Source organism: Conger conger, chromosome 13, assembly GCF_963514075.1.
Source record: "Conger conger chromosome 13, fConCon1.1, whole genome shotgun sequence".
Taxonomy (NCBI): domain Eukaryota; kingdom Metazoa; phylum Chordata; class Actinopteri; order Anguilliformes; family Congridae; genus Conger; species Conger conger.
The window spans coordinates 32,483,514-32,627,692 of record NC_083772.1 but is presented as its reverse complement, the minus strand read 5'-3'; the positions used below and the strand labels follow the sequence as shown (position 1 = coordinate 32,627,692).

Below are 144,179 nucleotides of genomic sequence, written 5' to 3'. Positions count from 1 at the left end.
CTTCTCTTTCAGCCTTCACCTCTATAGTCCCTCTGCTGTCCTGTTTGCACAGTGCATTAGTGAGTGCCAGGTACCACACAGAGGGCCAGATTTACTCAAGGATTGTCACATCTTTTGTGACACATTAGCAGTTGCTACGTGGAATTTACTACTAATAATAATTTGAGCCTATAGCTCAAAACAGTATGGCTGAGAAGGGTCTGGTGCTGTACACACATTTGGAGTTTAATCAGTCAATGCATGGGGTGTAGATGAACGAATACACCATATATACATACACCACTCTGGAAAAGAGACAGGCTTTTGATACGATAGTGTTTGATACGTTTCTACTCAGCACTTTTAATTCATTTTCAGATATAATATGAAAATATCTTTGTAAAGATGCAAGATTTCTATTGCTGTTTAGCAGTCCGTAGAAAAATGCAGTTCTGAGGCTATATAATGAATTGTGTAAATTACATTTCTATTTTTCTTGTGACTCTCTCACTACTTGTTAGTAGTACATCCCATACCCATGACATTCCTTGTAATCTGAAAGTGTACCTACATGCCTTACTATTCTGACTCATTATATGGGTAAAATGTTGAAAGATAAACAGTCTTCAGTATCTGCAACGGAAACAGCCGTGATTTTGCAGTGCAATTGTTTCTTTAGTAAATTTGGCCCAGAGTACCATGTTAGTAGAGTAGATATCAGTCTTATCAATATTACTCTTTTAATTTCAATCAGCTCAGGCTCTCTTACCCTTTATACCCATTTTGCTCCTTTCTTCAAATCTCAAGCACTCTCCGTCTACCACAAGGATCTTCTCGTCATTCATGATAATTTTATGATGAATTGTTTCTGTGCCAAAAATTCAGAGGAAATAAGACATGAGACAGCAAAAATTTGTTTAGTCCAGGACTAAACTTAATCTGTGTCTGTGAAACTGGCCCATAATCTGTCCAGGAGGTTCATGAGCTTGGTTGGCTACCATGCCTGGAATAGGATTCCAAGGATAACTGGTCAGCATGTGAAAAAATAGTAAACTAAACATACTTGATATAAACAGCATAGCCTACTATTTTCCCATGGGTATGGATATACAGTATTTTGGTAAATAGGATTATCTGTTGTCTTGATAATTGATTATTCTTGTGATTCTCTGACAAGCCCTTCAATCCCTTCACTTTCTGTTCTTCCATCTCCTCCCTCCATAGTTGCTCCTACCAGTCAAAATGCGTGTCTGTACTGACAAAATGTACAGAATTATGCAGGTTACTCCAGTAGGTATGACACTTACTTTGAATGCTTTCCTCCAGTCTGTTCATAACACTGTCAATATCTTCTCAGGCAACCCACAGTAATATGACAAACACAACAGAGACAGAAGAAACAATAAGTTCAGTAAGTGCACTGTCACATGAAACAGCAGTAAGATATGCAGTAAAGATGACATTCAAGTAATGACTGTCTTTTTGGACACAGCTGCCTTGTCACCCTGTATCCTGGATACCCTTTAGTCGTGTCAAGTGACAAGCAAACCAATGATGTAATGCAATCACGTGACACATTTTGTGTAAGTTTACCTTCAAAAAAGGTAGCCTAGCCACATGGTTAAAGTATATACTGGGGCCCATCGGGACCATAGCATCAAGGTGTGCATATATCTCTGCATTGTTGTATTTTTCTTTTGTGTATTTATTAATTAATTAACTATTTGGTGGGAAGACTACCTGTAACACCAAGGGCCAGTAGCTTGGTCGATGTGCTGGAGTATGATGTCAAACCAACTACTTTTTAAGGATAAATAAAAATAAAAGCTTTATTTTTATATTAAGTGTTGCTTCTTATGCGGTACCTAGCTGGGCACCTCTACCCATTATAATCAGTGGTGGCATAGTCGCTGACGTTTTATTTCCTTACCATACGGACACACATAGAATAAGCACATACAATGGCTTCAGAAAGTATTCAGACCCCTTTACTTTTTGCACACTATTAGATTAAAAAAATGTTCCCCATTAATCTACACTCTATAACCCACAATGACAAACTAATGAAAACATCTTTCAACATTTTTGCAAATGTATTAAATAGAAAACTGAAATCGCTCATTTATATAGGTATTCAGACCCTTTGCTATGTCACTATAAATTGTGGTCAGGTGCATCCTGTTTGCTTTAACTATCCTTGATGTCTCTAGAACTTGATTGGAGTCCACCTGTGGTAAATAACATTGATTGGACGTAGCTTAGAAAGGCATACACCTGTGTATATAAGGTCTCACAATTTACACAGGACAAAAACCAAGCCATTAAGTCCAAGGGACTCTCTTTAGACCTCTGCGATAAAAGTGACAAGGTATAAATTAGAGCTAAAACAATTTCTAAAGCTTTGAGTGTTCCCAGGAGCACATTGGCCTCAGTAATTGTGATATGGAAGAAGTTTGGAACCACCAGGACTCTTCCTAGAGAGGCTGTCTTGCCAAACTGCAGAGTAACCGGGCAAGAAGGGCCTTGGTCAGGAAGGTGACCAAGAACCCAATGGTCACTTCGGAAGAACTCTGCAGAGATGGGAGAACCTGCCGGAAGGACGACCATCTCAGCAGCACCCTGGTCCCGGAGAGCCGCAGGGTGTGCTGGCTTTCGTCTCCACCTTAAAATAAGCAACCGATTCAGACCCAAGAAACCAGGTGAGGCGAGTTAACTGTGTAATCAACAGCTTTCATTGATCAATTAATGCCAAGTAACAACGAAAGCCAGCACAACCTGCGGCTCTCCAGGACCAGGGTTGCCGACCCCTGGGCTAGACAGAAGCCACTCTTTAGTAAAAGGCATATGACAGCCCGCTTGTCAAATGGCATTTAAAGGAGAGCATGAGGAAATTATAAATTTTGGGGCAGAACTCCAAGCACTATTTCTGGTGAACAACTGGCACTGCTTGTCACCTGGCAAATACCATCCCTATGGTGAAGCATGGTGGTGGCAGCATCATGCTATGGGGGTGCTTCTCAGCGGCAGGGACAGGGAGACTGGTCAGAATTGAGGAAAGGATGACTGCAACCAAATACACAGAGGTCCTTGAAGAAAACTTGCTCCAGAGTGCATGCGACCTCAGACTGGGGTGACGGTTCACCTTTCAGCACAACAATAACCCAAAGCATACAGCCAAGACGACGCTGGAGTGGCTTCAGGACAAGTCTTTCACTGTCCTTGAGTGACCCAGCCAAAGCCCAGACTTGAACCCCATTGAACATCTGTGGAGAGACCTGAAGACGGCGGCTCACAGACACTTCCCATCCAATCTGATGGAGCATGAGAGGATCTGCCAGGAAGCCTGGGATAAACTGCCCAAATCCAGGTGTCTAAATTTATAGAGACTTACCCAAGAAGACTCAAAGCTGTAATTGCTGCAAAAAGGGCTTCTACAAAGTACTGCAGTAAGTGTCTGAATACTTGTACTGTATAAATGAGATGGCAGTATTTGATTTTTAATGCATTCGCTAAACATTTCTAGAAACATGTTTTCACTTTGTCATGATGGGCTATTGATTGTAGATTGATGGCCAAAAATAGAATTTTATCCATTTAAAATTCAATCTACAACACAATAAGGTGTGCAAAAACTGAAGGGGTCTGAATTGTTTTTGAAACCAGTGTATATACTGTACATTAAAGATAAAAAAATATATATGCATTAAAATACATTTTCAAAATGTAGTACTTACATGTAGTACTTTAACATGTATATATGTATATTCCTTAATCAAATTTATAATTTACATTTACATACAGTAGTGTGCAGTGATGATTATATACTTAACACAATGAAGATAAATCAGATACCAAGCACTATTCAAGTATTTATTTCATGTAATATTGGTTCATGTAGATGAAAATAAGTAAACGGATAACAATATATTGTGAAAACAAAAATAGTCTCTTTTGGAGAAAAAAAGTCTATCTAGTGTGGCCAGCCTTTGCTTTGATTACAATTATTTGTTTACATATTTTTTTATTTCTTCACTCGTTAAACCATTCCATATGGTTTGAAGTCCATCCCAAAGAGATTCTTTTGATGTTACAACAGATTTTTTTTATTTTTTATCCAGCAAATCCGAGATTTGTTCAACTGGATTAAGGTCTTGAGCCCGCTAAATCATAACTTTTATGTCACCAGATGATTCTTCTCAAGTGACCAACCGGCATCATGTAAGGCTACAATGCGGCTATGAACAATCTTCTGTCGTGCCATCGTGTTTAACACTGTGACACTGCTCAAAGTTTGTGTTACCTTAAATACTGGAACAACTGACGATGAGAAGTAATTTTGCAGAATAATGAGATATTATATATTCATCCTATATATATATATATATATATCTACATGCTTTCCAAATATACTCACCAAGCACTTTATTAGGAACATTTTTACTTTATAATCATGTAGATACGGGTCAGGAGCTTCAGTTAATGTTCACATCAACCATCAGAATGGGGAAAATGTGATCTAAGTGACTTTGACTGTGGAATGATTGTTGGTGGCAAACAGGGTGGTTTGAGTATCTCAGAAACTGCTGATGCACACTAGTCTCTAGAATTTGCAAAGAATGGTGCAAAAAACAAAACAAAATAAAAATCCAGTGAGCAGCAGTTCTGCAGACAGAAATGCCCTGTTAATGAGAGACGTCAGAGGAGAATGGCCAGACTGGTCAAAGCTGACAGGAAGGTGACTAACACAAATAACCACACATTACAACAATGGTATGCAGAAGAGCATCTCTGAACACACAACACATCATAACTCTAAGTGGATAGGCTACAGCAGCAGAAGTCTAATAAATGCCTAATATAGTGCTCAGTGAGTGTATATTTCTAAATGCATTTCCTTTTCTTGTGGCATAAATATAAAGTCAACATTATGTTGAATGTTGAACTAAGTTTGCAAGCTCACAAGAATTAGAATATTAAATATTAGTCTGTAACTTGTAATGATGTTACTAACATTACTCACCCTGCCTGAGATTTGTCCCTTTGCTTTGCAAGAGAGATGGTCTGTATCTGCAGCAGCAGCCAATAGTGACATCTACTTTTTTTTTTCCCCCCAAAGCACAAATTATGACACGATCCACACTAAAATAGAATTCTGAAGAGAAGAGAAATCTGTCATCTACTTGCTGGTCTTTAAATTCGGCTGGAAAAGGAACTGAAAACAAACACGAGACGAGGATGGACACAGTGCCATGGGGAAGTGAAAGCAAAGCTTTTGCATTTTTGTAATTATAGACACCATGGGTTTCTGATATTCTGAATGCCGCTCCCCTGACTCCTGATTTACCAGCCCAAAAAGCCTGCATGTATCATGGGGTGACAAGTATAAGCAAAAAAAAAAAGGGGGGGGGGGGTTATTATCAGCTTGTGCAAAATAATTGTATGTACCCAAATTTTGAACTACAGCTCAGCAGACGTGTTCTGCCTGGTTGACCTGCATGAAATTTCATCCTGCAAAAGTGTACCCTCACTTCCTCCACCCATTGGCCCCATGGTAAATATTCAATTCCACTTTTTATGCACAAAATGCTTAGTGTGCATAAAGGTTTTGTTTTTCCAAATAAATGACAGACATTACATCAGCGCTTCCGTCGACTCGTGATTCAAGTGGATAAAAGCTTTTCACACCAACTGTGCTGATGAAACCTACCGCGGCTAAAATATTATCGGTTTGCCGATAACTGGACAATGACACGGATCCTCATTTTACTGGAAAGGGGATGTAGGAACTGTGCAATACTTTGTTGGTTTCAATGAAACGTTCAATTTTGGTCTTATTTGGTCATTTCAATAATGATTTAACAAAGCTATTATGTATACAATACACTTAAGAATTTTTGTGCGTTGTGTATTCACATATGTGCTTCTGCATTCCACTCCGTGGTTATTTGTGACACCAACAATAATGCCATGGTCAAAGTCACTTGGATTACTTTGTCTCCATTCCGACATTTGGTCTGAACAACAGCTGAACCTCTTGACCACATCTGCATGCTTTTATGTATTTAGTTGCTGCCACATGTTTGGCTGATTAAATATTTGCATTAACTGGTGTTGGTTTACCTAATACATTTCTCACTGGGTGTAAAATGAAGATACTTTTTTTTTTTCCCACAAAAGTATTTTTATTGGGATTTTTGACATGAATATTAGCATACTTATTTTGAGCCATTTTCCCCATATAATACACAACAACAAAAAATATTCATTTTTCATTTCCATTCATTCCTTCGCCTTTACTGTAAGAACAGTGCTTGCACATCAGTTGCCAAAACCCCATAATCAAACACGCAAGCCTCTGTGAGCTGGCTTTATGCACTAATGAGCAGCTCACAGAGGAATCAATGGAATCACTGTAACAGCCCTTTGACAGCAAGGCTCTTGGCAAGAACACTTCTTTAGGCTCTCTGATCAGGATTGCTCCCTGTATCAGCCATGTAACATGAAGCTACTGTATATAACTGATATGCTTGAAAAGCAATAATAACATAATAGGTTAAGCTGATTTTAGGATAAGAGGATTTCCACAACATGAGGTCCGTATTTGGTTCCAAATGTTCCAAAAGAACAGAGAATTATAAGGTTCTAACTGACACTTTGGACAAATATTGAAAAGGTCATATCAGCTTGGAGCTCATTCACGTTGGAATATTTGAAGATTAGAATGCAGATATAACCTAATTCTCAGCTCACGAATTGTACCACTGTCCAAATATTTACAGACCTCACTGTAGAGACACGCCTAAATCCCCTTGAAGTCTACAGCCCTTTCCTCACGGCTCCAGCAGCTGGAACCCCTCCACCTCGTCGTCCCCAACCTCTCTCAGCACCAGCTTCACAACACCCTCCCTTTCTGCTTGAAAAGACAGGAACCATTTCGGCCACAGGGAGGACTCCACTCTGTAGCAGTGGCTCCGTCCTTTCACAATCTGCAGGAAGAACACAGCCTCGTGGCTGGAGTCCTTTATGTATGTGGGAAGAGGCAGGTCCTGAGGGAAATAAAAAAGGGAAACTAAAAACACTCATTTTGACATTTCGTTTTAAACATTGGGTAGGAAATCTATTCCTCTGATAAGATTCATTTACCAGCCACTCTCCACACATCCCCCCATCTCTAAAATAACTGTTTTACAGTAATAGCTCTTACACAGTGGCCACCAGAATTATTGGCACCATTAATAAAAAATTATGAAAAAAGGCTGCATATAATAAACGACTTGGATTATGATCTACAGGCCCATCCAAAAGTATTGGAACAGCAAGGTCAATTCCTTTGTTTTTGCTATACACTGAAGACTGTGAAGAAAAAGGCAGAAAGATCTGTCAGGGACATCGCAAACAATCTCCACAGGGCAGATGTGAAGGTATCTCACTGTTAACTGTTTGAAGAAGACTTAAGAGAGAAAGAAGCGATAAAAGTGGAAGGTTATAAACTGGCCAAGTCTTAACCCAATTAAACATGCATTTCACCTCCTGAAGGGTTGAAAGGTTGAAGGGAACCCCCCCCCCCCCTTTAAATGCTTAAATACCCTCTGTTCCAATACTGTTGCTCACCTAAAAATTGGGTGGTCTGATACCAGAGGTGCTATGTTCAAAGTAGTTTAACGAAGTGTAAATACCAGGAAATAAAAGCTAAAATTCTCTTGTCTCATGTTAATCTTTTTATCTCAACCCCAAATGTATTCAGTGTATTGTAAAAAGAAAGGAATTGTTCCAATACTTTTGGAGGGGACTGTGTATTTTATGTTCAAACATATGGCAAAAACTATATATTTTCAGTTTTAAATTTATTTACTAATCTCATTTTTTCTGTAAGTCACAGGTGCCAAAATTATTGGCACCCCTAACAATTATTGTAAATAAAATCAATCATGGTGGCACAAAGGCAGTCCTGAGTGAGCACAATAAACAAAACCAAGCACCTTGAGTCAAACCTCATTGGAATTATGACTGGAAGAGACTCATATGGTCAGATGAGACCAAAATTAAATGTTTTAGCCATACACACCATCGACATGTTTGGCCGCAAAATGGAATGCATACATTCCATGTCATATGTCAATAACTGTATTATAGTTGACCTTTCTGTGCATATTTATCAAGGTTGCTCATCAGCTCACCAGTACCCCCATCCTACATGCAGAACCGCTTACCTGCTGTTTTGCATAAACACCCTTTCCATTTGCGTTGACACGGCTGCAGATGATCCTGTTTGCTCCATTGTAAGACACTGTTAGTATAACAGGAAATCCACTCGATATGCCAGTGTCAGAGTTTGAATAACAACAGAGGTTGAACAGGCAATCTTCTGAAAAACAAAAAAGCAATGCAAGTTTTTTTTTTTTTTTTACATTAAAAATCGAGGCTAATGCATAAAAGTATTTGTAAAAGGAACAGCACACACCTCTCTTTCAGCCTTCACCTCTATAGTCCCTTTGATGTCCAGTTTGCATAGTGCATTAGTGAGTGCCAGACCAATAGATACCAGACACAGAGTATCATTACATAACAGTAGCTGACTTTTATCAAAAGCGACTTGAAGTTGATCAGACTAAGTAGGGGCCAATCCCCTCTGGAGCAATGTGGGGTTGAAGGCCTTGCTCAAGGGCCCAACAGCTGCACTGAGCTTATTGTAGCTACACTGGGGTTTGAATCACCAACCTTCCAGCTCCCAGCCAAGCACCTTAGCTATTATGGTAGATGTCAGTCATACAATATCACACTTAAAATTTCAGTCATCTGAGGGGTCCTTACCCTTTCTGCACTGCTTCGAGGTCCTTTCTTCAAATTTTAAGCACTCAGCATCTACTACAAGGACCTTGCTATCATTGTTCAGGATCACTTTAGTGAGACATTTATTGTTCTTCAAAAAACCGTCTTCCTCATAGTCTACAGACAGACAAAAAATAAAAAGTTATATGAAATTAATGGCCACGATATTCTCAATGAATAAAAAATACAATCTCATCTGTCAAGCAGGTTCATGAGCTTTGTTGATGACCAAGCCTAAGATAATATCAAGGGATAACTGTTCTGCATGTGAAGTATAGAATAGTATACTTAATTTACTGTCTATTTCAGCATACTATTTTTTCACATAGGTAATGTTATAGTTTTGTAAATAGGATTATTTGTTGTCTTGATCATTATTTTGGTTCCCTAATAAGGCAAACCACTGACCCGGCCAGATCTCTTTGCTCTGCAACTTTGGGGTGCCTATCCCCTCCCTCCTTAGTATCTCCTTCCAGTAAAAATGCCTGTCTGTACTGGCAAAACGTTGTAACAGGCTAGATTAATATCCTAAGAAGTTGAAAAATTTTCCATTACATGATTGGCATTGGGCAGACGCTCTTATCCAGAGCGACGTACAGTCGGAGACAGGAGACAATCCTCCCCTGGAGCAATGCAGGGTTAAGGGCCTTGCTCAAGGGCCCACCGGCTGTGCTGATCTTATTGTGGCTACACCGGGATTAGAACCACCGACCTTGCGTGCCCCAGTCATGTACCTTAACCACTAAGCTACAGGCCGCCCTCCCTTTATGCAGGTTATTCTAGCAGGAATGACACTAGCATTATACATTACCTCTGCTCACAACTTCCCAGGTCACCCACAGCAATGAAGACAACATAAACAGAAGAAACAATAAGTTCAGTAAGTGCACTGTCAAATCTGACATGAAACAGCAGTAAGATATACAGTAAAGATGACATTAAAGTGATGTAATGACTGTCTTTTTGGACACAGCTGCTTTGTCACCCTAGATCCCAGATACCCTTTAGTCGTGTCAAGTGACAAACAAACCAATGATGTAATACAATCACATGACAGATTTTGCATTGGTTTACCAGCAAAAAAGATTTCATCTTCATTTATGGTGCCAAACTTGACACACTGCCCATCAACAGCCATCTTGTCAGTTGTCAGGTCCTAGTGTATCCTCGTCAAGAAAGATGTATCAGCAAGTTGTTCAACCTTCAGATGTCTTCCTCCTGAAGTCATGGTATAAATACATTTCCATTTTGATACACTTTTAGGCCATAACAAATAACTGTATAGCTACCTTTAAAATACATAGTTTTCAGCTACATACGTTTTCAGCTTCTGAACTAGTCTGGTGTCAGGCAGCTATTAGTAGCTACATAGCCCCTAATAGATTACATATGAGGCTATTGTGGGAAACATTTGTTTCAAATATCATCACAAGCTTGCAGAAAAACAGGAGCCCACCTAACCACGAAGGAGGGGGCCACACTGGATTAACCCCAGAGTTTAGAATTGCCCCACTCTCCCCAGCAACAGAATGTGTATATACCGTAAATCCTCAAATTGTGTCCGGGGTCTTTTATTTACTTAGGCTGCACAAAGCACAGGCCTTTATTTGGGGCAGGCTTGTATTCGAGGCAGGCCTTTATTTCTTATTAGGCTTCTGGTGTAGAATTTTATTCTTAGAAATAAAGTAAAAGGCTACACTTAAAGTGGGCCAACACTGTTCAACACTTCCTGTAACCGTTCAGAAATCAATTAGTGTAGGCTAATCAGGAAACACCGTTTGGTAAGTCATAGTGCCAGCCTTAACAGACTTAGTTCATTGCAAATATTCTCAAACACAATAAATCACATGCAAGTCCAGAATCCATAAAATAACAACTTGCCAGACACGCCTTCATGAACAATAACAAATTAGAGTAGATAACAGTTGATAAAAGTTAACTTAATCTTTTTTTCCTAAAGTGCGTTTTATTGTGAGACATGCGTTTCATTTGGAGCAGCATACCGGTAGGCTATCAAAAGATTTTCGCTTTGGTTTGGGATTTAATTTACTTTTGGACTGTTTGATTCTATTGCTAAATGTTGGGCACTGAAATCTGGGGGGTATTTGATGGTTCACTGTTAAGTTTTATGTAGTTGAAAGAGTGTCGGGATTTCCACCCGTCTGTTTATTGCGAGCCAAGGCAGCAGCTTTCATTCATTCATTGAACGTGCGCTGTGCTGTAAATACATGGAAACCTTATTGCGTAGCCAAGTAACCTAAATTGAATTAATTTTGAATTTTGCCTGATTTACTTTTTATTAAATTCGTAGGCTGGAATGCCTCGTGGCAACAATTGTGTTTAAATGTATACTGCTTCAGCCTTTGGCAAGCTACTTAGAAGGGGGTGGCAAGCGACTGGTAGCTTGAGAGCAACGTGTTGGAGACCCATGGTGTAGGACAACGACTTTTCATTGGCAACAGTATTAAACCAACCAACAATATAAAATATTAAGAAGAGCTTTTATTTCATTGAGTTAAATCGAAACAATGTCTTCTAGTGCTCATGGACTGATAGCCCTACTGGTAGGCAATATTACCCCGGCTTGTATTTTGGGGCCGGCCTTTATTTGTCCGAATCGGCCACGCCCCCGGCTATTATCCGAGACCCGGCTTTAAATAGAATCCCGGACACAATTTGAGAATTTACTGTAAGCTGTAACAAAGTATAAGGCATTGTTCTCCGCTTTGGAAGCGCTGGACCCGATATGCATATTGTATATAGCTGTTAAACTCTCACTTGTGCAGAGCTGTTATTGTGTTGCAGATTTGTATCCAACTTTTATGGGCTAATGAGACCAAAATTAACCTCTACCAATGTGATGTAAAAGACAAAGTATGGAGAAAGAAGGGATCTGCTCATGATTCAAAACATAGGAGCTCATCTGTGAAGCACGGTGGAGGAAGTGTCATGGCTTGGGCTTGCATGGCTGCTTCTGGAGTGGGCTAACTAATCTTTATTGATGATGTGACTCATGATGGAAGCGGCAGGATGAATTCAGAAGTCCACAAAAACATTGTCTGTCAACTTATGGAGAAATGTGTCCAAACTAATTGGGAGTCATGCAGCAAGACAATGACCCAAAACACACTGCAGACACAGTACACAACTTTGCCACTGATAGAGCCCGAAACATTTGGCTCATATTAAGGCAGGCATGCAAACAAACTAATTCTTTTTTGGAAGGAGGCAAACACATTTTTACTTGCAGAAGTTATTTATTTGTATACTGTGTTGTACTATGTGCAATACAACACAAAATAATTTTTTTTACTTGACTGCTGTACATGCATAACTGTTTTTAGACCGAACAACTACATGATTTATTGAACTCATGTGCGAGTCCAATGCATCATGCCTGTAGTTTGTACAGGGGATCTTTGCGATGGGCCACGTTTAACCCTCTGCTCCTGTATGTTCTGCAAATATCCCAAGGAATAACACAATGACTTAACATTTAAAATAGCCTATACGGTATATTACAAAAATTACATATAAAATAGCAGCAATTCACGTTGTAATAGTTGTTGTGTTTGGATTTTGTATAAAATATATATAAATACACGTGTACAGTATACATACAGGTGTGGTTATTTGAATGGATCTTTGTGGATGATTTATAATGTAGCCTATTCATTGTCATTAACGATCATATTATGTGAAAATAAATAACGTTCTACTCATCATGTTCCGCTTTGTAAAGCCAGCCACATTATTTGTCCCAATACCACTCCGCTTTCTACCCAGTCACTCGGTGTTTAGTGGTTTGCGCAATATCAAGCGGGGGTGGAGGAAGCGGTGGAAGGAATGAGAAAGATGGGCAAGCTGTCCGGCTTGTTCGTGGCCAGAAGAAGCCTGATATTTTGAGCTGATTTTTTTTATCGAGAGAAATTTACGCATTTACGCACGTTGAATTTGCTTAAGTTACTCTGACTAGCTGCTAGTTTACTGATAAATGTCAAGAAACATTAATTCATTCATTATCCTAACCCACTTATTCTGTACAGGGTCGCAGGGGGGCTGGAGCCTATCCCAGCATACATTGGGCGAAAGGCAGGAATACACCCTGGACAGGTTGCCAGTCCATCGTAGGGCACACACACCATTCACTCACACACTCATACCGACAGGCAATTTAGACTCTCCAATCAGCCTAACCTGCATGTCTTTGGACTGTGGGAGGAAACCGGAGTACCCAGAGGAAACCCACGCAAACATGGGGAGAACATGCAAACTCCACACAGAGAGGCCCTGGCCGACCGGGATTCGAACCCAGGACCTCCTTGCTGTGAGGCGGCAGTGCTACCCACTATGCCTATGTCAAGAAGCAGATGTGCAAAATTCATGGTTTCGCAGTAGCATGAGGAAACAATTATCTTACTAACTAGCAAAATATCAGACATTTTATGCTGGTATTTTATGGAGATTATGCTAGCTAGCTGGGTCATTCTACGAAAACATGCCATTTTACATTCTGAAAATCAGATTTTGTTTTTGTTGTGTTTAAGGACTTATTTGGATTAAGTAGACCCTTACCTGTCAGAAAAATATGTGGTGCCATCTCAGGCTCTTACTTATTTTCTTAAAATAATCAACATGCACGAGTGTGTTTTGTCAATCCTGTTACACACAAATTGTATTTAAAATAATTTGAAGTCATAATAAATCTGGTATATTTTTTTACATGGATGAATACACTCATGTGCAATCTGCCCAGTCACTGTATCTTAGTTTTTAGGAACAAATCATGAAAACAAACTAATGTGCTTATTTATATATATATTTGACTTTTATTTCTATTCATTATATAAGAGTATTATAAGAGTAACAGGATTGACGGTAGCATACCTGTTCAGGAGACAAGTTTGTTTTTAGACAGTAGTAAGTGGATTTGGCATAGAACATTATGGAAATGAATGAGGACACTGAAGACATGTACACTACCGGTCAAAAGTTTTAGAACACCCTAATTTTTCCAGTTTTTTTTATTGAACATTATGCAGTTTAATGTCTCATTGTACTCTGAAATGAAAGCATAGAACAAATAAACAATTGAGGTTAAAAAATAAATCATAGAATCAATTTATAAACCAAAATGTATTCTAAACTTTTGACTCATCAAAGTAGCCACCTTTGGCAGATATAACAGCTGAACACACTTGTGGCATTCTTTCTACAATGGAAATCAAATATTCTGCAGAAAGTTCTTCCCAACTCTGTTGCAGAAGTTCCCATAAATGTGTGGCACTTGTAGGTTGCTTTGCTTTCACTCTTCTGTCCAGTTCATCCCAAACCAGCTCGATGGGGTTTAAGTCTGGAGACTGTGCTGGCCACTCCATGTTTTCAAGCTTACCATCTTGTTCTTTTTTCCTGAGGTAGTTCTGGCATAGCTTGGGCGTATGTTTTGGGTCATTATCTTGCTGTAGGATGAACCCCTGACCAACTAGGCGCATACCAGAGGGTACTGCATGGCGCTGCAGAATGCTACGGTAGCCATTTTGGTTCACGGTGCCTCTCACTCTGTACACCGTCACCGACCCTGGATCCAGAAAAACAGCCCCAGACCATCACGCTTCCTCCTCCATGTTTGACAGTTGATGTCACACACTGAGGAACCATCCTTTCGCCTACTCGACGGCGTACAAAAATCCTGCGTGATGAACCGAAGATTTCAAACTTTGATTCATCAGTCCATAACACCTTCTTCCAGTCTTCAGTAGTCCATTGGCGGTGTTTCATGGCCCAGGCAAGCCTCTTCTTCTTATTCTGACGTCTTAGCAATGGCTTTCTTCCTGCAACTCGACCGTTCAAACCTGCAAGTCGAAGTCTTCTCTTCACAGTTGAAACTGAGACTTGCTTACTATGACCACTATTAAGCTGTGCTTGAAGCTGTTGTCCTGTGAGCCGCCTATCACGCAAGCTGTTGACTCTCAGAAACTTGTCTTCCGATTCTGTTGTGGCTTTGGGTCTGCCAGACCTCTTCCTGTCAGAGTGTCTCACAGTTTCTGAGTGCCTTTTGATGGTGAAGGAAACTGTACTCACTGACACCTTGACTTTCTTCGCAATTTCTCTGTAGGAAAGCCCTACATTTTTAAGTGTCATGATGGTCTGTCTCTCTTCCATTGTTAATTGCCTTTTTCTTGCCATTTTTATAGTAACACACTACTTTCTGCAGTACAATACTGTTCAAATGATGCTCACAAGGGTATGGTACCATAGTGTGTTCCAACACTACTTTTATGCAGACAGAGGGGGTTGTAAGTAATCAAGAAAAGTTGGAACACCTGTAGGAATTGGTAGCACCAACTTTCAAGGCATGATCAACCTCCATTGCTGCAGAACAGCTTTAAGTTGTTAACCCATTTCTTGTTCCCTGAAAAAGGCCTTTTTGGTATAATTCTGAAATGTATATTATTTTTCAGTTTTGGGTAACCTTACCTTTTTTTTTACCTCTAGCAGTTCACTACTTACCTTTGTACCATTTCAAGCTATTCATTGGACTTGAACAGCTTGAATTTAAATAAAAAACTGGAAAAATTGGGGTGCTCTAAAACTTTTGACCGGTAGTGTATACAAAACAGTTATTTTATTAAAATTATGAAAGAATTAAAACGAAACTAATTTGCATCAAAATGAAATGATGCCATCTGATGCATCATCTCAAATACAATCAGTGTCAATTCAAATCATCTCCCAGGAATTTCTGATGAAAAACAGCAGAGCAGCCTCCCCATTAACAAACTGAGCTGCAAGTTCAACAATCTGGCCAAGCCTTTGCTTCAATTCCTCAAGTTCAAGTCGGAGCCTTTTTCTCTCCTTCTTTGATCTTAAACGCCCCTCATGATGTTGCCTGCAACAATGAAATACTGATTAAATAATCTACTGATGTGGGGTAAAGCGTAACAAAAGCATGTAAAATACAAATGCATATTAAATCACCTTTCTTGTTCACAATAGGTTATTTCATATTGTTACTTATATTATATTATAATTTGAAGCAGTTTCAAAACCTAATGAGATGATGGGGTCAATACACATCAGCGGTCAATAACCTATATGAATTTATATATATATATATCTTTCAGTTTAATAGGCTAACAAACACATTTAGGGACATGTGCTACATGCTATTTGTAGTATAAATATTATTAAAAATTATGTATTGTATAAATAATTCTGGTTTTGAACACACAGTAAACATTGGGACATGGCAGGGAAAGGGTTAATAGTAACAGGGTTGACGAAATATGTTTTTGGCAGCCATTACTAGCCATGTGGTTAACACAATGACACCACATGGTGTGCATTCTAGAGAGGCTAATATGCTTGTTTATATGTACATACATGATATCATGGTAACAAGATTGACACACTATGACTGTCCCCTTCTGTCAGACTGAACATAACTTAATGAAAATCCATCAAAAGAGAGGAGCACTTACTTGTCTGCTTGGCATTATCTTCATAAAAGGCAGAGGATATGGCTTCCTGAAAATGATGTCACTTTTGGGATAGTCCATTGTCCCTGAGTGGGGTGTTTATCCAAAGTAACAGGATTGACGCAAAACGCAGGGACAGCACTAAAATGTTATTTTTTTCAATATTCCAAAAAGGTGAAGAATGAAATACATGTATTATAGGTTAACTGACAATTGAAGCTTTTCATAAGTATAATTTTCAGATAATTTGATTTCATCCTCCTCCATCCGCCTGTTGTAATAGAAATATTTTACCCAGGGACAAGCCATTTTTAGCTATTTTTACAATGTTTACAAGATATACAATACAAAAAGTCTTTAAAATTCCTGAAATAAATCAATGTATACATTTTTTAAATGAAGACTGTTTATTTACCAAATGATACCAACTAAATTTTTTAATTTTTTGTTGTTAATATAGCTTTATGAGGTAGTTTTTGTGTCAGGGACATAAAATGGCACGTTTTCGTAGAATGACCCAGCTACATCATACTAAACCAATATGGGGATCAACAAAAGGCTGACAACACACCAGCACTTAGTTATAAGTTTATCACCACTGCTGTGAAGTAAAAAATGTCTGTGAGAAATGTATTTTCGCGTCCACGTGTACACACTGCGCTTAACATTCTAAAATTCTAAAGTTCCAATTTGCCCTCCTTACACAACCTCGGAATTAGAAGCAACGCCACAACTATTCATGCTTCACCTCGAGATTACGGTCACATTGATACATGATCTCCTGCTATGCACTGTGAATCACTCTCGAGGGTGCGTGAGCCTGAAAGAAGGTGGTGCGTGAGCCTGAAAGAAGGTGGTGCGCAACTATTACACAAATAAAGAGTGTAATTCGTCAAGGTTAATAACGTCTCTGCACCATTTGTTACATTACATTTAGGAACGAACACTGGATACGCTGTCTACATTTCATTAAACAAAATTAATGTACGCAACACTCGAAAAAACTAGCCAGTTGGTAATGATGATATTGTAGCACTCAGCTTTCAGCGAACACGTTGTCATAAAATGTCTTCTTACCGTGAATAATCTTGACTTGTTCTTTACATTCTTTACATGTGCCTCCAAACACTTTTAGTCGCAACACAAACAATGTTAGAAGAGCGCTGTCCTAAAATGTAACGTTATACGGCTAGCAAGCAGTATTGCTTGTGTAGAGCACCGTGATTCTACTATGATTCACTATGATTCAAAACTCTATGGTATAGAGGTACTGTGCCGGAAAGTGATTCGTTTTCGCGGTAAAAAATAAACTTTACTGAACATAACTCGCAATTTTTCAGTGATTCTTGTCAGTCAACATCTGTAGCTTGTTATAATCCATCTTAAATCTAACAATGGCCCAGTTTCACGGACACAGATGAAGATGCTGCGTTCCATTCGCTGAGGGAGAATTGCTACCCCTAGACTACGGCCACTGAGTCTAACTATTTAAGAATTATCTTGCAAACTCCGACTAGCCGCATACAATTGCGGGGTCGCCGCATTGAACTGTAATATTCAATGGCTCGTCGGGACTTTGCTAACTCGGCGCTTGCTTGTTTGGTAGTGTTAGCAAAGCTCCGTGAAGCTGGTCATTGTTGCTGGCTACAATCGGTGACTTCTGATTTTAATTTTTCAAAATAAAAGTTCGGTAAATACAATTATTTATGAACTGTAATTTTGTCGTTTTAATTTTGTAATTTTTTTAATTAATACAGTTGGATATAATTGTGATGTAATTTCAGAGAATTCATTGCCAGTACTTGTTGCCGGACAAAGCATACATTGTTATACACTGTCAGTTCACGAGCAGCTCATTATCATACATGATTACTGCAATAATGAAAAATAGTTGCCCAATGAAAGGGGTATACATTTAAACTATAGGCCCATATCTTTAACACAATACAGTCTTTACTGTGAAATCATGTGGGCTACAATGTATTGTCTTTAGTCTGTGATATCTTGTCCTATTGTACAGTTGGCTGTGCTTAGACTGTAGGGGAAAATTCACAGAACAAAAGATCTCCCTCCTAAAAGCATGATAAACAATCACAAATCAAAATCAGACTCCACCTTAGTGAGCAGGCTGGTTCCTCCAAAACTCTCGACGATGTGTGCTAAAAGTTTATCAATATATCTGTATTAAAGTATGATATGTACCCTGTATAGTTTCAAACTGATTAACTGCTAGATTGTTCTAGAATTACACAGCAGCCAGCTGGCAGGGGGGGAGCCCGTCTTGAACTGTGTAGACCAAACTCTCAAGGACACGCGCAGAGCAAGATATGACTGTACAGCTGCTTTCTCCGGGACTCTCGATGTTTTATGCCAGAAGTGTATCTATTTGACCTAGAACATTAATTATAGCTGAGCTTATGAAAATGCAGGAAACCACAGTGAAAACGAGAGAGCAAAGAATGCTACGTACATTTACTCCCTTAGAAGAGAATAATTAATCAAATGTTTAGTATGTCTGTATATTAGAAAAGTATATTAGAAGTGAATATTAATGAAATGTTTAGTTTTTCTGTATATTTTCAATGATTACTGCTGCTTAGTTCGTCTTATAAAAGTGAAAGATACAGAGTGACGTGTATGGATGAAGTGTCAGAGGGAGGGCATCCAGAACTTTGGTAGTTTGCCAAGAGCAGGTACGGGGTGAAGTGAGGACAGGGGGAGTCCTGAACTTTGTTCGTAGTTGGCAGAACGCCCTGAACTTTGTACAGAGTTGGCAGAGCATAAGGACCGTTGCCAATTTGCCACAATGACATTGTGGGAGGAGTGTTGGGAGGAGTTACGATAAGAGCAGTGTGGGTGATTTGCCAGAATGAGGTTTGAGGAGGAGTTGTAGGTGGAGTAACTGTGTATAAAATGGGTGTAAAAATGACAGTCGGGGTCCATGTTTTCTGCTGAACTGGTCCGGCTTTATGCACTTGTGCTAAATAAAGTCTGATTTTCCTGAATAGCTTACTGCCGTGGTGTGTTTTCCCTCGTGAAGATGTTTTTTGACAAATTGGAGATTTGGGCTCTGTCGTTTCCTAGACACGACAAGACTATAAGAAGTAGCTCCCTAGTCTTTCTGAATGGTGTGTCATTTTGGTGCTTTTGGTGTTCAGTATTTGTGGCCTTAGCTAAGTTGCTATTATTGTGTGTTCTCACTTTAAGCACTTCCGGCTAAGAGATGTCTGGCCAGGATGAGGTAGAGTAGGTGAGTATATTTTCTTCATGCTGTCAGTTCTGGCAGCTCAGTCAGGAGCAGCTGGAATTGTTAGCTGAGGAGCAGGTGGAGACTGTACCAGAGAATATTATAAACAGCCAGCTAATAAATACTGTTAGGGTGCACCGAGGGTGGAGGACACGAAGGACGAGGGACTGCGGTGATGAGGTGCTGAAGGTGTATTTTATTTACAGGTGCGATGGTGGTGGTGCACAAATATTTACAGTGACAATGACAAAATAATAATAATAATAATAATAATAATAATAAAATTAAGAAGAAAACTGAACAACACAAACAAAAAGAAATGCAATTGAAAATGGTGTGTACTTCGGCTATGCCTGAAAAGTAGGCCCATTACACAGCACACCAACTCCAAGTCTCAAACAAAAGAAAAACTCCCCTCAGCTCTCTCCTGGAGCTATAAATGGGTATAGCCCCTCCCACCTGGCACCTTCCATGCACAAAAAATAAATACAATCAATTAACAAAACAGAAAATGATCAAACAGAACATAACACACATGGCCATAACAATAATCATAATAATCAAATTGTAAGGCGGAAATGATTAACATCTGGCATTGTCACTCAGGGTGCTGGTCAGCTTGCTGGCTTCCTCTGGTATTGTGGCAATATGTGGCTGTAAAGTAATTTAACCCCAGGAGCATGCACCATTAACTCCCTCTATCTCCGCACCCATACGGGCAGGAGCCTGTGGGGGAAGACTCAGGCCTCCAGTGTCGAGGACCTGGCCCTAGGCCCCCCTGATGAGAGATTGACGGGGAATGGGTTAGGAAGGAATGCACACGCCTCGCACACGCCATTGAGGTGGTAGCAAGAACGCCCGTAAGAGGAAAAATATGTGGTTCAGAGATAGTGAGCAGCCATACTTGTCAGTAGAGGAGTCTGAAGTCGGGGGACTTAGATTTAGGATTTAAGGAGCAAGGTTAAAGTTCTGACTGAGAATACCCCAACCCTATAGGGGAGGGGCACAATGCCTGGCTAAAGCAAAAAAAAATAAGGAAAACGGAAGGGATGTCAATACCGAAAGAAGATTAAGAGGCTTCAAGGGCCTTCCTGATTATAGCACAAATAATTTATCGGATAGATTCAAAGGACTAACAGTGGAGGAGTTAAATGATGAATTACACTCAGCTATTGGCTGGATGTCCTTTGTAGATCCCTTAAGCCGCCGCGGAGAGGGGCACCTGAAGAGTGTGTTGAGATGGTGGAGGGCACTAACTTCTGGCTTGTATGAAGTCAAAGTTTGGAGAGAGTCCAAGGAGAGATTATGACAGGGAGACAGACACCAGTGATGAATAGATTCCTTAAAAAAATACAAAAAAGCTAGTGTTTTTCCACTCGTATATTGAGATGGTGGAAACTCCCAACCGGAGGGGCACATGAGATAAAGTATTGGGGAAATTTCTTTTGAGGTATGAGTAAATGACAGTGGGACAAACAGAAGTGATGAATATGGTCATTAAAAAGTTGCATAAGAGATAAATGTCTTCCCGCTTGATATATTGGGGACATTGCTTATCAAAAAGGTACACTCTTGTCCGCAAAAAGGATATATAAGGAATAAGCTTTTAGACCTTAGGATGGCATCTTAGAATTTTGCTTCAGAAGATATCTATGGGCTGTTGAAGAGAGAGCAACGCAAGACAGCTGTAGTCAAGCTGGAGTGGCGCGCTCCCTTTGCGCGCCATTCCAGGATATGGATATGGAGAGAGGAGTGACGTACGCGGTGCGGACTCAGCCCAAGAGTTGTGGCAGCGGGACTGATGTCGAAGAGGTGTTCATGCGCATCCCTCATCATACAGAAAAGCTGGTGAAAGAGTTAAAGGGCTTTTACGACATGCTTGGAGCCGTGAACTACACCTGGAGGCCAACAGACGGGACGCGGGGTTCCTCCACGCTACAGAACACCTTCCTGCTGGACCCACGCAAGAACCTGAAGCCTCCCCCCCTAACCTCAGTGTCAGTGAGGAGAGGTATATGCTGCGGCTGCACTGCAAAACCCCCGACGTGTTCGAAGACATACCAGTGCACATCCCATACAACAGGCAGGAGAAGTACGAAGTGCAAAGTCACGTCTTTCGCAAGTCTGGGTCCTGATCCTGCCCCAGATTCCCAAACCAATGCAGCTGTTCAAAGAGCTCATCAACAGTAAGGAGGAGGGATCAAATCCTGTGGAAAACAAGATGACTATATTTAGGGCATGGGTGGTAATTATAATCTATATTACTTGTAAAAGTAGGAAAAGTAGTACATAGAAGTAATACATTTTAAGTTTCCTTTAATTTTTATGTCTTTTATTTTTTAGAAAGATACTATATACGATATAAATAAGTAGTAGACTTTAGGGGTGTTCGTACCCATTGTAGGGGTCCTCGCACGGGACTCCAAATTATGTAGGGTCCTTGCACGGGCCGCCAAATAACGCAGGGATTTTACTCTCTACGAAACCGGGGCGCCAGTTAAACGTTGTGTTGCAGTATAACTGCGAAAAGTAATCAGTCTCATAAAATTACTGTTATCAGAAATATCCAACCACAAATATAGTATTTCAATTAATTAAAATAACCAATATTAATGATTGAACATACCGATAACCTGAAGGTTGGAAGTTCTTCGAAAGACTGCTTTAACTCGGCTCTCATGTCTATGCGATTCCAAAACGGACACCGGGGTTTAATAAAATATATTTATTAAACAAACATACAAACACATAACAGATAAACTAACGGGAAGTTAGTAAGGAAATTTAGTTTGGTATGTGTGTGTGCGTGTGTGTGCCGCGCGCAAGCACGCGTGTCGCTAGAGTTCTGGGTGTGGTAATGAGTTAGAGTTAGCTGTGAGAAGGGACTACTTGCGTAGTTTTACTCTATATATGCGCAAAAGACGGCGAATCAATTCACGTACATATATATGTAGCTAACCAAACACATTACAATGGTTGGATGGTAAATATTGAAACACAGATTCACAAAAACAGTTAAGACTAAACTAAACACTGGCTATGCCTGAATGTTTGTTTTCTTACTGAGTCCATACGCATTGCTGGATCCAAAAGACATGCTGTCCTTGTAGAAGCGGCGATGGTGCTGTGAATGGTGTCCGAGCGCGTTGTCGTCTGATCCGCTGGTCCTTTTCCAGGTGTAAAAGTTCGTTGCTGTTTCGTTGTTGGGCTTTATTGGGGTAAACTGATGTAGCGTTCCGCGTACAACAATTTCCACTCACTATAGGCCACGTAGTTACCGCGAGGTAACTGGGTGTGTCCGTAGGCCTGGTAGTGCGCTGTGCAGCATTCAGCCTCTGTCCGAGTCTCGGAGCAGATGAGCTGAAGCGACTGGCCAAAAGGGGTGCGTCGAAGAGAAGAAGCAGAAGAACAGAAGAAGCAGAAGAACAGAAGAAGCAGAAGAGAGATCCCAAGAACGTGTCTTGCTCTTATACGGGACCGTTTATTGCTCCCGCCATTACGGGATTGGCTGAACCAAGTTAGACGTCATTCGTGGTGGACGTCGCAGAATTCTCCTGTGGGAATGTGGAAGTTGTAGTCCCTACACCATTGTATTAATGGAAGTTCAGTAGCTTTTATCTCCATGAAGGGGGAGCCATAAGATAAGGTAAAGGCCAAAGAGGAGGATGGGTATTTGAGGGGTGTACCTTGACTTTTAAACATCATGGTGGAAAGGTAAATTAGAAAGAGCTAAAGGGGTATATGTAACTTGCATGTGATCAGCAAACTGAAAGATGATATTTACACTGTAATCTGTATAACTCTATTCTTTTGATTGATTATAATAAAGTATATCTTACTATAATCATATGTGATAAAGATTCTTTAGAGGAATACATTGAATACAGGACATCGAATACCAGATTTGCATCACACCCTTCACTTCGAGACTGGGCTGGAAGTTCAGTAGAACTTACCAGGGCTCCAGAACGTTCGGAGTACTTGAGTTTGTCCCCGAGACACCTCATGGTGAGGTACTGCTCGTGGGAACGTGAGGTCTGAGCTCGGCAAGGGGTCCGTGGCTCACGACACCAGCTGTAAAACTCGTTACGACGGGGCAACATCCTTTACGGCACGGGAAGGTTTCAGAGAGCACGGCCTGTTGGGCCCATTATTCCCTTTGACCCCCCTTTCTTACTCCCTCCCTCTCAGATCTCCCTCTTCCTCAGTCACTAAATGATGTGTACAGCATTGGATGTTTCATGACAAAGTAAGTTTAGATAATATTTATGTTTGGTATTATTCTGATTGTTTCAGTGCAACTGGTGCAATGGTTTCATTTCTGCAACAGCAAACCCTGGACATCATAACCAACCAGGAACCAGGGAGAAACTGTGTGGAGCTCTGCCCCAGTGAAAGCCATGTGCCTCAACCACCCTGCATTTTCTGGGGAGGCGTGGTTCCAAATTCCAGATGGGTGACCCATTTTTATGATCTAGACTCTCCGCATAGGGGCCACTAATTTTTAACCCTATTAGTATTATTTCAGCAACACCAGAAGGACAAGCACGCTGATACCTTCAGTCCTCACTAAATTCCGTCGTTGGGTTAGCGTGGGGTTTTACAAAATAATCAAACAGCTAAACACACAAGAACAACAAGGGGGTACTAAACAGAAATGAAAACAATCATCCGTGTACCATTCAAATTCCCCCCTTACCTAAATCAAACAGGTGGTAGTTTTAGTGTCACCTGAGGTGGTAAAAGTGCCAGTGACCATTTTTGAGGGATACGGGGGCTGCCCAGTCTCTACTGTTGCAGGAGGTGTTGGACCTGTCTGAGTCCACGTCTCATGATGCGTCAGCGCTGCTTGAGGGCCTATGGTGTATGGTATGGTGTGGTTCCTTTACATATAGTGCATTTAAAATTCAATGTAGTCTGTGGCCCAGTGATGGTTGGGATTGTCCCATCCCTGCCCGTAAAAGGAATTGGTTTACTGTAATGACCTGGCTGGAGCCCAAGTCTGTGTGACTGTGTGAATGTGGTTTTGGTGGTGCCTCACAAGATCCTGTCGGGTTTCGAGAGAGGAACACAGACTCTAGGATAACGCAATAAGGCTGGCTTTAATCGCAAGGGGCATAAGTCAGTTCAAAGACCATGAAGACTAAACAATCAAAAGTACCAAAAGAAGAACAGGATGGAGCAGAACATAACATATACAAGGCATATGTATGTAATGTAATATGTAATATGTTAGTTACATGATTAAACCATAAATACCCAAAACTAGTGAATGTTAGTTTGTTAGTTGGACCAAAATATTAGTGTGTTAATATGGTTAGTACTGTACAAATTCTATGTTAGTCAGGATTAGTACATTAGTGCTATCTGACGACGACGACGACGGCGGCGGCGGCGACGGCGACGACGACGACGACGACGACGACGGCGGCGGCCTAGGCATTGGTTCCTTCCCCATAGAGATCCCCAAACAAATGAAATGCCTTCCTTTTTAACAGGTAGACATGACCACCCCAAATTGGCGCACACCATGACACAGGGGTGTTTACATATCACAACACAAATATGTATTAAACAGAATTTAAAAGGGTACCTATTACACAAACACTACACCAGGCCTTTAAGTTAACAACAGTACATGGACACGTACCATTAAACTCACAGTTACACAACACATAATTGATTTTACGAAGACGCAAATGCGCCGATCGCGAACGTACCCAACCATATAGCTGTCCCAGGACGGGAGCGCGCTTCCCTAGAAGCACCAGGAAGAGAGCCAGCCGATATGACGGTACGAAGTTATGTCTCTAAATCAAAGCACTGTACATTAAATTAATGTTTTATGCTCACTGACATTGTCCAAAGGCCCATACCTTTTGGTTAACATGTATATTTTATTTTTATTTTACATGTAGAGCACACCTAGTTACCTAGTTTTTGCATAAACGAGTGAATGACTTAATGAACGAATGTGCGTGAAATGTTTGGCGAGGTCTAACCGCATGTGTGCACCCATCCGTTTATACTCACACAAACTCAACACGTAACACATATCACAGTATTAGTGAATACTAGTGGAGGGAACATATGCACTTTATGAACGTCATTTATGAAAAACGCATATTACAGTTCAGTGCGGCCACAATAAGGACGCGTGAGGACGCGCCAATGAGCCGCCGCATCACAGTTGGTATTTAGATTTTATCTGAATAATGACCTTTTGTGTATTGTCAGTCAGGGGTGCCCACTGTGCTGTATTGCAAATAGTTGCATAAAAAGAGTTAGTACATTTATGATCAAATTAAAGACTGCGGTGATTTGACTCAAAGCCAAAGCAAATGATATTGAGCCAAACCTGCATATTTTAAGTAAGAAATATTCAACAACCTCATTCATATCAAAATGTATAAAAATACCCTGACCCAAGAATACCCAAGAATTATTTGATTACAAATTTGAAATTGTGTAGTACAGAACCAAATAGAGTATTGATCAGCTGATTGATGTTAAATTGTGAAATATTTTGAGCCATCAATGTATTCTATAAATGTTCTCTTTCTGGTGTTCTGTTTTCTATAGATTTGGTTTGGTAATGTAATATAATGGTTGACCACAAAGAGGCCATGTAACACTGCTCACACACCCCTCCTCTGCCACATTTTAGTTGAATTTGACTGATTAGACTAAATGATACTTATTGTACAGTAGTAGGACATAATGCTCTCTGGGGCAAACAAAAGTTGGATTTGAATTATATTTTATTCAGCTTCCCCTGGGCAGAGCCTGGTGCTTCCCAGGCAGCCAATCGATTTTACTTTGGTATTCAACACTGTACTATAATGCAAATATTTTAAAAGGCAAGACTAATAATACATCTATTATGTTCATATTTGTAATAACATTAATTGCTTTGAAATGCATTGTTTTTTTCCTTAATATTCTAACTCCAGCAAGTGAGTGAGAACATTTGTAGATTGCTAGACTGGTACAGGTAGGGAAAGGCTGTGCACGGACTGCCTTTCTACGTGATGCTCTGTCCGCGCACATAGAAATGGTCTGCACTTGTTCTTTATAGTTACGGTGTGCAAAAGACTGGTGGCTGTGAGCAAATTGGAGTGGGCTGGTGGGTGTCTGAGTGGGGGCAGCACTTGTAGTCAACAAGATGAATTTGATGTCTAATGTTTGCTCTTTATGCATGACCGTTACATTGTGTGTACAAGTGTTTTGCTCACATTGAAAATGCAAGTGTAAAATATTATATTTTTCATAAATTGTTAATGTTATTTCTATAACAGAGTCTGTTCTGTAAAATGTGACATGACTGCAGGGTATAATCAATGGTGATCAGTCTACCTTAAAAAAAAAAAAAGGCTGGGGTGGGGTTTGGTTTAAGGTAATTAAATGACAACTGCCTAATCCAATCTCTAGCCACTGATCTCCATATACTATGATATGATCTAGGTTTTCCTCCAAGGTCCATGCATCGTTCAACAGGGTCACACATGCCACCTGCAGCTAAAGGTGGAGCAACTGACTGACTACTATTGTACAGTCTTTTGTGGCAATATAGGGGAGGGACATACAATAATACTACCGGAACTCAACCTGTAAAGCCACATACCAGTGCACACCAGGGAGGTGTTCAATGCTTTGAATGAGAAGATAACAGATCCAAACTTCAAAAGACAGATGGTAGGTTTCACCTAATAGACATGCTGTCTATTTCTATGATATGAAATGGATAATGAATGAGTGTCTGGGCATTGTAAAAATGAAGATATGGAGGTTGTGAATTGCCGGGAGCACTAGTGATTTAAACTGCGTAATGCCTGGACCAAAGTTCATTATCTTGCTTCTACAAGGGCTTTCCAACAAAAAAGATCATTATGAAAACGAAATTTCTCAACTGCACATATTTGGTTTGAAAAGTTTAGGCTACAATTTATTGCAATAATTCTTATTAACATTACATTATTGGCATTTGGCAGACGCTCTTATCCAGAGCAACGTACAGTTCATTAAACTAAGCAGGAGACAATCCTCCCCTGGAGCAATGCAGGGTTAAGGGCCATGCTCAAGGGCCCAACGGCTGTGCTGATCTTATTGTCGCTACACCGGGATTAGAACCACCGACCTTGCAGGTCCCTGTCATTTACCTTAACCACTACACTACAGGCCACCCCTACATTTCCCAGAAAAACAATCACTCCTACAAATTGGATGCAATGGAACTTGCACTTATTCTCCAGCAGTTAGTACTGGACCTACTGCAGCAACAGGTAACATTTATAGTCCTTTCAGGAAAAAAAAAAAAAAAGACTTTCAGAATTACATAAGCTCATAGCTACTGTATTTAAATATTGAAATGTTTTAAGCTTTTAAGCATTCACTTCAGGACATTATATATAGGTTGGCCCTTTATCATTCAGTATTTCATTACATTACAGTTATTCAGCAGACACTCTTATCCAGACCAATTTACAATGAAGTGCAAATCAAACCCAGGGACAAGTACATTAAGGACACTAGAGGAAAGTACAGTTCCAAGTCCTAGCATGATCACTTAGATACAATTTGAACCCTTGAAGAGTACATCAACTTACCAACTAGCATACCACGGTTGGAAGCGAGAATAACTCGAGTACAACAATAACTATATATAAGTGCCATTATAATCTATGGCATACCCAAGGCTAATCATGGTGGTGAAGTAGGGAGGGAAAGGAGCCGCCTGAGGAGATGAGTCTTCAGTCTCCACTAGAAAGTGGTGAAAGACTGCTGACATCCACAGGAAGGTCATTCCAGCACCGTGGGGCCAGAACAGACAGCAGTCGTGACCGAGAAGTGCAAGTGCAGCGAGGGGGAGGCGCCAGGTGTCCTGAAGTAGCGGAATGGAGGAGTCTGGCTGGTGTATAGGTTCTGATAAGTGATTGAATATATGCAGGTGCTGATCCCTTAACTGGCTGGTATGCGAGCCTCAAAGTTTTAAATTTGATTTGAGACATAACAGGCAGCCAGTGAAGGTCGCTGAGCAGGGGGGGGGGATGTGAGAAGACACCATTACTTGAACGAGGAGCGGAGTGGAGTAGGTGGTGAGGAAGGAACGGATTCTCTGGATTTTCTACAAGAAGAACCTACATGCCCAGGTCGCCGCTGTGATGTTCTTGGAGAAGAACAGCCTGTTGTCCATCACCTCCCCCAAGGTTTCTTGTGCTGGGGGATGAGGTCACTGTGGCATCCCCTCGTGAAATGGAAAAATCAGAAAAGGGAGAGGTTAGAGCAGGGATGAAGATTAGCTCCGTCTTACCTGGGTTGAGCTTCAGCTGGTGGTTGTCCATCCAGCTCTGCATGTCTCTCAGATAGAGACCTGTGCGTCAGATGGGGGGAAGGAGAGAAAAAGTTGGTGTCATTGGCATAACAGTGGTATGACATGCCATGTGCAAAGATACAAGGCAAAGGGATCTGGTGTAGATGGAGAAGAGGAGGGGGCCGAGGACTGAGCCCTGGGGAACTCCTGTAACGAGGGGAGAAGAGGTTGATACTTTACCAGAAGGATCAGGACAGAGGAGAAGGAGGCTGCTTGTGCAGTCTGAAAGGATTCATTGATAAGGAAGAGTGCAGTCGAGTGGCCAGAGCTGAAGCCGGACTGGTCGGGGTCCAGCAGGTTATTCTATGAGAAGAAGGAAGTGAGTTGGTTAGAGGCAGCTTGTTCAATTGATTTGGATGGAAAAAGAGGGAGAGATACGGGACGGTAATTCTGTATGCAGAAGGGGTCCAGAGTGAGCTTCTTCAGGAGTGGGGTGACGTAGGCCCTCTAGAAGGATGAAGGGAAGCATCCAGAAGACAGGGAGGAGTTCACAAGGGAGGTGACCATTGGGAGGATGTCAGGTGTGATTGTCTGAAGGAGGGTTGAGAGGAGAGGGTTGAGGGCACAAGTGGTAGGGTGGTGGGAGAGCAGGAGTTCAGACACATCAGCATCTGTGAGGGGAGAGAAAGAGGAGAAACGGGGCAGGCACAGAAAGGGGGGCAGGCACAGAGGTGGTGGTGGTCGTGATAGTACGGTGAATGTTTGCAATCTTGTCATTGAAGAACCCTGCTGAAGTCATAAGCAGCGAGGGAGGACTGAGGTGGTGGGGGAGATATGCTGAGAAGAGAGGAAAAAAATGGAGAACAGTTGATAAGGGTTAGAAATGGACTCATTGTTTGATAGTTTTTTGGCAGTGGTGATAGCAGAAGAGAATGCTGCCAGGAGAGACTGGTAGGAACAAAAGTCCAATGGGTCCTTGGATTTGTCCCACTTCCCCTCAGCTGTACATAGGTTGGCCCTGGAAGAACATAGAACGTTGGAAATCCATGGGTTGATGATAAACAACAATAGAGTTTAACAGGGTAGGCAGTTGAGACAGAGTAGTATTCAAAGGTGGATAGTGTTAGGGAAAAACACCCTTTTTAACATTTCACAGGTGAGCATCGTCTGATGAAATTCGTCCCAGTAAAACAACGATAACTATGCTTGAGTTTAACTTCAGTATTTATTTGCAAGGAAATAACAGAAAGTGACAGAGCTTACCGGATCTCTGATTTGAATCAGACTTAGTAAGACTTATATACAGTTTTCAGTACTCTGACCCAGAAGGGGGGGCTTTACCAAAACAAAAAGACATGAAGCTGGCCACTAGGATTCATCAGTATATTAGTATCAGTTTATCAACTAATGACACTGGAGACCGCTGGGTGAAACTACATGAGTCCATAGCTAATAAGAAACAGTGAACAGCTGGTCTAACTAACAAAGTGGAAAATGCACTTTCTTTGTTTCAGATTTCACAGCTCGGCTTGACAGGTGGATTCAGAATGAAAAGAAGAGTTTTCCAATTTTGTGGACCTGTTTTTACACAAGGCTTGGCATCTCGCCTTAACTGGTGGGGCAGAAGTGGCTTAATCAAGACTGTTGGTAAGTTCAAGAGTAGCATCCACACCCAAAAGTGGGTAATGATATTTACTGATTTACTTTGAGGTCGGTGAATATCAGTAAAGTAGGAAAAACCCAACAAGCCTACTGCTCCCCATGTAATTCTTCTCAAATCTTGGGGAATCAGCAGGGTGTCATGCTTGAGAGCTTTCTCTATGTTGACAGAACTACTTACAATCCCTAACTATCACTGTATCACTTATAAACTTTGCCCTCCCGCTCCTTATCAATGTTAAGTCAACGCCAGATTTGGTCTGCTGCTTGCTGGATCAGAGTACACATGCATTGTCATTATACTATGAAATCAAACAAAATTTACATCTTAAATTAACATCTTAAACTTGAGTGTCTCTGATTATTCAATCATTGTTAAATTACAATTTTAAGTGTGTGTATGTGTGTCAGAGAGAGAGAGAGAGAGAGAGAGCGAGATCGATCTAGAGATAGATGACAAATACATCCATTTTATTTTACCTTTCTCCTTTTTTTCCCTTTGTGTCTTACAACTGGCATTGTTTGCACACTATCTCTTTGAAAGTTTTCATTGTACATTGGCCTTACATGTATTCGATGTGTCAGGTCGCTCTGAACAGCTTGAAATTCCTGAAATGTGTAGCCTAAATAAATGAATTAAAAATGTAATCAAGGAATAAATACATTGCTTATCCTAAATAGCACCCCACTCTTACCATACAAATACAATATCAGGTAAAAGCAGATCAGAATAAGTGTGATTTCAAAGAAGGGGCTGAATTTGCTAGCCTGATCTCGGGAGGGTCATTCCACAATCCAGAAACAGCCTAGTCTGTGGAACAACCAAGAGAGCTTTAGTTCGTAAGGAATTAAAAGCCAGCCCTAATCACACTTTAAAAGTAATTAATACAATTTTAAGATCAATCATGAATTTTAATGGCATGCAATGAAGTGAGGCTAAAATGGGTGTAATGTGCTGCCTTTTCAGGAGTCTGGCTGCAGCGTAGTCTTGAAGTTCTGGTTACTCAGATGGGTCTATAATGTATTACAGTAGTACACAAGGCAATAGCAAGCGTGACTATTTTTACGTATTTAAAATATTTAATGGAATTAATTTTTGGAATGTCGCCTGAGTTGCAGGAAAAGAGTGCACCATTAACTTCACATGCTTATCAAGGCTAAGACTGGAGTCAGATATAACAGCCACATTACTGCAGCTTGTGGGTATGTTGGATGAAAGGAGATCCAATAATGAGAAATTGAGAAAAATATATTTTTTAATTGTAGAGACGACAGCTCTTTCATATCACTAGGTGGAGGTTTTTGCTATACACTGAAGGCAATTGAGTTTGAGGCCAATATATGTAAATAAGACAGATCCAAATTTTTATTTTCTGGTATTTTTTATCTAGATTTGTTAAATAACTTAGAACATATCACCTTCTGTAGCAGACCACCCAATCAGAGCAAAAGGTGTTTCATGTTGTGTCCTGTTAGATTGATTGGTTAAGCAATAAATAGTTCTGAATGCCTGCTCTTGATTTAGCCTTGGGTTTCGTCTGTGAAGACTGTATTTGCGTTAGAAATGATAAACCAACATGAAGACCAGAGAGAAAAACAAACCATTTTGAAGCTTAGAAAACAGGGGAAATCAGAGCCATTGCAGGAACATTGGTTAAACTTGGAATGTCCTGAAACATAAAGAAACGACTGCTGCACTGAGAAACAGACATCAAACAGGTCGACCAAGGGAAACAACAGCAGAAGCTGTGAAGAAAAACCTCAAAACATCAGTCAATGACATCAAACTACAGGGCAGGCGTGCTAAGATACCAAAAGTGCTAAGTTCTAAGTAGTTAACACATCTAGGTGTAAATACCAGGAAATAAAAGCTGAAATTCTGAAGTCTTGTCTTGTGTTCATAGTGTTTTGCAAAAACAAAGGAATTGGCCTTGCTGTTCCAGTACTTTTGGAGGGGACTGTGAAAGTGGAAGTTGGTATGTTTTCTAATTGCGTGCCCCAGTAATCATATAAGCTAATGTTTTGAACAAAAACATATTTTATATATCATATATAATTGAGATTTATAATCAAACATTTCACATTTGGTTGAAGTGCAGATTCTCTGCTTTTATTTGAGGGTATTTTTTAAATTGAATTGAATTGAATGTAGATATTGCAGCACCAATGATGCTAGCCTTTTGATTGCCTTTGCAGGCTCTTCTTGGTCAACCTGAGAACCAGAGTTCTGCCATTGAGGGTCAATGCAGCCATTATGAGGCTGAGCAATTAGGAGAAAGTCTGAGACATAGGCTGAGCCATAGGCTTACCAAAATACAGAAAAAACAGTTGTCATTAAGAAGGGCTCATATCTCATACCCAGGTAGGCTATGACATTTAACCTGGTGTACCCAATAAAGTGATCTGAATGTATATATGCACAGTAAACTGCTGGAGGCTAACAACCAGGTAGTCTTTCAGTTCTACAATAAATTGTGCTTATGATGTAAAATGATAAAATAAATGTTTAACATATTTTTCAAATCTGTAGGTTGGGCTCAGCCTAACCTTCTCGAATGTTCCAATGACACAGTGTTTTTACCATACAGCACAGTGGGGAACATTGTGCTAGTACAGTATGGATACTTATCTCTGAAGATATGAGACCTGTATAGATATTTGCCACTTCAGATTCTGAATACCCTCTGTATGACCTAAGTGATCAAACAAATGCCTAATCAGCACATCAGTATACAGACACCAGTATCAACTTCAATGTTCTTTTTTCAGAATTCCATTATTGCACCATTAAGCTGCACTCTTTGCACTGTACACACATTTTCCCCATAATTAAAAGCATGTTAACTACGTATGTATTTGACATTCTGTAGGATATGTTACAAAGGACTTGTCACAGAAAATATGTTCATTGGGTCGTGGGCTCTATAAGTTTGGGAAAAAACTAAGTGCAGTTCCAAAGCAACTTCGATTCAACCTTTATCTCATTTTTTTTTTGTTTTGTTATATTGTCACCATATTTCCCTAAACTGTTTTTAGCTTACTTTTTAAAGTACGATCAAACTCAGACCACATAAAGAAAGAATATAATGCCGTTTTATTTGAATTATTCAGTAACATTATTTTGTTTATGGTGGTAAAAAAAATCACCAAATGGGTCTCATCAAACTGGGATCAAAATCACCATTGAAACAGTAGGCAGTGATTTGCAAGCATCCAATCGTCTCGGCTCACAGATATTAGGACGCATGTCTCCTTTTTCGTGAAACCGGCCCCCTGAATCATCACCATTTTATAAATAAGTGTCAGTTCTCTGGGCTGAAATACATGTAGGCCTATGCTGCATTTTAACACGCATGTTTTTTTATTTTTTATTTGAAACTTCAGGCATCTCAGAATGTACTTTCTTTATTTAGTAAGTGCAGTCTTTAAATTTTTTTTTTTTTTCACTGAAATTAATCTAAGGTGATATACCTACCTATGCCTTTGCGTAATTCAAAATACATAACTTTAGTTGTTGATACCAGCAGGGTTGGTTTCAGTTCAGAATTGTGGAATTTGTTGCAATTAATTCATAGGACTTTGAAAGAATATGCCATTCATTACTTCAAATAATGCTAATACCATTATAAGTACATAAGTACTTGTTGTCAGAGAGCAAATAATGTTTTGAAAGCAAACTCCAATATAAATAGTTTGTCTTTATTAATCTTTAAATTAAATATTTCACAAATGGGAAATAGATTTCACTTCATTGTCCAATATTTTAGGGAGACATACATCAAGACATAAATGACAATACTCTGTAAAATACACAACAATTTTTATACTTACAAGTATTATACTGTATATGGTATGTGGAATATATCTAAAACAATTGAAACATTCAATTTTGGTATTTAATTGAATTGCCCTACATTGCCTGTAATTCAATGTTAAATTCAATCTCCTGAGCAATAAGGAAAAAACACACATAGGCCAAACAATAGGCTTACCTTAAACTGTTTCGAACATCATTAAAGGGGAAGTTCACCCACAAATGAATTTAAAGTATGTTTCCACTTACCCAGAGTACTATCTACACATCCAGATAATTTTCCACATCTTAGTGAACCTTTCTAGATTTCATGACTATTTTAAATGCAGTTCACCGTGATATAATGGAACTCGATGGACCACTCGTTTTCTGGTAATCAATGCGCCAAACATTTTGCAAAGTCTCTTTGCAAATATAATGCCAGTTAAACTGTATCTAAAAAAAGTCCAAATCTAGTCTAGTCAAGTCTAGAAAATGTGCCATTTCAGCAAATCTGGATGGATAGATGGATAGTACTGTGGGTAAGTGGAAACATACTTTAATTTAATTATTGGGTGAGCTGCCCCTTTAAGAAGAAAAGAAATGAAAACATATTTCACTGTAGCCTACCGTTTCCTGGATCTGCATTGGACTACACAAACAAAATTAATTATTTTAGCTGAAAGTGTGTGAATAAACAATTTCCTTCTCTAATCTTCAGAAGATGGAAGATATGTAATTCATTAGTATTTAGAAATGATCATATTACCTATTTCAGCTATTTGTCTGTCTTTAATGAATTAGCAAGCAATGCAAAATACCTTTCTGTTATCCATTAACAGTCTTTTTCTTTTTCAAAAAACAAAGTTTTATTGAACCCTGAGGAGACAATGCTGACTGATGACAGAAGACTGAGAACCTATCCTGTGAGGTGTGGTTCACCATAGAAACTGTTCTATAAAACAGGTGGTCACAACAGGGCCTGCCCAAGTTTTTTTTAATTCTTTAACAAATGCAACATTCAACAATAATTTTACAGGGCTGTTTATAAATGTAAGCGGTATCAGGACATTTGCTACACTCTCAGGGAAACCAGAAATCTGTCTAAATATATATGTATATACCATGGTTGAGCAAATCTTCATAGACAAAAACACTGTACTATAAAACCAGTGGAACATTGATAGCTTAACAGATTCCGATAGTGTTACAGACACATAGGATTTTATGCTACCCTTTTATGGCTGTTTCAAGATAGTTTTGTGTTTATATTTATGTAGACTTCATACTACGGAATAAAAATTGTATACAGTGGGCTCCCCAAAAAACAAGTTCCACAGTTATTGCCACCCCTGGTTTAATACTTTGTGCTTAACACCCCTGGTTTAACAGCCCTGGCAAATATGACTCCTTTCCTATGTGATGAGGTGAGAGAACACATTTGGAGGGATTTTCTTTTCTTTTTTACCATCCCTCCATGCAAAACCTTTCAGTATCATTGATATCCTTGGGATACCCTCCTCTTCAGTTCAGACCACAGGTTTTTCATGGGATTTAAGTCTGGAGATTGAGATGGCCATTGCATAACATGGTTGTTGTTTTTATTTAACCATTTCTGTGTGGATTTGATGTAAGTTTGGAGTCAATGTCCTGCTGGGAGCTGGCAGAGGCAACCAGATTTTCTGCCAATATTTCCTGGTACTTTGTTGAATGTATTGTGCCATTTAATTTAAATACTGCCCCTGAACCAGTTGAAGAAACCCATCTCCTAAACATCAATGACCAACCCAGTAGGTATCAGGTGCTTGTCCTTGGATGCATTCCATTTTACTGCCAAACATGTCAAAACATTACATTTTGGTCTCATCTGACCAAGTAATTCTCTTCCAGTTATAATTCCAGTGAGGATTGGCAGACTCAAGATGCTGTCTTCATGCCACCCTTCCAAAGAGTTGCTATGGAGGTGCCCTTTAATGTTTTATTTATTTATTTTTATATATAGACTTGGTGACCCCAAGACACAACCAATCTCTGCAATTCTTAAACTGCAATCCTGTCCGTGGGGATAATATGCACAATATGTCCTCTTCCGGGAAAGTTTGCAACTATTCCATGTTTGACACTTTTTTGTTGTTGCCCTTACAGTGCTAAGTGGTATGTTTAACCGTTTATGTAATTTTTTGTACCCCCTACCCGACTTGTGATTGTCAATTACCATCTGTTTGACAGTTATTTGGCTTTTCCCAAGCTGATGGTTGACAAATTGATTTTGCATGCTTGTTACCTCATTTTTATACTGGACATGATGGGATGACACAATATAGTTCCTATAGTATATAATATAATACAATATTGCCAATTTCACTTTGTTTGATTTTATTTACAAAAATTGTTCGGGGTACCAATAATTACTAAATAAAGAAATAAAAGGCATGGGTCAGGATGACACATAAAGTGCAGCTTTAGTAAGCAGACCACAGGCACCTGATAGTGATGAGATGTAGATCTTGGCCAACTGAACGCTTGGCAACGCTGCTGTCAGTTATGCATTGCTCCTATGTATTTTACAGAAAATAGTTTTTAGAAGCTGGGAATTCTCTCTAATTGAGCAAGCAGATCATAGAAAATAGTCCATTGTCTCTTCTAAAATGTGTAGATTGAAGTTGCAAAAATGTGGCTACGTTCTAAATAGGCCTCCATTCAAACTTCATCTATAAAGGAGGAGAAAGCATAAAAATACCATAACCTGAATTTACACGAAAGAAGTGCTATTAGAGCTGGGTCTTCCATCTGCATTGGAGAATGGTCAATGATTCTGTTATCTTGACCATTTTGGGAAGTTTGTTTCACCACTGTAGGGCCAGTACAGACAGATGTAGTGGCTGGGAGAAGTGACTAAGCAGAGAGGGGGGAGCCATTTGCCCCAAGGTTATGGAACAGAAAGGTCCTGGCTGAGGTGTAGGGTTTCAAGGTTTATATGGTGGCATTCAGTGACTTCTATGCTAGTACCAAGGTTTTAAAGTTGATACATGCTGTAACAGGTCCCCAGTCAAGTTGTGATGACAAGTGTTAGATATACTAAAGGATATATGTGAAATTCAAGTTTGAATCCTAGCCAATAGCAGAAAGAAAATGTGAGAAAGACAACATAATCTGCTCTTTCCTTCCTGTTATTTCACCTTGCCTTCATCACTGGCCACGTTTATGGCCTGCTTTATGGCCTGTGATTGCCTTCATTCACTCGGTCACCAAGAGTTTACTTGAAAGGCTCCTCCTTCAGACCTTTATGATTGCTGCTTGATGTTAAGACCGTGTTTCTAAATGACAGAGTGGAGAAGACAAACTCAGCATTGAAACCTCTGCATTCTCTTGCCCCAAAAGTCTAACATGAGCTATGAATCCTTACATTAGAGATTGCTAGGCTGTCCTGCTCCCACAGACTATGCTATCTTCTGTAGGCTTAGATGCATGCTGCAATCTGTGTGCAATACAGTACAGTACTGCAGTAAAGTAACTCACTATATCCCATACCAAGGAGTGTTCCATGCTGATGAAGTGGTCAGTATCAATCTTGTATTTAAATACAGGCCTATGGATTCTTCAGTTCCCTCATCTAAGCTTATAGTCAGCCTATGCATGAAGCATTTTGTCTTTTTTTATTCAAGACAAAATGTATGTCTTTATGATGAGTATCTTTATGATTAAATCAAAGTATCAGATAAACAACTGTTTAACAAATCATAGTGTAATGTAATGTCATTATTTTAATATTCATTGTTGGCCAGGTCACCCTTGTAAAAGAGACTTTTATCTCAATGGGTTTCTACTGGTTGAATAAATAAATAAATGTGGCCTTTTGGGAAAAGCCACTGGAGTAGAGCAAGCAAGGCTAAGCAAACAGAGCCAGTGTAGACACCACAGGCCTGCTGCCTTCTGTGCACTGTGGCTACTAGACGTGCAGGGTAGGTGAGCCCTAATCTGTGAAGATACAAAATACAATGTGGATGCTAGTTATACAGCAGCATACAGATAACAAAGAAACTATGTGTGTTTGAGAATCACAAGAGTCATAAAACGGGTCACAGGTAGGTGAAACATAAAAACACCTGTTATGTGAGCAGAAACAAGTTCAATGTCAGAAGCTGCGTAGCCTACTGTAGACTATAAGTAGCCATTGTTAAGAGCATTAATATATATAACACTCAGAACTAACTTCACTGGGTGCCAAGAGAAACATCATACATCAACATCAAAAAAAAGCACCTGGCTGATCCCCAATACTTTCTGGATAACAAAGGTTATTTAATTTATCCATGATATTAAAACAGCAGGGAAACTTGTGTTTTTAAGTTAGGCAAGCTTGACATTTTTTTTTTACAGTATATGAACATCATACCCATGATTGCCATGCTTGCTATGATTGAACGAACCATGAATTCAATGATCCAAAACACACAGGCAAGTCCACATCTGAATGGCTGAAAATAAACAAAATGAAAGTTTAAGAGTGGTCTCGTCAAAGTCCTGACCTGAACCCAATAAAGATGCTGTGGCAGGATCTGAAATGAGCAGTTAGTGCGCAAAAACCATTCTGTCTGAATTAAAGCAGTTCTGCAAAGAAGAGTGGACTAAAATTCCTCCACAGTGATATGAAAGCATAACCCTAACCCTAAAAAACCCTAACCCTAACCCTAACGCTTGGTTGCAGCATGCAACTAGTTAAGTTTAAGCGGGCAATTACTTTTTCACATGAGTTATATGGATGTTTGACCATTTTACATCGTAAAATTTTTTTTTTAAATTGAATTAAATAATTAAATAATAATACATTTTAATATAATGTATTCAGATTCCCTTTGTCTAATATTACACTTTGTCCAAAGACCTTAGACCATTCAGTGTGACAAATATGCAATAATTACTTTTTCTCAGCACTGTATATACTGTATGTATTTATAATGCATATACTTATGTATAACCTACACGTATATGATATATAGTGTTAGGAAAAAAGCACAATTCTGATCTTTGTTCATTTACTATAACAGCGGTTGTCAGAAATATATGAAACAGATTCAGCAATTCAATCTGAACTCCTTTTCAGTGACCATATTTCTAAGCCTTGATCTGAAAGGATACTTTACACAAGAATAGAAAAGATGTGATGAATCTGTGGAACCTATTAATTAGGCTAAAGGGTATTGACCATTGCTTAGTGATTGAATTGTTGGCATGAGTAGTTCCTCGTCTTTCACTCCCAGCTGCTATTCTACAGCACCATTACCGTGTACCAACTGTATTGCAATTGTGATAAGAAATGTGTGGCCAGCAAACATAATGGCATCAGAGACAGATAGTTCAAACAACAGATAGTTTTCCTGGTTTCCCCCTGAGACCCTTCTAAGAGATCTAGGTTAACTGCGTGTCAGTACTGATTGTCTGTAATCATATAATCATCAGTTCAAGGGCGGGTGAGGGGTTAGCAAAAGGGTAGCAGGAGTTTAAATGTACGCACTGCACAGACACACAAACGCACTGGCAAGAGATACGACCACACACACACACACACACACACACACACACACACACAGGACGCTCTTCTTTATGGGTTATACGCTTCACACTGTCCAGTAGGTTAGAAGAAAGAATACATTCATGCATTTATAAATAAATACATACATAGACCTATTCATTAAGTGAGTTATCAGCCTGGAGCAGTTATTACATGCTTTAATGTAAAAAAGAAAATGCATATCAATTATACGGTTCAGTTAAATGGAGGTTTTGTGATGTGAATGTTTTGCCTTTTTTTAGGAATTTCCAACTTTTTAAAATAGGAACTTGTTATTGATTAGTGCTAGACATGGACCAGATTTTCCATACACCCATGACATGATGACCACTCAAAAAAGTCCTCAAAAAATATATTTTGGACGATAAAATATTTTATGGTTTGCTCCCCCAAACTGTCCCAGATTCATGTTGAATGAAACAAGACTTTTCTTGTTTTGGAAAAACATTCTAACATTATAAATATTTGTACTAAACAACAGGACAAGGAGCTTGTGTGGAAAGATGTGTGTAATTCAGTAGCCATTGCCATACCATATGGACCAGAGTATTGCTTTGACTGCATATGTAAAAGTTTCACTTCCTTATAATGACAATGAAAATTCCTCCTGTCAATTTGATAATCCGTAGCCATTCATGGTGATTATAGCAATATAAAAAATCCAGCTTGGGGGCTGCTGCCTGTGACAGGCGTGCATGAAGCCTACCCCTCCAGTCCAATGACTCTGCAGCTCAGCTAATGTGGCTGGCAGCGCTTGCCTTGGAAGACAGTATCTGTGTGTCTGTGCTCTTCTGAATTGAGAGAGGGCACTGTGGTAATGAGACAGACCTGTGTAATATAATAGAGTGTTAGGCCATATCAAATAGCACTGTGATTGTGAAACATTGCTGTTTAAATTGGGTTACAAACCGGAGGAGCTGAAAGGAGCATCTTATTCTAAGGAGGATTGATTGCATAAGAGCAGCATATGACCCCGATGGGAAAGGGGGCGGAGGGGGACTCAATATAAACTCTGCTTCCAGCTCACAGCTTCACAACCCTGTAAACTTGTTATTATCCACCTCTCCGGTGTCAGCTATGTCCTCTGTCAAAGACAAAGGTAAGACTTGATTTCCAAGATTATAATTGGGTTCTGCTTTATTACATGCTTCTGGTTTCAGTCCTGTCTTATATTCATAACGCTGTTCATGTGTGTAATTTGAATCGTTTTTATACATAAAATATCAACAAAAAAAAAATTAGCTGACACTTTATTTTACAGCCTGTTATACCTAGTATTTACTGGGTAAATACCAGGTACTTATTGGGTAACTATTTTGATTTCAGATGTAAGTACTATTAAACGGGCAATAAAACATATATACATATGGTATTTACTGACTTTGTTTCACTGAAATGAACGATGTTACCAAATAATTACACAAGTAGCTGTGCATTTACCCACTGAGTATTAGGTAATTAAAATAAAACGTTGCCATTCTTTTAACAACAACATAACTAGCCATGCGGCACTTATTTGTGTTAGGGCTACATACACTGGATTGATGAGGTGTGTTGAATAATATTGGAGTGCCTTCTTTACTCCGACTGCACCCGCTGAAGCTTATACAACACATATTAATGTTTAAATTGCAATATAATGCGGCTGAGGTGCTGGGTAGTTTATTACATTTCTAACCTAAAGTCATGGTCACAGATGAAAGGTCTCCCTGTCTTTACCGCCCTCCACTCTATGCAAGCTCTAGCTCTAGTCTGTGGTGTAAGCCTGCAGCGGGGTCACGCAATTTACACGGCTGCGGTCACAGACATTTTACCATTCCACACGGGGGTTTTTAGATTTTGAAATTATTTTTAAAAAGCAATTCTGTTTCTGTTTTTAGATATAGCTGTAGAGTAATAGGCTCTTTATTCCAAATGTACAGGAAACTGCGTACATTTCAGAACTTACATGTATGCTTGCTATCCTTTTATATTGGTACTGCTGCTCTCATAAAACTATCACTATTGTGGAACTTGCAGAGGGAGCTCTCTCCCTGTGTACCTAGCGACGCAGACTAGAGTCTTCCTCTGACATGGAATTTGCAGAGGGAATTCTCTCCCTGTGTACCTAGCGTGTTTATGATTTTGTTTATAGAACTTGCAGAGGGAATTATCTCCCTGTGTACCTAGCGTGTTTATGATTTTGTTTATAGAACTTGCAGAGGGAGCTCTCTCCCTATGTATCTAGCATCTCTGACTAGATTGTCCTACTAGAATTTCTCACCCTATCTCACCTAGCGTGTCTGACTAGTGTCCTACTAGAATTTCTCACCCTATCTCACCTAGCGTGTCTGACTAGAGTGCTCCACTAGCATGGAACTTGCAAAGGGAGTTCTTGACCTTTATTTACTCTTTTTTTACTTTTCAATGTATTCTATGTCATTTTTGTGTATTCTCTCTTTCATGTGCAATCTTTTATTAACAGTTTTATTTTATTTTCACGTACCTTAAAGGCCCTTTTTAATGCATTTATTACCACTTATTACTTAATCTATCTCTGCTTTTTAATTCAATCTGCTACAATGTGAAGAACTTTAAGCTGCATTCCATGTATGAAAGGTGCTATACAAATAAAGTTTATTATTATTATTATTATTATTATTATTATTATTATTATTATCAAAGGCATTACGTATTATTTTTGCATGTTGCCTTTTAAATTAATGTGTAATGTTCCTATATGAGGTATTAGGTTAAGAGGTGTGTGCACAAAGTTATAGGGAAACAGTGTTCTTGTGTGGGGTCCAGAGACATTGGGTAACAGTGGTCCTAAATGAGGTGCTGACTGTGTCCTTCTCACAGATGCGAAACTGAAGAAGGACCATCACTTCACAGATGACCATGGCCTGCCCTGCATAGAGAAGCTGGTGCGCTCAACGGATGAAGTGCCTGAGCCCATAGGCACCACTGTCCGTGGTCACATCCCATCCTGGGTCAGTGGTTGCTTCCTGCGCAATGGACCCGGCAAGTTTGAGTTTGGCAACAAGAGGTGAGCATAAGAATAAACCTAAAAGAGAACGGAAGACCCAAAAGGTTATCAGTGGGTTAACATGGGTAACACCAGGCTGCTTGTGTAGATGTCAAATGCAAAAGTAAGAAAGTTGTTGATAAGATCAGTCTAGTCAGCCCATATGTGGTAGGCCCAGCACTTTCCATTTCATATATTCTTTCTATTTGGTTAAGTTGAGCATGGAATATGAGCATTGCTATGTGCCACTGTGATATCTAGTACCCCCCATGAATATGGCATATAATACATATGGCTGCAGCAAGTCTAAGCAGCTTTCTTTCCACAGCTTTAACCACTGGTTCGATGGGATGGCACTCATGCACCAGTTCAAGATTGAGGGTGGTCAGGTGACCTACAGGAGTCGCTTCCTACGTAGCCGCTCGTATCAGTCCAACAGCGAGAATGACCGCATCGTGGTGTCCGAGTTTGGGACCATGTCTGTGCCAGACCCTTGCAAGAACTTCTTCCAGCGCTTTCTGTCTCGTTTTGAAAGCCTGCGTGAGTCATTAACCGTCCTTAAAAACTTAAAAAGCTTGGATCTTATGAATCCATGGCTCTTTCATTTCAGTGAGGAGGTTCTGAGGTTTGGTGATGTTCCAGCAATAAAGATGACTATGCCAATAATATGCAATCAGTCCTTACAGAGCATATAGGGAATCAAAATTCCAATACAGGCAGAACTGTTATTCACATGAATCCAGGATAGCATTTTGCTGAACATTGTCTTTGGAAATACTTAACTTAACGATACTTTGTCTTAACCAAAGACTAAAGTGCAAAAGTGTCATAACATAATATAAGCAATGCGAAGTGGGCCATTTATTTCACCAGTGGCATGGCATTTTATAGGAACACATGCATAAGCAATGCTGTCGAAAACAACCCTTTTGGTTTAATTTCAGGTCTTGTTCATTCCATTTTGCACTGACAGATGAATAGTAGAGACTATGGGGAGGTAAAGCAGATGTCTCGCTGAATAGCATTTCCGGTATACAGCTAAATACAGCTAGCGCTTTTCATCATAGACGGCAGGAGCAACAACTTCATATGAGCACATGAAGCATTAAATCGTTCTGCAACCACAAAATTACAAGGCTCTGTATCATCAGCAAATGATCGACATTTTAAATATTGTAGTTACGAGAGCACGATCAGATTTGTGTACCAAATCCAACAACAAAGATGACATGAATGGCATGACTTGGCTTTTTTCCCCCCAATTGCGCTTGACATTGGTTGCAGGTGTGAGAATCATGCCAGTTGGTAAGAAAAAAACTAATAATAAAATAAAGTTGTTTTTTTTAACTCTGAGTAGGGACGATAAATTCATAGACACACTGTTGGTTGCATTAGAATGGTCCAATTGTGGAAATGTCGTCACTTTGAAAGGGAAAACATTATAGGAGACTGAGGTTTAGATCTCAGCAATCTAAAAATGCAAAACTTTTTACGAACTGAAATCCCATCGCATTCAGTATATAGCTATGCCTCGTATTTATTTTTATTTTCTTACTTTGTTTATTGGGTTTTGCATAGACATACAATTTGTCATCAGAGCATTAATAAAAAGTAAAAAGGTATATTCACTCTATTATAGCTATACATTTAATCCATTAAACACTTTGAACCCAGACTTCAACACTACGTAGTTTGCTTATATTTAGCTTTAGCTGCTCTTTTTAATAGGGAGCAGTATAGTTCCTGAAACATCTGCTTTACCTATTGATGTGTTCAGTGTAAAGGTTAATTGTAATTGAATAGTACCCGTCTGTGAACTCCTTCGAACTCCCCCTGCAGAAGCATCAGATAATGCCAATGTCAGCTTCACCAAATACAAGGGAGACTTCTATGTCAGCACAGAGACCAACTTCATGCACAGGGTAAACCCTGAGACCCTGGAGACACAGGAGAAGGTATGTTTGTCATTTTTATTTGTTCTCCTGCTGTAGTTCATTAGACTCTTTTTCTGAGCTTTCAACTTAACACTGATCTTGGACAGCTTTATATGTCATTCTACTAGAACTAAATAATAAATAATAAATAATAATAATAATTAATAATAAAACTAACTAATTAGGCTTTTGGCTAATGTGTCTATTTTGTATATATTACTTTTTTCACCCTTTAAAAGAAATTCCGTCTGTTTTAAATTCAACTGTAATTTGGAGATTAAGTGAATGTGGAAATGTTAGAGCCACATGCATTTCGTAAGGTTTGCTCCTTTAAAATGGTAGATCTTGGTATTGAGAGATGTCTGTGCTCAACAGGTGGACTGGAGCAAGTTCATTGCGGTCAATGGGGCAACAGCCCACCCACACAATGACCCTGATGGCACCACGTACAACATGGGCAACTCCTACACCAAAAAAGGTGTGTAGCGCCCTGCGCTTACACCGGCCACTGACCACACAACTCCAGGGACTACTGTTCTGTGGGAATTAGACAAAAACTGGTTACGTTATCTGTCGTACTGTGTGGATTACAATGAAACGGGTTATGAATGTGTCTGATGTGCTGTGTGCTTTACCATGAAACAGCTGAAATGAATAGGGTGCTACATGCATTATACTGAAACTGGTTGTACAGTACAAGCAGTCCTGTGTGCATTCCACTGAGATGAGTCACTGTAAAAATATTGCATGTCTAAAAACAACCCTCGATGTCCAAAGTTCACGCCCACCTCTATCTTTGAATTATAAGATATTCAAAGAAACTCAAACCCATTGTGTACCTCTGCTCACACGCCAAACCAGAGGGAACCACACTAAATCATGTTTCCACTCAGGAGCGACTTACAACATCATCTGCGTACCCCCGGAGAAGACCAGTCCAGAGGAGACCCTAGAGGGAGCCAAAGTGATCTGTACCATCCCAGCGTTGGACAAGGCAAAACCCTCCTACTACCACAGTTTTGGTGAGCCCCAGAGTCTTTCATAAGCACATCACATTATATAAACAAATACTAATAATATGAATATAGAGCTCAGTGGCAAATTCTCGTATTGTGCACATCATATTTAATGTGTTACTTTTCCATATAAAATCTCATTGCACAAATCCTGCCCATTACATCACATCACATTATTGGCGTTTGGCAGACGCTCATATCCAGAGCGACGTACAACAAAATGCAAAGTGCATGCCCATAAGTGCGCAGAAAGACCCTAGATGGAAGTACAATTTCAAGTGCTAAAGCTACAACAAAGAGAAAGACTTGGGCCTATTTTATTAATCTGACAATGGATTATATATTAAAGCATTTTTATAAAGCACAAAGCAAGAGAATGATTTGCGCATTGACATAATTGAAGAGCGTAACTGCTTACCTCCTGGTTGTTCCATTTCAGCAATGTCAGAGAATTACGTGGTGTTCATCGAACAGCCAATCAAAATGGACCTGAAGAAAATCATACTGGGCAGACTGACCGGAAAGGATATCAGTAAAGCAGTGTTCTGGGACCCCAAGCAGGACACCATGTTCCATGTGATCAACAAGCAAACGGGCAAGGTGTGACCTGCTATTACAGTCACTGTGCACCAAGGCCATGTCTTCACTGTCCCGCATCTCTCACTGTATTTGTATGGCTACAACGCAAATGTGTGTACTTAATGCATGGACAAGTCATCAGTATGCACATTTAGAAGAGGTTGCATTTACAGTTTGAGAGCTGGAATAAATGACAGAGCTTAGCTCCAAGACTTCACTTTCAAGTCCAGAATAATGAAGCTACGGCACTGCTAGAGAACTGTGCACCCACTGGCTGCAGAATGCTGGTAAACCAAGATTAGGGATGGTGGAGGATATCTCCCTCACATGATACCTCCATCGCTGGAATTAACCCTCATCATCAGTTCTGGCCACAGTGCTTGTCCTGTGTATTGTTAGATGAGGCTGGGTTGACAGATCTGTAAAAGTGTGGTGAATGACAGTTTGATCCTGTTGTGTTGCAGCTGAGCGAAGTTACGTACTACACTGAACCGCTGTCCACCTTCCACCAAATCAATGCGTTTGAGGAGGACGGCTTCCTGGTGATGGACATGTGTGTCGCTGACGATGGCAAAGCCATCAACAACTACAATATCCAGAACCTGCGCCAGTCAGGGGAGGCTCTGGACGAGGTGTGTAAACACACACATGCACTCACTGAGCACTTTTTAGGTACACCTGTATACCAGCTTGTGAATGCACATATTTAATCAGCCAATCATGTGGCAGCAACTACATGCATACAAGCATGCAGACATGGTCAAGAGGTTCAGCTATTTTTCAGACCAACTGTCAGAATAGGGAAGAAATGTGATCTAAGTGACTTTGACTGTGGAATGATCATTGGTGCCAGACAGGGTGGTTTGAGTATCTCACACTGCTCATGTCCTGGGATTGTCACACACAACAGTCCCTAGATTTTGCAGAGAATGGTGTGAAAAACAAAAAACATCTAGCAGTTCTGCAAGAAAAAATGCCTTGTTAATGAGAGAGGTGAGAGGAGAAGGGCCAGACTGGTCGAAGCTGACAGGAAGGTTACAGTAACACAAATACCCATGCATTACAACAGTGGTATGCAGAAGAGCATTTCAGAACACACAACGTGTCAAACCTCTAATTGGATAGGCTACAACAGCAGAAGAAATATAAGACTAATAAATACCTAAAAAAGTGCTCACTGAGTGTATATGCCAGTGTACTCTCACATAAACTCACACTAAATACTCCACACATACCTATCATACATATACCCATACTGTACAAGCTTTTTCACGCTCACACTATACTGTACACACAGACACGTGTTGTGTATAATGTTCTCGGCTGTACAACTGATTATTTGTGAATTGTATCTTATCCAACCTGTTCTGTACAGTAGCTTGTTCTCATGACCTTGATATGCACTTTATTGTACATCGTTTTGAATCAAGTTTGTGTTTCGATAGAACCGCCCGCTAAATAAAATGTCATGATTGTGATAAAGCTTGTGGTATATGCCTGTGTGACTGGCTGATTGAGGTTGATGTTTGGCGTTTCTGTTTAAGGTGTACAACACCCTATGCCCAGTCTTCCCTCGTCGATTCGTCCTGCCTCTCAACATAGACGCTGACACGCCACTGGACCAAAATCTCAACACCCGCAGCAACAGCACCGCAACCGCCATCCGCACAGCCAAGAAGAAGGTACGTTGGGATCGAGCGCGCGTTTGCGTCGGGACGGCGTAGCAGTACTGTGCAGCAGGGTAACGAGTATTTCTACAGGTGATCTGTGTCCATGAAGATCTCCATGGCGATGACCTGAAAGACTACGGTGGGCTGGAGTTTCCGCAGATCTATTACTCCAAGTACAACACCCGCCAATACCGCTACTTTTACGGCTGTGGCTTCAACCACCTGGTGGGAGACTCCCTGATCAAGATGGACCTGAAGGACAAAACCATGAAGGTCCAATTTCCCCTCTAACAGCCCTCAATGTCCTTCCACTCCGGCAAATACACAACCCGTCACACCTCATGCCATCCTTCCGCTCTCACAAATGTGCCATTTTTCATAATGGGTGGGGGTTTGATGATGAGATATATGGTATAAGAGCATAAATGCAATGCTGCCTGCTCATACTCATTTCTCTCTCCCTCTCTCTCTCTCTCTCTCTCTCTCTATCTCTATCTCTCTCTCTATCTCTGTGGTGCCAGGTGTGGAAGCATCCAGGGCTCTACCCATCAGAGCCAGTCTTTGTCCCATCACCTGATGGTGAAGAGGAAGATGATGGTGTCATTATGTCTGTAGTTATCACTCCCACAGCGGTAAGAGAAACACCGAACCGCAAACCCCCAAATCACAGACATGTCTACACCACTGAAGTACAGACAGGCCTGTCTAACACACATACATATGCCTGTGCACTGCTGAACAGCATAAGGGCCACTTCAATATGACATGGCCAGAATGTCTCAGTGAAAGCCACACCTCAGTGTAAAGTCTGGTTATTATGACACACTACTGCATTTTTTACATTTGTCGAAACCCATAACTGTGAAGTTTTATTCCCCTCACTCTTTTTATCTGGTTTGACTCACTCAATGTATTTATTTTACCCATTGTTTGAGTGCTTTTGGATGAGTAGCTTACAATAATAAGTGTCATATTCCGGTCAGAAATTAAGTATTCTAGAAGGGAGTCTGATTGTGACCCAGGCTGATTAAATGTATTATGTTTTTTTTAGATAAAAGGCACCTTCCTTCTAGTTCTGGATGCCAGAACATTTGAGGAGTTGGCCCGAGCTGAGGTGCCAATCGACATCCCGTATGGCTTCCACGGCATGTTCAACGCCACGGCGTAGGCCTCCCTCCAACCCAGGGCTGAAGAGGCTTCATCACCGGCAGCGATGTGCGGAGAGCAGCAGGGCACACAGCACTGCCAGAACTCTCACAAAGCCACGGCAGTACTCTGTAGCACTGCTGCCTAGCCATACGAACATCAGAGTCACTCCGTCACACTGCCCTGTAAAAACCAAAACATATTTTGAGACGTATTTGAAAATCTCATTTCTTTTACTTTTCCGCAAAATAAGATTAAAATCTTGTCAATGAGGTAAGACAATTTGACAAGATTTGCCAATGGAATAAGAACATTTCACTTGTCAAGCAAATCACACCTCGATATTTGCCAATGGAATTAAAAGAAATGTACTCAAGCAAACATTATCTGAAAACAAATATTTTCTACTTGAGAGAAATCTTATTATAAATCCTAAATGCCTTAAATACTTCTTCAGACGGTCACTTTTTGCACTGTCTTCCCTTTTTTTTCTATTCAATAATTTATATTCAACATTCATGGGGTGGCACTATATCAATATAAATCCATCTTGTGCCTTTCAACAACAAGCAAATTGTGAGTAAATGTTGGTTTGGATATAATAATAATGAAGCATTTGGCCAAGAATTTGCACGACTTTACGGCCTGCTCTTTTTCTGTCCAATCATGGCAAATGGTACTTGTACAGAATCAACATTTCTACTGATCGTCGTAATTTGGAACAAGCTGTTCAATTTGTTGATCAATTGTTTTGATTATTATTGTCTTATATACTTTTATATTTATTTTATCCACAAGATCAAGTAACTATGATTTTTGAGAAAATAAATTGAATTGTTCATATTGCTCATTCATCTATCATCTTCGAGGCTTCAGTCCTTCAGATCTCAATATACAGCCATGAAATATCTGTGATATTAAAAATAAAAATGGTAAGATATGCTCATTTGTTTTTGTGAGTTGGTCATATTTAAACAGTTCATACAACTTGATAAATGACAACTGGTCACTTTAACAAAATGGGAAAATTAAAAGAGTTTTGTTAGCTAGGACGCCATAAAATTAAAACATTTTCCAACTTTTTTAGACAAAAAGCCAACCTTACAGTCCACTGTGGATTTTCTACAACTCCTCTAAGGAACACTGTTTGTTTCTTAACTCTGTTTTAAAGAATGGTAAAGTATACTATAATCAATCCTTGCTGGATGAAAAAAGACGCACTATTCAAATTCATGTGAAAGTGCAATTTACTTCAGAATAATTATACCACACTTCAGTCACAGAATGGAATTAATACATTCAAAATCAAAGTTCAACAATAAGCAAAAACATTCTGTCTACAAAACACATATATAAATATATATATTTGGAATGTCACTGAGACTGGGCAGACAGAAAATAAGTTTAGAAGTTCTTAGCCATTTCAAAGAACTGCCCTCTAAACTTCTTCAGAACAGCAGAAACCAACATGTTAACATTTAAAGTTTAAAAGGTGCCTTTAAGATCTTATATGCTGATTTCTCATTTGCATGGATTAGTGGTGTCTATCCCTGACTGTGTGTGTGGCAGTGTGAGGATTGGGGGATCTATCCCTGGCTGTGCGTGTGTGTATGGCAGTGTGAGGATTGGAGCATCCATCCCTGGTTGTGCGTGTGTGTGTGTGTGTGGCAGTGCGAGGATTGGAGGATCTATCCCTGGCTGTGTGTGTGTGTGTGTGTGTGTGCGTGAGGATTAGAGGATCTATCCCTGGCTGTGTGTGTGTGTGTGTGTGTGTGTGGCAGTGTGAGGAATGGAGGATCTATCCCTGACTGTGTGTGTGTGTGTGTGTGTGTGTGTTGCAGTGTGAGGATTTGAGGATCTATCCCTGGCTGTGTGTGTGTGTGTGTGTGGCAGTGTGAGGATTGGAGGATCTATCCCTGGCTGTGTGTGTGTGTGTGTGTGTGTGTGTGGCAGTGTGAGGATTGGAGGATCTATCCCTGGCTGTGTGTGTGTGTGTGTGTGTGTGTGTGTGGCAGTGTGAGGATTGGAGGATCGATCCCTGGCTGTGTGTGTGTGTGTGTGTGTGTGTGTGGCAGTGTGAGGATTGGAGGATCTATCCCTGCAGTTTGTTGGAAACGATGGCCAGTGAATGCTTCAGCAGCTCCTTCCTCTCCATAAGATGGGACTCCAGTCCCTTCACCTCTGTCATGATGTCCTCCAGTTCTCTGACCTGTGAACCATCTACCGCTGCCCTCTCACTGCAACAAGGATAATGCTGTGCTCCAGTACGAGTAATACTGGACTGAATTGACCGTATACACTGTCTTCCATCGATTTCAAAATGCATTGCAGATATTGGGGAATGGATGGTATACCCACACCTCCATCACCTCAAAATGCGGTTCCCACATTAGTTATGCATGGCAGCCATTTTGTGCCAGAATGCTCCATCAGCTGAGGAAGAGAGAAAGTGCTCGGTAGCTAATAATAATGAGGGATAATTAGGGAGCCACGGAGATTAGGACGATGGACATGACACTGGGGAAACCACTTCTGTATGCCGCTGGTATCATTAATGACCACACTATGTCATTGGTGTCACCTTATAATATCAGAATGAGTACTAAATGGAGCATATTCTGGGAACGCTGGTGATATTGATGCCACTTCTCATGCCGTCCTATTTTATTTTATTCAATATATTCAGATATTTATTGTCTGCTATTTTAATTTTAATTGCAGGTCATCAGCTTACGGTGATCCTTACCTCAGTGATAAGGCAATATATGCAGATTCTGCAGCATTCACCTACTAACCTTATTTAGCCTTATTATAGCCTATTGACTGCTTTCCGGGACCTGCTCCTCTGGCCGGCCTCTAAACTGCCTTCTTGCACCGAAGCCGACCCTATACCAACACTTTCTTCCGTCCCGAAGTGGCAAGCATTCGTGCTGGGACTGCATCCTACTGGCACCAGGAGCGGACTACACAACTACATTCTTATTCTCTTCTTCTTAGCTCTGCTTGTAATATGGTTGCTCACAAAACTCTCCACCTTGATTTAAGCTGTGATGGAACGGGGGGGCGGGAAACAAAGAGCGACCAGGTCGGGATCACTATGTTACCCATGATAACCCCTGGCGAAATGCCAATTGAAACAAAGCTGCAAAAATCGGTCGAGCCGGGTATCTGCAGACTAGCCCGGAGTTCCCGAAGAAACGGGCGAGTCCCGTATCAAAATAAATAACCAAAAAAGGGAACCAAACTCCCAGGCGTTTCGCCAATAGAAAATCAACGTGAGAAATAATCAGGTCAGGGAAAAACATGATTGCTCAGTGGAAGAGTCTCTACAAGGTTATCCCAGGGTTCTTCCGGAGACAAGAAAGAAGGAAGAAAACGCCAGAAGCGAACTCCACCTCTCGCTCCTCTAATGTGAATAGGGCCAAATAACCTAAAAATGAGGAAGGTCCCGGGGAACCACCCAACCAAAGAAAAGCAGAACTACCAGTCCTTATGCTTCAATTAATTCTAAAGAGGTTCCTGAATGTCTTTCAAGACTAAAAGCAATTCAGTCCTCAAACTACCTCTTTATCGGCTCAGTGTACGTCAGAATGAAACACCAAAGCCCACAGCAGTGCCAGGAAGAGACTTAAATAGCTCTCCACGCAGCTGGCTGTGATCGGCAATGATGAATGATACACCCACATTCCGCATGCGGAAGGTAATGCATCATGATGAACGTGGCCGGCACGCCCTCTTGTGGTCTAGAGAGGTCAAACCCGGAATTTCCATCTGTAGGCTGGGGAAACCATGACAGAACTGTCCTTAGATGGTTTAAGTCCTACCTTAAAAACACAATGTTTCCATCATTGATGCAAAATCTGACCCCACCCCTGTCACATGTGCTGTCCCACAAGGCTCGGTGCTGGGCCCAATCCTTTTTCTAATATATATGCATATATATGCTCCCCCTCGGTCACTTGATCAATTGTCATACAATTAACTTCCATTTTTATGCTGATGATACCCAGGTTTATATCAAACAATGTGTGTGCTACGCCACATCAACTAAAACACCATCCCATAATCACCCTCACCGTTGATGGCCATGTCATCTCTCCTCTTGTCCTTCTTTCATCTCAAGAACATAGCTTGCTAGCGATCGATTCTTCCCCACCTCGAAGTTGAGAAAATTGTTCATGCTCTTATTTCCTCCAGAATTGACTACTGTAATGCAATACTCGGTGGGCTTCCTGCAAAGTCAGTCCAGAGGCTGCAGGGTTGTCCAAAACAGAGTTATCACCAGAACGAGGAAGTTTGAGGATATCACTCCTGTCCTGGCTGCACTCCACTGGCTTCCAGTCCACTTCAGAATTCACTTCAAAATACTGTTGCTGGTTTTTAAATCACTGCATGGTGATAGCCCCTCCTACCTCTTTGAATGTCTACCTCCCTTATAATCCCCCTGCTCACTGAGCTCCAGCAGCCTCTTGGCTGTGCCCAGGACTTTCTGCTCCATTGCACCATGCTTGTGGACCAGCCTGCCCGATCACCTACATATGGCTCAATCACTTGCAGGCCGGGCTAAAACCCATTTTTATCAGTGTGCCTATTCAGGTTCATTGACTGCATGACAGCTTATTGTATTTTAACTGTGATTTTATATTACTGCACTGTTTTGTACTTTTGCTTGTTTTATTGTTGCCTTTGTAAAGCACTTTGAGATAATCACTGTATAATGAAAAGTGCAATATAAATTAAATGTATTATTATTATTATTATTATTATTATTATTATTATGATTGTGCCATAATGCTAGATAACGGCTTTTAAGGATGGTTTCATGGCGATTTCAGACACTAGTTGGCTCCAATTCATTTTTGGGTCATTTTCATACACATATACACATATAATTTAACTTAAAGCATGGCCCTCTACCCTCTAGTGAAAAATACCAAAAAATATATTTTAAAATATGGTACACCTACCTCATAACTTCTGCAAACTTTGAAAATAAGACATTGACCTCTCTATTAGAATCTGTAAAAAGGAGAGGGACATTTTGAATGTTTTTTTTTATTTTTTTAAATACATTCAATTAAACATGCAGTCTTGAGCATACAATTATCATATGGATGATTTGGTTGTTTGATAAATTTTTAAAAATTGTTTACACTGGTTCATTACATTTATATTTCATCTAAAGATCTGAAACAATTCAGTGTGACAAATATGCAATAATAGGGGAAATCAGGAAGGGAGCATATACTTTTTAATGGCACTGTAAGTTTTAGGATGTATAATGTTCTGAGATTATAAATCAGTATTGGAACTCACCTGTCACTGCAGCCTGAAAAACATCCAAGCTGTTTAAAGATGGAGATTTATCACACAGAGGGCGTTTCTTTTTCATGGGAGAACTTTCACAGTACATGGGATCTTCCTCAACCTGTCAAACATATGCCACTAAATGTATGTACTTGTTTATTCATTAACTTATTTCATACTGTGCAAAACAAATACAACTTGTGTTGAATGTTACAGCTTCACCTCGATAGTTCATTAAGTAAATTAGTTACTTCTTTATCCCACTCGTCTATTGTGATACAAACAAAAAACAAAACCAGGGGTTTTAGCTTTCTTCCAAATTGTTGGAATATTGTTATATTTTTAATGCACTAAAATAACATGACCCAAACCTGTTTCGTGACCTCTTTTGTCATTATCTTTGGTCCCTTACTGTCCACTCCCCTTCCTGTCAGCGTCTTGCCTCTTCCTGTCATTTCAGCCAGTTAACCTGTGGGTTTTGGAAATGGAAATATCAGCTACCTTTGAAATGTTATTTTGGACGTAGCCAGTTGTTACAAATTGTAATAGATAACTAGGTAGACTTGCATTGTCTTGTAACTTGAGTTGCTAGCTAGCTAGCTATATCAAACTCGCTATACTGTCTACTTTGACATAGAACGTTAACGTTACTCACGGCTTAGTTATTGTTACCTAGCTAGCCTGAATTGTCGAACTATCTAACAAATTATCCCCACAAGATGGTGACTGATGGGTTCGCTGCAACAGTAATTCCACTTTAAATTAGTATATGTAAACATAGAACATAAACACTGTGTTGTGTTAAAATTTATAATCCGCTAGCTGTATACAAAAATTAAAAAAAGGCTAGTTAGCATGTACTAGCAAAGTAACATGACGTCGCGACGCTGTAGCTAGTTTGCTTACACTCCATCGTTGGCTTGCTAGCAAACGTTACCTAAGGAACAAAAATTACAATCCGAAAAACTATTGTACGTAATTATTTGATGTAAGCTTTTGTCAAATTAAATTGACATAAGGCATCACTTGCTTAAATTAGATATATTAGTATATTTTATAAGATGTATCATTTCAGACGAGCGTTGAGAAGGCTAGCTACCTAGCAAGAAGTAAGGTGAGCTCGTGCCTCATGATCCTGGAGCTCGAGGATCTATAGCTAATTTACAGTGAAAATAGGATACGTCCTAGCTAACAGGGAACGTTCGGAGAACATTCAGTAACATTATCTATAGGTTCTAGGAGAAGCTTCCACAGTAACATTCCAGGAACATTCTAGAAACGTGATGTAAGAATCTTCACGGCATGGTTTTAGAACGTAACTCACATAACCTTCCCAATATGATGTTCCTGCAATGTTCTCGAAACATACCTCCTGAGACCCTGCTTCGTCAAACGAGGACATTACATTTTGGATTCCCAAAGCTCTATACACTGTCCTTCTCTTAACCTAAGGGACATTCAATCAAAATTAAATAAAATATTGTTTTGAAAATATTGTTTTCATCCACTAAGTTATTATAATTGGGAATGTATGACTGACCAAAGCTTGTTCATGGGTTGGTCTAACACCTCAAAACTTGGCCTTTTATTACCATTTGATTAGCATATTAGCAGACATCTCTGATATTAGGATATGTCATTACGAATGATGATATACTGTAAGTAGCCGCCTACTTGCTTCCTTTAGGCTACTTTGTACTAGAACAAGAATACATAAATATGAGTCTCTTCTTGAGCCATAGGCTCCTATTTACCTTTCAGATTAGGACAGAGCTGTATGAAAAGGCATTTAGCAGGAGGCTGAGATCATAAAACTAGGAGTAGCATCAAGATTTGAGATTAGCATGATCTGGAATTATTTCTTGAAGAATCATGATTCTTTAGGACGTGCTTTAACATTCTGAGCTGAATGGCCGTTTCAGAAGAAGCAATCATTAAAAATGCATCTCCTCAGATCATTTCAGTTAGCTCAACATTCCTATCCCTGATTAGTAGCTAGGAGTGGAGTGTAAACAGAGTGCTCCCTTGCTGTGGTGTAGGTGACATATTCAAAAATAGGCAACATGAAGGCTATAATACTTGAAGGTTTCTTTGGGAGAAAAAAATAGATTTTAATCCATACAGAAATACACTGATATGATGTTTGTTTTAATGTTCATTAATAAAGAAAATTAGAGAAAACAACCACTGTAATTTAACAATGAAGACTCTGAGACTTTAGCCACACTAATTCAAAAGAAAAGATTTAACATGTGTACTTAAATTACCATGTGAAATGCACTTTTGTAAATTGCTTTGTCTAAATCCATCTGCTTAACAACTAAATTGTACTTGTTATTAACTTAACCTACATAACATTTCAAGAAAAAATGCTTGTTATTAGCAGTACTGTACTAAAGAGAAAATTAGACTTTTTTCACAAAAAGCCACATAATTTGAATGACTAAATAAATAAATAAATAAATAAATAAGTGAATTTCAGGCAATATAGATAGAAAAAAATGAGATTATTACTCCCGTACATGGGTGTGTAGTTCTCTCTAGTCTACCGGAATATTCTGGCATGCCACAATACCCTCATCTGCCCCTGGTCCCCAGACTCTTGGGCTCAATGAGTAGTATAGCAGGTCTAGTACAGTCACAAACCGCACCGATTTGTGCCAAAGACTGGCACACCAAAACCTTTGTTGGTTGGAGTAGGGGTAATGAGAAGGAAATGAAAAGGAAAGAAAACTATTCCTATGCCTTATATACAGTTGCAATATATACCCTCAATCTGGATATAGGGTTTTTTAAAATACTACATTAAACATAATACAGTATAAATAAAGGATCCTGCAAAGAACATTAAAACATTTGCTGTTCTTTTTGTGCTTTTTTTCGTGCTGCCCTCTCCATGTTCCCTTATTGACATATGTAACTGCATGTCATTCCCGTGAATCGGAGTGCCTTGTTTGTTGGTTGCTGTGAATGTTTTTTGCTGTTTCAATGTAACAGTCACTCTTTGGAAACCTGCTCCAGAAAAGTTATCTTCACATCTGACTTTGAATTTTATCCCTCAGTTCACACAATTACACGCTTGAGGTTCAGGGTCATGGCATTTGAGGATGCAGAGGGACACCCCTCCCTCTCCCCCCACCCAGTTCTTAGTCATCAGTGGTGGCTGGTGCTCCATTAGTGTTAGCACTGGCCTTGTTCTTAGATCTGGAGTGAAAGGAAAAGCGCTTGATTAGGCGTTGGGAGAAGCTGCCAGACTTCTTGCGGGTGACAGAGCTGTGGCCCAGGTTGGAGACGTCCTCGTGGGACCGGCTGAGGCATGGGTCCTTCTGCTGTGCTCTTCTACGGAACAGGAGCTTGGTGCCACTGTGCAGGAAACCAACTGCAACACCACAGGAAGTTGAGGGTCACAATACAGGAAGTAGGTATCACAACCGAGAAAGTCATAGGCCACTTCAAATGATAATAATATCAATTAAAGACCTGTTCACCAGCTTGTTAATGAAAATATCTAATCAGCCAATCGTGTGCCGGCAACTGAATAAAAGCATGCAGTCAAGAGCCTCAGTTCAACATGTTCGGGCCAAACATCAGAATGGGGAAGAAATGTGATCTAATTGACTTTGACCATGGAATGATTGTTGGTGCCAGACAGGATGGTCTCAGAAACTGCCGATCTTGAGGGATTTTCACAACAGTCTCTAGTTTACAGAGAACCATCCAGAGTGCTGCTGTTCTCTGGTGAAAAAGACTTGTTAACGAGAGAGGTCAGAGGGTAATTGCCAGACTAGTCCATCCTGACATGAAGATGACAGTTATTTGAGTGGTATGCAGAAGAACATCTCTGAACCTTGAAGTAGTGAGCTACAGCAGCAGAAGAAAAAAAAGAAGGTGTGCCCACCAATAAGTCCAAAAAATAACAAATACCTAATAAAGTGGTCAGAGTGTATATTAAGGTGTGTCACCTTTGTGGTCCTTGAGACTGCGTGTCTCCAAAGCCCCGGTGGAGCCGCTCTCAGACTCCAGGTCATCAGTGGAAGGACGCTCAGAATTACTGGAGCGAGCTGCCTCATCACAGTCCTGCCAAATGACCCTCTGGGAGCTGGACCCATCACTGTTATTTCCCTGCAGGGAGTGCTCCCCCTGCAGGCCAGTGTCTGCACCCCTTTTTGAGGACATCTGCTTCATAATTAGGTGTCTAATCGCGGTGTCATCCATAGGGTCCAGGCCATTTGAGAGGAGGACCTTCACTGTGGATAAACATGGGAAAAACACAGTCATCACACCAAGTGCAAGCAAAATATTGGCTACACGTATACATTTTTACTCTGTGAACAGGCTTTCAATACCCCTGCCCTAGAAAATGTAAGCTGAGTCAAATCTCATGAGGTCTGTCCCTAATTGGACCAATCACCACGCATCTGAACTAACAGCCAAACCAATCAGAGGGTACATCTGAACTCACAGCTGCTGGTGGGACTGGAGTTTGCACAGGGCTCCCTGAGCCCTGCTATTTCTGCTTGCCTCACTTTGTGAGGAGAACAGGAGGCAGAATCCGTACCTGCAGAGAGAGGAAGGGAGAGAGTCCCTCTGGGGATCTACCCAACACCACAATACAAATACTGTCAGAAAACTACTACTCATTTCGAGCATGTCAAATAAATTGTAGTTCTGGACAGATTCATAATCATTGTGTACATTATGAGCAACATTCTGGCAGATCTTTCTCCCGCCAGCAATAACAGGTATACAAATGATTCTGACTTGGTTTGCAGTCAGGAAAAGGTTGCGTCTGTGCAGTGGGAGCCATGAAGACCATCTTGCTGTTGGTCATTGGGTTGTTTTCTGTCTCAGCCTCCTGCGTAGGGTTGGGCGAAGCACAGGGCTGAGTGTGACAGTGACTGCTGTGCGCATTGCCCGGCTCCAGGAACACCAGCTGCAGGGGGAAGTGGACTATTAACACAGTTGGAGCAGTTTTAGACTGTTAGCACACCACAAGGCACCCACGTGAGGAAATGTACTTAGGCAACTGTACTATACTACCCTATGCCAGCAGTCATAATTGATTGGAAATGATGGATTCCTGATTAACAGTACATTTCACTGGTTGAGCAGACATGAGACATTTGAAAGTGAAGCACTTGCCTCCAGGATGACAGTGGCAGTGGGCCCTGAACCTGTGCTGACTGACAGGACCTGTTGTCCAGCGGGAGTTCTCCGTGATAAATCTAGTGGTATGGAGGCGTGGCCTGGCAAGAACTCTGCCAAAAACAAGACAAAAAAATTTATAAAAAGTACCAAGTACCAAAGGCTTCAGCAAAGTTTATAACAGCATCCATACAAGACATGTGATGCATGTGTGTGAAGCCTCATAATTATGTGGGCAGATTCCAAGCACTGTCATCATGAAAATGTTTTCTTTCACCACCTACATAAACATCCTGCAGTGTGCACCTGTACAATAATATGCTCTCATTTACCTTTTCTCGTCAGGGACTATTTTCTACTGAAAGGAATCTTACTTTCCCCCATGCTGTTTCTCTCCACCAGCCGAACCTCCAGCCCCTTGGTGTCTGCATCCAGATCCCTGCAACACCATTGGGAATTCAGAGCCGAGCCCACAGACGACTTTACAAAGTACTGTTTTACCTTTGAATCCAGAATCGCTAAAGAAGTGTTTTACAGAGATTCTAGCACTTTCTAGCATTGCTAAATCACCATAAGCCAGGTTCTTACAAAGCCAAATCCTCGTTCCACTCCAGCTCCGCCCCTGGTCTGGCAGGGACAGGCAGGAAGGCACTCCTTGCCTTCTGGGTTGGTGGGTCCAAATCAAGGGCACAGCAGAGCTCTCGAAGCTGAAGCAACTGGGCCCCTGGGAACATAAAATATCATTGGCACTGGTGTTGCCCTTTGTGAACTAAAGTCTTACCCACTTCCCCTGCTAAAGCCTTACCCCTTCCCCTTTGTTAAAGCCTTGGCTCCATCTACCATGGCCTTTCCTCCTCACCTCCCTCCCCTCCAAAAGCCTTACCCCCTCCTCTGAGTCCTGTCACTCTGAGTTGACAGACTATAATCCGTTGCAGAGGGGTGTCCGGTGAAGGAGAGCTCCGCCCCTGATTTTGCCCCTTTGCTGGAGACTGACGAAAGAAACATACAGGTAAGGTCACCTGCCAGTGCTCAAATCACAGTCAAAACTGGCAGAGGGCAGGACCGTGAGGTGTTGATGTGGGTAAAGGGGTAGGCGACTCACTGCAGAGCTTTCACAGGCTTTCAGGTGAACCATCATGGCAGGGTGAGTGCTGACAATGGCATTCTCCACCAGGTCCCTGATCATGTTGACATCCACCTTTTCCTCACATCCCTGAATAAAACACCACCCAGATGTAGCTCAGACAACACATCACATCCCCCGTTAATCCAGTCACATTCCCCCTCACCCACGCCAGTGTATGTGAGGATGGGGTGGACTGGACCCTGATCAGTTTATCAGACCTCTCACTGAGTTTTACACTATGTGTGAATGGAGTGGACTGGCCTCAGATCAGTCTATCACCTCTTGCTGTGCTCTGCAGGGAGACACGGCCAGAGAGAGCAGTGGCTGCTGGGAAAAAGACCAGGACACCAGAAGACCCTCTTCCTCCACTTCCTCCAGAGACACCATCAGCTGGCGAGGGGAAAGAGGGTAACTAGCGGAAACATTTTTGTGTTTTGATAACTAAAAAGTATTGTGATATGTCAGGCAGAATGCTTCAATACTAAATAAGATAATAATAAGATAATGAACAGATGAAGGTGCAGAAAGGGACATCAGGAAAAAAAGGTACATCAGACAGTTAAATATGTTTCTATCTATTTGTCTTTATTTTTAGAGTTGGTAATGCATGCAATGTCACCATTGACCAATATAAACCAGTATTACCTGAACCTGTGCTGGTGCTATAGTGACTTGGTATGCATCCACGGATACCGCTGCTGGTGATTGCTCAGTGACAGTCACTGGGAATGTTACTGTGTCAACTTCACAATTGCACTGCAACACCTGGAGCAGACAGACAGAGAGAAGAGGAAGTATGGTATGGATAATACCAACATACCATAAAATAATGCAAATTCAATGACTGCGTTATCTACAGTATATGAATATATCTACAGTAAATGTCCAAACTCACCATAGTGCATGCTGATTGGTCCATGCAGGTCACCTGATCGATGGAGGCGGATGAGGAGAGTTGCAGATTGTCCTCAAACGTGATCTGTATTGAGCACTGCAGAGGAAGCAGAGAATCAGGGCATAGTTAGACTATTTAAATCCCTTTCAGCATATGATAAACGACACATGACCACATGAATGCTCCTGTTTACAACATGTTGGACAGTAAACTCTTAGACTTCATCAATGAATATTCTGAAATAATTTTAAAATCCAGTAGTATCAACTCCAACAGGCCAGAAATATATTCTCTGCTGTAGGGTATTCCTGATACACATAACACAAGGCTCTATTTTCCAGCCAGTGCATGGCATGTTATGAGCTGTCACACTGGTGAAGTGGAATTTTCCTCATGGATTAGATAGATAGATAGATAGATAGATACTTTATTCATCCCGAGGGAAATTTTAGAAATTTTTAAATTTTAGAAATTTTCAGGCACATAATCAGGATTATAGGCCTGATTATGTGCCTGATCCCTTGGATAATTTCACAACTCCCAGAAAAGTGGCTCTCCAGCACAAAAGTGGGACAGGGTGTGTCAGAACCAGCAGTGCATTGCAATTTTGGTATGGCTCGTAGCAAATTTCCGGTCAGACTAGTCTGCCATTTGCACCCTTCACCTGTTGAAAATTGTAGAATCAGCCTGAACATGTATTTCTTACAGAGCCCCCCTGGTCACCCTAGCTTGAAAATAATTTAAACACGGAAATCCATACTCTTGGTTTTGCAATCCAAGGCCCACATTTTTGTAAACTGTGCACTCGGTTTGCCAATCCCTACCCTCAGTTTTGCAAAGGCAAATCAAACACACGGATCAGTTTACAAAACTGGGAGTACAGATTGGCAACTCTGCACCTTGCGCAAAATAAGATTTTGCGAGATTTATCTGATTAGTATATCCATGTCCTCATCTTCCATTGCAGTCGTAGACTATGGAAATTTGCAATACACCCTGCTCAATGCGCACTGCTCTTAAATGGAATAAAAAGAGGTCATTTGATTGGCTGTGAATGAATTCAGCTTCAACACACCCATTGATAATATTTTCAGCATAATTAATTTGCCACCCGCACCGCATGCTTTGAGCTTTGTGCTTCACGCCACTAACACCCAGTGCCCCACGCCCTAACGCCATTGACCGCGCCCATGCGCCATGTGACTCTGGAAAACAGAGCCCGCAGTCTCCGTCTCTTCTCCCCACAACCTCTCCCCCGCTCCACCCAGCCTCCCCTTCTGCTCCCAACAACCCCCATATGCCAGTGTTTACAAGCTGCTGCCTTGTAGAAATGGAAAACACACAAACAAAACCTTGTGAAAACAGGCGTTAATAAGGACTACAGACAGGTAGCGGGGTTGAGAGCGGTTCTGGCCCTACAGTGTGCTTGTGCAGCAGGGCGTGACAGCAGAGCTACATGATCTCTCACACTCTCCTGATCTGGGTGACCACACCGTCTTGCCATCTGGACCCATACAGCATGGGACCGAAGAGGCCCCCCTTTCATTTCAACCCTGCAGAACAAACAACCTTTAAAAGGCTCTCACAGAAAGGGTGCTTCTTTTTGGAGGCGGGTGCGGGTGGGGGGCAATAATATATAATATTATATATTTTATTCTTTGAGTAATAGATATCATAAAAATATAATATCTATTACTCAGACAGACTGCAGTGTGGGAACGTGTCTGTGCGATACCAGCACCATAATCGAAATGGTCTCAGCAGACCAAAGCTGTGTAATGCTATACTATACACTTTAATATGACATTATTTAACACCATACAGTATATCGGTGCACTTCACTAGAAATGATGTTCTAGAGTGTGAATCCAAAAAATAGTGTAGTTATTTAAAAAGACCAATCATGTAAATGATTACATAATCATTCGAGTATGGAGTATACAAAAATATTTCTCTGTGTGGTTTAGAACATAGTCATTTGCACTCAAACACACATTTACTTAGCTGGTTGTACCATCAATGACATGTCTGCAATTATTACGAACAAGCCTTGCCTTTTTTCTCTGTATCCCCAGTAAATTACTAAGGCATACAACAGTTAATCACTCCATTCCATGCCAAAATCTATTTAAAAAAACCAATAAACCAGCTGGAGACAGTCCCATCTCTGACAAGCTTCAAGCAAGAATTTAGCCAGCACACTAGTCTCACAATGTGAAAGCACCTTAAAAGCAAGCAGTTACATAAGGACCTGGTCCATCTCTGATCATCATGCACTTCAACTCCCACACCTCCTCTTTACAGGGCCTCAGTCCAGATGCCTCAATCCTCTAGCACTGTGCCCTAGCACTCCCTCTCACATAACGTTTTCTCTCTCTTTCTTCTCCCTCAATCTCTCTCAATTTAATTTCTGATTCAGTCTACTTTACTGCCATGACCATAACCATAATTTCACAAGAGAATCACAAAAATGTACACTGCACCGTACAGATGATAATTCTCCTAATTAGGCGAGTATACACACACCGGTTGGACACCTGATGTACGGGATGTAATGTGAATGTGCTTACTGGTACTCCCTGTAAACCAGGATGCAAGAATGCAATTAGGGTTGGAACTGTAAGAAACCACATCTCTCTGGATAATGTGAAATCCAGTGGGACTTAATCAGGACACTGCTGGAGGAGTTACCCTTTCAGTTATGTATATTTAGCCTACATCCTGACTCAACTTAACACACTCATTAAAAGTCCCACTGTCCTTTTGACACAGAAGGACAATGTGCCCACATTTCCAATCCGTGTTTTTAGACTGAGTGAAACATTCAAAGACTGTCTTTAATGGCTTGTTTAATACTTTCTTGTGGCACTGTATTAAATAAACCCTATCTCCCAATAGCTCTGGGAATGCAGGTGGCAAAATGTACTAACATGGTGAAATATTCAGTAGTTGCTTTAGAAAAGGGCACCATGGCTAATTTACAAAAACATGTTGACAAAATTTGAATTTCAATCCATCTGTTCAACCAGCTGACCAAGACTCTGCTTTATTTTGGCAGAGCATCTGTTATATACAGCGTGCCTTCTGGTATTCAATGACAAGCATATTGCTTGGGTGCATGTAAAACTGAATGCAAGTGACTGAGAACGGATCAAGTGGCGGTTCCTTGGAAGGCTACACAAGGACCATTGTTAAAAAATAATTTAAGAAATTTGCCATCAGTGTCCATCAGATCAGGATATCAGACATACATCGTGCATTCTTTTGCACTGCATGTATTTAGTAGGGCATAGCCTCTCTGCATGACGCAAGTGCAAGTTTGTACATTGGACTAAGCTAAATGACAAGACTCGATACCACGATGCCCACTCCGACTCACCCCGTGACGACACGCTTGGTCGTTGAGAGCTCTGATCCAGGCTTGCTGACAGTTTTCTCTGAAAGACCGGAAGGAGAAAAGGGAGGACAGCAAGCTCTTGGCTCCGGCTGCGCTCATCCCGGGGTCCCCAACTCCCGCATTCCTTCCGAGTCGCAGCTTCTGTAAGGAGCCCCACACGCCACGCGCCAGGTTATGGGGTTTCAGACTCCCTGGCAGCGCCCACGAGGCAGCACTCCGCCCCCCAACACTGTTTTGTACCAGCCACAAGAGCACCGTCAGCACGGACACAAGGAAAACAGCGACCAGCAGTATCCAACCGATGTCCTCAAACATCATCACTGCCGTGTGCATTAGGCGGTATCACAACGTCCTATAACTCTCTGTGATGGCATGTTCATGGAAAGGGCACGTTTCGGCAGGCCAGAGTGTGGAGGGTTAATTATCAGCCAATGCAGCTACATCGTAGCCATATCTCATGCGCACATTTCGTCCCTCTCAATTCCAGTCAAAATACTACATTTTCATTGCTTTAATTGCTCCCATCAAATGTTTACTTGTTGGCTATCAGACTAATTAACAAGAAATCTATTTGCCCTAATTATACGACAAGGCATTCATGTAGTTACTGTTCATCGAATCGAATATCTAGGACCTGGCCGAATATTTACAAAAAATAACGACCTGTCATCATTGCTTTTACTTAATCAATGTGGACAATGCTTTATTATAAATATCGAAACAATTACGATATGCTATATAGAAAGGAACGTCCTGAAGCCGCTCTCAAACGTGAAAATGTTGATGTGTAACATCCTTTTAAATGGAGATATGAATACCGCCAAGGAGCCCTTGGGGTCAAAGTCGCCCAAACTGGCCTTACAACGATCCGAGATGTCCAGTTATTTCACGCTCTTGTGCACCACGTCCTCACTCATCTGTGACGCTCACGCAGTTACTCAAGCATACTAGCGGATGACCACCTATGTCTTAGCTAACATGTTAGACATATAGAAAGCTAGCTAACGTGAGTAATCTAAATGCTTTAGTTGAATCTCTTCGCTTAACTGTAGAAGTGCATTTTTGTTCCAGATAATCATTCACCGCAGTCAACGGTAGTCCGAGAATAGCTACTGCTGTCCTCCCCTTTGAAGCACCACAACCAAAGCTGCATGCGCAAGAGCAGGAATGTCAAATCCATAGTCACACAGCGCCCAGCGCTGCACATATTTAAAGGGCGCGCACGTGTTTATCCACCAAAAGACGGTGTTTTACCGAAATATGCCTGCAGAGGGAGGCAATGCCTTGCGAAAACTACAATCAAAGTACAGTATTACATCTGATTGTAAATGCACATTGTATGCCTGACTTTTAACTCTCTTTATTATAGAGTGGTCTTTAGTCTCCTTTCCAAGAAAAACATGACAGGACAAATAATGAGTAGATAATATCTGAGTTGAGGCTGAGCCTACGTTTTCAGTTATATTTTGTCCAGCATGTGGGCCAAGTAGATTTATTTATTTTAAATCCAATAATTACAAGCATCCAGCTTGTTTTATTTTTTAGCTAACTATTATTTTCCTCTACATAAGAAAGTTGCTCAAGACAGCAGCCTTGTTCGGTATAAAGGAACTAGTTGATGAATAAATAGCAAATGAATTACACCCTCATTGAGTTCTTGACCTGTGGTGATTTTAAAACAAGCACTGCATGCTTTAATTTTCCCCTCTAATTGTGGAGTGATTAGACCTGTGGGATCTCTCACCACTTACTTCCTTTGCTTAATAATTTACCGACCTGCAGGTAAAAAAGAAAAAACAGCAGTACTACTTGTTTAGAATTTAAGTGAGAATGTTCACATTTAAGGCATGCCATCATATATATTCTTGCTGGGTTTTGGGTAGAATATTACATTCATGCATTTGAAATACAATAGAGCTGGAGAGATAAGATAATAACCAGTCTGAAAGGTTCATAACTTTGAAATGTACCAAATTTAATGAGAATAATTTATTGTCATTGGTGTTTGCATTAGGGTACTGTTGCTTTATTTTTAGGCAAGATCCCATTCTGTTGTACAATTTTGTGTTAATCCAAACCAGGATTAGCTCCACTCCAACTGGCACAAGTACTGAAGGCCAGCTCTACTCAAATTAATCTTTGGTGGTCTGCATAGTAGAATACTGTGAGACAAAGCCTACATTAGGGCATCCCGACTCCGTGAGAACAGCCTCCTTGCTTGGAGAGGTCATGAAAAAAAATGAACAAAACAGGCAGTGTGATCCCAGCAATCTGGGGTATAGTAGTGACACAGTTTTTCCCATCTTCATCAAATGTTTCTTTGTCAGATATGTGGATGCATCAGTTTGTACATCCACCAATTCAGAATAAAATATATTCTTGATTCATACAGTCAGCATTATTCATGTATGTAGCCTATCTGTTATTTGTACCTGTACAAATCCTTTAGCAACACAGCCTCTCAATGTTTGAATTTGAGAGGTAAGGTTAGTTTGAATTTGAGAGATTTACAATAAAAAGACCTTGCACTTTTGTGCTCATTCACAAGAAGGTTCAAGACTGTCTAATTTCTGAGGAAACATTTCTACAAAATAATCCGGGAAGGTCTGAACAATGGGCCAATATTGGGCCAATAAGGAATAACCTGCCACTGCGGTCCACGTGTGAGAAAATATTCTGCTCAAACTTTCTTTACCAAGAATATCACCGCTTCAGGAATACAGCATACGCTCAAAAGAGATTTGTTAAAAACAACACATAGGCCTATTCATTTTTAACACGCCTCCGTGTCTAGTTAAGAATAGCACGTTGTGTTACTTTCAACACAATCTGTGTTAAAATTAATCTCCCTGTAATACAAATAAACATAAATTATTTTAACACAAAAGTAGTACCCTTGACTCTAAATGTGTTGAAAGTCACAAGAGTAGTAACACAAAAATGTGTTGGCTATTAACACATTTTTTGATAGTGTACCACTGTACTACGCCATCCTCGTCATCATTGAAATACCCAGCTTTATTAATTTCATTGTTATTAACCAATCGTTAGCTGTTTCTCACAATGCAAATTAAGTTATTTACATGCGTAATAGCTGAATGTCAAGCGCACTCCATGGCTCACACAAGCCATTCGGAGTCGAACAGCACTCTTCACAGCAGGAGATTTTAAATATTTCTGTTCAGAGCTCAGGAGAAGACTGTAGGGACTACAAACGAAAATTAGCCTCCCTGGTGCATTTACAGAAATGTTTTTAATGTGCATAGTCCCTGTCAAGTAAACTAAGAAATTAAAAATACTGTAAATGTGACCTCAGTCGTAGTATACTTGACAACATTAGTCTCATGATCTGAGAGACGTCAGAAGTTACAGTTTATAAATGATAATGCACTTTGTGATTTTATATGATATTCAGAAAAAAAAAACATGGCTATTAATCACACAAAACAGATATAAAATTTAGATGAATCTATGAGTACTAATCACCCTGCCACAATAACTGCTGCTCATTTGTTTTTCACACCATTCTCTGCAAACTCTAGAGACTGTTGTGCATGAAAATCCCATGAGATCAGCAGTTTCTCAGATACTCAAACCACCCTATCTTGCACTAACAATCATTCCACAAGTCACTTTGATCACATTTCTTCCCCATTCTGACATTTCATCTGAAAAACAACTCTTGACCACGTCTGCATTATTTTAGACATTTAGTTGCTGCCAAATGATTGGCTGATTAAATATTTGCATTAAGAAGCTGGCGTATAGGTCTACCTAATAAAGTGATCACTGAGTGTATAATGGCACAGATGTTTGGAGGCTGTTGTTTGTAATGTGTTGTGTCAGCTGGCTATGTTGTGCTAAGATAATATCTGGGTGTTGCATCACATGCTGGTATTGAGAGGTTTAATCTCACAGGTATATTCTCTGCCTCTGCTTCAATCAACAGCTCAGCAAGAAGTACGTAGAGCTTTGAGGGAATTTGCATGTAACTTAATTGCCTGAGGGAAAGGAGGTGTGTGTTTTGTGTGTGCGCAGGGGCGTAGCTAAGGGCGGGACTGGCGGTGTGATCGCAGGCCCAGAGTGGGGAGGGGCCCGTGCTGGACTTTGTGCAAGAAGACTGCTGAGTTGTATAGATTAACCAAAAGACTATCTTTGCTCATGCTTCCATGGTTACAAACCAATAATGTATTTCTCCTATTTTTTAGTTTGGCAGTATAGCAAATGAATGACATGTTAATGTTGTAAGTGGACAAATACAAAAATGGTTGCTTTGATGATCTGTATATTTATCTGTTTGTAATTGTGCTTCACAAAGGTGTGTGGAAAACTATTTGTTTTTGACAATCTGTCACATGATTGACCTGATTTGAACTGAGTTTGATCTATCACGTTCAGATTTGTGATTGGCTTACTGTACATCAGGAAGATAGCTAGATAACTAGAAGAAACAATCGAGAGAATATTTGACAATAAACACAAGTGGTGCACAAAAAAAGAAAAGTTAAAAAAGAAGAACAGGAAAATGCAGCACAACTAGCAAAGGTAGATCTGTTTTTTTAAATAGCAACTGCTTTTGGCGGTGTGCACTGCGTTGATTCTCAATTTCACCATAGGATACTAGGAACTGCCTCATGCTCAAAATTAAAAATGTATCAAGAACTACTTAAGGAGCAGAATGGGACTAGTGAAGTAGCATGAGAGTCCCTTATTTTAATTGTAGATATCTGTGGTCAGGGTTAGAGACCCCTGTTAGACACCAGTCACGTTTCAGTCACTAAGCCTTAAGGCCCCACAATTCACATTGCATGTCAGGACAAAAACCAAGCCATGAAGTCTAAGGAACTCTCTGTAGATCTCTGCGATAAAATTGTGGCGAGGCATCGGGTAAATCAGTGAAAGGGTATAAAACCATTTCTAGAGCTTTGAATGTTCCCAGGAGCACAGTAGCCTCAATAACTGTGAAATGGAAGAAGTTTGAACCACCAGGACTCTTGCTGGAGTTGGCCTTCCGGCCAAACTGAGTAACCGGGCAAGAATTGAGGGAAGGATGAATGCAGTCAAATACAGAGAGGTTCATCTTTCAGCACCACAATGACCCGAAGCATACTGCCAAGACAACACTAGAGTGGGTTCAGGACAAGTCCAAGTTCATGTCCTTGAGTGGCCCAGCCCAAGCTCAGACTTAACACCCATTGAATGTCTGTGGAGACATCTGAACATGGCAGTTCACAGACACGTCCCATCCAATCTGACAGAGCTTGAGAGGGATAAGCTGCAGGTGTGCGTGTAGAGACTTAGCCAAAAATACTTGAAGCTGTAATTGTTGCCAAGGGGCTTTTACAAAGTACCGAATTAAGGGTCGGAATACTTATTTTATCCATTTAAAATTAAAGTCTGCAAAAAGAAAATGGTTCTGAATACTTTCTGAAGCCACTGCATCTGTTTCTGATGCAGTCGGTGAGTCCGCAGGTTTGGCAGGAGCACCAGGGCATGGCGCACCTGCATGCCCACAAAAACCAGGATGAATCCACTGACCTGGAGGAGCTGGCACAGTTTGTCAAGGCCTTCAAACAAAGACGTATCAAACACCTCCCCCCCCCCCCACCTCCACTCAGCGGCACTGCAGAGAATAGTTTTACTTTCTTTCCCCTCTCTCAGGAATTTCATGTTTTGTATGAACTTGCATAAAGTGTCTGTCATGGACCAATAAAATCATCTATGTTCTTCAGGGGTGTTAGCATTCCATGAACTCTCTGCTGTTAAAGATCTTTGTTCAGACAGGCAGTGATCTCTTCAAGCGTATTGTGTCCCTGCAATGTGAAACTGTCCAAACTAGGAAGATAGGGAAGGTGAAATATTTTCTGGGTTTTATGAAAAAGACACAATGGAAGGAATTGGGGAATTTATAGAGATAAATATGATGGAATATACTGTATTATGTTGTTTGTAAGGCATTTCATAATTCAGTAATTCATGCCTACAGATTACTTAATTATGTCCTTCATTTGGATGAGTATTATTGGCTCAGGACCAGGGCATGATTACTAGTTTTGACATTGAAAGTATACTTTCAGAGACAGGTCAAGTGTTATGCTTTTGCATTTTAATCAGAAATATAATGAAAATAAGACTAAATGCGATATTTCTAATTCATAGGTCATGTATGACAGTAAATGAAGCAGATTTAAAATAAGTTTGTGGTGCTCATGCAGGAATTAACCTAATGTGTTTCTGCCTCGACTTGATTTTTAGAGCCATTGTTCTACAGTGGGGTGCAAAAATTGTGGAATTGTTTAAATGTCTGTTAATGAGTGAATCTGTATGTGATTGAAAGCAAATCTGAATCTCAAGTAACTCCATGCCTTCTAAAGTATCCAACTGCAGTGGCTGTTCTGTCTGGTGTTAACAATACATAGTGAATGAACATGGTTAATTTCCACCAAGAAAGAAAAGGCTACCTAAAACTATCTCAATGTTTCAAACTGCCTATTTCCTCTATCAAAAACATTATTAGAAAATGGAAGTTAATGGAACAGTTGAAGTCAAGGCATGGTCTGGAAGATTTCAGATAGAATGGCCCAAGACCTGGTAAAGAATGGCCAGAAGAATCCACACATCACTGCAAAAGAATTGCAAAAAAGTAGCAGACACAGTTGCCAGAAAGAACGACCTCAACACAAAATTAAGTGTCTGAAGTATGCAAAAGAGGTGGCACGGATGGGGCAGTGGGTAGCACTGCCGCCTCACAGCAAGGAGGTCCTGGGTCTGAATCCCTGTCAGCCAGGGCCTCTCTGTGCGGAGTTTGCATGTTCTCCCCGTGTCTGCATGGGTTTCCTCCGGGTACTCCGGTTTCCTCCCACAGTCCAAAGACATGCAGGTTAGGCTGATTGGAGAGTCTAGCCCGTAGGTATGAGTGTGTGAGTGAATGGTGCGTGTGCCCTGCGATGGACTGGCGACCTGTCCAGGGTGTATTCCTGCCTTTCACCCAATGTATGCTGGGATAGGCTCCAGCCCCCCTGCGACCCTGATCAGGATAAGCGGGTTCAGATAATGGATGGATGGAAGTATGCAAAAGAAGACATTGAGAAGCCTGAAGCCTTTTGGAACAATGTTCTTTGGACTGATGAAAGCAAAATTGAACTTTTTGGCCACCACCAAAGAAGGTATGTTTAGAAAAAAGAAAGGCTGAAGCCTTTATAGAGAAGACCACCTTGCCAAATGTGAAGCATGGAGGTGGATGCTTTGGGGTTGTGTGGCAGCTGGGGGTACAGGAAATGTGGAAGTGGAAGGAAGAATTCCACCAAATATCAAGAAATTCTAGAGGGTAATGTTTGAAGGTCAGTCCAGACATTGATGTTGAATAGAGGTTGGGTATTCCAGCAAGACAATGATCCAAAGCATACCTCAAAATCAACCATGAAGTACCACCAGGAAAGACAGATGAAAACCCAATATTATCTGTAGCAGAGCAGTTTGTATTGCAGTGACATATTAGTTGTTTTACTTATCCCTTAATTGACCCATAGATTGTGGTTTAGGCTACTGATCACCAGTATGTCAATGAACTCCAAATTGTTGCAAACGAGAAGACAATTGCCCATTAAGATGGAAAATATCGACTTTCGAGATGACTGCAGTATTGTGATACATTGACCCGTCCAGTAGATGTCGCCTGTACCCAAACCGGTGAAGACCTCCATTGAGCAGTCTTTCCTTACGTTGTTGTTGACGACCGGTCCAGTGGCAGCAGCGTGCAGCGTGCAGCTTCATTACGTCCCTTTATTTATGTACTCATTACAACGCTCGGTGTCGGGATTGTCGCTTTGTACCGTTATTCTTAATTGGTGTATGAGCAGACTGCCGAGGGCGCAGATCTGCTGCAGGTAGACGGGAGGCCGGGTCCTGCCTTTTTACTTGACGGTCCATGCGACCGCACTACAACTAAAGAAGATGTGGGGGCGAACACTTGGATTTGCAGCTTGAACTATGGTCACAAAAACACTGCAGACAAAACAACACAGATGGAACCCTAACAAACGCAATACAGGTAGCTAGCTGTCTGTCGACATCTTTATTTTATGCGTGATAGATCGTTATCAAACAAATTCTGTTAACTAATACGCTAGGTATCTTTATTTCAGCTCAACACACAAGTACAGAATGCAAACCGATCTGCTAGCTTTTCTAAATTAACCGATGTTGCTTGCTGTGAGTGTGCAATACATATACGCTGCAAAATACAAGCTGTAATAATATAATAGACCAGAAGAACGGTCGGTCTAGCTGTAACCAAATAATAAGGATTCGCTTTTGGAACAAAATGTAACATGGAGTCAGGGGATTTGGGATGATAGCCTATTGTACGAATGTGTGTAGTAGCTGTATATAAATTATCTATTCGATAGACAGGCTTATGGTTTATGTATTCATTTTGACAATTTTCTCATGATAATATTATAGCCTAGGCGTACGGTGAAACAACCACCCATAAATACAGCTTATCGGCTACTGAAGCCACATTACCAAGTATAACCTGTCAGTTTTTCTTTTCATTCGAGGGAAAGCAGAGAGTGTTACACATAGAGATGCGTTCACAGTGCAGAAAGCGTATGGCTGGGCATCAAACCCCTCGCAGTAGAGGAAATTGTAATAGTTTTATTTTCTCAACAGACCAAATGCATTTGTTTTAAAAGCATCTTTAAAAGGGCTGCTATTGATCATTGTTATGTAGGTGACGGTTGCAAGGACTTTTGAACCAGTTTTTAAACCACCTGCTTTGTGCCAGTGTTTTTGCTGCACAGAAAGGGTTGGGTGCTGCTTTTCCAGACACAATAACTTCCCAATCCCAGAATGCTAGACACCCTCTCTCCTGACCCCTGTAGAAGCTGGCAAATGCAGTACTTATGTGGAGACAGACAGGCAGGGAATCACACATTGGTCAGCACAGTGTCAGGGCATCACGGGTTGGCTTGTGTGGTGTAGGCTAAATTAATCTGGACTTGTAGTGCTGACTTGGAATTTCTCCAGAGTGAATTTGGAATAAAACTCAAGTTTGTCTGAATGTTAGAGAGATCAGGGACCAGGACACTTGGGAGTAATTGGCTGGATGGAGGCTTATTTTTCCTAAAGTGAATTTAGAACAAAGGTGGATATCTGTCTGGATGTTTTTAAATGAATGATGTGGTTAGGAATGTGAAAAGAGGTAAATGTAATGCCTCGTAGTATGCATTATGTGAAAATCTGGATACCTGTTTAGACCCTATATCAGGGATTTTGCTAGCTCTAAGGTATATTGAAGATTTAATTGAATCAAGAAAATAGCAAAAAATAATGTCTTTATTTGGACCAATGGTTCCCAGGATATGGACATTTGAAATCTGGCATCTTGGGTCACTCTTCCTCTTTAAAAAAAAATCTTAAAATGCCAGAAAATGCCTCAAAATTGGCCTAAAGAAATTCAATTTTCAATGGAACAAATGTGCAGTGCTAAGTGCTAATGCATGTGGGAGAGTATACAAATAATAATATGTTGAGAGAATGGGTTTTGCATGCTTAACATGTGCCTTCTGTTTATCTTTCCAAAAGATGGAGTTTTAATGCTGCATCGGGCTGTTATAGCAGAAGTTTTAACCCAGATTGCAGCCAAGACATGCAGGTTTCTAGAGAAAATGGTGACGAGGGAACTTTCAGGCCAAAATCCACATTTCTCTGTAGTTATAGAGAATTATGGAAACTCAGCAGCAGATCATATTAAGTTGGCCTTTTTATTTTGTGGTTTACCCAGCCGAGAGATGACATCATTGATTCTGGAGGTGTCTGCCAGTCTGATTGGCTGGATCGCTCTCTATGCTGTACTCTGCCACCTAAATGGTCAACGCGGCTATGAGTGGAACTGTCGCCTGGTTACGCTGTTCCATGGTGTCCTGGTTGTGTGTGTGACAGCGTACATAGGCTATGTGGATGGCCCGTGGCCTTTCACATACCCAGGTAAGAACCCAAATCCACTTTTTATGCCTTTAATTCAGCTCTTGTGCCCCCCGACCTGTATGAAGATAGCTAGAATATTCTCTAATTTCATTTCAATAATATAGTTTATTTTCTAATATAATTTCTTATTTTGTCTTTCCAACAGAAAAGTTTTACATATACATGCTTATTATGTGTGTTCAATCCATATGGACTGAAACCTATTGGAATTACTTTAAAATTGTGCCACTGTCCAGATACTTATGGACTTTATTGTACCCAGGAATTTATTCAAACTTGAGTAGTACTTTATCCAGCTTTAGGTGTGTTAAATGACTGGCTGGTGTTTCTGTTTGTTATGTGCATTTGTGTGTGTGTGCATACATGAATGTGTGTGTGTGTGTGTGTGTGTGTGTGTATGTGTGTCTGTGCTTGTGTGTGTGTTTGTTTGTGTGTGTGTGTGTGTGTGTGCACATGTGCAGGTACGGAGAACACGCCCCTACAGGTCACTGCACTGGTCCTCAGCTTGGGGTACTTCATCTTTGACATGTGTTGGTGTGTGTACATGGGCACGGAGGGGCTAGTGATGCTGGCGCACCACACGCTGAGCATGATGGGAATGGTGCTGATTCTGTGGCTGGGCGAGTCGGGCATCGAGTCGTGCGCTGTGCTGTTTGGCAGCGAGATCACCAACCCCCTGCTGCAGGTGCGCTGGTTCCTGCGGCAGAGTGGACACTACGAGGGGCTGCTGGGCGATGCCGTGGACCTGCTGTTCGTGGGGCTGTTCGTGGGCATGCGCATCGTCGTGGGCGGATACATGCTGTACTGCGAGCTGGCCTCCTCCCGGCCTCTCCCTGTGGTGAAGGCCGGTGGCGTGGCCATGTACGCCCTGTCCTGGGTCTTCATGGTGGACATCGCTCGCTTCGCCTACCGCAAGGCCAGCGCCAAGTACCGCTGCTGGCAGGCACGCCATAAACTGTCCAATGGACACGATGGAACGGCAGACTAAAAAATGCCGTATTTCTGATTGAAGGAAGCATCTTACAAGTTCGACAAAGGTTGGACTGAACTGTGCTTCTAAGTATCTACAAGACAGTACTACAAGAGATCTGTGACAATCATTTTGTTGTGAAACCTTCACCTGTGATATTAATGTAATATTTCAGAACATTAAAATGAGAAAAAACTTTTTGACAGTGTGTAGCTGTTCTAGTTTACAGTAAGCATTAGGGCATGGGTCAAAATAATGCCTTTGTATCCCCATGTACCCCCACAAATTGTGTTGAGTCTGTAACATATTCAATCATACGATACATTTGACAAACTTTGTAAATACCTGTCACCTGGCAATGGTACCATCCACATTACTCTTTCACCTGTGCACTATTTTCCATTTTTTGGTAGGGTCCTTTAGAGAAAGTAAATACTTCCATCCCTTCTGAGTTTAGGGTCGTTCATCAGAGATTAATCCCGAAATTTCTGATGATTGTGAAAAAGTCTGCCTTACTGCAATCAGCTTTCTTGATTATAATTTTCTCAGATCGTATTTGCTGCTCGTATTATCTGCTGTTTTGCAGATCTTTTTATTACAATTTTTACTATTGGTTTTTACTATTGGTGAAGCAATGTTTTAAAATGATTAGTGTAATATTAATATACTGTTAAAAAACGTTTTCAAAACATTTCTCAAAGGACATTTCTCAAACCTCAGTTTCTTACTTATAATGATTATTTCTGCAATACAATTGTCAGCAACCTTGAAAATGCTTAGAAATGTACACCACCACTGTGAAATGGATAAGAGAAGAAAAATGCTGACACCAGCCCGGGGCACGTTGTGAAATGGATGCTGGACCAGACTGTGACGTTAGTTGTGACTGTGGTTTAGATTGTAGTTACACACCAAGGCCTGCTGTGGTACAATATATGGTGATATTAGACTTTTAATAGAAATCGTCTTGTCTTCATTTAGTGTGCTCAAAATTTTGAGAGCAGGCTTTAAATTAGCTAAAAATATGTACGACTTATCATGACTGATTTCAACCAATGGACCAAATAGTTTTAGTAGGATTATGATTTGGTGTTGGAGAGCAAGCAGCATGGCTCCTTCAGTCTAGTACACTTTGGAGTGGAACATTATTGCATAACATTGCAGTAGAGTCCTCTATGGACATGCCATTTCTCCTCGTGGTGCAATGGTGGCTTGGGTATTTATGTGAACATGTTTTTTTCATTATTTTTTTATGTACTTTTTTATTTGCTTTTAAAAAATATACTAAAGTTAGTCCTGAAATGCTTGTTCAGTCCATTGAGGTTCCGACTTTTTGCAAATATGCTGATGACTTCAAAATTGAAAACCACTGTGGTCTCATCTCATTATTGATAAACAATGTCGTGCATCTCCAGCAGAATGGAGATTATATTTTTAGATGGAGGAAATGTAGTGTTTGTGTGTGTGCATTTTCTATGTTTTGCAAGGATCTTCTGCTCACAATCCTGTATGTTTTGTCATTATTAAACTGTCCACATGGTGCCACTAAAGGTACATTTGTGAAATGTGATCAAAACATTCTAATCAGTCTTTATTCATTGTTACTGACCTGAGGTACACCTGACAAAGCCATTGAGTAGAGTTATTGGTTTTATTTAGTATGCATATGCTTATTAAATTTCAAATGTCACCTTAGTAGCAGTGGTTAAATCATTGGTAGTTATGTGTACTTGACACATTTTTAATGAACACATCATGAAAATATATTATTATAACACCTTTTACACAGCAAAAATAAATGTTTCCATATATAAAAGTAAAATATATTGGTACTTGTGATTTGTAGTTCTGTGACAATGGAAGGATATGCCTATTCTAATAATATCTTAAATATTGAATTGCTGTATGTACAATCAAGACCCCAATTCGTGAATACTTGAAGTGTACAATATGTTGTCATTTGATGAAAACATTTGTTGAATAATATCCAGTATATTTGGTCTCAAGTGGATATGTTAATTTAACCAGATTATGTTAATGAAAAATCATGCTGAAAACCCAACCCCCATTGCAAAACAATTGGGATTGCCTACATATTCAAATGTTTTGTTCAGTGTACTGCAGTATATTTTCTTCAATATGGTGCAGTTTATTTTCATATATATGGCAATGAATTTTGCTTATAAGGGAAATCCTGCAGGTATCGATTGTCCATGAGACCCATGTGTCTGGTTGCAGGACAACTGCAGGGAAATCTGTTCTGAAATGATTCCTTGAGATATAACTCAGTGGCTGCCTTTGGGTTTTTGCATTAGAGAATTAAACTATTCAGCTGAGTGAGCAGCACTACGCTTAATGGTCCATGCATTTTTATCTGTCAAGTGATGTTAAGACCAGTGATTTGGCCTATCTTTAGGCACAGCACAAAGGAACCACAGGCTGCATTAAGAAACAATGCAATCAGCACTGGGGACTGGTATCCAGAGGTGAGACATTCGGATAGAGCATCGTATGAAGCCTGTATCCTGACTGAATGGAATTGATTAGGGTTTTTAGTTTAGTTAATTGGTTGCAAATCAACCATATTTTTGGGTCAAAGGCAGTGCTCCTATATAAATGCTGATTGTTGCAATGTACTTTGGTTGTTAAAGGAATGGCAGTAAATATCATTCCCACACACAATGTTATCTGGATATTATTTAAGTGTGGTGGTAACAGTAAGCCAATCAAGGCTGAAACGTAGTCTGATTTCTTCTTATAAGAGAGCCACCCTGCTCTATTATACAGTGTTAGTCGGTTTGGCTCCTGCACATTATAAGTCAAATGTATTCATTGTACTTATGAAACTTGATAATTTGCTCAAATGACATTCAGACCCTTGAACCTGCAACTTATATTTCCAGTTCCATCAATGTTAAATGACATCCGCTCATAAACAATCCTCCAAGCCAAGGCAGCCTAACATAGTGGGCCAATTAAAATGATCTTAGCAATGTCTTACACTTCAGATTTAGACCATTGATACCAGAATCATTGTTCAAAATGGACTGAAATGAATGTTAGTGGTATACTATGGTCAAGCAATTATCCAATTTTAATGCCCTTTCTTGACAAATGCACAAGAAAGCTTACTTTGTTGTCTGTTACGGTTGCCAGTAAACCATTCATTATGAGGCTGAAAATTTAGAATTTATCTGAGACATAGCAAAAACATTGGAGTGTGAAAATCAACTGTTTGATATAGGAAGTGTGAGTAGGATTACTGAAGACTCAGAAACAAACAGGGAATGAAAATGGCTGCAAGCAGCAATACAGGCCTGGCAACACCCAGCATCTGGTGATGTCTGTGGATTGCTGACTTTTGGCAGTCATTGAATGCAAAGGATTTGCAACCAAATACTAAATATGGCCACTTTATTTAGAATGAGAGTAATCTGTTATTCAACAGACCTTATTTTCACTTCTCAAACTGTTACATTGCACATCACCATATTTACAATGCTGGATGAAATGATGGGACCTAAATTGGCTTCAGAAAGTATTCAGACCCCTTCACTTTTTGCACACTTTACTTTGTGCTGTAGATTTCATTTTAACTGGATAACTTTGCCATTTTTGCCCATCAATCTACTCATAAAATAATCCATAATGACGAAGCGATTATTTTTTGACTTTTTTGACTCTCTTGAATTTACATAAGTATTCAGACCCTTTGCTATAACACTCCAAATTGTGGTCAAGTGCACCCTGCTTGCTTTAATTATGTGTCTAGAACTTTATTCGACTCAATTTCTGGCAAATTTAATTGATTAGACACCTGTGTATATAAGGTCCCACAATTCACACTGCAAGTCAGGACAAAAACCAAGCCATGTGAGCCAAATGTTGAGGAAGACGGTGAAAACACTGTTGACTCCACAATAGAGGGCATTTTTAGTGATGTAACCCCATTTTATATTGGTGAGCATCAAAATACATTCTCAAAATATTTCAATATTATTTAGTATGCTTATAAATAAGGAGCCAGTCTACTTTTGAATAATAAATAGCAATCGTGAAATTGTGCAATGTGTTTGACCTATTGATGGGGGTTGTATATTTGACAAAAATTTCAATCAATGGACCTCAATGAATATATTAGTATATAAGATTTATTGTATTTATTGTATTATTGCAATCCTGTCTGTGTCTATCACACAAGGGGGTTAATGTTACAATCATAATTCCAATCCAGTTATACATACAATGCAAATGAGCATATACGAATCAAGGCCTGAATTTGACCTAGCCCAATAGTGAAGCTTCAGATAACTAGCTAGCTAAGTAGCTAACTTACCAAGCTGGTGACCGTTATTTCCAATGGGATGAACTGGAGAAGTGGGAATAACCAGGGCTTGCTAGCTAGCTAGTATGGTGCCTAGTAGACTGTAGCTTTCATTTTCTCCATAGGCTGTATCTTCTATGAAACTAAGGGTTTTACATTCATATTTGCAACTCAGTTGGCTCAGATATGAAAACAACAACTAGTATTCAATTGGGTATATGTTTATGTTTAATGTTTATTTTTGCTCTGAGCTCTCTGGTGCCCTCCATGACTCTGACAGATTCTGTGCTGCCTCCTCTCTCATGAAACATGTGCAGACGTGGTCAAGAGGTTCAGCTGTTTTTCAGACCAATGTTAGAATGGGGAAGAAATAGGATGACCTCCTGGGATTTTCACGCCCAACAGTCTCTAAGGTTGCAGAGAAGTGGTGCAAAAAACACAAAAACATCCGGTGAGCAGCAGTTCTGCGGGCAAAAACTTTGTTGTTAATGAGAGAGGTCAGAGGAGAAGGGGCAGGCTAGTCAAAGCTGACAGGAAGGCGACAGTGATGCAAATAACCACACATTACAACGGTGGTATGCAGAAGAGCATCTCTGAACAAGCCTGAAAAATAAGTCTTATTAATTCCCAAAAAAGTGCTCACTGAGTTGAGATCTACAACAAGGTGTAACAAGTTAGCCAGCTAGCTAACAAGAAAAAGTTTAAAAGTGAGTAAGTCTCCAGATGAGTTTGTTAAAAGTATTTTAAGTGGAGAGAGAAGGAAGCAGAGGACAAAAATAGAAGAGAAAGCAGGAAGAGAAGTGCCAAAGAAGAGCAGTACGAAACAGAAATGAAGAAGTGAGAAGTGATGAGGATGAGGAAATAGATAGAATAGGTGAGGGCGGCCTGTAGTGTAGTGGTTAAGGTAAAGGACTTAATTATTATTATTATTATTATTATTATTATTATTATTATTATTATTATTATTATTATTATTATTATTAGCCAATAATAATTGGACCTTTGCCCCCAGAACAGCCTAAATTCTTTGTGGCATGAATTAAATAAGATTCTTTGAGATTCTGCTCCATGTTGACATGATAGCATTGTGCATGCTTCCATTCAAGCACAACCGAAAGTGCTTTTTTGAATTGACATCTGGTGACTTTGTAGTACTTTGGAGTACTGAACTCATTGTCATGGTTGTAGAACCAGACTGAGATGATGTGTGCTTTGTGACATGGCCTGTTATCCTGCTGGAAGTAGCTATCATAAGATGGATAGACTGTGCCTATAAAGAGATGCACATGGTCAGCAACACTCAGGTAGGTATTTCACCGATGCTCAAATTGTATTAGGGGCCAAACTCTGAACCTACCATCTGCATGTCAAAGCAGGAATTGAGATTTGTCATACCAGGTAACATTTTTCCAATCTTCAACTGTCCAGTTTTGCCTGTGCACATTGTAGCCTAAGTTTCCTGTTCTTAGCTGACAAGAGTGGAGCCCAGTGTGGTCTTCTACTGCTGCCGCTAATATGTGGTTATTTGAGTTGAGATACTTAAACCACCCTGTCTGGCTCCAACAATCATTCCATGGTCAAAGTTGCCGAGATCATATTTCTTCCCCATTCTGATGTTTGGTCTGAGCCACAACTGAACCTCTTGATCATGGCTGTATGCCTTTATGCATTGACTTGCCGCCACATGATTAGATACTTGCATTAATGACCTAGCGTTCAGAGCACCTAATAAAGTGGGTGAGTGAGTGCATATTCAATAATGATGTATTTAGGCTACATAACATTATTTTGAATGATATCTATATATCTGCATGATACACGATAAAACAATTAATTTATGAGGTTATATATTGAAACGCTTAATAATTATTACACCTACTACTATTAACGATAATTCTGCTCAGTAGACGCTTTCATTCACAAAGATGTCTTCTAGCTACATCCCTTTTTTCTGTGGCGGAAGTCTACACAAAGAAATGAGAGCGCAATTGGCCAGGCGGAGTGATTGGGAGACACTCAAATTTTATTGAAAGTAGTGAAATGTTTTGAGGGAAAAGACAACCGTGTAATAACATTGGGCTGCCCAAGTAGACTACTTAAATATATATGCAATTCGCGTCATTTGTTCACCGAAATGTAGTGTCGTTGTTTTGTTAGAACTTGCTTGTTCGCGGCACAGAGATTTTAACTTGGAAAGGGAATTCCGCTAGGCACAGAAAAATGACTGGATTCTGAAAACATGGAGACAAGAGGAGCCGCGAGCTGAAAGCAAGTTTTGTCAATTTTGTGCCTCGAGGGATAACATCGGCAGAACTCTGGAGATCAACTGGATTTTAACATGCATTGGACAACTATATCATCTCGCGTTGTATTTTTTTGTTCCGAAGAATTTATTCGAGACTTGGCACATGGACAAAAATAGAATTTGGATGAAAGTAAAGCAAAGTTTTAAGCAACGTCTGTTTTATGCGAATATTTTGGAATTTTGTCAAAGGAAAAATATATTGCATAACATAGGCTTCTTTTAATACAGCTATGAGACCGGTAAAGTTTGGTTAATGGCAAACTGCGGGAAATATCGGATAACATTCAGGTTTTTAGGTAAAAGCCCTTGCCACCCATATTAACAAGCTGAATGTGGCTGGCAAACTGAGAGAGGCCTGCTCGAAACGGCTGTTTTAAAATTAATGGTAGGCTAGCCTTCAGTCTACCGGGGCATAGCTACCGGTAGCCTAACATTAATCTTTTGCAGAAAAGGGTACTTTTTGACTGATCCATTTAATCTACTGCAGAAGCTTGTGAAATTTACATGAAGACAGGAAAGGGACTGGTCCCGGGATATTTTGTAGGCTAAATGGGAATGCTAACAACCTGGGACGGGAAACCGAAAATATGATCTAAAAACCACACCAAGTTAGCTTGGTATCTTATACTTACATTAAAACGAGCTTAAACATACACGTGGTGAAATTCGCTTTGAACGACAGAGTTTTGTTGGTTGAGTGACTAAGAGGTAAAGTCTCGAGTGTAGTTATTTTGTGAGAATTGCATTAACAATGGGAATCGCAGTTCTCTGGCGGAATTGACAAAGACGGCCGCAAGACAGCGACAAGGAAGCGTGTAGTGGAATAGCTAACGTTTGTGTCGATAGCATATTATCACAGAATATTGTCGACCTACAGACTTATTTTTAATAAATTGCGAATACTTGTATACACGTTCATACGTTTGACTGATTTCATTTAAGCCTATTTATTTTTTTATCAACGAGAGAGAGAAATAGCATACAAAGGCTACATTGGACTTGGCAACAGCGATCAATATCGTTGATGTGGACTAATGACAGTTAATAGATTGTGAAGAAAAACGAAAATCATCTTTACGGATGTTAAGGAGGGACCTGATGCTTCCCAGAAAGACGGAGGGTTTCTTGTTTGCAAAATGCTAATTGGATAAAAGTCGGAGAAAACTGTAAAACGAAGCCCAATGAGCGGCATACAGGCTACAGTCAGTGACCGGTAAGTAGCGTTATCCACGTTGCCTATACTTATTTATTCCCTTGTTGATTAACACTGTATGTCTGATGTAACGTTATGCTTTAATCTCTTGTTGTTATTGGAGTAGCTGCTAAGAGAGGCTGCAGTGAAAACCACAAGTAGCATAAGTCATATGTGTCCTAACGTTACATGTCCTGCTCTTTGAAATTGTATGTATTCTATATAGCAAATGCGCTGTTAAATAGCCCCATTTGCAAAGCAGGGTGCTAGCTACATGCCAAACAACCTGTTATGTCAAGAAGACGTGTATATTCATGTTTTCCCTTAACGCCACTAGCACAGGAAGACCGATTGTGATGGATACAGGTCGCAAACTGCAGCAGTTATGACCGCTAGTGCGATGCACTATTCAGACTGACAACGTCAGGCTACAACACCGTCTGTAAGCATGAATTGCGTGTTAAGCACAGGTACAAAACAATAATACGATGTTAATTATTATTTACTTGTCCTTCACTTGGGTTTCTCGAACTGATCAATTACACAATTTTCAGCAAAACCTTCAGATCATTTAACAGTTGAAAGGATTGAAGAAACATGTATCCTAAGGTTAAATGGTCTTTAATGGTACGATTGTGTTCGGACATTGCCTTGGTGTTCTGTGGTTGATTTCCGGTTCCATTGGCCAACTGTGGCTGGGAAACATGTTGCCTCGACGTCGGCAATAAACAGCACTGGACACAGTGATGTGTGTTCTTCTGTGGTATTGTACAACGGTTGTCACCGTAGCCTAGTAGTATCCCGAAGGCATTGTTTACTCGCCATTAAGGTGCATCCTGTGCCCTGAGGACTGTGTCAACACATCGTTACAATGTTGCACATTAACGTTTTTGTGTGCCGTAGGCTTTGATTCTCCTCACTGTCATGTTTATATGAGCTGGCATTTTATATCAGCGGATGAAGTTGAACCTGTTGGACGGGAGCATTCGTTTTTAATCTGACCATATTACCATATTGTCCTAACAAAATGACAGCTTTTTTTTTGCTGAATAAAGCATATTTTGAATGCATTTTCTTCTTTCCTTTAATAATGGAAGATGTGACAACTGCATTTTAAATCTGAGACTCATCATGTTTAAAAGTCAGATGAGGTCTCAGGATTGGTTTAAACTTGTCCTATAAGTAGATAAGTAGTGTTAACATAATTCAAATAAAAAGGGGAAATAAAAGCCTAGAATAAAACTTGTATGCAGCTAAGAAGCTGGCCCATGAGTGTACAGTGTACACATATTTCTGTGATGGTACAGTGGGCATGGCTGGGTCCTCAGTCCTCTGTGCTGACTCATATCACCTGCCTCCAGGTGTGTTGAGTGCATATATGGAGCAGTGTACAGGCAGCGGAGCTAAGCCGTGGTCTTGACAGTCGAGAATCTCATCGGTTTGGCGCTTCTGCTAATTGTTTGTCGCTCCTCTCTGCATGCACATGCACACACATAATCAAACTCAGGGCGCTCACAAGGCCCGGTGTGGATCCAGGGTCTTGTTTTAGCTCAGCACTACGACTCGTGGTCTTCCATCAGGCAGTCAGCACCTAGATGGGTAGAATCAGATGTGCTGGGTGAAACCTGCACCCACTTTGACATTTTTGTGATGAGACTGTTCCCTGCTGGTCTAAGTGGACAGCAGTTCCACCTGCCTTCTTTGGCTCAGCATCTCTGCCTTCCGCCCATTCCACTATAGAGACTGGGGAACAGAACATCTGAGGGGAATTGACTGGTTGGCTGTTGTAGTCGATCGTCACTCTTGGGTGTTTGAAGATAAATCAACACATACCCATGCAGCCGTTTTGCAGTATGGCCGACACCCGCATCCCACTTATGATACGGAACCACAAGGTGTTTTTCTTTTCTGTTTGACAGAAAACCGACTCTAAACTAGGAGTGCGTAGCAAGGGCCCATCCGCTTCAGGATTTTGCGCCAACTTTTGCTTTGAATGACTGAATTAGCTAAATAATGTCTTCATAATCAGACATTTGTATATGCAACAGCTACAGCCACATACTGCTCGCGTATCCTAAAGACTCTTCTGTGCTCAAGTACAGGAGTGAACCAACGTAACTTATAGAGCTGTCAGAAAAATAAATTAAGGTAATTGGTTGGAACAAAAACCAGCTCGCAGACTGGCCCTCCAGGACCGGAGTTGTGCACCCCTACTCTAAACTGACAGGTTCCCATCCCAGACTGTGCTGTGACCCAGAACATCAGACACACACCCAGGGGCTCACAGAGCTTCACTTTGAGGCTTTACCACACAGTGTGGACGGAGCAGAATCTGTTTACTGTCATGACGGGGTGTAACAGAGGGAGGCTTTGTGTGGAACCGGGGGAGGGCGGGTGGGGGGGTGGGTATATGGTTTTTTACAATGCATCTCAAATGGAAAGGCTAAAATGGAGGAAATGGCTTTGGGCAAGAGAAGCAGGCACTGGTTTGAGCAGCAAGCTTCCATCACCCGGAGAGTTGCAGAACTGTGGTGAGGATAGTGCACTGAGAGAGCTGTGTGCCAGGGGGGACGTCGTGATTTACGGTACGCCTCGTTTGCTTTCACGCCCTTTCACTTAAAGGGGATAGGACCTGTTTTCATTTCATTGTGTTTGGATCTTTATTGGAGTACAAATGGAATTGTATATCATTTTTGCAGTTATAAGAAAAATATTCCACCAAACAAATGGTACTGGTTGCCTCAGCCATCTAACATTTCAGTACATGCATTCGGACTTCTACAATGAAGTAAACTGACTTGTTAGCCAGTTGCTTGCTCTTGTTGGTAAATGGTAAAGTGACTGCATTTATATAGTGCTTTTATCAAAAGCACCTTCCATTTGATCCCTCTCATTCACCCTATCTCACACACACACACACACACACACACACACACACCACCCACCCACCCACCAACGCTGAGTGGCAGCCACGCCAGGCACCAACGAGCTCATCGGGAGCAATTGGGGGTTTAGTGCCTTGCTCAGGGGCACTTCGACACACCCAGGGTGGGGGACTGCTCTTACCTCCTGAGCTAATGTCTCCCCCTTTGTTGTTTTTTTGCGTGAGGAAGAATATCTGCAATACTTGCCTGGCAGTGAAAACTTCATTGACATTACTGGACAGTTTTGTAGAATTCACAGAAGTTACTCTGATTAGTACTTGCTGCGTGCTAGCAGAGTAAAAGAGGGGAGACTCCAATTCTCTTTCCTGTTTCCCTGCTGCTGTTCATCTGCATGTTTAGGCTCGATAAAGGCAACGGCAGATTTGCTTGCCAGAGGCATTTCACACATCACACACTTTGTGCCCACCACTGCCTGTCCTTGTGACTTTTCTTGTCTGTATTGGTCTGTATTTCCACTTAGCGCAGCTAGCATTGGTCTATTCTAACGGGCTACTTGCACTGAAGTCATGAGCGTTCTGTAAAATGCCACACCCAATTCCGGTTAACACTACATGGTAGTGTTCTATTTATTGTGGACAGAAGTGACTAAAAGTTGAACTGTGGGTGTTTATGGTGTTGTCATTGCAATGTTTGAGACTGAGTTTGTCCCAAAATGCATACCAGCACACTCTGTGTCTATGGCCTTGAAGCAGAGAATGTGAAAGCTGAACACCCGTTTCGATCCTTTTAGAAGGGCGGTGACCTGTCTCTTCCACAAGCTGGGAACTTTCTGATATGATACCCAGAAAAGCTGTATGGCTTATCTTGTGATGTTTCTGATGCATATCCATTGTGACCAAATTTACAGTTTAGATTCTTGGGTTTCTTAGTATTACATTTGACTTTGATTAAAACATTTTGTATTTAATAATATGGTCATTCCATACACTTTTTGACCTCATCGTCACAGATTTGTGATTGGCATGATGTTTTGGCCTTCTAAGAAACCCCTGGAACAGAAATGACCCAATTACTCAATACTTAAGGTAATGTGCTGTGCGAAGAGATCTGGTGTTGAATTGGCCTTTTTGCTATGAATAAGTGGTTTAAGCACCATTTCTTTTAACCTGTGTCATGAACAGTTTTGTTTGGATGTCCCAGCGTTTATTAATTGCCAAGGTGCAGATCAGTATTGTTTTCCCATTAATGTAAAATGAAGAAAAGACAGAATTGTTTGTTCTCATTTATCGTTATAAAGGAGAGCCTTAGGGCTCTCCATAGAAAAACATACTCCATTGATATGGAGTTATTCATTTTCAGTTTAAAAGTGTGAATGCGTTCCACTGGCTGGGCATGGAGTCATTATGTACACAGAGAGCCTGACCCCTAATGGGAGAAAGCAGGGTCGGATATATCATCTTTGAAGCTGTAGCATATTTTAATATACAATTCCAGTACTTTCACTTTCACCAAACCTGGCATTTACAGCTTGAATTTGGTTAAGGGAATAATGGAAATTACCCATCTAAAGGATAATAAGCATAATTTTGTTTGTGAATCTTGGAAAAAGCAGGGCCTCTTGTTTGCTTTTGATACTATTTTTGGTGAAAAATTGAGGGAGACTAATACGATCATCAGCTCTAATTTAAGCAGAGTTTATTACTGCAAGCTTTTCTGAAAGGTTACTCTCAGTTCTACTGGATTTGTGCTTCAGCAGCCTGGGTGTGAACGGGCTGTGAATGTCTTCTCTGATGCTGTGATTATAGGCCTCCACCAAAGTGTTTTTCCTGTAGAATTTCTGAGTCAGTAAAGCCACCAGCTGCAGCATTCAGAGAGAACTCAGTCCAGAGAGACACTGCCAAAGCAGTCCAGCTGAGCAGAAACTGAAGGAGAGAGAGTGAGTGAAGAGCAGGACCTGAGGGATGGAGGGGGAGCAGGAGCGGTAGAGAGGGTGCCAGGCTGTCGTGGAGAGCGTGTGAGGTGTAATGAGGGCTTGAGGTAATTAGGGATTCGGGGAGACAGGGCTCTAGATTGTCGGGGGGAGACGGGGGGCTAGATCAGCACTACTCCACTCTGCAACCTGCGGGCCGCAGTGTCTGCAGGTATTTGCTTCAACCGTGCGCTACACCACCTGATTTCACCAATTAGCTTATTACCTGAACCAGGCAGGTAAAATATTTATTGAAATGAGGTGGTGTTGTATGGTAGGATCAAATGCCTGCACACACTGGGGCCACAGGACGTGGAGTTGAGTAGCGCTGTCAGGGAGAGAGGGTGTGTGGCACAGAAAGGGAGTGGTGATGAAGAGTGGAAGTAGAGAGGGGGAAAGGCTTGTGGAATTGAGGCAGTGAGGGAGCGGTGGCCATTGGACTGAAACGGAGCGGAAGAGAGGGAGCGAGGGAGTGTGGCAGTCTGCTGTTGAGCGACAGCAGGTGAGGGGTAGTGAGGGCATAAGGCAGGGAGCATCAACTCTGGCCCTCAAATACAAATCCAGCCCTGGTTTTCTTTCCTCCCGGGTAATTGGTACTACTGATGGGTCAGACAGATCCCTGGTCTAGGGGCTCAAACGCTTCACTTTGCTGCCTTATTCCCACCCCGTTTGTTTACGTGCAGAATGGCACCTCCACCTGAATTGGGAGTGAGATGCGTGTGGCTTCAGCTCTTTCTGGTACGGGTGTTGCGAGCTGCGTGGGAGGTGCGGAGCATGACGCGGGGTTCGGTTTGGTTTGTGGAGAGCTGTGGACAGAGCTTTGTCGCAGGGCTTTGCTGACCTGTACAGTTTTCAGAGGCCCTCCTGGGAAGCAATGACATCACTGATAAACAATGTCTGTTGGCCGGGCAACCGACGCTTCCTGACTGAGCGGCCGCCAGAGCGGTTGTGGGACGGGCAGAAAATCTGGATCAAGTCACAAGTGCCACTCCTGGGAACATATATCTTCATGGAAGCTAGTTACAAAAATAATGGTAACCAACCTGCAAGTGAAACTAGAATTGCAGTAGCTAATATTCATAAAAAGTGGGGCAGCCAATGTTGTTTTGCTGGTCAAGTGGTGCATTTTGTTTTTTTCCTTTTTTTCTTTTTTTTAGGGGAACTGTTAAGAGTTTTTCAAAATCAGGAACTCCAGCCAGGGTTGTTGCGATTGCATAGCAGGGCTGAGCGTTGGGCCGAAACTCTTATTGTGATATGCTTTGTCATATCGGTCAGTAACAATGAAAGCCGGTATATGATAATGTTCCACCTTTCCCCTCGTTTCAGCACAGAGCTGTGGCAGTGGTCGATAACTTGCGAAAGCCTTTCGAATGCTTCCTCTTCCTCAGGGCTGATGGCAGGCTGTCTTTAGCCGGACTGTAAGATAATGCACTAAACAGTTTTCGTGTTGTTTTGATTTCCCGTCATAAGCCATAAGGCCAGAAAAGACGGTGGCTGTAGTTTCTTGCTTGGGCCACACATCGCTCACAGCAGCTGAACTTTTGGCATCTTGGCTGGTGCTCAGACTAATATTTTGGGGATGGCTTTGTGTGTGGATTTCAGATGCAGGTAGAAAAGATTTGTTGAACGCTTAACCTGGTCAGAGTTTAAGAAGCTGAGCCACGTCCGACAAAATTAGTTTGGCCTTTCTTGTCTACTTGTTGATGGTTGGAGCTTACGGTGTCTTTTGCAGTCGCTTGTGCCTTCGTCTTCCCTCAGTATTGTATTATTGACCCAAGTTTACTTATGCACAACTTGTGCAGCCAATGAGGAGTATCTCAACTATCTTACTGTTCTGTATGTTATTTGTTGTTTTATTATGTTAATATGTGATTGGCTGTTTGTGTAGCATTTCCTGCATGCTATTGGCCAGGGGTGACACCGACCATTTTGGGTCTCAGTACGAGATATTGCATTGGGCCCCTGCCACCTCAGACCACCCCATCTCTGCATAATTCATACATTTATAAATTCATTTTTGAGGGCCCCTGTCAGTCAGCGGCCTTGAGATCGTCCTACCTCCCTCCTACCCACCCCCCAAAACACTGCCCTTGGGGCCAGCAGTGTGTGTAATGTTAATTTTGGCCAAGGGAAAGCGGACACAATTATTTCTATCAAAGAATTATGCTCAGGATTGTTATTTTGGCAAACTTTATCGTGGTTCTTGGTGATATTGGTTCACTTCCCACTCTTGTCTCATAGGAAGCACAGATATGCCAATATTTCATAGTTGGATCAGAGATTTTGATACAATTACATAACTGCATAAAACATCTTTTAATGTTTAGTTTAAGTGATTGAAATAAATGGAGGTGTTTAGCAATGGTGAGATCATTTGATTGCATAGCATATCTTCCCGTCAGCAAGCTCACCTAATTGGCAGAGAGATTGCGAGTCATCCATTTCCTTTAATCAGATGATGGCCACTTGATGGATGCTGAAGTCAGAAGAATGCTGGCTCTAGCATTTCCCTGGTATTCCTTCCAGTTAGCGATGTCAACAATAATAACTATGAACAGGTCAATATTAATTGTTTTTTTCCCTTGTAACAGCATGCGTAGAGCTCTGTGGGGCAGACCAAGAGTGGAGTGTGCATTGTTGCAACTCCGCAGAGATGGGACATAGACCAATCACCTGTCAGGAGTGTTTGCTGTGATTGTGTAAATATAAATGTGTGTGTGCAGTGCTGGCTGGGCTGTGTTCATGGTTGGTGGAGGATTTAGCACAACTCATCACTTTGTCACTTTCAGCTGGCATTGGAAGGTGGGCGTGAGGGGGTGGGGCAGTGTGAGGTTTCTGTGCCAATGGTTATGCTCTGCTCCCAGCACAGGCCTATTAGATGGTCTTCTGTAGCTGAAGCCTGAGAGCTTAAACCACTGGCGATTAGCACCAAGACTGCTGCATTGCGTCTGATTCATGAGCAGGCTTTACATTACCCTTTTGGATTGAAATCATCATTTTTCCCTGGCTAAACCTAAAGTTGGACCAGAATGTGTGTCCCGGACTCCAAGACTGTAAACCAGTGGCATTGACGAAGTCCTGGACTTCTGATGTCAGTGTGTGTGGACAGCAGAACCACTCGCTGCCCGTGTCTCTTTCAAACGGGGTGTTGCTGATTCGCAGTTTTCAGTGGCGGGGTGGCTGGGGTTTCTCCTCACAACCGAAGCGTTTCCTGTTGGCTCCGGGGCGGCGGTGATTGGGCTGGAGAGTAGAGCTGCTGACGGCCAGTGTTTCCACTACTGCCGAAACGTCTAAAATTTCACACACGCCAGTGAGAAATAAACTCCCGCCTCAGGAATAAAGCACTTGAGACGTTTGAGGTAGCGTGAAATTATAGCCCGTAGATTTGTAGAAGGCCGGTGAAATAATAATTGTAACGGATTGTGTTTATGTAGTGGCGTTAACAATCGCAAAGCACTTTGCAGTGCAGGGAAGGCGTTAACCTTAACCACTGCTAATTGCTGCGTGGGAGGAGACGGGAAACAAATGATGGCAATTAAACCAGGTCCCAACGGCGTCCATGATGCAAGAGAGCAATTCAGCACTTCAGTCTGGTAATTGATACGGATTCTGGCAAATCTTGGAAATATGAGCGTATTGAACTGTGTTTATTTTGAAGGGATGCCCTGATACAGCTTGAATCTGTTGATTGTGATGTTCTGAAATGCAAGAGTGTATTGACCTGACCTACAGCTGTGCAGCAAGTGCCCTCAACATCTGCCGCCTCTGAGCTTAGTTGAGCAATGCTAACGCTGCAACTACCCTCCAATCCTTAAAAAAAGCTCAGTGCTGTTAGATCCATGGTGTCAAAAGACAACACCAACCCATCCAGGTGGTGAGAAAAGAGCCCAGAGTTCATCCATAGTGATCATGACTACAACTTCACAAATGTATCCAAGGAGATTATGGTGGCAGTTCCCGGCTGTCCTAATAAGATTGATTTCTTTCATGAGTGCTGATGGAATTGGACCTCTTATCTGCAACTCTCGTTTTATTAACCTGCTCACAAGTGGCCTTTGAATTTTACTGCAGTAATGAGCACTCCTGAAAAGGTGATAGCTTTCATAAGAATGATGGTGGTAGATTACAGGCCAGTTAGTTGAAATTGGATTGTGTTCTGTTATTAAAGACCCTTTCTTTATGACCGTGAGGTCATGTGGGGCATGGACATGTTATCCAAGGTAGACTGGCCTACCTACCCTGGAGCAGTCCTGATGACTCGTATCCTCACCAGCTCTGCTGTTTTCTGACATTTCCCAAAGAACATTCCAGGAGACCATATTCCTGTATGTCCATGGTCATGGCTTTGACTGTCCCCACAGAGCAATAGTAGGTTTACAGGCCAAAGGGAGAAGAGTGGTCTTCATCCAGTGCAGAGGACGTAGGCTCACCTGGCAGTTTGTAATGATATTGTTTAGAGTACATTTCCTGAGGTTGACCCTAAACCTGTTCTACAGTGGTCCTTCAGCCCTGGGAGCTGTCCTGCTTAGTGCTCCAGTGTGTTTACACTCAAACACTTTAATTCTTCAGCTTCTGTTGACCAAACACTGATTCTCGGTCCGTTCTGTGCTTTCAGTGTGGTATCCACACTGTTTTCATCCCAACATTGTATACAGCATATCAGACCTCCAAGCATGCAATTACCCTCAACTTTGAAATGTTGTTTTCCCCAGTGTTTCCTGATTATTAATAAATATTTTAATATTGGTTATTCAAGGAAGGAATGTAAAATGTACGTTTTTAATAGTCATGTTATTATTTTCCCCCTAAATAAAAAGATTTTTGTGATTCTTTTTTTAAATATAGAGAAAAAGATGATCAGTCGGCAAATTGAGAAGTGGTTATTATTTTACCTCTCAAAAGTCACATCATTGGGTGATGTGAGCTCTCGTGTATTACTGAAAATGTGGCCCTCTGACTCCCACATTATGAGCTCATACTCCAGTAGGGAACCTAGAGGAAACACTGGTTTGTATTTGCAGTCACTCTGCTGTAATGGCAGAAGACAATTTCATGACCGGACAGGAGCCGACTAAGCCACACTGCTGTCTACTGGCTTGGAGTCTGCAGACTGTTCCTTTTGGATATTTTAGATGGGTGTTTTTCCAGAACTTTCCCAGCTCTGGCTATGTAGCTAGTCCAGCACCACTGGCCCTATAGATGTTCACCGGTGAGTCCACCTTTCTCTTCAGCAGTGTATAAATCTGAAAGTCCTAGTCGTGAGGTCCTATAGAGGCTGGATGGGGAGTCCCGTCTGTTCCCATGTGTGTTGCCCAGGTGATGGAACTGGAAAATGACAGTCTCCGTGGAAATGCAGTGACTCACAGGGGTTTCCCCAGTCAAATGCATGGGATTCATTAGTCAGTCAGTGTGGTTGGCAACAGCTGCACAGCCAAATGTGTAATGCCATATGATGCCTTTCTGTTGGCTTGTTCCAATCCTTCTGGTTGTGGTTATGTGCTAATGGTTTCAAACTATGCTATGCCTTAAGAGTGCCAGTGCTCAATAGCATTGTCTGTAATGGCAGGCCAGGTTTATATCCTTCAGTAGCTTGGTAGTTTGTAAACGGTGGCAACTTTTTTTTGCCAGATTTGCCTCATTTACCATCGTTGTTCAAGAAAAGTTCACTTTACTATTGTGCCGTTATGGTGAATGGCAATGGGACATTTAAACAAAATGAATGTTGCTAATACTAGATTAAGTATAATCATTGTGGGCTGATGGCTTGGTTGTGTCCCTGTTTGCTGGCTACAGAAATGAGTGGAGCTGCAGTTTAGTGAGTGGAGTGTATTGTACAGATGTGTTGTGCTGATTGTAGTGCCCAGTCTAAATTCATTGTAAATCATTTTTTTGTAATTATGTTTCAGTTTGCATTTTTCCAAGACTGTTTATGTCTTGGAAAAATCCCTGTCTATGCCTGGTTTAACTCTATGCCCAGTTCAGCATAGTTTTTGTTTGTCCATTGCTGACCCACTTGCTCTCTAGCTGCTGCAAAATCTTTTTCTGTTGCTGGTATTTATAAATGACGCATGGTGATTCTTGCATATATCTGTGATGTTCAGGAAAATCTAGGATAATTTCATGCGTTCTGTGTCAACTTATCTAATGAATTAAATTTGGCCTTTCTTCCGTTTCATAAACTTGAACTACGATTTGATTAGTGAATCTAGCATTGAATAATCTCAGATAACCATGCACACCCACTCTGCTATGAAGAGCAGATGACTCACAAGCCAAAAACAGGATCGTACTCCTTATATAGACCAAGGGAGGTGGGGCCAGAAAGTTCCAAAAAGTATTTTTATCTTTTTTATCTTGGGCGCACGAGGAAAATAAATAAGTGCATTTTATACTTCAGGGGCTCGGTACAAAGCAATATATTTTGAACTCTCATAATGTAACCCCTGTTGTCTTTTACGCAAATCAAACGTAGCCTGACCAGACAAATTAAATTCGTAATAAGTCTTTGATTTACTTGTCTTCTAATAATGGCAACACAATTAAATATTCAGTTATATAATTTTTCATGACTTCCCATGCACTGGGAATATGGAAGAAATATTACCTCATTGTCTCAGGGCGGTGGCATTATCGAAAAAGCAAAATCAAAGTATTCTTATAAATAAAATCTTAAATTTAACCAATAACTTAATTATACATTCTAATGGATAGGTGGTTAACCTCACATGGCATTTGGGAATTATATTTATTTGTTAGGCTAGTGATTATGCATTCATGTATGAGACTGTGGACAACTAAAGTTTATTATATTTTCACCGTCGGCAGGAGCATGTATTTGCTGGAAGTAAATGATTCCCTTGACTACATCGGAGGTGCCTTGCTTACAAAAGCTGAGCTAATTTCTGCATGTCTGGGTGTGATTTCACCAGGTTGTTTATAAAGGCTACGTGCATGTTATCCTCCTAGCTTAACCTTAAACCTGGGGTTTTACAGGTTTGTGCTTAAGACACTGTTGTCCCAGCAACAAGCCTGTTGAAATTGTCAAAATCCCTTTATGAAACCGAACGTCCTGACTAGCCCCAAACATCAACAACCGAGTTAGCCACGTATATGAAATTGGGCCCAAGACTGTAACCTCCACCCGTTCTTTGAGGAAGGAAACTAAAGAGTTTCTTGAGTTCTGGAAAATGTTCTTCCAGTGGAAAAGGGGCTGTAGTTGACAAACTTCCTGCTGGAGCAGTCTGGCTTCAAAGCGCCAGGCTGTGTGTGTGTGTGTGTGTGTGTGTGTGTGTGTGTGTGTGTGTGTGTGTGTGTGTGTGTGTGTGTGTGTGTGTGTGTGTGTGTGTGTGTGTGTGTGTGTGTGTGTGTGTGTGTGTGTGTGTGTGTGTGTGTGTGTGGGGCGCACCAGACGGTGGCGCGTCAGGTGTGTGTTTGTCTCCTCCCTCCTGCAGCATTGTACAGACGGGAAACCATTCTGCACCCAGCAGACCATTACCACCAGCACTGTAAAGTGCTGCAATAGAGCTGCAGCTAAACTTCAGCACACCATGCAGCAGGGGTGAGGGCAGGGCCAGGGGGTGGGGCCCCAGGGGAGGACCAGGGCAGTGCTGAGCTTGCCTGACTGTGCTGGGAAGAATTGCTTGGAATTTGTGGTATTTTTGGTATCCTGAGGCACGGAGGTAATCTTTTTGGATTTTTGTGCAAAATCCTGTGTCTATAAATAGCTGGGAGGTTGCATCGTTTGATGGATTCTGACTAGCTGCAGCTCCTCCCTGCCTGTTCTGGAGAACCTTATCTGGCTCACTTACCTTCTGTGCTCCTGCACGCCGTTTGAAATCGTCTTGGGCAAAGCGTCTGAAATTACATCCCGTGTGGAATTACAGGGTGTGGCATGCGCTTCATGTATGTGACGTGAGCACCTTTGAGTCGTGTGTCCAGTTCTATCCTGCCATTTTGGCCAAATCATCATGCCATGCTGAAGACTGGAAGGAGTTCCCTCTACCCATAGGCATGAGACTTTCTGTAATAAGGCGCCACCAGGGACAAAATGGCAGTGGCTGAGGCTACATAATTGGTGAAAACGTCACAGGACAGAACAGATAAAAGTGGGGCCCTCTCTCGACTCGATCCATTTCTGAGCGTGGTTCTGCTCTGACATCAGCGGCGAGTTTGAGCGAGAAGCCGACTGACAGCGAGGAACGGTCACCAACGCCTGAGTCAGGCTTTAGGCCCTGTCGCTTTCCACAAGCGAAATTACAACTGCCAAACTGTCGGCAGGAAGGGATGTTTATCTTTGTAAGTTTGAAAATGTAATTAACCTTAACCTAGCTCCCGAAGCAGACTGGTGCGTTTATTAGCTCTCGGAGCACCACCAGAGCTCAGTGCTCTTTGGTCTGACGGCAAATAAACGAAGGCACCCGTCTTTGAGCATCCTGCCGTTTGTGCTGCTTCTACTTGACCGAGATGGCTGGAGTCAGAATGTGCGACCGACGGGATTGGAACTTAAATAGGTGGCCAAGACGATTGAAAAATGAACATCATGTTGTATCGGGCGGTTGTTATCGCCCTTTTTGCTTCTAAACATTTGTCGGCCTTTACCAGAGCAGTAAATCGGCTCTTGCTGTTGTGTGTTATATATAGGCTACTTGTATTTAATTTCATGGAGAAAAGTTTCCGCATCGATGCTCTAATACTCATTTGTTTTCTGTTGATCAGCTAATCCATGGAACAAGGCAAATTTGTTTAACCTGTCTCAGTCCAATAAATGAGTGTAAGTGATCTGGTTCATGAAGGCTTGGATGGTCGGATTTGTTTCCATACCACAATTAAGTAGCATCTGTGTTTTGGGGGCTCTGAGTTGGCCTTCTGACTGTAATGGAACTCAACTGTAGGTTAATAGTTTTGGGTGGAAAAAGGGGAGTGGGTGGGGTATGTTGCCCAGTATGGCAGTGGGCGGGGCCTCAGAGGGCCTCTCACAGAGGTGTTAATGAAGAGGGCAGGTGGGCCGGCCTCACACCGTCCCGCTAGTTCAGCAGGTACACACAACCTCTCCACTGAGCGCTCAGAGCTGTGTGTGTGTGTGTGTGTGTGTGTGTGTGTGTGTGTGTGTGTGTGTGTGTGTGTGTGTGTGTGTGTGTGTGTGTGTGTGTGTGTGTGTGTGTGTGTGCGTGCGCGTGTGCGCGTGTGCGCGCGTGGCAGGCTTTCCTGGGTATAATGCATAAACGTTTTGGATTCAAATACTTTTCTATGCTTTATTGAGCTTGTCTGGTATATACATGTCTGGTATATACATTACATGTCTCGTGTATACATTACAAAGCAGATGCTCTTATCCAAAGCAACATACAACGTCTATTGGAACCTATGAAATACTCTCAAACTGCAAATCCTGCCTACCTTCTGGCCCTTTTGGTTGGCTCAATTGTACCAGGTAAGATCAATTGCACAGGAAAGTATTTGAATCCGTTACTCATTTGACCCAGGTCTAGAGACAGGCACCTGGTCCTTACAGCAGCCAGACAGCCGAACTCCACCCCCCACCTGTGAGTCACCTGTCTGCTCAGAGCTGCTCATTGCTGCCCTGCTTAGACTGCCCTAATGCTGAGTCAGAGCAATGGACAATTCAGCATTGGCGAGTTTAAAAACGCCTTCGCTCTGAACTGTGGTCACTGTCATATGACAGACCTAAAACTCAAATTCTGCTTTCAAATGAGATTTTGCTGGCCTGCAATTAAATGATGTAAATGAAAATGGCAAGATTAGCGTTCCGTATGAGTAACTCCAAAGTGCTCCCCTTCCATTACTGTAGCAAATGGCAGTTTCAAAAAGTCCTTGCGTAGGTTTATTCCAATCAAGCATCATTACAGGTTTAAGATTGATTCTCAGATATCCTCCAGACCTGGGTCATTGATTCGGATTCCAGTACTTTTCTATGCTTTACCGAGCTTGTCTGGTGTATCGGAAACCTATTTAAATCCTTTAAAAAATTGCAAACCCTGCCTTCTGGTCCTCTTGGTTGGTTTGATTGCACCAGGCAAGATTAATCAAGAAAAGCATTTGAATTCAAAACAATTATGCATTTGACCCAGACCTGCTATCTTCTCTCACATCACCTTGTTGTCCATTCATACATGGAAAATGAATTTCCATGCAGCCGGAGACTGAAGCCTGAGACTGGTAATGATGTGTGATGGAGAGGCTCCACAGCAGTGCTCTGTGCTGTGTGAGCTGGGCATTGTGTACTGTGCTGCTGCAGCCTCTGTAGAGGGGGTGTAATGTATGTGGATGGAAAGACAGGCGTGGCAGGGTGCTGGTAATGGGTTGTTAAAATGGTGGCGATCACCAGGGCGGGGTACTGCATACCGCCACACAAACAGTAGCCACCCCCCCCCACTACTCCCCGTCCGGCCCGCAGACGTGAGTCACTGTGGCCTGAACACGTCACGCATGGGGAACACCAACATTCCCCCTGCACTCTCCCAGCTCTGTGCCCAACCACACCTCTCTCCCAGCTCTGTGCCCAACCACACCTCTCTCTCCCAGCTCTGTACCCAACCACACCTCTCTCTCCCAGCTCTGTACCCAACCACGCCTCTGTCTCCCAGCTCTGTACCCAACCACGCCTCTCTCTCCCAGCTCTGTACCCAACCACGCCTCTCTCTCCCAGCTCTGTACCCAACCACGCCTCTCTCCCCAGCTCTGTACCCAACCACGCCTCTCTCTCCCAGCTCTGTACCCAACCATGCCTCTCTCTCCCAGCTCTGTACCCAACCACGCCTCTCTCTCCCAGCTCTGTACCCAACCACACCTCTCTCTCCCAGCTCTGTACCCAACCACGCCTCTGTCTCCCAGCTCTCTACCCAACCACGCCTCTCTCTCCCAGCTCTGTACCCAACCACGCCTCTCTCTCCCAGCTCTGTACCCAACCACGCCTCTCTCTCCCAGCTCTGTACCCAACCACGCCTCTCTCTCCCAGCTCTGTACCCAACCACGCCTCTCTCTCCCAGCTCTGTACCCAACCACGCCTCTCTCTCCCAGCTCTGTACCCAACCACGCCTCTCTCTCCCAGCTCTGTACCCAACCACGCCTCTCTCTCCCAGCTCTGTACCCAACCACGCCTCTCTCTCCCAGCTCTGTACCCAACCACCCCTCTCTCTCCCAGCTCTGTACCCAGCTCTGTACCCAACCACCCCTCTCTCTCCCAGCTCTGTACCCAACCACCCCTCTCTCTCCCAGCTCTGTACCCAACCACACCTCTCTCTCTCCAACACACCCAGCCGCACCGCTCTCTCCAGTGCTTTGAGGAAGGAGCTCACACTCTCCTGCGATTGTGAGTGATCAGTTGGAGTGGTCTGTTCCTCTCACTCATAATGGTGGCTTTGCTTAGCCCTGTTTGTTGACCAGTGAAGCAAGCTCAAAAACAAGTTAATTTGGAACGGGGGAGAGATTAGCCAAACCCAGCCGCCTTCCCCCCTTCCTCCTCTGACTCAGGAAATGGGAGCTCAGCCAGCAGTCCCTGCCATTTCCGGATATCTTTCCCATGATGCCTTGGTGCGGTCAGAGGACTTGACGTGAGCACCATTGTTCATGCCGCCACAGGAAAACTGTTCCAGCCTGTTTCCCAAAGTCAACTTAAACGATCCAATCACAGGCTAAGTCTGGCCACCTTGAGACTTCAGCCAGCCAATGGCGAGCTGAGATCCTGAGCCTACCATTAGAACAGCTTCATGCTTCCTGTGAGCGGGGCTTCACTATCGCTGTGTGAGTTTGTGCACGCGCGAGTGTGCGCACGCATACTAACTGTCTCTCTCTCCTCTCTCTCCTCTCTCTCTCTCTCTCTCTCTCTCTCTCTCTCTCTCTCTCTCTCTCTGTTCCCACAGGCCTAGCAGTCTTCTCACTACTGACCCTCCTGATAAGAAGCTTCTGTCACATGACTTTGACCCAACAGGTAAACACACGCTCGCATTCACACACGCACACACATAAGCACACACATAAGCACAACTTACTCACTCCCACCTCATACTTTTACAAACACACACTATTTTGCATGTGAACTCTATTGGATTTCAGATGTGTTAACTTGCTCCATTTCACAGACGTTTCAGGGGGCTGACTCAACCCTTCATTTTGCTGATAAAAGATAATGTGTATTTCTTGTAAACACTGATGTACTGTTAGATATTGTATTATTTCATGTTGATAGAACACACAGATTGGTGTTGTGCCAACATCATGGTCAGAATACTCTGTAGCCTAGAAGTTGCTTACATCCTCTGTAACTTGATAGACAATTTAGCCTAAGTGCTTCCATTAACTGTTCTAAATGGCTACTGGAGCTTGTTGGTTGCAGCAGTGTCCTTCAGTAAATTCTCCCCTGGAGTTTTTTGTGTTTATTGTAATGGTGAGTAAAATTATTCAATGTAACTGCTTGTTTTAACTATTTTTGCAATTCCAAAATTTGACCTTCCACAGTCTGTCACACCTGCCTGCTATCGCACCGGAACACGACAGATGCACACAAGCTTTTTTTGTTCGCTGCTTGATCTCCTGGTGAACAGACAGATAGACAAATAAACCGGGAGCAGGGCTGTACATTTGAGTACATTTTACATTTGCTGAAGGGGAAAATTGAGAACTCCTGAGAATTGAGCGTATGTTTGGAAAGTGGGACGATTGGATGCTGGAACTTGCATGCGCTTCATCTTCCTCATAACCCCGACTTTCCCTTCTTCCCTTCTTCCCTTCCGTAAACGAGGGAAAGGTTGGCTGAGGGATGATGGGAGCGGTCACGTGACCAGGAGGCTGGTGGCGTGTGGCTTTGGTCATTACCCGCGCGCTTCACTCTTTCCGTCAGCTCTGCGTGTTCGGGCGCGGTCTGAATGACAGGGCAGGGCGGCTTCCAGCTGTCTGCGAGTCTCAACCGCTAAGTGTGCTGCTAACCTGTCTTTACATATGCCATGCAGCTTAGTTTGCACATTACATTCAATACAATGTAGCTTTAGGTATTTATATAATGCATAGTCTGAGAAACATTACGCAGCGCACGGGCAGCGTTTGGCAGCAGTAAGGTGTGCGTAAGGCTGAAGGCTCAGTCCATAGACACGCACAAACATAAACACACACACGCACACACACACACACACACACATACATACACATACATGCGCGCACACGCGCACACACGCACACACACACATACACACACGCGCGCACAAACACACACACGCACACATACACACACACACATGCACACATACACACTCACACACATGCACACTCACACACATGCACACTCACACACTCACACGCACACACGCACACACGCACACACGCACACACGCACACACGCACACACGCACACACGCACACACGCACACGCCCACACCCCATTTCTCCCGAAAGGGAAGCGCCCCCTGGTGGACTGCTCTAGACAGGACTTTCCTCTCCAGCCTTCATTTCAACTCATCCGAATATTTATCATGTACCCCTGAGAGTACCTTTACCACCAGTAACACTGGAGTAACATTGCTGCATGACTGCACCCTTCTGACTGCAAACGTCGCGCCGTTCAGTATGTCTGGGTCTACAGGCCATACTTGGAGGTTTACATTTGTTTGTGTCTCAGTGGGTATATTAAATGGCACCAAAATGTTTTATTTATTAGCCTTTATTTATATAGGGTAGGTTGATTGAGCATGCATGCTGTTTTACAGTAATACTCTGTTAGCCCCCCCCCCCCATGTAGCTGAGCCCAGTAAACAAGGTAGCTATATGTTCAACACAAGGTAAATGTTCTTAAACCAAAATGGCCGAATGGGCTTATCTGTTTTGAACATATGTTCTGCACAATAAGTATGTGTAGCCTTTGTACTGTGGCCGGTTGCATACCCGTGTTGCAATATGTTACTCACGATTGATCTAGTGGAGCTACATAACCACCCAATTGACACATCCGCACACACAGACAAGATGTAGCAAACTGCTTAAAGCAACGCTCAAAAATGTTACAGAATATTTAGCTTAATAGCTTATTTGTAATGAAACCTAATTTGTCATCAGTAAATGATTGGTTGGGCTCTGGCTATGCCAAACAGTCGTGTGTGTTCTTCCATGAATGGGGTTTCAGATGCTGCTGTAAGGGGTGGTTAGAACAGTCATTTCCCCCACTGTGTGTGATTGGCTGTAATGAAAAGAACCATAGACCCTCTGTCCATTAGCCAGTGTAGGAAACTTGTGCTTTCAGCCATCTGGCTCTGTCTGTGTGCGTGTGTCTGTGTGTGTTGTGTGTACATGATTTGATAGAAAGGTTTTTCATGAATGTGGTATATTAATTATTTTTTATATTCTGAAATTATGTGGCACGAAGAGGGTAAGCCATTCCTTAAAGCTGCCTAACTGAAACCATTTAAAGGGCAGATATACTGCAGTAATGCTGCTGCTGTTGGACTGAAGGCTGGCATGCACTGATGGGGTGGGGTGGGGTGGGAGTGGTGCAGGAGGATCAAGCTTGTAAGCCCTGCACTAAACGAAACGGCACAAACGGGACTTTAGACAGAAGCCCGAGGAAGTAAATGCACCTACAGTCTCCTCAATGCATCTCCTCCTGCCCTCACACAATATCAATCTCTCTCTCTCTCACTCCACTCTCTCTCTCAATCTCAATCTCTTACTCTGTCTCTGTCCCTCTCTCACTCAATCTCCCTCTCTCTCCCTCTCTCTCCCTCACTCTCCCACTCTCCCACTCTCCCACTCTCCCACTCTCCCACTCTCCCACTCTCCCACTCTCCCACTCTCCCACTCAGGGCTCGTGCAGCGATGCGTGATCATTCAGAAAGATGAGAACGGCTTTGGCCTGACCGTGAGCGGAGACAACCCTGTGTTTGTGCAGCTGGTCAAAGAAGGTAAGAGCCCTGCGCTACTCTGGTTGCACACACAAGAGCCCTGCGCTACTCTGGTTGCACACACAAGAGCCCTCCGCTACTCTGGTTGCACACACAAGAGCCCTCCACTGGCCACACGGCAAAGAGCCCAGCGCTGGCCACACGGCTAAGAGCCCTGCGCTGCGCTGGCCACACGGCTAAGAGCCCTCCACTGGCCACACGACAAAGAGCCCTGCGCTGCGCTGGCCACACGGCTAAGAGCCCTGCGCTGCGCTGGCCACACGGCTAAGAGCCCTGCGCTGCGCTGGCCACACGGCTAAGAGCCCTGCGCTGCGCTGGCCACACGGCTAAGAGCCCTGCGCTGCGCTGGCCACACGGCTAAGAGCCCTCCACTGGCCACACGGCTAAGAGCCCTGCGCTGCGCTGGCCACAAGGCTAAGAGCCCTGCGCTGCGCTGGCCACACGGCTAAGAGCCCTCCACTGGCCACACGGCTAAGAGCCCTGCGCTGCGCTGGCCACACGGCTTGGAGCCCTGCGCTGATTGCGCCCTGTGTTAATTACAGTGGCCTACATAGGTGGAAAATCCAGGTTCAGAAAGTAAAAGTCCTCCCCAGTAATTTGTTCCAACCACCTGGATTTACTCTAGACAATTTATGTGCATAAAGCATGACTATTCACCTCAGCTCGGAGGTTCTCCAGAGCTCTTGTTATATGGTGTCTTAAATAGATGCATATAAAACTGTGCTGCATGCAACGGCTCACTATGTCTGTTGGGTAATCGATAGCTGTGCCTGTCATTCATGATTAAAGAACTCCTTCCTTACGCAATATGTTGTTCTTTGCCTGTCGTTCATCATTAAATAACTCCTACCTTGTGTGATATGATGTTCTATTGCATGTCATTCATCATTAAATAACTCCCACCTTACATTTCATTATTAGCGTTTGGCAGACGCTCTCATCCAGAGCGACGTACAGTTGATTAGAATAAGCAGGAGACAATCCTCTCCTGGAGCAATGCAGGGTTAAGGGCCTTGCTCAAGGGCCCCAACGGCTGTGCGGATCTTATTGTGGCGACACCGGGGATCGAACCACCGACCTTGCCTGTCCCAGTCATTTACCTTAACCACTACGCTACAGGCTTCCCCCCCCCATATCACCTTGTGTGATATGTTGTTGTGTTGCCTGTCGTTCATCATTAAAGAACTTCTACCTCGTGTGATACGGTAATGTGCCAGCGTGTGACTCACCTGGTCCCTCTGTCTCCTGCAGATGGCGCAGCGATGCGGGCGGGGGTGCAGACAGGTGACAGGATAATTAAGGTGGGTTTGTGACATTAACATCAGGGGTCTCCAATCTTATCCTAAAAGGGCCGGCGTGGGTGCAGGTGGGTGCAGCAGTAACACACCTGATTATACTAATGAACTAATCGTGGTCTTTAATCAAGACCTAGATGAGTAGAATCAGCTGTCTTAGTCCTGCGCTAAAACAGCAACCTGCACACACACCGGCCCTTTCTGGATAAGATTGGAGACCCCTGCATTAACATCATATCAGAGTTGGAGACGGCTTTTGTTTACGGGTCCCATGCGTTCCTATGGCAGCTGCTCAATGCCGTGAGAAGCCCGTTCACGGAGTCTGCCATGTTTCACTGGGGCTTTTGCACCAGAGCATGCACACTGAGGTTTGTTTTGGCCCCACCCCATGCGCACTGGATACCTAAGCATGAAGGAATGAATCGGGTTTCTAAAAATCTTATCTTCTCTATTAGTTCAGTGTGAAGAACTAGTGAAGAATAATAGAATTTAAAAGTGCTGTCTGAAATATTGTGATTTCGTTTGGATAAGGTCGTAGTTTTGAATCGACATCAATTGGGAAATGTGTTTTTTTCGCGCCTGGAGCTTGCTGCAATACCGTCGGTAACCACTGGAGTTTGCCGGCTTCTGGGGGAATGTGGATCCCTGGTCTCAGCTCTCAGACAGGAGTGTCAGGCTCTACTGAGAGTGTCACACTGCCATCTGCTGGAGCAGCCTGGTAGCACAATAACAATGTGTGACTGGCACCCATGCAATGATTTCTGTGCTTTGTGACTGACTTCTGTTTAATCCACATCCTTTAATGATGTGTCAGATTGAAAAATATTTTTGATATGAAATCTTATACATTGAGTTAATGTCTGTGACACCTTTTGGCTTCATCTATTTCTTAATTTTGTATTTCAGGTGAACGGGACCTTAGTAACGCATTCAAACCATGTAGAAGTTGTGAAGTTGATCAAATGTAAGTACTGTGTAAATAATGTGTGGCTTTGTGCAATGTTTTGCTATGATTGTTTAGTGAATGCTGCTGTTGGAGCAGTTGAATACAGAGCGAGCACAGAATCAAAGCTGTAAGAGAATTGCAACAAATAGCCTGACATGACTGCTTCTGTATGCAACCGCTACGAGTCTGCTTTCAGTCAATGAGCAGAACACAGAATAATAAACGTATTTATTAGGTACATATCAGTCAGTTCTTTACTTCAAATGATTCAATTCTGCTGTCTTAGAGGCTGCTATAATCAACTGCAAATTAAACGCATAAGTGTATTTAACAGCAGATATGAACAGTAAGGTGAAACTGAAATTGCGCATTATGCGAACTTATTATGAGAACAGAAATGGAATAGTGTAATATTGCCATTGGAATTCTTTGTGAGTGATTAGTCTGATGCGAGTGCATGCTGAAAAATTCAATATAGTTTGTTTTCATGTAAATCTACTGTTTTGGTTAGCTGCATCTGCTATGTATATGTAACAATCTCTGCATCAAATGAGGACGTTTTCAGTCATCAATGTCCTGTCTTTTCCAGCCGGCTCCTATGTGGCCCTCACAGTTCTGGGGCGGCCCCCGGGGGTTGCCCACATTCCCCTGGCTGGTGGGGACGGGGAGGGGGGATCCTTTCTCGCCTCCCCAAACTCCCCAGGGCAGCCAGCAGAGGAGCGGTTCACCTCCCCCCGGCCAGCTTGGGTAGGTACTGCAGTGCTCCCTGAGTGCCCTCTCCTCACCCTTTCATCCGGCCTGTCCATCCAGTCTCTCCCACCACTCTCACTGTTGTAGAGCCCTCCCTTACCGCCTCTCACGTTACTCTCCCCACGTGTCACCTGCAGGAAGACAACAGCGCTGTGTACAGCCAGAAGGTGGACATTTTGCAGAAGATGCTGTTTAAGGAGCAGAGAGACCTACAGGTTAGTCTAACTTTAACTGTTTAACTGTGGCTCAATAAACAGGCTTTATCAGTGTGCACCTGTGGCTCTACAGATGAAGGTGTTTGAAATGTTCCTTCCTCTCTCCTTCCAGTTGACGAAGGAGGAGTACAGCAGGAACCCCAGCCCTAAGCTCCTGAAGGAGATCCAGGAGGCGAACAAACGCATTCCCCAGCTGCAGAGCCAGCTCAGCAAGGCCATGGGAGGAGGACAGGTAAACACACGCTACGTACCATGAACATACAGCACATTCTACAGGCTGCACACGCTACATGACCATACAGCCCATTCTACAGGCTGCACACGCTACATGACCATACAGCCCATTATACAGGCTGCACACGCTACATGACCATACAGCCCATTCTACAGGCTGCACACGCTACATGCCATGAACATACAGCCCATTCTACAGGCTACACACGCTACATGACCATACAGCCCATTCGACAGGCTGCACACGCTACATGACCATACAGCCCATTCTACAGGCTGCACACGCTACATGACCATACAGCCCATTCTACAGGCTGCACACGCTACATGACCATACAGCCCATTCTACAGGCTGCACACGCTACATGCCATGAACATACAGCCCATTCTACAGGCTGCACACGCTACATGACCATACAGCCCATTCTACAGGCTGCACACGCTACATGACCATACAGCCCATTCTACAGGCTGCACACGCTACATGACCATACAGCCCATTCTACAGGCTGCACACGCTACATGACCATACAGCCCATTCTACAGGCTGCACACGCTACATGACCATACAGCCCATTATACAGGCTGCACACGCTACCTGACCATACAGCCCATTCTACAGGCTGCACACGCTACATGACCATACAGCCCATTCTACAGGCTGCACACGCTACCTGACCATACAGCCCATTCTACAGGCTGCACACGCTACATGCCATGAACATACAGCCCATTCTACAGGCTGCACACCATGAACATACAGCCCATTCTACATGCTACATGTGCAGCACACACCACAGATGCTTTACCTACAACACACGATTTACATGCTACATGCCATATGTACAGTGGTAAGAAAAAGTATGTGAACCCTTTGAAATTTCCTGGTTTTCTGCATTAATTGGTCATAAAATGTGAAGTCACAAGTATAGACAAACACAATGTACTGAAGCTAATGACACACAACAATTATAATTGTAGGGCGGCCTGTAGCGTAGTGGTTAAGGTAAATGACTGGGAGAGGCAAGGTCGGTGGTTCTAATCCCGCTGTAGCCACAATAAGATCTGCACAGCCGTTGGGCCCCTGAGCAAGGCCCTTAACCCTGAATTGCTCCAGGGGAGGATTGTCTCCTGCTTAGTCTAATCAACTGTACGTCGCTCTGGATAAGAGCGTCTGCCAAATGCCAATAATGTAATAATCTGACATGTCTTTATTGAACACGTTTTTGGAGAGCAGCAGTTTCCTCTGTGGCGTCCTGCCATGGACACCATGGCTGTTTGATATTTTGTGTATAGTAGATGAACAGAGATGTTTGGCTTTGGCAGCCTTTGGCTGTTACTCTAGGGTTCTTGTGTACCTCATTGAGCATTCTGCGTTGTGCCTTTGGAGTCATCTTGGCTGGGTGCCCACTTCTAGGGAGAGTAGCCAGAGTAAATGGTCTCCATATTTTGACAGTTTGTCTAACTGTAGACTGATGAATATTATAACTTTGTGATTACTTTATAACCCTTTCCATCATTATGCAAATAAACAATTCTTGATTGTAGGTCGACTGAGATCTTTTTTACAAGGTATGGTTCACATCAGCAGATGCTTCTAGTGAATGGCAAACTCAAAATGTTTGAGTGTTTTTTGTGAGTGGAGGTGTGGGTAAGAGCTACTTTCAATCTCATTTCATTGATTGGACTCCAGGTTCTGACTCCAAGTAACATTTGTTCAAGTCATTAGCCTGGGGCTTCACATCCTTTTTCCAACCTATACTGTTTCAATGATGTATTCAATATGAATAAGAATAATACAATACTTTTTGTGTTATTGGTTAGAACAAATTGTATTGTAGTTGTTGTAACTTGGACTTGATGAATATCAGACAATATTTTACGACAAATTTATACTTGAATACAGAGTTCACTTTTTCTCGTCACTTCACATGCCACTCACACACTCTGGACTCACACACTCTGGACTCACACACTCTGGACTCACACACTCTGGACTCACACACTCTGGACTCACACACTCTGGACTCACACACTCTGGACTCACACACTCTGGACTCACACACTCTGGACTCACACACTCCGCACTCCGGACTCACGCACTCCGGACTCTCACACTCCGGACTCACGCACTCCGGACTCTCACACTCCGGACTCTCACACTCCGGACTCCGGACTCACGCACTCCGGACTCACGCACTCCGGACTCTCACACTCCGGACTCTCACACTCCGGACTCTCACACTCCGGACTCTCACACTCCGGACTCTCACACTCCGGACTCACACACTCCGGACTCACACACTCCGGACTCTCACACTCCGGACTCACACACTCCGGACTCTCACACTCCGGACTCCGGACTCACACACTCCGGACTCACACACTCCGGACTCACACACTCCGGACTCTCGCACTCCGGACTCTCGCACTCCGGACTCTCGCACTCCGGACTCACGCACTCCGGACTCACACACTCCGGACTCTCACACTCCGGACTCCGGACTCTCACACTCCGGACTCCGGACTCACACACTCCGGACTCTCACACTCCGGACTCGCACACTCCGGACTCACACACTCCGGACTCTCACACTCCGGACTCTCACACTCCGGACTCACACACTCCGGACTCTCGCACTCCGGACTCTCACACTCCGGACTCACGCACTCCGGACTCACACACTCCGGACTCTCACACTCCGGACTCTCACACTCCGGACTCACACACTCCGGACTCTCACACTCCGGACTCCGGACTCTCACACTCCGGACTCCGGACTCACACACTCCGGACTCACACACTCCGGACTCTCACACTCCGGACTCACACACTCCGGACTCTCGCACTCCGGACTCTCACACTCCGGACTCATACGTGCTACATAAGGCATGGATGAATGGGGGTTTGTCTGGCTGACTGATGTGGCTGTTGATGTAACAACAATTGATGTTTCCATTATCTGAGCATTGGAGTGGACTATGAATGAGGGAATTTGTGGACTGTAGGACCTTTAATGGATATCTTTGTGCAAAATGGGATGTGTACATCTTTCAGCTTTAAAGTATAAGTTTGTGGATTAAGTAGCCATGCGTCTTAAATATGATTACAGGAAACGCAGCTATTTAAACACTGGTTGGGGGTTTTGGTTGGCGCCCCACCCTGATTAGTAGTCAAGCAACTGCTCACTTGGCGCTCTACACACAGACCATGTTTTGGACATTTTGCTCATGTGACATACACCACATACGCTACAAATGGTACATGTACTGTGATCTTTCCCGCAATGCCAGTCTGTACAGACTGCTTATGTCTCTAGTAAACGTATTGGAGTTTTGGTTTGAGAGGATGGTGTGTTTGGGGTGCATCTAGGTCACTAGGTTTGGGGTGTCAGAGTTTGTTCAGGGAGTGGCTTGGAGTTGGTTTGGGAGGTGATGGTGTGTGAGTTTTGGATACAGAGATCAGATTACAGAAATTGGTGAGTTCTGGCTGTGGAGGTTATGAGTTGGTGTGGGCTGTGCTGGTTATGGTGTTAAGTTGCTGTGGGGTGCTGCAGTGTTCAGGGCTGAGTGTGGGGTGCTGCAGTGTTCAGGGCTGAGTGTGGGGTGCTGCAGTGTTCAGGGCTGAGTGTGGGGTGCTGCAGTGTTCAGGGCTGAGTGTGGGGTGCTGCAGTGTTCAGGGCTGAGTGTGGGGTGCTGCAGTGTTCAGGGCTGAGTGTGGGGTGCTGCAGTGTTCAGGGCTGAGTGTGGGGTGCTGCAGTGTTCAGGGCTGAGTGTGGGGTGCTGCAGTGTTCAGGGCTGAGTGTGGGGTGCTGCAGTGTTCAGGGCTGAGTGTGAGGTGCTGCAGTGTTCAGGGCTGAGTGTGAGGTGCTGCAGTGTTCAGGGCTGAGTGTGGGGTGCTGCAGTGTTCAGGGCTGAGTGTGGGGTGCTGCAGTGTTCAGGGCTGAGTGTGGGGTGCTGCAGTGTTCAGGGCTGAGTGTGAGGTGCTGCAGTGTTCAGGGCTGAGTGTGGGGTGCTGCAGTGTTCAGGGCTGAGTGTGAGGTGCTGCAGTGTTCAGGGCTGAGTGTGGGGTGCTGCAGTGTTCAGGGCTGAGTGTGGGGTGCTGCAGTGTTCAGGGCTGAGTGTGGGGTGCTGCCGTGTTCAGGGCTGAGTGTGGGGTGCTGCAGTGTTCAGGGCTGAGTGTGGGGTGCTGCAGTGTTCAGGGCTGAGTGTGGGGTGCTGCAGTGTTCAGGGCTGAGTGTGGGGTGCTGCTCTGACGCTGTGGGGCTTTCAGGACGGGGCGCCCCTCGGGGAGGTGGAGGAGGGCAGCGTGGGCCAGCCGGACCAGCAGCTCCGCCTGCGGGGCCTCAGCAGCACAGACGGGCCCTGGACCAGCAGCACAGCGCCCCCTGTCAGTACTGCCTCGCATCGCACACCCTGTCTGTCTGTCTGGAGTTGCTCTCTCAGGCCTGCTGGCTTGGCACTGTTGTGAGAGATGGTTTCCTCCTGTCAGTTGGTGATGCTGTGTTTGTGCCGGTTGCCTTGTGCACTTACGTTTGTTTGAGTGCGGTTGAGTGACGTCATGTTTCCTCAGTGAATTTGTGTGTCGGGACACTCGTGTTTCAGTCCTCTGGTGTCAAAGCGTTGTCTGTAATGTTTTGTGTGGTACTGTATCGTCTGGTGTTTTGTGCGCACAGTTCTGTGGTATTATTTTGCATGCGTTTGCGTTTTGTTCGTCTCCGTACCCTTGTGGCCTTTTATGTTTGGATAGTCGTGCTGTGTTTGTGGCAGAAACTCTGCGCTTGTGTGTGTTTTTGGAGTCGGCCTCCTCGGGTTAGACTGTGTGACGGGCTGGGTAACTCGTGCGGCTGCTGTTCTGCTGCAGGTCTCACACGGTCTCTCGGATACCCAAAGAGACTCCGCCCAGAGCCCAAAGACCGTGCCCAGGGACAGCCTCAACTGCCACTCCCCCGACGCGGGGGACACGCCCAAACTGGTGAGTGACGGCCCAGAACGCACTGCAAACGGCATGCAGTCACGTGACCCCCTGTCACTCGGCCTCATTAAACCCTTCTCTCCCGCGGCAGAACTCCTCGGCCTCGCCCCATCTGGGAAGCCCGACTCCTCGACACGTCCCGCAGATCATCGCTGCCGAGGACGAGTACTTCGACGGGGAGCAGGAGCAGGTATAGCACCCGTTAGCCTGTCGCCCTACGGTGTGAAGGCTTCTCCCGCCTCAGACCAGCATTATGTCAGCACATAGGAGCAGCTTAGATCCTGGGAACTGGAAGTTTGGTGGTTCAAGACCGAGTGTAGCCATAATAAGATGCGTCCTTGAGCAATAACCCCTGGACCCTTTTGGTCCGGGTGGGATTGGCCCCTGCTTAGTCTAATCAACTGTATGTCCCTTTTAGATAAAGTGTCTGTTCAATGGTTGTAATGTAATTGGTGGACACCTCGTAGGTAAACGGCCAGTACAGCTGCTTTCAGAACATGGAGCTGCTGAAGGTTCGCCCCGCACACCTGGCTGTCTTTCTGCATCACGTGGTCTCACAGTTTGACCCTGCCCCTCTGGTAAGATTTTTCATTCATTTAATTGCGTGTATTATGTTCTACCTTACCATCTTACTACCTTACATTCATCCTTCATGCATTTATGGAATAACGTCTTTGTTTTCTAATGTGTGCTGTCAGTTTTTTCTGCAATTTTTTGTGATTGAGCACCCAATTGCTAACACACATACTTGAGCTGAGCATGTTTTACTTCCCCATTCTTCTGTACTGCTATGCTGGAGGTCTAGTTCCCCTCAGCACATACAGGAGTAGGCTGTAGTCACATTTAATAACGCGACTGCACTCTGTCCTCAGCTGTGCTACCTGTATGCTGAGCTGTGCAAACAGACCAGCTCCAAAGATACACGCCGCATATTCACAGACCTCAACACCTTCTTTATGGACCGAGCAGCAGTGAGTATCAACCTACGACACTTCCTACAAGCTACATGACCTACCACAACACAAGCTCAATCTATCACACTTCCTACAAGCTACATAATCTACCACAACAATACCTCAACCTACCACACTTCCTACAAGCTACATAACCTACCACAACACAACCTCAACCTACCGCATTTCCTATAAGCTACATAACCTACCACAACACAACCTTAATCGATCACACTTCCTACAAGCTAAATAACTTACAACAACACAACGTCAACCTATCGCATTTCCTTCAAGCTACATAACCTACCACAACACAACCTCAACCTACCACATTTCCTATAAGCTACATAACCTACCACAACACAACCTCAACCTATCACATTTCTACAAGCTACATAACCTACCACAACACAACCTCAACCTACCACACTTCCTATAAGCTACATAACCTACCACAACGCAACCTCAACCTACCACATTTCTACAAGCTACATAACCTACCACAACACAACCTCAACCTACCACATTTCCTATAAGCTACATAACCTACCACAACACAACCTTAATCTATCACACTTCCTACAAGCTAAATAACTTACAACAACACAACGTCAACCTATCGCATTTCCTTCAAGCTACATAACCTACCACAAAACAACCTCAACCTACCACACTTCCTGTAAGCTACATAACCTACCACAAAACAACCTCAACCTACCACACTTCCTATAAGCTACATAACCTACCACAACACAACCTCAACCTACCACATTTCCTATAAGCTACATTTCCTATAAGCTACATAACCTACCACAACACAACCTCAACATACCGCCCTACCACATTTCTACAAGCTACATAACCTACCACAACGCAACCTCAACCTATCACATTTCTACAAGCTACATAACCTACCACAACACAACCTCAACCTACCACACTTCCTATAAGCTACATAACCTACCACAACGCAACCTCAACCTACCACATTTCTACAAGCTACATAACCTACCACAACACAACCTCAACCTACCACATTTCCTATAAGCTACATAACCTACCACAACACAACCTTAATCTATCACACTTCCTACAAGCTAAATAACTTACAACAACACAACGTCAACCTATCGCATTTCCTTCAAGCTACATAACCTACCACAAAACAACCTCAACCTACCACACTTCCTGTAAGCTACATAACCTACCACAAAACAACCTCAACCTACCACACTTCCTATAAGCTACATAACCTACCACAACACAACCTCAACCTACCACATTTCCTATAAGCTACATTTCCTATAAGCTACATAACCTACCACAACACAACCTCAACATACCGCCCTACCACATTTCTACAAGCTACATAACCTACCACAACGCAACCTCAACCTACCACATTTCTACAAGCTACATAACCTACCACAACGCAACCTCAACGTACCACATTTCTACAAGCTACATTTCCTATAAGCTACATAACCTACCACAACACAACCTCAACATACCGCCCTACCACATTTCTACAAGCTACATAACCTACCACAACGCAACCTCAACCTACCACATTTCTACAAGCTACATAACCTACCACAACGCAACCTCAACGTACCACATTTCTACAAGCTACATAACCCATCACTATGTAGGTTTCACTCTCTTCAATGTTCACTGAGTAGAGCTCAGTTCCAGAGAGGATCCAGAAACGGTTTGATGGAACAGTTCTAACATCACCTGCTGTTTGTGTGTGCAGAACCTGAAGGTGGCGGTGCCTGAGTCCATCTCCTCTGACCTGGGTAAGCAGCCAGCAGGGATGTAGCTTGTACATGCTTAAACCCTATGTGCCGTATCCAAAGGCTGGGCAAACCTCGGCCACAAGCCCTGGAAAAGTACAACCTGTAACGGCGTTGTGTGTGTGTGTGTGTGTGTGTGTGTGTGTGTGTGTGTGTGTGTGCAGAGCGTCGGAAGCCCGAGGTCATTCCAGAGGAGTTACTCAGGCAGTATGTGCAGCTGATGCAGGACGTCCTGCTCCCTGACATCCAGAAGCACCTGGAGGACTTCAGGTGAGACAGCCGCCCCCCTTCCAGGAAAGATAAGGAGGTGAGCAGTGTGTGTGTCTGTGTAATGGGTGTGTGTGTAATGTATGTGTGTGTGTGCCGTTGTGCAGGCAGAAGCGCAGTATGGGGCTGACTCTAGCGGACGTGGAGCTGAACAGGCTGGATGCAGAGCAGGGTCGAGACCGGGCAGCGCTGGACAGAGAGCGCTCCTGTGCAGAACAGATCGTCTCCAAGATCGAGGACGTGCTGTAAGTCTCCCATCTCTCCATCTCTCACTCAGTCTCTCTCTCTCTCTCTCTCTCTCTCTCTCTCTCTCTCTCTCCATCTCTGTGAGCTGAAAATGTCTCTGTGTTGTGTTCCAGGTTGACATCGTCCCCCTCAGAAGAAGAGAAGTGGTAAGTGAGGTTGTGTGCAGTGTTGTGTGTGACTGTGAGATGAGGGTGCTGGAGCTACCACAGGTCAAAAGGGCCATTTTGGCTGGATATGGCAATCTTGTGATTAGGATATTTAGCTTCTACAGCTACTGTAGTTTCATGAAACATATGGAACAATGATCAAAAAAAAAAAAAAAAAAAACTAAGTAGCTGATTTTATTGCAGTCACATCAAGTTTATCGAGCACCAATTTTCTCTAAATTACATTCCTAAGCAAGTCTTTCCCACCGCATGGATATAGCTACCAAATTTAACATCAATAAAACACATTATTTCTCTGCAAATGACCAGCTGTTCAGTCATTTCTCACATTGAAACAGAAAAGCAAACTCTTCATCCACTAAGGGGGGGGATTGGGTTGTAATGAATATACATTTGTGCTTAATTATGCATGGGGTAATTTGCATATGTTCCTAATAGAGACATAATTTATATTAGCGAAAATGTTTTCCCTTGTGTTCCCTGCGGTCCCCCCAGCACCACCATGCAGTTTGTGATCCTGACCTACATGAAGCACCTGGGTGTGAAGGTGAAGGAGCCCCGCAGCCTGGAGCACAAACGTGTCCGCATCAACTTCCTCCCCAAGATAATGGTACTGCACATACACTATACACGCACGCACACACACACACACACACTATACACGCACGCACATACACACACTATGCACGCACGCACATACACACACACGCACACACGCACACACACACGCATACACACACACGCACGCATACACACACACATACACGCACACACTCTGTACATGCACACATACTATACTATGCGCGCACACACACACACACACTCTGTACATGCACACATACTATACTATGCGCACGCACACACACACACTCTCTGTACATGCACACATACTATACTATGCGCACGCACACACACACACACTCTCTGTACATGCACACATACTATACACGCGCACGCACACGCGCGCACACATACACATATACACACGCGCACACACACACGCTGTACATGCACACATACTATACACGCACACACACATACACACAGGCACACAGGCACACATACACACACACACGCACACTCTGTACATGCACACATGCTATACGCACATGCACGCGCACACACACACACACACACACACACACACACTCTGTACATGCACACATACTATACACACACACACACACGCACATGCACACGCACGCACGCGCTACGTACATGCGCATACCCCACACACACACACACACACACACACCATATATGCACATACCATGCATACAGACACACACGCACATACCACACACACACACACACACCATACATGCACATACCACACACACACACACACACCATACATGCACATACCACACACGCGCACACACACTCCTCTGACGCACTCTTGTCTCTCCTTTAGGGCATTCAGAAGGGCGTAAAGACAGAAAAGGAGGGGGAGGAGAAAGTTAAAAAGCCTCGGTTTCCCAACATCCTCGGAGGCCCTCCACGGCGAACCAGTCGCATGGACTCCGCCCCCGGTGAGTTCTGCTCACGGCATCTCATCACCTTTAAAACCTGGGAAGTCCCAGCACTCCACCCGTACGCTCTCAGCACACCGAGCAGATGCTAATGTTAGCGCAGGCCTGAGGCTGTTTGTAGGAAACCACTCCATATTACAGCGCCATTACTGTTTGTGGATTCCTCAGCAGCGCCACCCTTTCCTGCATGGATTCCACAGCATTTAATGACTATTAGCCTACTGTGTGTGTGTGTGTGTGTGTGTGTGTGTGTGTGTGTGTGTGTGTGTCCGCAGCCAGCAGATTTATGACTGTGCTCGTGACCAGTGTGTGCGTCGGTGGGCTAGCCGCCGTGTGACCTCTCGCTGGTCTGGTCTCTGCAGCCGCCATGGAGACAGGGAAGCAGCGGCCGCCGAAGCAGCTGTCCCAGCCGGCCCTGTCCACGCCCGAGCCCCCAGAAGCAGCGCGCATCCGCGGGAGCCAATCCAGCGAGGGCTCGGACCTGCCCTTCACCCCCGCCCTCACCACCTCCCCCACACACAGCATCACGGCCAGCCTGAGCTCTGATGGAGCGGCCAGAGACCCCGACACGGGTGAGTACACATACACGCGCATACACGCATTCACACGCACACACATACACGCAGTCACACATACACGCGCATACACATACACGCATTCACATGCAGTCACATACACGCATTCACACGCACACACATACACGCGCATACACATACACACATACTCGCGCATACACATACACGCGCATACACATACACGCATTCACACGCGCATACACATACACACATACACGCGCATACACATATACGCATTCACACGCGCATACACATACACGCATTCACATACACGCATTCACACGCACACACATACACGCATTCACACGCACACACATACACGCGCATACACATACACGCATTCACACGCATACACATACACGCATTCACACGCACACACATACACGCGCATACACATACACGCATTCACACATTCACACGCATACACATACACGCATTCACACGCACACACACGCGCGCATACACATACACGCATTCACACATTCACACGCATACACATACACGCATTCACACGCACACATACACACATACACGCATATACACACGCACATACACGCGCATACACACGCATACACACACATACACACACATACACTCATACACACGCATACACATACACGCGCATACACATACACTCATACACACGCATACACATACACGCGCATACACACATTTACACGCATACACATACACGCATTCACACGCACACACATACACGCATTCACACATACACGCATTCACACGCACACACACGCATTCACACATACACGCATTCACACGCACACACACGCATTCACACGCACACAAACGCATTCACACGCACACATACACGCATACACACGCACACATACACGCATACACGCACACATACACGCATACACACGCGCACATACACGCATACACACGCGCGCATACACACGCGCACATACACACATACACGCACACACACACGCATACACATGCACACATACACGCACACATACACACATTCACACGCGCACATACACGCATTCACACGCACACATACACGCATTCACACGCACACACATACACGCATTCACACGCACACACATACACGCATTCACACGCACACACATACACGCATTCACACGCACAGACATACACGCATTCACACGCACACACACACACGCATTCACACGCACACACACATACACGCATTCACACGCACACACATACACGCATTCACACGCACACACATACACGCATTCACACGCACACACATACACGCACACACATACACGCACACACATACAGGCATTCACACGCGTACACACACGCATTCACACACACATGCATGCATTCACACGCACACACGCATTCACACACACACACACGCATTCACACACACATACACGCATTCACACGCGTACACATACACGCACACACATACACGCATTCACACGCGCACACATACACACATTCACATGCCTCCACATCCACACGCATGCATACACACGTACACTGGCCTGTATGTTCTCTCACACACACACACACACACACACACACACGTCTGCAGTAATGTTTTTGCCTTTGCTCTGAGTTAGTTCCAGCTGACCGTGTGCCTTGTAACATAACTGATTTGACATGTTCCACCCCCCCCCCAGGCCTCACGCCCTCCTCATTCTTCCCCAAGCTGAGCGAGGGCTCGAGCAGCGGGGACACCCAGGACAGCGCGGCTCACACCCCCAGCACCCTGTTCGACTTCAGCCCCTGCAGCCTGGACCAGCTCCCCGAGGACGAGCGGGAGAGCGACAGGTGAGCCCGGCTTCACAGACGCACTTTTCCCAGGATACTCTCCTCTTCAGCGCAGGTCGGGCCCCAAACAATGCACCTGTGGTGCCACTATTTTCCCTATGAAATATAGCTCGTCACCTGTATATTGCTGCCACTCTACCTATCAGGTTACTTGCTGAACCATGATGTTTGTGTACTGCGAGGCTATACCCCTATTGGTCCAATAAGCCCAGTCTGGCCTTTTACGTATTTCACATTTCTTCAAGTACCTTTTTAAATGTTTATAAATGAAGTCACAGACCTTGAGCTGAGAGACTCATCTTTCTCTTTTAGTATTTTGGATCTTTTGGAGGAGATCTGTTGACCCTTATTGTCTGTAATGTGACTTTCATGCCTATTACATGCTCTACACAAGCTACGTGTGCAGTGACGCAAGGAGCAAAGCCAAGGGCATTTCTCTCATCCTCACATGATGAAATGTGCAGCCCAATTTTTGTAACGCGAAATAAAAGTGTGCTGCAATTCCTAGCATTACCATTGGAGGAGCTAAATGATGTACAAAAACGCAGTCATCCTTTCTGATCCAAAGCTGCACGCTCCAACTACAGGAGGTTATCCCAGGCTGCCACCTGTGTATGTGGCATGTAACAGGCTTTAAGGTGCAACAGCCCCATTATTTTCCTGAATAACCTCCAAAAACAGCCCCCCTTCCCTACTGAAGGCACAGGGGCCTGAGCTGTAGGGATCTGTGTGTGCTTTATCCTGTTCTCCTCAGTACACTCAGCTCTCCTCTGTGTCTCTCGCAGGGCCGTGGAGGGTGGGACTCCCAGGTCCCTCAGACGGTGAGTGAAGTGTGTTTACCTGCTCCTGGCCTGGGAGGTGTCTGTGTGTCTGTGTGGGGTAGTGCTGCTCCTCCCGGCCCCTCTGGGCCTCCATGAGGAGGTGCAACTGCAGTCACTACTGCAAATATCAGATGATATCCCTCCTCTCTCCATCTCTTACTCCCTCTCTCTCTCCCTCTTTTCCTCTTCCCTCTCTCGCTCTCCCTTTCTCTTACTCTCTCTTTCCCTCTCCCCATCTCGCTCCCTTTCTCAATCTCTTTCCATCTCCCATCTTCTCGCTCTCTTACTCTCCCGTATTCTCTCTTCCCCATCTCCCTCCCCTCTCTCTCCCTCTTTTTCACTCCCTCTCTCTCCCACTCTCTCTCTCTCTCTCTCTCTCTCCCCCTCCCCCTACTCCCACTCTCTCTCTCTCTCTCTCTCTCTCTCTCTCCCCCCCTACTCCCACTCTCTCTCTCTCTCCCACTCTCTCTCACACTCACTCTCTCACACTCTCTCTCTCAGGACGGATGGCACGTGTCCAGCGGAGCAGCAGAGTGAGGATGATCAGGAGCGGGACTCAGAGCAGGACCCTCCGAACTGGCAGCAGCTGGTGGGCAGGGAGGTGCTGGCCAGCCTGACGCCCCACGAGATCAAGAGACAGGAAGTCATCAACGGTGAAGCCCCCTGACCCCTGACCCTCCCTTAACACTCAGCTGTGTGCTGATGCCATCACATATGCCTGCACATCAGATATACGCACAAGTGCCTTTGCACAGAAGGAAATGCTGCGATGGCTGTTGATCGGATTTGTTATATTGGCTGAAAGTGATTAAGTGGTTTATGAGTGATGTCGGTAATTGGGTGTTTGGTGTGATTGCAGCGCACTTTATTATACGCCTCAGATTTTATATAATTTGTTCTGTTTTGTTCCTCGCTGGAGTGAGTGAATATCTCATAATTCATCATAATGTGGCTTATGGACAGCTCTGTAGCACCACCTAGTGGACGTGTAATGTACGAGTAGGCTTCAGACGACTGAACTGTAATCTAGCCCACGAATGAGTCATGCACAGCTTGTTCTGTGTGCACTGTGATATAACGGTTGTGTATGAGTGAAATAATGCAGTATTTATTATGTGTAACGGTGAGGTAATGCATGAGCGGTGGTGCATTATGGGTCGGTCTGGTGCCTGCTGATAAGCTAGGGGAGCAGTAGGAAGCATGACTGAGTTATGAGTTTATAGTGATGCTTTTCATCTAGCCTGAACAAGCCAGTATGTTAGCATTACTGTGTGTGAGTGTGTGAGTGTGTGTTTGAGGAGCTTCTAATGTGCTGAAAGCGCCTGTGAGTGTGTTTGCTGATGAAGTTTGTCTGTGTCCACAGAGCTGTTCTACACTGAGCGTGCTCACCTGCGCATGCTGAAAGTGATGGACAGCGTCTTCTATCAGAAGATGACCAGAGACGCCATACTGCCCCCTGTGGACATCAAACGCATCTTCACCAACCTCGAGGAGATTGTCCAACTGCACGGTACAGCCTACGGACCTATGCACCTGACTGAGACTCACTTGCCTACATACCAACCTACTCTCTATACATTAACATACACTGTGTACTGAACATTTATTTGGGGTCGCATCAGAAAAAAGTTTGGGAACCCTTACACTGGCACATACCGACCTTGTCATTGTACACTGTCATTCACTGACCTCATTGCATAGCAACCCATTCACTGGAATACCCTTTCCTCCCTTCCGCAGGGTCTATCGCAGAGCAGATGACCACGATACGGAAGAAGAGCGAGACTGTGATTGGCCCCATAGGAGAAGACCTGCTGTCCTGGGTAGGAGTGTGTGGAAGTGCAGATCACACCAGAGTTATCCAGGCACATGCTCTAGTGTCTATACTGTGGACAGTCTCCGTTTTCTTGCCCCAGGCGCTGTGCACTTTTGATGAGAGTTATGAATATCGTAATTGAATCTGGAAGAGAACCAAATTCAGCTGACATTTGATGAGGGACCTCAATAACTTTATATAGGGCAAGCCCAACTCTCACGTAGGAGCCCAACATGCTTTGACTGGGTAATTAGCGGTATTGATGAACAGTGTGGTAGGGAGCTAGTTCACCAACTGTCTACCGGAGAATCACATTATCCACACAGAACAGGCATGCCCTGAGGTGGGCTGAAATGTCCAAATGCATATGATCTGTGTGTATCAGACATGGGTTTAATCACACAAGGTTAATTACAATGTTTTTGAGGAGCTGTTATAGCAGCATGCAAAGCTAGCTCTGCTGGTCTCATGAGCCAGTGTCATAGTGTCCTAAAGTTTAGCTAGTGTGAACATTATTTTTTCTGTTCGTTGCTAACATTAGCTAATAGTTTGAAAAGGTAGTGTGTGGTGGGCAAGAATGGCTGCCTACTGGGATGAGGCAGAGAGAACAAAAGTTGAAGATCATTTGCTCTAATGCACTTTTAATCAACGTAATATTTGTAATATCTTGCCTTTTGTAATATCTTGCCTTTTGTAATATCTTGCCTTTTAAAAAAGAAATCCCTGCTAAGCAGCTAATCAGACGGCTGGCATCGTTGGACCTAAGTTATGTCCATTCATATTAAAAAGGTGTTGGCGGTGAAAGAAATAGAATGTTCATTAAAAATCATTCAACAGTACCGGTTTGCTGTAAACATAGTTGGCCACGAATGTGCGCCGTCTTGAACGTACATGTGGCAAAATAAACTGCTCTTCAAAGGGTTAGTGAATAATTCAGGGCAGTTATCATCAACTGTGCCCCTGAAATTCGAATCCAGACCTGGTTCTCTTTTCTCCCGGGTAAATACTGCCACTGAATGGCAACAGTCCTTGGCCCTCAAGGACCGTGAGCTGCTGATCCCTGGTTTAGGGGGACAGAGTGGCGTGCGCTCCTCTATGCAGAGCTCCTGCAGGTGTTTCAGAAAGTAGAGCGCCCCCCCCCCCCATCCGACACCGCCACAGAAGCAGTGCACCCTGGGTGCTGTGTCGCCTCGGTGACTGACCCCGATACGGCCCGCTCTTTTCCAGTTCAGTGGGGGCGAGGAGGAGAAGATCAAGCGAGCCGTCGGCACCTTCTGCAGCAACCAGCCCTTCGCCCTGGAGATCATCAAGAGCCGGCAGAAGAAGGACGCCCGCTTCTCCTCCTCCATGCAGGTGAGAGAGAGAGGGACGCAGGCGTTCAGCTGGGCCACAGTCACTTTGCTCATATTTGGACAAATATGAACACTTAGGCTTGATAAATATCAGGGTGAATCACGGTGCATTAGTCATGTGGGCCCTGGGAGTAGAGGACTGATGATTCCTGGTTATCTGAGATAGTGATGAATACGGGCTCAGGCTTGCTGTTGCATGTTCGTATCGCTGTATTTTTTGGAGATTAACTTTGCCTGTGTGTTGCAGGCAGATGGTAGCCATGTGTGTTCATGTGTATTACTCTATGTAGGTGTCGGTGTAACTGTGTGTGTGTGCGTGTGTGCGTAGGAGGCAGAGAGCAATCCCGTGTGTCGGAGATTGCAGCTGAAGGACATGATTCCAGTGGAGATGCAGAGACTCACCAAGTACCCACTTCTGCTGGAGAATATCGCCAAGTACACAGGTACCCAGCCCTGACCCTAACCCCTACCCCTGATCCATTAACCCCCCTCTGCCTCCTATAGTGATGAACAGCAAATTAAATAGGAATCGATTTGTAAAAATTTTCAATTGACCCAAACCGTGATCCGTAGCATATCCACAAACACCCGCGGCTAAGTGCTGCTCCTCATAGAAACGTAGCTGAAATCCTGTCCCTCTGCAGTCTTCCGCTCAGTCGGGCACGGCTCAGTGCATTGTGGGTAAAGGGCCACCCGCCGCGGTGCACCACAGTAGCCGGGATGCCCTAATTGATCAGCCGGCCGTAGAGTCTGAACTCTGGAGACTCCCACTGCTCCAGACGCATCGAGCTCCTGCTGGAGAAATGTGCGCTGATGCGAGCTGGGAGATTTCTGCAGGGATCTTCAGAGGCGCTGTGCTCCCTGATAATGAGGTCGTTATCTCTGCCCTCCTGAGCGCAGGAGTCATTTAACACATCCACTTAACCCTTCCTCCATTCTCTGTTACATCCATAGTCTGAATGCGGTGTCATTAGTGTTTTCAGTTATAAGTGTGTAATGAATGGTCTGCTCACAGGAAATGGGTTTAGTCTTACGTTCTGGCGTGTGTCTGTGATTGACAGACGATGCAGAGGAGAAGGAGAAGGTGAAGAGGGCAGGGGAATGCTGTAAAAAGATCCTCAACTATGTGAACCAGGCTGTGAAGGAGGCTGAGAATAAGCAGGTAAGCAGGTGCTGTGTGCTCCCTCCTCACACTGAGACATTGAGCTCAGCCTCATGGACAGCAGTTACAGGGTACAGGAGATCCTCACACTGAGATTTATATTCTTGTTTATGTGCATGTTTATATTCACTTGTCTTTATTGCAGAGGCTGGAGGATTACCAGAGACGGCTGGACCTGTCCTCCCTGAAGCAGAATGAGCACCCCATGATCGCTGAGCTTAAGGTGTGTTACTGAGCCACATGGGACTAACCCTGTGTGTTACTGAGCCACGTGGGACGAAGACTGTGTGTTAGCTTGTACACAGTCCTGGTGTCAACACCTCCTCTTTTCTACAGAGCCTGGATCTGACCAAGAAGAAGATGGTGCACGAGGGCCCCCTCTCCTGGAAAGTCAACAAAGACAAGACGATAGGTCTGTTCCACATGTTCACCTACACATGCACATCTGATGGGCGTGAGCGTGGGTGTGGGTGTTGAACGCGTGGTGTTCCCTCTCTCCACACAGAGCTGTACACGCTGCTGCTGGAGGACATCCTGGTGCTGCTGCAGAAGCAGGACGAGCGCCTCATCCTCAAGTGCCACAGCAAGAACCTGCCGGGCACGGCCGACACCCGACACATCTACAGCCCCATCATCAGGCTCAGCACCGTGCTGGTGCGCTCCGTCGCCACCGGTGAGCCGCGCTAGCGTGTCCTGTGTCTGCGCCTCTGAGAAACGCCTTCACCACGGCTAACGCTGCGCCTCTGAGAAACGCCTTCACCACGGCTAACGCTGCGCCTCTGAGAAACGCCTTCACCACGGCTAACGCTGCGCCTCTGAGAAACGCCTTCACCACGGCTAACGCTGTGCCTCTGAGAAACGCCTTCACCACGGCTAACGCTAGCGTGTCCTGTGTCTGCGCCTCTGCAGAAACGCCTTCACCACGGCTAACGCTGCGCCTCTGAGAAACGCCTTCACCACGGCTAACGCTGTGCCTCTGAGAAACGCCTTCACCACGGCTAACGCTAGCGTGTCCTGTGTCTGCGCCTCTGCAGAAACGCCTTCACCACGGCTAACGCTAACGTGTCCTGTGTCTGCGCCTCTGCAGAAACGCCTTCACCACGGCTAACGCTAATGTGTCCTGTGTCTGCGCCTCCGCAGAAACGCCTTCACCACGGCTAACGCTAACGTGTCCTGTGTCTGCGCCTCCGCAGAAACGCCTTCACCACGGCTAACGCTAGCGTGTCCTGTGTCTGCGCCTCTGCAGAAATGCCTTCACCACGGCTAACGCTTGTTAATGTTCGCCAACATGCGCAACAGTGTTTCTGTTCTAACGTTAGCTAACGTTCGCCAACATGCGCAAACGTGTTTCTGTTATAACGTTAGCTAACGTTTGCCAAGGTGTCTAAGCGTTTTTCTGTTCTAATGTAAGCTAACAGTTTGAAAAATGGCGAACAAAGATGGCTGCCCCATCGGAAGACCTCGAGAGAACAACAGACAATTATTTGGCTGTGCACTTTAATCGATGTAATGTTTGTTCTTACCTTTGTCTGCCCCAGTGCTAGCAGCTAATCAGCCAGCTCGCATATTTAGACCGAAGTTGTGTCCATTTGTATTAAGACGGTGTTTTAAAATCGTTCAACAGTATCTGTTTGCTGCAAACCTAGTTCACCGTGAATGTCTGTCGTCTTGAACGTACGTCAGGTGGGGCATTTTCAGAACCTGTAAATCGTTTGACTCCTGTTCACCGAACCCCGTTCTCTCTCCTCAGATAACAAGTCGTTCTTTGTGATCTCCATGTCGGACAATGGAGCGCAGATCTACGAGCTGATGGCGCAGACCGTGTCTGAGCAGAGAACGTGAGTCTCTCGCACGGTCCTGGTCCCTCACGCGGTCCCTCATTTCCTCCCATCTACAAGTGATTTCTTGCCACTGTTTGAGGGTTTCTCTTGAGGGTTTGAAAATAAATACAATTATTATTATTATTATTATTATTATTATTTATTTAACACATACCCTTTTTTTAAGGGTTTTTAAGCCTGGGGGCTTTTTACTCTGAAAAGCGTCTTTGTGACAGTCCTCTGTGAGAAGTGCTATACAAATAAAATAAAATGTAATTGAATACAAGGTCTTTAGCCCTTTCAGTTCAAGTGTAACAACCGTAAATTCCCATGAGTGCCACATAGTTCTCTCGAGCATATACCTTTTCAACCAGTCAAAATGACTGCTATACTATTGCTTTGAGCCCTTATTAAAACCCTGCAAAATTCTCTCAATTTTCTCAACCAAAGCCAAAACCCCTGTCGGCTCTGCTAATACTGTGGAACTGTGTCATCCTTGTACCACCAGGTGGCATAGTCAGATCACGCAACGGGCAGACTACATGAAGTCCAAAGAACACAACGACATACTTTTACCTCAGCCAGAGTGAGTTGATGTCTCTTAAGGGGTGTTGTGTGTTGCGTAGATGTTTCTGTTTGATTTTGTTTGTTGGAATACAGGCAGTAACTGTGAGCTCATCCAAACCTTCGTAGGCCAGGTGCTGGATAGAAAATGAAAAGCTTCAGGGATTTAAAATGTTCAGTAAGTGGATTGTTTGTTTGGTGGAATCTGTTCCAGTGGTGAGAGGGAGGCCATGGAGATTATGAACAGTGCGGTGCCCAGGCTCAACAAAGACCCCGACCGCAACTCAACCGGAAGTGTTCAGTCCCCAGGTCACTGCGTCCTCAAACCTCTACACACAGTGCCTGCATCATCATTTTTATCTGCTTTTTCCACTTTCTCATAATGCAATGATAAAATGTTTGCAAATTGAGATATGAGGTAAATATGCGATAACGTTGTTCAATATTGCAATGACGATATGACTTGCAATGAACAAATATTGAAGTTTGTACAGTTCTAATATATTTCTGCTTTAGGTACACTGTTAACATGGACTGCAAACAACAAATATAGCCTTTGCCCACTGAATAAGAAAAATAAAAAAATGTGTATTCATTATTTCCAACGTGCTTTTATTCAACAAATTGTTCATGAACAGCGAAACAATTTCACAGAACATCAATTTAAATCAATTCTGTTCGCAGTTCAAGCAATCTTTCGCAATGTGTTTATCTATGCAATATATCGTGCAGCCCTAGAGTAAAGTGTGATAATGATGTGACTGACTTAACTCACTTTAACTGACTGACTGAAAGTAACTAACTGACTGACTGTAACTAACTGACTGACTGACTTTGACTTGTTTGACTGACTTGTTTGACTGACTTGTTTGACTGACTTGTTTGACTGACTTGTTTGACTGACTTGTTTGACTGACTTGTTTGACTGACTTGTTTGATTGATTTTAATGGCTATGCAGAGAGAGATGGCAGCACATCGTCCCCCAGGCTAAAACAGGCCCCTCCCCCAGGGTCCAACCCCTTTGAAGAAGAGGAAGATTCAGAGGAAGGGCAGGCGGCGTTCCTGAACTCGGAGCTGGCCGACAGACTTCCCTTCCTGAAGCGGGGATCACGTCAGGGCCTCGCCATCGGTGATGATGAAACCAACCCCTTCAGCCTCCCCCCCTCCAGAGCTGAGGAAGCGTTAAAGACCTGTAAGCCTGACATCATCACAGCCTGACCATGAACACTACCTCCATGGATATGTCACTGCTGCACTACACTAAGCATGCTATAAGCTTGGCCACTTAAAGGCCCACACACTTTTCTTATCAGCTTTTTTGTTATCCTGGAGTGGTAGATTGCCAATTGTGGTAGAAGTATGCATATATTAGGGTCTTAACTGCTTATTTCCCTGAGCTGTTTATAAAATGATTTCCCATGTGACATGACCTATGTTTTTGCATGATTATCGGATGACGTTGCTAAATGTTAGCAGGGAGAGCTGACCACAGGAGGGGGAGGGGGAATTGGACTGTTGGGGCAGGGTTAGGGACTTTTTAAATACCCTACATCACTGCTCTTTGCAAACGTTTTGTGGGGGTTTTAGACACTAAAACCAGGAAGAGAACGAGGCTATAAACCAGGAAGAGAATGCTGATGTGTGTTGGCCTTTAACCAACCGCAACATAACCGCAGCCTCATAACAAATAAACTACATTACTGTAACGTCAAAATGACAATAGAATGGGCCCAATGTAACTGCCACAGCACCACAGCTGCTAAGCTGTGCTAACTGCTGCTTTATGATAATATACTGACTACTAAATTACTGCTGCATCAAAACCATTGCACCAGATGTATTTTAGTGCACTACTCTCATACAAGTCCCTGTGCGCTTTGTAACCGTGTCTCTCTGACCGTATCTCTGTAACAGTGTCTCTCTGACCGTGTCTCTGTGGCAGTGTCTCTCTGACCGTGTCTCTGTGGCAGTGTCTCTCTGACCGTGTCTCTGTGGCAGTGTCTCTCTGACTGTGTCTCTGTAACCGTGTCTCTCTGACCGTGTCTCTGTGACCGTGTCTCTCTGACCGTGTCTCTGTAACTGTGTCTCTCTGACCGTGTCTCTGTAACCGTGTCTCTCTGACTATCTCTGGCAGTGGCGGCGCTGAAGCAGCTGCTCCTGGCGCAGGAGGGCTGGTGGAGGGGGGCGCGGCAGGCGGGCGGTCGTCTCCAGAGGACCACGTCTCTGCGGACCGCTGCGGTCCCCGCCGCAGCCCCGCCCGGGTCCCCAGAGAACGGTCGGGACGAGTCGCTCCAGGACCACTCCGCGGGGGACACCGGCTACTTTGAGGCCTCGGAGGACTACAGTAAGCAGCCGTTACTTCTCTTACCGGAGCGACTGACCTGAGGCCAGTGTGCTGCTGCTGCACCGGTCTCAGCAGACGGCGCTGCGGCTCTCTGTACTGGCCTGGGGCCAGTCATATTCAGGCCTGCCTCTCTCCGCAGGCTACCTGGTGCTGGAGGGCTCGGGCGAGAGCAGCACTGACGACGAGGTCGGAGGGAAGGAGCGGGGCGCAGCGGGGGATTCTGGGATTGACATGAAGAAGCTGCTCTCCTCGGCCGCGCAGCCAGGGGGCGCCCCCACCTTCAGCCGGCAGGTCCTGACGCACCTGCGCCTCCTGCAGGCCAACCTGCAGCACCTAAAGGTGAGGTCACATGATGCCCACAGGGTTTGTGTTGCCCTCCATAAATACATTCTAGTGTGTTGTGCACCAGCAGAGTGCCCTCCGGTAAAATTTGCCAGCCTTAAAGCATAAAGCATCTTATCCACAAGGATACACAGAGCCGACCGTCTTAACAGGAAACCTGGGGCAGATGGGAGTTGTGATGGCTGAGATGGCTTTTTGTGTTTCAGGAAGTGGAGACCAAGTATAATGAACTATACCAAAGGCAGGTGAGAGAAACTGCTGAAACGGAGGATAACAGAGGTACGGAGGGGTGTTGTGGGTCCTGTGGGAGAGAACACTGTGCCCTGTGCCTTATTGGCTGTGCCTTAGTGACTGTGTTTGTCGTGTCTCCCCCAGGAAAGAGTTAGCAGGAAGGAACTGCCAGCCATTGCATCTGACCAAGAGGGAAGACGGGGGGAACAGGGCACTGGCCCCTCCTCTGCCGCAGCTTGACGGCTGATTGGTGGAGCCGCCTTACTGCCCCTCCTCCATCGGCTCCAGCCAATCAGGGAAGACGGGCTGCCCCACACCTGGCCCCCCTACTCCCTCGGCCGTTCTTCGCAAAGAAGCGAGAAGACTGTACCAAAATGTATAAAACTGTGTGTTTAGGATATATATGACGCACAAAGCCAGAAGAAAGATATTTTTATGTATTTAGCTATGTTTTTTTGTTTTTTTTACCCCAAGATGTATTTATTTGATTTTTTTTCTCCTGTGGTTCTTGTAAGTATTCCCCACGTCACTTGCATGCTTCTACCTGTGGATCCCCTGGCCACCTCCTCTGGGGGTGGAGCACCCACAGCGCCCTCTGCAGCTTGGAGGAGTGTATGCAGCAACATGGAACAGCTGCAATAGTGTGGTTGGCCTTCAATACACACACTTTGAGTAATAGAGCAAACTTCAACAAAAGAACATCTTTAAAAAAAAAAAAAAAAAATTATGATAACAATGATAATAATGTTTTGTTTCTCAGTTGTAATGAAAAAAAAAAACAAATGTGTTGCTAAGATGTTCAGGCTTTTATATGCAAGAAAATGTGGAAATTCAGAACCATAACCACCTTTTAAGGTCTTGTAAAAGTGGCCTCAGGCTTCAGAGCACTTACTGAAGTACCGGGCCTCAACTGCCAGTGATGCACACGATTAGTCTGTTGCTCTCATAATGGACAGACGAGTATTATTTCCCCTTCACCAATCTTCAGCCTGCGTTTGTTTTAACATATCAGCCTGATGCGGCCGATCAAGTCCCAGTGAAGAGTATTGAAGTGTAGTATTACAGTACAAAGAAATTCATGAATTTCTGGCGTCCCATGCGTCTTGGTATTATTGCTGCCGTCTAAATACCTTTAGCAGGTAAACCTTCCAAGAGTTCCTGCGCCTGGTGCCTCTGTTTGCATTGGAGTCGCATCTCAGAACATTTCCATGGTGTTTTCCTGGTGCCTCAGGGCCATTTCACCTGCTCCAATGGCCTTTTCATTCTATTAACCTTGCATTAGTGGTACCTGGGTTGATTTGAAGTTGCGGATCGTAGCCACAGGTTGGTGCTGTAACCATGATGGAGCTGCCTGCTTACAGGTTGATGCTGTAACCAAGATGGAGCTGCCTGCTTACAATTGCTGAATTAACAAGTATTTATATAGATTTATTATGGGTGTGTTTGGATTGGGATGTGCTACTCCTTGTTACTGTATAGGCCTCTAAGGATCTGTTCACTCTCACAGCTGCAGGGGTGGGGAGGGACTCCATTTTGGGAACAGTGTTATGGCTTTGAAACCGAAAAAGAAGCAAGGTAGACTGACTCAAATCTCCAGACTAGAGATCATGCCCATTTGAAGACATTTTGTTGACACTGAATAAAATGTTAAGTTACAGACCGTATAAGCATGCAGATACTTTGGGGGGGGGGGGGGGAGGGGAAGGAAGCTTTGGGGACGTTTGCTTGTACAAATTGTTCAATTATGACCAACACTGCATCTCTTAAACTGATAAAAAAAAAATACTTTTTTGGTTATTTTGTATTGTTTTTCTTTCATAACTATCATATGATCATGATTTTAACAAATCGCCAAGAGTAAAATGGAATAAAAGTTGGTGAAATATGTATATAATTCTGATGTGTTCTAGACAAATTAATGTAAATTAATATAAATATACATACAGTACATATTAATGTCCTGTTTTGTATTTACTTTTGAAAGCCTGAAACTGAAAATGAATCAAAGTGAAGGGAAAATAAGATTTTTTTTGGATATGTGTCCAATAATGAGGTAACTAAAATTGAGCAATAAAAATGTTCAGATCTTCAAATGTTAAATATGCTTGATGTTAAAGCAACTTCATTCCTAGCATTTACATTGCAGCTGAAGAGGACTGAATTTAGGATTTTCCAGGTCTGCAAGACAATATCTGCAGGTTGCAGGTTTGCGTACATGCGTAGTGGTTTGAGTTGTTTAGTAAATATACAGCTGTGTATGAGCATCCAGATAGGGGCTGTGTGCCTGTACATAAGGGTGTCCACTGCAAATACTGAAATCTCATAACTGTTAGCTGAGAAGTAGCCAGCAAGCTGGTTAGCTGTAAGTTAATAGCTGGCTAGCTTGTTTAGCTCAGATGAGATCAGTTTGCTTATCGTTTACTCATCACATTGATTCAGTGATTTTTCATGATCTCTTTCTTTTTGGTTCAGCCTAGAAAATAATTTGACCCTTGTAAAAAGTTTTTATGACTGCAATGTGAGTTCTGGGGCTCTTATTCACACTGGAGAGTGGGTATGATGATTTTAGACTACACTCAGAAAATGAATGGAAGGCTCCTTAGTAATTCTATTTCTATGCCATGGCATCTTGCGGTGGTGCCACTTGAGGAAGAATTGAATGGGCTCGAATGGAACTACTTAACCATGTTTCCTTTCCTGTTATACACTTCAATGGGTGTACCATACAAAGGCAGCCATTTCAATCTGCAAAAGGGACAGCTTGGCCTTGTTCACAAGACAATCAGAGAAAAAACTGAGCCATGGCAAAAGTGCCATTTCACTGTTGTTGTATCACTTCCAGTTATATTACAGTTCAATGGCTCATTCCAATCACTTATTTTTCAAGGACTTAATTGGCTGCTGATTGAAGGGAAACCACAAATACCAGCGTACATTGCGGCCCTCCAGGACTGGAGTTTGACACCCCTGCTGTAGACAATAGACTGATAGACCCTGCCTCCATTTCCCTTGCTTTTCCTGGCCAAAATCCCCCACTGTCATTGGTCAAAGTGGAGGGAGCTCTCTATCCTCCGCTGTCATTGGCCAAAGAGTAGGGACGGCGCTGTGTCCTCCGCTGTCATTGGCCAAAGAGTAAGGACCTCTCTGTGTCCCCCACTGTCATTGGCCAAAGTATAAGGACCTCTCTGTGTCCTCCACTGTCACAGGAGTAAAGAAGAATAAGAGACCTCTGCAGAATGTAATCTGTCTCTCTCTGTTAGAGTCCTTCCCCCTCCTCAACAACAATTCAATCCAAACCAGGACAAAGAAAGCAAATAATTGATAGTCAATCTTGCCACATTCACCTGTCAATTATGTCATTGAAGTGCTAAGGACAAGGAGGCCCAGGACATCTCTCACTGAGAACGATTTGTTCCTGTTCTGTGATTCAAGGGTGATTTATTTTCACTTAAATTTGCATGGGTATCAAATTAATTCAAATCCCTGAACAGGAGAAATTGTTTTTTTCTTTAATGCCATTGTCATGCAAACAGGAGTCGATGCTCCCATCTGTGATCAATGGGCACTTGGGCAGCTACATGTCCCTGTGGAATATGCAGCTCTCTAGAGCCAATGTCTGCTCCTACCTATATGACTGCTATGAGAGAAGCACACAGCCTGGGTTTCCTGTCAGTACTGTGGCTCGCCTGCACCTGAGAGAGCTGTTCATTCACTGCTCCACACAAATACACAGCACATCACCGAGAACTGCTCATCACAACCACACTCTGTAAGACTGTCCCCCATTATTGCAAATCACCTGGATCAATAATGATCCAATACAGGAAAATGCTTTTATTCCTGTATGTACAAATGTGATATTCTGCCCTCACAGGCCAATCGATCACTGGTTCAAACATGCAGGTCTTCATACTGAGCTGCCTCTGTATATGCCTCTAATTACAGTATCGTAATAATGGCACAATGCATGGTGGTTCATTCAGGTGTCGTGAGCCACGGACCCCTTGCCGAGCTCAGACCTCACGTTCCCACGAGCAGTACCTCACCATGAGGTGTCTCGGGGACGAACTCAAGTACTCCGAACGTCCTGGAGCCCTGGTAAGTTCTACTGAACTTCCAGCCCAGTCTCGAAGTGAAGGGTGTGATGCAAATCTGATATTCGATGTCCTGTATTCAATGTATTCCTCTAAAGAATCTTTATCACATATGATTATAGTAAGATATACTTTATTATAATCAATCAAAAGAATAGAGTTATACAGATTACAGTGTAAATATAATCTTTTCAGTTTGCTGATCACATGCAAGTTACATATACCCCTTTAGCTCTTTCTAATTTACCTTTCCACCATGATGTTTAAAAGTCAAGGTACACCCCTCAAATACCCATCCTCTTTGGCCTTAGCCTTATCCTATAGCTCCCCCTTCTGGAAGTTTAAAAGAAACTATTCCTAGAATATTATATTTATCTAACTATAATAACTTCTCTACATTTTTCTACCTTATATAGTACCTTAATGAGAAATAAAAGACATTAAAGTAAAAGGAAACTTATAATGTATTACTTCTATGTATTACTTTTCCTACTTCTACAAGTAATATAGATTATAATTACCACTCCAGCTTGGTTATAGTTGTTCTGCGTGGCTCTTTCTTCAACAGCTCGTCGATATCTTCTGAAGCCAAATTCTAAGATCCTATCCTAAGGTCTAAAAGCTTATTCCTTATATATCTTTTTTGCATACAAAAGTGTACCTTTTTGATAAGAAATGTCCCCAATATTTCAAGCGGGAAGACATTTATCTCTTATGTAACTTGTTTTTTAATGACCATATTCATTATTTCTGTTTTTCCCACTGTCATTTTCTCATACCTCAAAAGAAATTTCCCCAATATTTTATCTCATGTGCCCCTCCGGTTTGGGAATTTCCACCATCTTAATATATGAGTGGAAAAACACTAGCTCTTATGTAATTTTTTAATCACTGGTATTTGTCTCCCTGTCATAATCTCTCCTTGGACTTTCTCCAAACTTTGACTTCATACAAGCCAGAAGTTAGTGCCCTCCACCATCTCAACACACTCTTCAGGTGCCCCTCTCCGCGGCGCCTTAAGGGATCTACAAAGGACATCCAGCCAATAGCTGAGTGTAAATCATCCTCCAACTCTTCTATAGTCAGTCCTTTGAATCTATCCGATAAATTATTTGTGCTATAATCAGGAAGGCCCTAGAAGCCTCTTAATCTTCTTTCGGTATTGACATCCCTTCCATTTTCCTTATCTCTCCTACATTTTTCCATCTCCTCATATTCTTTGATCTCCCAATTATCTTCATTGTTTTTCTCATCCTGTTGCTTTAACCAGGCCTTGTGCTCCTCCCCTGTAGGAGCAAGCCCACATGTGTCAACTAAGTATATTATCACATCTACCGTCTCCTTGAATGCCAAACTCCCTGGGTCACCAATTTCCCGTTCAGCTTGTTCAGCATCTTCCATGGTCATGCTAGAACACATTCTACGCATGGCCTCAGTCAGGCCTTTAGCCTTGCTCTCTAAAACCCTGAATCTAAGTTCTCTGACTTCAGACTCCTCAGTGTCCATATACGGTTGTACATTTATCTTGTACCATATACTTCTCCTCTTACGGGAGCTTTTACTCCTACCCCATTGGCGTGTGCGAGGGGTTAACAATGCATTCCTGCCTAACCCATCTTCTGTCAATCTCTCATCAGGCGGGCCTAGGGCCGGGTCCTCTACACAGGGAGCAGATTTTCTATCTTTCGACATCTGTTTATCCTTATTGCTTATTAGCAATTGAGTTGTGCTACACTTGCCCAGGCTGCCTGATGCAATTTGCTGAAATAATTATTGAACTTAAAATTCAATGCATGAAATGTACACAAATGTTCACAATAGAATCTAATATAGTTCATTGTTGGGATTGTGTGTTCTTTGGTGCAGTCTGAAGTTCTGCAGGGAATGAGTTCCGAGTCTGAATATGCAGTACGCTAACAGTACAGCTTTCTGATCATTTCTTCAGAATGTCATCAGTGTTTTTGGAGCAGGGGAGAATTGTTTTCACCAAAGCATTTTTCGATTAACTGACTGTGTGTGAAAGCCACAACTCTAAATATATATCATTTAAATAACTGTGAGTTATAACATAGCATAGTTTTGACACGCGACACGTTTTGACACAAGCAGAAACTGAGCCTTGCCGGAGTACAACAAGCACAGCCGGGGCATGTTGGAATGCTGTGCCCTCACCTATTATAAATGTATCAGCCACAAACATCATGTAACATTATACATGCCACGTACAGTTGTGTTCAAGAAAATGGCAGAGCAACATCAGTAACCTGATGAACCACAGTTATTAGTAGTAGTGATATTTCTGCATGGCAAATACTTCACTTGTAGATGTAGTAGTGTAATAGAAAAACAGTATGACAGTACGTCAGACAACCCCCGGGTACTGAATTCCAGCCATGTTGGCCCATAGATGTGAATGCATTGGAGAATTGGGTCTGCACACAGTAGACAGATACAGTCCACTGAAAACCTATTGGAATGAATGAAGCTATTAAATGAAACTACCCTCGGAGCTGAGAACAAAAAAAAAACAGAAATGGTCAAAAGAAGGTTGTGTAGAATGAGGGTCATCTGAAAATGCCGTTTCAGAAAAAGTCCTTATTGTCACATTTGCATTGATTGCATAGGCCTTTCTAATCAATCATGAATGTTTTTCTATTTTGTAAGCAAAGTACACTTATGACACAGTTGTAAAAAAAATCCAATTGACACAATTCAAACCAGAACATTACTTTTATGTTGCAGTTCACAGACAGAAAATCAAGGAAGTCATGTCTTTCCTGGTACTACATGCAAATGCTGAAATGGGGCCAGAAATCAAACCCGTTGTTCCTCCAATAAACATTTGCATTTCTTAGAAGATGACATTTAAATTAAAAATTCTCATTAACGATGGCATGCAGAATGATGATACGGTTTGACTCGGTTCCAAAGCCAGCGACCCACAAATTTCCAATGCTCATTCTCTGTGTCCAACTCAAGAATACTGATACTGCTGCTACTATTACTACAAATAATGATAATGTTAATATGCTTTATTTATCTAGTTCTCTTCATTTTACAGCAAAAATATGTAAAGTGCCTCTGCTCAATATCCCTTAGCCCCACCAACATAGCCTCTCTCTCTCTGCACCACACACACACGCAGCCTTTCTCTCTGTGTGATCCTCATTTTTAAGGAAACTGGACCTGATGGGGTGGGGTTGACATTTTCCTGCTGACTCACAGAGTTTTTCTGTCGTTGTCTCATGCCAGGTCCCCTTGCAGGTCCCCTTGCTTCCAGGAAAGGTTCTCCTTAACGCCGCTCTGATACGGATGTGGGTTCCCTGCCAATACAAACAAGGCGTTAAAATCAATGCTTGCTTTTGGCCTGCTGGTCACGCTCCGCCTGTAATTACACAGGAGACACTGCCATGGTTTGGGTATAGGGTTCAATTGGCGAGGGCAGAAAATCTTTGCATTCATCCCCTGTCCCCCACCTTTCTCCTGGAGTCCAGAATATGGTTGTTCTCTGAGCAGTGTTACACACTACCCTCCATCTGCAGCACTCTCAGACATGCAGCAGGTGTGTCAGGTGCTCTACTTCTGAAAACATAAACAGGCAATGATGTTAGCTGTTACGAGCTGTTACGAGCTAGGCTCACAAACACAACGGAGATTCTCCACACAAAACTCAATTTAGTCCAGGACTAAGCTTAAACTGTGTCCAGGAAATTGAATAGAATGAATAACATGAGCTGATATCCCAGATGGAAGAGGGACTTTTGTTTTTATGAAATGCTGAACCTGCAGGTAGGCAAAAAAAGTGAATTTGGGATGTCAAGCTTAAACTCTGTGGGAAAGATAAGCCATTTTCATCAATTAAATCAGTTATGTAACACACTCCTTTTTTATACCAAAGAAGAAAACAACTGTGACTTCAACCTGCAGGGAATGCTTTATTCTTTATAAGAGGTAGTATAAGTGAAGAAAATGATTTTCTTCCCAAAAAATGGCAAATATCTTTGTACCTCCAATGTACTCCCAAGGATAACATTGTATTTTATTACCACTGATACTTTTTTATCCCCTGTAAGTATACACATAATTGAATGAAGGTGCAGTTTGCAATGAGTCTAGACCAATCCATGTGACTTATGTATTATGTGAAGTATTTATGCTGTAGGCGTACTGGTATGTATTGTCAGAAAAAGTGTGTTTTATTTGTATGCAGACTACAGAAGAAGCACAATGAATAAATCCACTGTGTGTATGACATGTTGCTGTGCATCAAAAAGTCTGATTCAGGTTATAATTCATGCAGAAACTGTTCCATTGCACCATCTGTTCTAAGAAATAAATCCTTTGCTCCCATTGTCACATGCTATTTGAAGGTTTGGTACTGTCATAAAAGAGCAGTGTGTTTGTTCCAGTTAACCCTTAATACAGTCTGGAAGCTACATATGATTGACATCCACACCACAAACATCACCAGGCTATAGCAATTTAGAGGGGAATTGGAGTTGTCACACTGATGGTCATATCTGCTGACATTTATAATGTAATGTTGACCATAACCTTCAAGAGGCAATGGAGAAATACGTCTAAATACTCAATCAGCTTATCCAACATTAGTGCTCGCCTCGCCCATTTGGAGGAGGAGAAACTGATACTTTATTAGAACCTGAAAACTGAAGGCCAAACCAACATTTGATTGACAGTTTGAATTTTGTTCTGTGTCTCACCCCGCCCATAGTTCAACATGCACAGTTGGGGTCGTTGGACTTGTTTCCAAAGTGTTAATGAAGCTATTGCTCAACAGTTATGAATTCATGTATTACATTTTGGTCAGCAAAATTTGAGGCCGCTGCATTACCCGGTGCAGAGTCCACTCCTCGTGAGCTGGCTCCACCTAAACGGTCTTTAGATCTTCAGCCTGACGTCAGAAAAGAGGAGGATGCATAGGAGCTGAAGCCCCCACACCACTCCACCCCAGCCCCAGCTGGGACAGCACAGGGTCTATTAGCCGGCTGTCCATCTGACAGAGGACAGTAATCTATATTGTTAGCTGATGCAGACAAAATCACAAAATGGTGCCTTTAACCCCAGGGAGTCAAGCAGGGAGTAGACTCTCTCCCTCCTGGGATGAATATTTATCAGCCTGGTGCCACTACAGCAGCCTGTGCACCAGGGAGACGCCCGGGTTATCTGACCTGCTTCAGATAACAGCTGAAAATCACATTCCCAACACACGCTGATGGTTTAAGGGCTGATCCATATTCATCTAGCAGGGGCTGATAGTGGGACCTCAATCTGCAGGGAGCGTGTCAGAAACCTCTGTACTCGCTGCACACATAAATTAATCCACATGCAGGTTAATAAATACAGATGTAAGAAATGCCAAGGCAGGCACTGCATTAAAAATACTGCACTGCACAGCAAAGTTTTTCAAAGAGTTCTCTAATATTGTGATGTAAATTTAAAAGTAATTCAATGGATACAGACTAATCCTTTAGTCACGCTGTCCTGAAAACTTGTCGAAAAGCATGACTGACTCAGCTGTACCTACAAAACATTTCTGCAATGTACATACACTGAGCATTTAGATTGGCAGTACTTAACGACCTGAATAATTGCTTAAGCTGAATGGCTTTGATAAATAGACAGCTGTACAAAGGGATTGTATTTAAAAAGAATGCAAACTGTGTAAGATACTACAGGTCACAGCATCTACTAAATCCCTCATATGGAAATGTAATGTAAATTAGTCTAACTGTTTATTTTGCATTTCTGAAAATGCCTTGAGTGTCTTATACAGTACTGTGCAAAAGTCTTAGGCACTCTAGACTTCGATATATATATGTTCATTTTTTTGTGTGTGTTTGAGATTTGAGATTTCCAAATATTCATTTTCCAAAAGATTTAATTTTAGAGACATTTTTATATTTAATTTTTAAAAGTAACATATTACTGCAAGCAATTTACTACGTTTTACATAAAAACTTGATCAAGGCTGTCTGAGATCAGAAGCAAGGAGCCAACCAAAGTCTGCAGAAGAACTGTGGCAAGTTCTCCAACATGCTTGGAACAACCTTTCTGCTGATTGTCTTATAGAACTGCAGGACAGCGTTGGCTATCTCTGAGAAGTGATGCAGTTTTAACGCCGAAGGGTGGTCAAAAAAAAATATTGATTTGATTCAGTTTTTAACTATTCTGTCAAATTACTCAAATGTAATGTAAAATGTATAGTATGTTTATTTAGGACCTTTCATTGAATTCTTTTTTTAAAGAATCTTATCTGTACAGAATGTTATACAGGTGCCTAAGTCTTTTGCACAGTACTGTTTGGCTCTCTCACCATGAATGCTGCAGCCAAACAAAGTTGTCCAGTCCTGAGGCATGTGTAAAGTAAGCATTCCTATCTTTTACATGGAACAGTGCACACCCCCTGTACAAATACATTAAGTAAGCATGAGATTCACATTTAATTTGTAAATATATTTGTTAACTACCAACTAATGGATTAGTTACATTAATACGTATACATTAACCAACCATAGGATAAATGTATAATTAATCAACCATTAACAAATACATTATTGTGACTGTTTTTTTCCATTCCAATATGAATTGGCATTAACTTGTGTAGTTAACATGAATTAATGACGTACAAATACTGTAAATAAGCAAAGCTGAACAGCTTAATTTAAGTACTTAGTTAACAAATACATTTAGTTCTTATTGTTAAGTGCTTACAAAGAATCTGCCCAACGTTTCACAAGGCAAGCTAGAGCACTCCCCATTTGATCCAGAGTGAGAGTTAATAGGCTTCTGGGAATACTGGCCTGCTTTCTACAAATTATATTTATTTCTGCACACAGCAATTTCACACAAACAGCAAACCAGCAACTGTGCTCTGTTCCATTTACTTTGTCTGATGATTGACATGGAGAGAGCTCAGCTCTGCTGCCGGAGAGCTTGGCTGTAGTGAAGCTATCATTAACATGACTTCAACCACTGTTCACACACAAACAAAGCACACTCCCAGCGTCTTGTATTTGTAACATTCAGGAAGTCAGGTGCAAAGGGCAAGATAATTACATACAACTCTGTGGTTTAAAAGGCTAAAGAGGCCTCAGTCTTCACTAATGAAACAGGTAAAGTAACAAGAGCTTAACCAAGCTCTTTATACGGTACAGTTTAGCAGATATGACTAATAATGGAATTAAAGATATGCACATTCAAAATGTATTGCTTCAAAACATTTCCCTTAAAGTTAATTGATTAAAATTCCATTATAATGAGGCAGACTCACAAAATAATATTAAATTGCCATAGATGAATACTATGGTTAATACTGTGTTTTCATCGTGGTAGTCTTGGCCCTTATTCTACACTAAAACCAGTTATTAAATCTGGCCCTGCAGTCCTGACCAGATTAGAGTAAAATCCTCCAGTTTTGTTCCTGCTGCTGTGTTAGTTTTTACCTCAGGCAACTTTCAAATTCACACTGAACTACTGTGTTTTTAATAGCCCCATGGGACCCATCCTTATTCATATTACTGAGAGGTTAAGAGTAGGGGTGGGAACGGTTAAACGTTTAACTGGTTAACCAAAAATATATTTTTTTGGTTGTACATCACTCTGGATAAGAGCGTCTGCCAAATGCCATTCATGTATGTAATCTAATGAAACTGATTTGTAAACGATACAAAAAATTGCTAACCGATAACTGATATTTTTTCTCTGAAGGTGAAATGGCAAGCTAAGTTTAAAATAAATGCACATTCACCACCAGGCGTACTGAACTATTCTAAACTACCAATCCACAAGCTTCAGTAATTCGAACATGTAATCTGGCTGTTTCAGGGGTTTAAAATGCACCACATGGGATTGAATGCTACAGAATTAGAACGATCAAATAATTTCTGTAGCTGTTGGTTGACTTATGGCTTATTGTAACGTCATGTCGTGTCTTAAGGTTCACAGAAGATCCATGTTTATGGAAGGTCCATAGCTTTCCATTATGCTGTACCGACATGAAAATAAACAAAGCAATACATCATAGGAGAAATGTTGCATGAGATATTACAATATGCTGTTTACATTGAATCTACAAGCTACAGTCGTACAAACAAGCAATCTGCGGCCATTTCAGAGGGTTATGAATGCAAACACCGCAGGGTGTTTGAATGCTACAGTACTATAGTTGTAAAATAATTCCTGCGTGTTTTAAATCTGTAGCTGTTACTGTCACTTATGGCTTATTCTATGGCGTTTCTTCATCCGTGTTTATTTTGACACACAAATTCAAACCACCGGCAAATTGAATTTGGCTTTCCACTATGCAGTATCTACATAAACATAAATAAAGCAATGCATTATCATTTGGCTATTTATCCATCTGATATTGAAAGTGAAAATTCCCTGCTTTCAGAGAAAAATGGACCACATTAATCTCACCGTCATGATTGCCCCATGCCATATAAAATGCATTGGAATATAAAATGCAAGTTTACCATTTCATACAAATAGATCAAATTGTATAGAGACTTTTACTGGCATGAAAGTAAAATCATTATACCAGTCGACTATGGTAAAATAGACCCGGTGTGATATCAGGCAAATATTGCGTGACCAAGAGTGCACAACCCCGTCTGTAACAAAGTTGTTCACAGCAGCATATTTACAGATTACATGCCAATCAAGTCTATCAGGCAGAAGCCATAGCGATGAGGAATGAAAACATGAAGAATCATCAGTTTAACCAATGCATTTTTAAAAATGACACGATCGACCAGCATGCCTAGGCGTGTCAATGTCAATGTAAATGTAAATATTTAATTAGTCAATTAGACTTACTATTATCTGACTTACAATGTTGACATTTAACTATTGAGATAGCCTAAAATAAAGTTTGAAAATGCAATTGAATTCCTCAGTCAGGGAGTGTGGAGACCATACACGTGTAGAGTCCAACCAGATAATATCAAATTTGACTGTAATGAAAGATGTTTCATACACTACATAAGAACCTGTGTAACACTGAGCAGACAGGGATTACTGTCATCTTTTGCTGGGGCCTAGCCCTTGGCCACTGTGTGAAGACCCATCACAGTCACTGTGTGAAGGTGCTACACTGGCCCATCACAGTCACTGTGTGAAGGTGCTACACTGGCCCATCACAGTCACTGTGTGAAGGTGCTACACTGGCCCATCACAGTCACTGTGTGAAGGTGATAAGCACACATCCATTGCAGAAACAGCGAGCATGAGAAGCTGAAAAGGTCAGACAGTCTGACATCTTTCTCCCCCATTACCCTGGACCATAAATTACTCCTCAGGAAGTAAATGTCAGGAAAACATGGACCACGCCTGTGATGGCCATGGCTGCCTGGAGCCCTCACCTGAGAGCCTATTAGTGATGTTCACAGAGGATACAGGGGTTAATCTGGATTGAGCCCCACTTCAGCAATATGAATTAATGTGTGCTGGTTCTCTTCTGGTGCAGTGTGGATGATGAATACTATCACAACTACAACAAAAACAACAGCGTCCGATCCCCCTGAGTCTTACTATCTCATTGAATACAGTACATTTTGCCCATTCTGACGTTTATCCTTATTTTCACTTCACTGTGCTGAGGCTGATCCTAATAAAACTACACTGGAACTTTGCTATTGACCATACGACAACCATCCTGTACTTTGTTGACATTTTCATCTGCAGTGTGTTCTTGGACACATTGACATACACATTCGGCAGTGCTTTCTTCGACACAAACATCAATGTTTAAACAGAGTACTTATTTACTAGACTATTAATAAATACATTTTTTAGGAAGAGTAATATGGAGGAGAGAAGGAACTGCCCAAGAGAAAATCATGGGCTTAATATGTTTTCAAGAGCTCCCACTTTCCACCCATTGTTGTTTGTTACCAGAGCTATCTCCATGATACACGCTCATCTTGGGAGACTGAATTTTCACAAGCTAGCTAACTTAGTATATAAACTATCGATAGCTAAGGTAAGGAAGCTGACTTATTCAATGATACTTTTTCTAGCAAGTTAAGACTAAGTTAAAACTATAACGTCCTTATGAAAGCAAACTAGCTAGCTAATTTTATTGATAATGTTAGCAAACTAGTTAGCTAAGGTTAACAAAAAGAACCAGAAATAGTCTAATAGTCCTTAAAAGGCACTCTAATTTAAATGAACATAATTGCATACAAAAACCTAGAAAGTGTGACTATTGTCACTCCTTAACAAGTATATTTTATTCTGGTCCTGTCATGCATGGAT

General features: G+C 42.8%; 5 protein-coding genes and 2 long non-coding RNA genes across 11 annotated transcripts in view; 3 read left to right on the top strand and 4 right to left on the bottom strand.

Moving 5' to 3' along the window:
• Nucleotides 1–6,135: 6,135 nt before the first annotated feature.
• LOC133108320 (uncharacterized) lies at nucleotides 6,136–9,632 on the bottom strand. Its single transcript, XR_009704645.1, has 4 exons — nucleotides 9,620–9,632; nucleotides 8,791–8,925; nucleotides 8,190–8,344; nucleotides 6,136–7,025 (listed from the first exon to the last, which is right to left on the bottom strand). It is a non-coding gene; the product is annotated as an uncharacterized LOC133108320 (long non-coding RNA).
• A 31,312-nt stretch (nucleotides 9,633–40,944) lies between these two features.
• Nucleotides 40,945–49,241, top strand: LOC133107548 (carotenoid-cleaving dioxygenase, mitochondrial-like). Its single transcript, XM_061216538.1, has 12 exons — nucleotides 40,945–40,966; nucleotides 42,709–42,895; nucleotides 43,203–43,414; nucleotides 44,714–44,829; nucleotides 45,184–45,286; nucleotides 45,702–45,830; nucleotides 46,264–46,424; nucleotides 46,868–47,035; nucleotides 47,948–48,085; nucleotides 48,164–48,346; nucleotides 48,595–48,705; nucleotides 49,125–49,241. Exons 1-12 carry the CDS (start codon nucleotides 40,945–40,947, stop codon nucleotides 49,239–49,241), a joined length of 1,647 nt encoding a protein of 548 aa, XP_061072522.1.
• Nucleotides 49,242–51,285: 2,044 nt separating this feature from the next.
• On the bottom strand, nucleotides 51,286–55,747 carry LOC133107253 (testis-expressed protein 12-like). The gene is made up of 5 exons (XM_061216214.1): nucleotides 55,626–55,747; nucleotides 54,898–54,995; nucleotides 54,536–54,647; nucleotides 54,187–54,238; nucleotides 51,286–51,456 (listed from the first exon to the last, which is right to left on the bottom strand). Exons 2-5 carry the CDS (start codon nucleotides 54,979–54,981, stop codon nucleotides 51,312–51,314), a joined length of 393 nt encoding a protein of 130 aa, XP_061072198.1. The 5' UTR covers nucleotides 54,982–54,995; nucleotides 55,626–55,747; the 3' UTR covers nucleotides 51,286–51,311.
• Nucleotides 55,748–56,653: 906 nt separating this feature from the next.
• LOC133107960 (phospholipid transfer protein C2CD2L-like) lies at nucleotides 56,654–66,255 on the bottom strand. Of its 2 annotated transcripts, XM_061217312.1 has the most exons (14): nucleotides 66,137–66,206; nucleotides 65,072–65,318; nucleotides 61,693–61,788; nucleotides 61,443–61,562; nucleotides 61,077–61,187; nucleotides 60,774–60,884; nucleotides 60,555–60,660; nucleotides 60,260–60,395; nucleotides 60,046–60,110; nucleotides 59,669–59,784; nucleotides 59,288–59,459; nucleotides 58,989–59,084; nucleotides 58,489–58,773; nucleotides 56,654–57,905 (listed from the first exon to the last, which is right to left on the bottom strand). In XM_061217312.1, the coding sequence occupies exons 1-14, from the start codon at nucleotides 66,166–66,168 to the stop codon at nucleotides 57,673–57,675; spliced, it is 1,926 nt and encodes a 641-aa protein (XP_061073296.1). In that variant the 5' UTR covers nucleotides 66,169–66,206; the 3' UTR covers nucleotides 56,654–57,672. The 2 variants fall into 2 exon arrangements, with proteins under 2 accessions (XP_061073296.1, XP_061073295.1); XM_061217311.1 differs by having other exon boundaries at nucleotides 65,072–66,255.
• A 6,575-nt stretch (nucleotides 66,256–72,830) lies between these two features.
• On the top strand, nucleotides 72,831–77,267 carry tlcd5a (TLC domain containing 5a). The gene is made up of 3 exons (XM_061218073.1): nucleotides 72,831–73,139; nucleotides 74,877–75,079; nucleotides 75,541–77,267. Exons 2-3 carry the CDS (start codon nucleotides 74,884–74,886, stop codon nucleotides 76,065–76,067), a joined length of 723 nt encoding a protein of 240 aa, XP_061074057.1. The 5' UTR covers nucleotides 72,831–73,139; nucleotides 74,877–74,883; the 3' UTR covers nucleotides 76,068–77,267.
• A 5,116-nt stretch (nucleotides 77,268–82,383) lies between these two features.
• On the top strand, nucleotides 82,384–130,506 carry arhgef12a (Rho guanine nucleotide exchange factor (GEF) 12a). 2 transcript variants are annotated; one of them, XM_061217121.1, is made up of 39 exons: nucleotides 82,384–83,891; nucleotides 100,604–100,671; nucleotides 103,529–103,627; nucleotides 104,879–104,928; nucleotides 105,829–105,886; nucleotides 106,458–106,615; nucleotides 106,756–106,833; nucleotides 106,946–107,065; nucleotides 111,341–111,457; nucleotides 111,932–112,042; nucleotides 112,134–112,232; nucleotides 112,510–112,620; nucleotides 112,915–113,013; nucleotides 114,752–114,794; nucleotides 114,956–115,061; nucleotides 115,166–115,303; nucleotides 115,418–115,450; nucleotides 115,967–116,081; nucleotides 116,886–117,003; nucleotides 117,366–117,575; nucleotides 119,204–119,354; nucleotides 120,140–120,175; nucleotides 120,677–120,828; nucleotides 121,539–121,685; nucleotides 121,916–121,998; nucleotides 123,219–123,344; nucleotides 123,672–123,786; nucleotides 124,405–124,505; nucleotides 124,651–124,728; nucleotides 124,842–124,917; nucleotides 125,011–125,178; nucleotides 126,256–126,343; nucleotides 126,834–126,911; nucleotides 127,104–127,198; nucleotides 127,849–128,082; nucleotides 129,025–129,234; nucleotides 129,374–129,573; nucleotides 129,783–129,855; nucleotides 129,952–130,506. In XM_061217121.1, exons 1-39 carry the CDS (start codon nucleotides 83,860–83,862, stop codon nucleotides 129,960–129,962), a joined length of 4,185 nt encoding a protein of 1,394 aa, XP_061073105.1. In that variant the 5' UTR covers nucleotides 82,384–83,859; the 3' UTR covers nucleotides 129,963–130,506. The 2 variants fall into 2 exon arrangements, with proteins under 2 accessions (XP_061073105.1, XP_061073106.1); XM_061217122.1 differs by lacking the exon at nucleotides 111,341–111,457.
• Nucleotides 130,507–136,612: 6,106 nt separating this feature from the next.
• The window catches only part of LOC133108554 (uncharacterized), an 11,532-nt gene continuing 3,965 nt past the window's right edge, over nucleotides 136,613–144,179 (bottom strand). For 2 of the 3 annotated variants that reach the window (XR_009704674.1, XR_009704672.1), the window contains one exon: nucleotides 136,613–137,483. This is a non-coding gene — a long non-coding RNA (uncharacterized LOC133108554). The remainder of the gene's footprint in view (nucleotides 137,484–144,179) is intronic. The other variant, XR_009704673.1, reaches the window with a different exon arrangement.

Coding starts and splice junctions, on each gene's coding strand:
- LOC133107548 (XM_061216538.1), top strand. CDS start 40,945: ATGTCCTCTGTCAAAGACAAAG. Junction 44,830..45,183: donor CCCTGGAGACACAGGAGAAG/GTATGTTTGTCA, acceptor TGTGCTCAACAG/GTGGACTGGAGCAAGTTCAT. Junction 46,425..46,867: donor TCAACAAGCAAACGGGCAAG/GTGTGACCTGCT, acceptor GTTGTGTTGCAG/CTGAGCGAAGTTACGTACTA.
- LOC133107253 (XM_061216214.1), bottom strand. CDS start 54,981: ATGACAGGAAGAGGCAAGACGCTGACAGGAAGGGGAGTGGACAGTAAG. Junction 54,239..54,535: donor TTTTCAGGCTGCAGTGACAG/GTGAGTTCCAAT, acceptor TCCTTTTTACAG/ATTCTAATAGAGAGGTCAAT. Junction 51,457..54,186: donor AAGTTTGCAGAAGTTATGAG/GTAGGTGTACCA, acceptor TCCTTGTTGCAG/TGAGAGGGCAGCGGTAGATG.
- LOC133107960 (XM_061217311.1), bottom strand. CDS start 65,422: ATGCACACGGCAGTGATGATGTTTGAGGACATCGGTTGGATACTGCTG. Junction 60,885..61,076: donor CCTGCAGAGCACAGCAAGAG/GTGATAGACTGA, acceptor TGTTTTATTCAG/GGATGTGAGGAAAAGGTGGA. Junction 57,906..58,488: donor CAGTCTCAAGGACCACAAAG/GTGACACACCTT, acceptor GTGGTGTTGCAG/TTGGTTTCCTGCACAGTGGC.
- tlcd5a (XM_061218073.1), top strand. CDS start 74,884: ATGACATCATTGATTCTGGAGGTGTCTGCCAGTCTGATTGGCTGGATC. Junction 75,080..75,540: donor GTGGCCTTTCACATACCCAG/GTAAGAACCCAA, acceptor GCACATGTGCAG/GTACGGAGAACACGCCCCTA.
- arhgef12a (XM_061217121.1), top strand. CDS start 83,860: ATGAGCGGCATACAGGCTACAGTCAGTGACCG. Junction 124,506..124,650: donor AGGAGGCTGAGAATAAGCAG/GTAAGCAGGTGC, acceptor TCTTTATTGCAG/AGGCTGGAGGATTACCAGAG. Junction 124,918..125,010: donor CAACAAAGACAAGACGATAG/GTCTGTTCCACA, acceptor CTCTCCACACAG/AGCTGTACACGCTGCTGCTG.